This window comes from Pinus tabuliformis, chromosome 5_1 (assembly GCF_031772625.1).
Source record: "Pinus tabuliformis cultivar Carrire ecotype Pingquan chromosome 5_1, CPIR1, whole genome shotgun sequence".
In the NCBI taxonomy this organism is placed as follows: domain Eukaryota; kingdom Viridiplantae; phylum Streptophyta; class Pinopsida; order Pinales; family Pinaceae; genus Pinus; species Pinus tabuliformis.
Genome location: NC_142305.1, coordinates 829,876,283 through 830,020,461, shown reverse-complemented (window position 1 = coordinate 830,020,461; position 144,179 = coordinate 829,876,283). Strand labels below are relative to the sequence as shown.

Genomic DNA, 144,179 nt, shown 5'->3' with positions numbered 1-144,179 from the left:
CTCGCACAATCGTGTTTCGATATCTAATTCGGACATGATGCCTCTTCAAATCTTGTCACTTGACATACCAGCAATCGTTTCCTCACCATACACGACTATCCAAACTTTGGACTCGGAAGGAAACATGGGAAATATTTCAAATACATTTCTCATAGATATTTCTGTCATGACAGGCATCGTAGAAAACATTCTGGTCAGAGCCGATTGCAATCCTAATTAAATTGCGAGCTTCACCTACCCTTTTAAGGATTTTCATGACATTTTCCCTTGGTCTTATGAGGAAATGCATGGTATAGACCCTTCTATTGTCAAGCATGAAATCAAGAAGTTTTTAGAATTCTTTAATGGTATTTTTCTTGCTCGTTAATCCAAAAAAGCCTTGAGTCTCCTTCTTCGAGATCGTTATACTTCCACGAAGAAGAGTGAGCGTTCCTTTTATGGTATTTTTCTTGCTCATTAATCCCAAAAACCTTGAGTCTCCTTCTTTGGGATTGTTAAACTACTACAAAGAACATATGAGCACTTGTTTTTATGGGATCTTTTCTCACTCTAAAAACCAAAAAATCCCTGAGTTTTTCATCATTGGACTCGTTAAACACATACGACGACGGTCCAAGCAACTCTTTTTCGCTCTTTTTCTAGCTCATTAAACTGAAAAAGATCATTAGAGCATTCTTTTTAAGCGCTTTTTTCTCGCTCATAAAACTGAAAAAAAATCCCGAGTTTTTTATTTAAGCTCATTAAAAGCTTATGAAGATGACCCGAGCATCCTTTTAGGTACTTTTCTCACTTGTTAAACTAAAAAATCCCGATTTTTTTGTCACCGGGCTCATTAAAAATCTACGGCAACAACAAGAGCACTTGCTTTTTTGGGACCATTTCTTGCTCTTAAATCGAAAAATACCTGAGTTTTTCCCTTCTTTGGGCTCGTTAAATCTACGAAGAAGGAATGAACAGTTATTTTACCTCTTTTTCCTTACTCACTAAATTGAAAAAGATACCTTGATTTTTCTTCATTTGACTCATTAAAATTCGATGAAGGTATTGAGTTTGTCGTCGCCTAACTCATTAAAAATTCACGATGAATATTGAGTTTAGGCCATCTCCTTTTACTCATAACAAAATGAGGTCAACATCTATTGAGCATAGGTTTCTCTTTATCCAGACTCAATAGATTAACTCACGGAAAAGTAACCGATCTGAGTATACTATTAAACTTTTGTCGCACCCGGCTAAAAAACTATGACAAAGGGACCACCCTAGAATCGTTCTTTACGATCTTTTTAGACTCTCTAAATATGAAAATACCACCAAGTTGTCTCATCTGGACTCATTAAATTACATAGACGAGGTAAAAATTCGCTCTTTTTACGATCATTTTCATACTATTAAAACATGAAAAGATCGACGAGTTTTCCTTTCTGGACTCATTAAACTAATCAGATAGGGCATAGAGTCGCTCTTTTTGTGGTCCTTTTCAGACTCTTAAAATATTAAAATATCGATGAGTTTACCTGTCTAGACTCACTAAACTAATCATATGGGGAAAGTGGACAATACAACTTTGTTCAGTATTAGAAAGCGTGGTTTGGCAGCAATCATTCCCTTGAACATGGCACTCCCTCAAATAAACCTTCCTTATGACGGCTTCTCAATATGAATCTTACCATCCTATGAGTTTATCCTAAATACCCCAATGTTCTTGCATCTTTGTATCCTAAAACTCTTTAGTGTTCATGAGCTTAGTGCTGCATGGTTAAAACTGTTGTCGTGCCTTCTATTGTTCAAGGGTTAACCTTTTGTTTCCTCCATCAACCCATCAAGCATATCCTTTCATCATGCCCTCTGTTGTTTTGAACCAATGCTAAAATATTCCTAAAAAAAAAAAATCATCCTTGTCCCATTTCATGTCAATTGATGTAGGACATATTATTGCCTACCTTTGGATAGGTATCTTCCTATCAACTTCAACACTCTATCTAGGAAGACAACCCAGAAACACATTCAATGCCTTGGTACTTGCAGATATTAGTGGCAGGTCACCTTGTGTTTGATCAGGGGTTCTCATTATTGGCTCCTGGTTAAGTGATTCTACACGTGTTCGATGACAAAAACATTTTTCACACTCGCTAGATTGCACTGTGCATCTTGGAGACCATCACCATTATTGGTGGCCTTCCTCACGTCTGTTAACAATCTCCATTATTGATTGGTAATCAGACGATTTCATGCATGTTCGACATGTTGGGTTGTGTTATATTCTTTCCACGTAGTTAATAAGGGGTTTGAGGGGCACCCGTAACCCCACTTTATGGGGTCCGGGGCAGCGCCCCAGAAAATTTTGATTTTGGACCCTATGTTAGGTTGGGCGGACCCACCTATGGTTTTGTGCATGATTTTCACACATGTTTTTTGGACGCGATGGTTTTCAGTCCATGGTATTGGATGCTTCAGCATGTATAAATATGTATTATAACATTGAAAGGAACATAATGAAAAATCAAGCTGGTAGTCCCAGTTTTGGGATCCAGGGGAAAATCTCTGTGTATATGTGTTTAATGTGTTCTGCTCTCGCATTATTTATTTCCTATGTTTTAGAATTCGTATGCAGCTAATTTCTGTACGGGGTAAAACCTACATTTGGAATCAGAGCAGATTTGGTTTCAAGGGGACGCCTTTGTTGCTGAGGGGTTTCACTCGGGCCTGTAGTAGACCCTGTTCAGTGGGAGATCTGTGAGATCGATTCTGGTGGTGAAAGAAGATGGCAAGCAGTGGAAAGATAGAGATCAAGAAATTTAATGGTCAGAGTTTTGAGTTGTGGAAACTCAAGATGGAGGATCTATTGGTGGATAAATATCAGTGGATCGCGGTAGATCCGAGTACTAAACCAACGGGAGTGTCCGATGAAGAATGGAAGAAGTTGGATAGGAAGGCAAAGAGCACAATACGATTGTGTATCTCAGATTTAGTATTGCTAAATGTATCGGGGGAAGCTACAGCAAAGGCTTTGTGGGACAAGTTAGGGACTTTGTACCAATCTAAGTCTCTGGTGAATAAACTGTTCCTGCGGAAAAAGCTATATAACCTGAGGATGAAATATGGAGACTCAGTGACAGAGAATCTGAATGCATTTAATACTATGGTAAGTCAGTTAGCATATGTTGATATTTAAATTTCATATGAAGATAAGTGCATCAGTTTGTTGTGTTCTCTACCAGATTCATGGGATAGTCTGGTTATTGCAATAGGTAGAAATGCAATTGCCTTACAATTTGATGACATAGTCTCACCCTTGTTAACGAAGTAGATGAGACGGAAAAATATGGAGAGCCAGAATGGTGATGCCTTGTCTGTACGAGGACGGTCCTAGAACAGAAACAAAAATAAGTCATCGAGCGGGAGATCTAAATCTCCAGGAAAACCTGTAAAGGTGGTGTGCTGGAAATGCAGAAAGGAAGGGCACTACAAAAGGGATTGTAAATCTAAAGCTCCTGATAAAGGAAAGGGATCTGATGATGCTCCTTCTACAGAGGTGAAAACCACCTCAAATGAAGGTGGGGATGTGTACTTGGCTTCTTCAAGTACACATGTAGATCATGAGGCATGGTTGATTGACTCAGGTGCATCCTTTCACTTCACTCCCCATAGAGAGTGGTTCTGTGAGTATGAGAAATATGATGGTGGTGATGTCTTCTTGGGGGATGATAGGAAGGCTAGAATCGTTGGTCGTGGAAAAGTAAAGTTGAAGTTGCAAGGTGGAAGGGTTAGAACACTTCCGGGTGTTCTACATATTCCTGCATTGGCTAGAAATCTGATTTCTGTAAGCAAGCTGGATGATGCAAGTGTAAAGATAGTGTTCGATAAAGATACCTGCATGATGGTTCGGGGAGCACTGGTATTAATGCGAGGAGTTCGGATTGGAACTTTGTACAAGTTGAAAGGTAGCACTGTTATTGATGGGTGCAACAGTTCCGTGGTTCCTGAAAGTGGAGCAGAAAATCTAGTGGTCTCTGGAAAAAAGACCATGCTATGGCATCAAAGGCTTGGACATATTGGAGAGAAGGGCCTTCGAATACTTCATGGTAAAGGTATGGTATAAGGTATGAGTAATAGCTCTTTGGATTTTTATTTCTATGAAAATTGTGTATACGGGAAGCAGAATCGGGCGAGTTTCCCCTCTGGTAGTAAGAGGGCGAAACAGATATTAGAACTTGTGCACAGTGATGTGTTTGGACCTGTGAAGGTTCCATCCCTAGGTAAGTCTGTGTACTATGTATCATTTATAGATGACTTCTCAAGGAATACATGGATATATTTCCTTAAGAAGGAATTTGAAGTCTTTTACAGGTTTAAAGAATTTAAGGCTCTGGTGGAAAACCAAACAGAGAAGAAGATAAAGGTGTTGAGGACAGATAATGGTGGAGAGTTTTGCAATAAGGAATTTGAAGAATTCTGTAAGAAGTGTGATATGGCACAGTAGAAGACTACTCCATATACACCTCAGCAAAATGGAGTTGCGGAAAGAATGAATAAGACGTTGATGGAAAGGGCAAGAAGCATGCTCAGTGGTGTCAGGTTAGGACAAGAATTTTGGGCAGAGGTGGTGGATACTGCATGTTACCTGGTCAACAAGTCACCTCCATCAGCGTTGGAGGATAAGACTCCAAAACAGGTATGGACTGGTAAGAAACCCTCTCTTTCACTTCTGAGGGTATTTGGATGTGATGCATATGTACATGTTCCAAAGGAGAAACGAACCAAGTTGGATAGTAAATCTGAAAAGTGCATCTTTATTGGGTATAAGGATGGTTTAAAGGGTTATAAGCTTTGGAACCCAGTCACACGGAAGGTTGTGTACAGCCGAGATGTGGTGTTCAGAGAGGTGAAAGATGTTATTAAACATGAATTCCAACGAAAGGAACCTGAGAAGATAGAGTTTGAGCTAAAGGAGGAAGAATCAAACTCTACAGCAGAGGAAGAATCAGAAGATAAAGAGCCACAAACTCCGGCAGTGAGAAGATCAGTTCGAGAAAGAAGGCAGCCAGAAAGGTATAGTCCATCTGCGTTCTGTTCAAATTTTGCTTTGTCTGTTACTAATGATGATCCTAGAACTATGAAGGAAGCAGTGGATTCAGAGGATGGAAAACTCTGGAAAGAGGCCATGGTTGATGAAATGGCATCTTTGCACAAAAATGAGGCTTGGGATCTGGTGGAGTTGCCTGCTAGAAGGAAACCTATTGGCAGCAAATGGGTGTTCAAAAAGAAGACAAATGTAGAAGGAAAAGTGGAGAAATACAAAGCTCGGTTGGTAGCAAAAGGTTATTCCCAGGTGCCGGGAATTGATTTTGGTGATATTTTTTCTCCTGTTGCCAAGGTAACTTCTATTAGATTACTTTTATCTGTTGTTGCTACTTTTGATTTTGAGGTAGAACAGATGGATGTGAAGACAGCATTTCTTCACGGGGATTTGGAAGAGGAGATCTACATGAAGCAACCTGAAGGCTTTGCGGTGAAGGGTAAGAAAGAATTGGTATGTAAGTTAAATAAGTCTCTATATGGGTTAAAACAGTCACCAAGGATGTGGTATCAGAAATTTGATACATTTATACGGGGACTTGGCTTCACCAGAAGCAAAGCAGATCATTGTGTGTATTTTAAATTAATTGGTGACCGTGTTATTTATCTGATCTTTTATGTGGATGATATGTTGTTGGTTGGAAATGACAAAGAAGTTATCCAGGATTTGAAGACCCAAATGTCCTCCAAATTCGACATGAAAGATCTTGGTGCTGCAAACTATATTTTGGGCATGGAAATTAAAAGAGATCGGGCAAAGAGGAACATCTGGTTAAACCAGAGGAAGTATGTTGACACAATATTGTAGAGGTTTAATATGCAGGATAGTAAACTGGTGAAGGTTCCCATTCATGTAGGTGTGAGGTTATCTGTTGAATAGTGTCCCAAGACACAAGAAGAGGAAGAGGACATGTCCCGTGTTCCATATGCAAGTGCAGTTGATAGCCTGATGTATGCAATGGTCTGCACTAGACCAGATATTGCACATGCAGTGGAAGTATTGAGCAGGTTTATGTCAAAACCAAGGAAGGAGCACTGGACAGCAGTGAAGCGGGTTTTCAGGTATTTGCGTGGCACTAGTGATTATGGTTTGTGCTACCAAGGAAGACCAGGATTAGACAGAGTGTTGGATATTCATGGCTTTGTTGATGCAGACTAGGCTGGAGATCTGGATTAGAAAAGATCTACAAGTAGGTATGTGTTTAACCTATTTGGAGGTGCAGTCAATTAGATGAGTAAGAAACAATCTGTAGTGGCACTGTCAACTACAAAGGCAGAATACATGGCAGCCACTCATGCAAGCAAGGAAGTAGTTTGGTTGTAGAGATTGTGTTCAAGTATGGGGTTAGTATAGGAAGCTATAAGGATAGACTGTGACAGCCAAGTGCAATGTTCTTGGCAAAGAACCCCGCATATCATTCAAAGACAAAGCACATTGATGTTCAGTATCACTTTGTGAGGGATATGATAGAAGACAAAAAGGTGTTGCTAGTAAAGGTGGACACTTTGAAGAATATTGCAGATGCATTGACAAAATCTATGAGCTCTGAGAAGTTCTCTTGGTGTAGAGAGACAATGGGCATTTCAGGGCTGGAAAAATGACTAAGCTCTCTTGTGGCCCTCTGTGGAAAGAAAACAACAAGTGGGAGAATGTTGGGTTGTGTTATATTCTTTCAACGTAGTTAATAGGGGGTTTGAGGGGCACCCGTAACCCCACTTTATGGGGTCCCTCGGAAAATTTTGGTTTTGAACCCTATGTTAGGTTGGGCGGACTCACCTATGGTTTTGTGCATGATTTTCGCACATGTTTTTTGGACGCGATGGTTTTCGGTCCATGGTATGGGACGCGATGGTTTTCAATCCATGGTATTGGATGCTTCGGCATGTATAAATATGTATTATAACATTGAAAGGAACATAATGAAAAATCAAGCCGGTAGTCCCTGTTTTGGGATCCAGGGGAAAATCTCTGTGTATATGTGTTTTATGTGTTCTGCTCTCGCATTATTTATTTCCTGTGTTTTAGCATTAGTATGCAGGTAATTTCTGTACGGGGTTAAAACCTACATGACATAAATGCATATATTCACATGCATCGATCTATGTTGTTCGGTGAAGCGGAAATCAAGACCTTGGGTAGAGGCTTGCATCGCTCAGCCTTGTTTCCTCTCCCAAGTTGTGCATATATTTTTTTGGAGACAGCTCATCAGAATGATCCTATTATGACACCGGATTCGCATTATGCTTATCGGCAGCCAGCATCATCATATCTCTTTTATAATAAAATCACTCTGACATAGCTATTGAGCATGGGAATGCATGACTCAAGACATGATTTTAGTTGTTTTATATATATGTGTTGTATCAGGTTTCCCGTACCACCCAAAGCTCTGATCCTCTCCCTATTTTTGTCAAAGAAGAAAAATAGTAGTTAAGTAAAGTATTTCGGTCATCATCACAGCCTCGGGCATTTGTTATACAGCAAAATGACCTCCTCATCAGCTCAGAGGAGAAAGACATGATGGTTGAAGCAATAACCAAATTCACAGCCCTTGTTTCCACACTAACGTTGCTTATACACTGACAACATGCTTTTGAAAGCTTCTTTGTAAGCATAAGGGTGTGTAGTGACCCCACTAACTCTACTTGTTAGTTCGGGGACAGCGTTAGTAAACCCTAATGAGGATCTAAAGGTCAAAGGCGTAAATTGACTCAGAAATGTCTCTATATTCTCTCCTAAATCTACTCAGAAAAGCAAGGAAACATCAAAGTTCGACCTATTTGAGGGATTTCTAATCCTAATGAAGGAGGAAAATGGGAAAGAGCTCAAAAGCATGGCAACATCATTGCTTTTACCTAAGGAACTCATGGAGAAACTTGGGAACCCTAATCTCAAATGCTACATAAGTAGAGCTAGGGCTATTGTGAAAGGGGTGAAATCATTTGAAAGGATAGCTTACTTGATTGTCGAGCATAGTCTCAAATCTAAGCATAAGAAGTTGGTAAGAAGCGAGAGAGAGAGAGGATCTGGAGGGGTAAGGGAAGGCTGATGCAACCAATGGTTGTAATCACTCTTTCGACATTAATATAGAACTGCAGTTGTACTGTCTACTCCGTGGTGTTGGTAACATCATTCATTCAATTGTTTTTCCAATACCTTTTAGCATGAGTAGCTTAGTTATGTGTAACTAGATGTCTTTTCTATATTCATGTATTAATTGTCAAGGTTTTATGTTGTGATTACGCTTGTCTATTATATGTGCAGGACTTGATCTGGGGCCAGCTCAAGGGACTTCCACCTAGATGCATTGTGATCTCCAGCAAATCTACATGGAGACTCGAGGTAATGAATCTTTTTTTCTTTGATAGTTAGTTATTGAGTATGGACATGCATGTAGCTTTGTGACAACTGCAGATAATCTTACAGTCTGCCAAGGGTCTCAGGAAGACCCTTGAGGGTCTATTCATTCTCCATACATCGTGCATTTAATCCTATAGCAATAGGAAACTCTGTCAGCACTACAGGAAACGCAGAAAAAGCTACATGAAGGACAACAGGGACAGAGGGAAGGCAAGGAAGCAGCAACACAAGTGCAAGAGGGGGCATATTCTCCAAAGACATTTGAGGGAGAGTTCTAAGAGCTACAGGATCCTAACCCGTATCCCAATTTCATCTATTATTACAAATTCATTGAGGGAGGCAGCGCAATACCACAGAAATTTTCCATCCCTCTTCTTTGAGCTTGAGAAAGAGAGAGGAAGGACACATCACTAGATGCAAATTTCCAAATCAAAGAAGGTAGAGGATGTGGGCCATATGGAAGAGAAACTACTAGAGATGGGCAGAGAGTTGAGTAAGATAAGAGACAAGGAAAAAATTATGAGATCTCAACTAGAGGTAGAAAACACATGGCTAAGGAGGCAGTTACAGGAAAAAGAGAGCCAATTGGCCACCATGGAAAGCCTCTCCATGGAGGCACTCCAGTGCAAGATGCCACCAAAATCATATGTTGTGTATCTCAAATATCAATAGATACAATTTCAAATCAAGACACCAGCACAATAGGGGACTATACCTTCTAAGACTATAGGGACTTCACTGAACTATGTGACAAGAACACCCTAGAGGATAAGGCCAAGATATCTGAATTCTACTTGCACAACTTGGCCTTAACATACTTGAATGTGTGGGACCCAAATGCAAAGTTGGGAGACTTCCAAATAATGGCCCTTGCATCATGGATGAGTCATGAGGAGGCCATGGCTAAGGAGGTAAAGAGGGTGTTGGAAAGAGAAGAAAGGGAACCCCTTTACATCATATCAGAATAGATAAATTCAATGGTTGTCATTAACACCCACAACAACCTCGCTAATGATCCCCACCTTGCACCAAGATACCTAGATACACAAGAACAAGAAATCAAACATTTTGAGAAGACCTTGAGATTACTAGGGAATGAAAGCCAGCAAGCATGCCAGAGGAGATGGAGCACCCTACCATACATCCTAAGCATAAGAGAGTATCATTTCCTTGAGAGGATGAGAGATGCACTAGAAAGGACCCCATTGTACAAGAATGGAATGAAAAGACTCAAAATAAATTGTATTGGTTTGAAACTTAGTCCGCCCTTTCTATTGGGTATGCTAGAAGGTAGAAAGGAGGAAGAGGAAAGAAATCAGTGGGAGGAAATAGAGAAATATGCAAGGTTTTATCCATAAGAGAAGGCTTGGGATGTCAGAGAGGCCACAAGGGCTATGAAATATATGGACATAGACTAAGTTGCTCAGAGGATGAGCAACACTTTCAGTAGGCGGGTGATGATGAGGCTCATCAATAGGTAAATTATATGGGCCTTAATGCCACTCTACAGCTTATTAAAATCAGCTTTTCGTACATTTATTTACATATTTTATTATATTTTTCTTAGTGAGAAGGGTAAAGGTGAGATGTTATGTCATGTGGCCTAATGTGCATTAATTGTGGGATTTGGAGCAGTTTTGGGCTAATTTAAGTGCAAGAACTCGAACTAGACAAGAAAGAGGGATTTTAGGAGATTTGGTCTCCCTCCTTAACTCCACAATCACTTGAAGATTCTTCCATCAAATATCATTAGCTCAGATTTACAAGCAGTCAAGCCAACTGAGTTCATTTGCAGCCAAGCCAGTGATAGTTAAAAACAATTCAATCTCGATTTTGGGAGCCAAGCCTCCCTAATTTTTAAGAAGTTGTTGGTAGCTTCAGTTGTATAAATAAGAAGGCCTAGGGCCTCATTTTTTTTACTTTTTATTGTAGCCAAGAGGTAACTTCGAGCTAAGATATTGTGGTTGTTATTCTCATGTTATTTTTGACATTTTTATGATAATGGAAAGGGTTTCTTTGATCCATCACTGATTTGACTCAGAGGGATGAATCTCTTGGGTTAGAGCCCAACCATAGTAGTATAAGTTCCTCCTTTTGTACATGTATTCTTAGATTATAATCAAATATTAGTTGTTGAATTTATCTCTGCTTTGTTTAATTTAAAAGTATTTGAATGATTGGTTATTTTTTCTTCCATTACTTGCAGAAGTAGATCAGTGTTACAGTAGTGAAAGAAAATACTTTAGAAAATATTGTGACAGTGGCCTCTTCCTCATCTCCCTCATGGGATCATGGTTTGAGGGCCCCACTCTTACAGCCCCAAAAACAGATTTAACTTTTTGTTATTACATAGATTAGGATTTCTTGTTGAGTATATCATTGTTTATTATTTCTTAGAAACACCTACAATTCTGATTTTGGTTTCTCAAGTTTGTTGTGGATTAGAAAGCATTCCATTCCATAGATTTAAGCCATTAGCCGTCAATAAATCAGTTTCTCAAATTCAACTCATCTTTTCCACATTAACATAAAGTTGTGCATGAATGAATAAAAGAATATGTGTTGTTGCTGGAGTTTTTGATATGCAGGGAGAAACTCATTCCACCAACCTCATCTAAGTCTTTTCCACCTCTCGCCCAATCCTACCAACCACTACTTCAGATTTTTGTTTTGTAGCCACCGTGGAAAACCATCTTGAGCAAATCCAACCATCCTAAAGAGTTGGGTTGATCATTGGGTAGTGTGCACCTTCCCCATACCTTATTACACCATTATACATATTCCCAACACTTTATTTCACCTTCCCTACCTTCCTACAACTTTCAGCTAAGTTTTATGTAGTAAATCAGGACATTCTGTAGTAACTACAAGAAATCCTATAGCAACTACAGGAAACCCTATAGCAACCTGTTTTAGACTGTTTTGGGAAGAAATGATGATCCGAGCCTAGGTTAGTCCTTCAAATTTACCTCCACACCCCTCAATGCCATTTTGGACCAGTTTCCCATACCTTCCTCCCCTGCAAAAGATCAACTTGTTTAGCTTAGAATTTACATTTCTAAATTGAAAACCAAAAGACTTTTTTATGCAATATTTAGCTAGTGCAGGCATACATCAATCATAGCAATGTTAGGATAATTTCTATGCCTACTTAGTCTAGATAGCTAGATGATAGAATGCAAGGTTAAATTAGGTCTCTTCTGCAAGTGGTGTGTGTTAATTCTTAGCTAAGTAATTTCATGTCATTTCATAGCACTTTCTATTAAGCACTTTCATTTCCTTAAAATAGGAAAGCATTTATTTTCTACATTAAAGATAGCTTTATATTCACTGTCAGTAATCAACCTCCTTCTAGTCAATAGAAGATAGGTTTGAAAAACCCTAGTGGTCTATCACCCCAATTGAGAAGTGACAAGAGTAGATCATTGCATCTGTTGTGCATATAGCATTGTCATCTCCAACTTTGTACGAACTTCGAGTTGATAAAGTAAAGTTGGTCATCCTAGGAGTTGCAGCATCCTTGTTTCAATACTAGGGCTCATCAATGTCCATTATGTATTAAACATGTCTTAGTCAATATCTTGCTTCAATATTGATTGTTTAGACTTGTTATCATCTTAGACATGTTTCTGGAAATTTCTGGGCACTTCTAGGATTGTGGCTTGAAGTTCATCCCTTAAGAAGTGGCACATATTCATATACATATCAAGTAAGTTCAAGGTTTAAACAACCTCCTTTGTACCATTTTCATGGTTTCCATTTCATTTTCCATTATTTCCCATAGACCCAACCTGCCTTCTAAGTGGTTTATCAGCCCCAAGGCACAACACTTAGTGGAATATATGTCCAATACTTTGACCAAGGATTGCCTATCATAATACATCATTTCAAAGATATCGAAGAGGAGGCCGAAAAAAAACTGGTAAACTAGTTTGGCACTTTTCCAATCTCTCTGTTTTCCCTAAAAACGTCTTTCAGTCCTTCAAAACGGTTCCAGAAGTTTAGGACCTTAAAAACTTCCAAAAATAGTAAGGTGTAGCTTTAACCAAGCCAATTGTGAAGAGATTCTCCTAAATAACATTGTTTTTTTGATATGCCTTGCTGATAGTTCCATCTCACATGTTGTTGTTACTGAGGATTAAATAATCTTAAGGGCCAACCAACCTATGCCCTTGAATTGGAATGCCTAATACAATTGTAAAACTGATGAGGCTCATCAATAGGTAAATTATATGGACCTTAATTCCACTCTCCAGCTTATTAAAATCAACTCTTCTCACATTTTTTTACATATTTTATTATATTTTTCTTAGTGAGAAGGGTAAAGATGAGATGTTATGTCATGTGGCCTAATTTGCATTTTTTGTAGGATTTGGAGCAATTTTGGCTAATTTAAGTGCAGAAAATAGAAGTAGACAAGCAAGATGGATTTTAGGAGATTCGATCTCCCTCATTAACTCCTCAATCACTCGAAGATTCATCCACCATATCTCATCATCTCGTAGTTACAAGCAGCCAAGCCCACCGAGGTCATTGGCATCCAAGCCAGTGATAGTTGAAGACAAGTTAATATAGAGTTTGGGAGCCAAGCCTCCCTAATTTTAAGGAATTTGTTGGTAGCTTCAGTTGTATAAATAAGAAGGCCTAGGGCCTCATTAGGATTCAGCTTTTTTGTTGTAGCCAAGAGGCATTTTCAAGTTAAGACATTGTGACTGATTACTCTTATGTATTTTTGACATTTTGATGAGAATGAGAAGAATTCCCCTTATCCAGCACTAAGTTGACTCGGAGGGTTAAATATCTTGGGTTAGGGACCAACCCTAACAGCAGAGGTTCCTCTTTTTGTATATGTTTGCTTAGATTGCATTCATAGTTAGCTGTTGAAGTGACTTCTGTTTTGTTTAATCTGCAAGTATTTGGATGATTACTTAGTTTTCTTCCATTTCTGGACAGATAGATCAATGGTACAATAGTGAAAGTAAATACTTCAGAAAATCTTATGGTAGTGGCCTTTGCCTCATCTCCCTTATGGGATCATGGTTTGAGGATTCCATTCTCACTACCCAAAAACATATTTATTATTTGATCACTGCATGACTTAGGATTTCTTATTGCATATATCATTGTTTCTCAATTCCTTAGAAGTAACTACAATTTTCATTTTGGTTTCTTGATTTTTCTATGGTTTAGAAGCACTTCCATTTATATACTTAGCCATTAGCTATTAATAACTATGTTTTTTCCTAAATTCTACTCATATTTTCCATATATAAATGAAGTTGTGCATAAATGAAGAAAAGAATGTATGTTGTTGTAGGATTTTCTTATCTGCAGGGGGACCTCATCTCACCAGCCTCATCCAAGTCTTCTCCACCTATGCTGCCAAAGTCCACCAAACCCTAATCCAAATTTATGTTTTGTGGCAAAGTGGACACTTTCCTTGAGCATCTCCAACCACCTTAAAGACTTGGGATGAGACTTGGGTAGTGTGAACCTCATTTGTGCCTTATTGCCCCATCAGACACCTTTCCCACACTTCATTCTACCTTTCCTACCTCCCTATAAGCTTTCGATCTGTTTCCTGTAGTAAAACAGGGCATCCTGTAGTAGAACTAGGACATCCTGTAGTACTACAGGAAACCCTGTAGCAGCCTGTTTTAAGCCTGAATTGAGCATAAATGGTCATCTAAGCTTAGGTTAGGCCTCCACTTGGCTTCCATACCCTCAACACCATTCTAGGCATGTTTCCCCATACTTGTCTCCCCTGCCAAGGATCAAATTGGTTAAATTAGCATTTACATTCATAAAATTGAAAATCAAAAAGGCTTTTCTGCAATTTCTAGTTAGTACATGCATGCAGCAATCACAGTAGTTTTACGATAATTTCCATGCTTATTTAGTCCATATAACTAGATGTTAGATTCAAGTTTAAGTTAGGTCTCCTTTGTAAGAAATATTTGTAGATACTTAGATAGATGATTTCATGTCACTTTCTAGCATTTTTCAATTCAACACTTTCATTTCCTAGAGTAGGCAGCATTTCCTTTCTGCATTGAGAATAGTTTTCCCTTTGCTATTTGGTAGTCAAAATCCTTCTAGTCAATAGAATATTGGTTTGAAAAACCCTATTGGTTTATCTCCATAGTTGAAAATTGACAAGAGTAGACCATTGCATCTACTATGTATACAGCATTGTCACATCCAACTTTGTATGAACCCCGGGTTGATGAAGTAAAGTTGGTATCCCTAGGAGTTGCAGCATCCTTGCTGCAATACTAGAGCTCATCACTTTTTTTAAAAACATAAGCCCCTCTTACCTTCCTCACTTCCATGCCTTAATCTCATAGGACTCGGATACCTTTTTGTTTGAGTTTTTTGTCATATGCAGAACTTTCGATTATACCTCTGACGACCAGAAGTTGAAATTGTTCCCATTTTCCCTCAAAGATGCGGCCTTGCATTGGTTCATGGGTTTACCTAGGGACAACATCACCACCTGGGTTCAAATGCAACAAGCCTTTAACAATAAGTACATGGATTATTGCAAGTCCAAATATACAAAAGAGAAAAGTTTTAGAATGACCTTAGGACATGATGAGTCTTTGGAAGATTATGAGGAAAGGTTCCAACTCAGCTACAAAAGGGCCAGATGCACCCTCGATCCTAAATCACTTAAGCTAGTCCTTCTTAGTAGGGATCAGGGAAGATCTACTAGAAAACCTAAACATGTTGTCACAAGGGGATCTATCAGTTACCCTATGATGATATCAAGACAGTTTTCAAGAATCATTCTAGGGCAGCCGAAAAGAAGGGTAGGGCTAGTCAAGCTTTGTCCAGTTCATACTCCTCCAACACATCCATCAAAAGTGAAATCAGGAACATGTTGGAAGACTTCAAGAGTGAAATTTTGCATATCGTTTCTCTGCAAATGGACACCATGCAGATCAAGAGGAAGCTGGAGGAAGAAGAAAGAGCCTTAGTTGTCTTTTTCCCTAGATGCACAAGAAGGCACCCTAGAAATGAATGTCCATTGAATCTTATAGAGATCTGCTCGGTATGTGGGGAGAACCACTCCACAGAAAAGTGTCCCTCTCTGCCTGGATTGAAAGATAAGTATCAAGGAACTGAAGGGGTGACTGAATAACTCTGTTATATCAACCAAATAAGGCCTCAAGGACCTCGACCATACTAGGAAGGCATGCAAGGGGGATCCTATTCATATTACAACCCTAACCAGAATTCATCCATTCCACCTTGGTGCCCTCCTGGTCATCCTTCATGGTCCACACCTTCTCCCTGGTCTTCTACACCTCAGTACCATTCCCAACCTGTCAATCAAATATTTCATCCATATGCTCCTCCAAAACCTGAGTGTAATACACCGACCCAAGGGTGGAGGCCCCCATACATCCAATATCCTTCCTTACTACCTCCACCTCCATATCAACCACAACTCCTTCACCTTGCTCCACCTAAGAAACCTCATATGAATTTTCAACCAAATTTGAACCCGAACAACAGACAAGCACAATAGATCTACAATGGGGAAACATCTTACATTGCATATGTTGTGGAAATTCAAGAAATAAACCTCAGGTTTGGAAGTGTTCTTCCAAATAATCAACCTCCATCTCCACCTGAGGAGCTTGAAGTGGAAAAGGAGGATATTGTTCCTCAAGCCAATCCACCTTCTTTTCCTGAGATATTAATCCATCCTATCCAGCACACTCCAGAAGAGACTGAACTTCTGGGAAAATGTGTGTGTTAAAATCACGCTCCTCAAAGTTATCAAGGATGTCCCCATCTACAACAAGTTATTCAAGGAGAATTTCTTCAAACATCTTAGGAGGAAAAAGAAATACACCCCTACCATTAATGTCATTGGACAGTCGTCTGACTTAATGTTGGAGCGAGTGATTTGCCTGAAATATCTAGATCCTGGAAGTCTTGTGGTAGATGTGCACATTGATGGTATCATTTTCCCCCATACCTTGATCGAACTTGGGTATTCTGTTAATGTTATGACTAATGATACTATGCTTAAACTGAATCTCCAAGGATCATTAAGGAAGACCACAACAATCTTGCATCTTGCAAACAGATCCACAGTAGCTTCTAAGGGAGTTGTTGAGGATGTGATGGTCTCCATTGATTCCTGGGAATACCCTGCTAGATTCTTAGTTCTCCAACCTAATACCAAGTTCAATGGTTAACCTCTCATCCTTGGAAGGCCATGGTTAGCCACTGTTGATGCTTACATAAGCTGCAGGGCTGGGAATATGACCATTAAAAATGGGCATTTTTCCAAACAATTGGTCTTGTACCCTCCTTCTCAACCATCTCTAGAGCATGACTTACCTTTATGGTTAGAAGAAGAGGAGGAAGATGAATTCTACTCTTCCCCAATTTGTATGCTAAATGCTACTATAGGAGGGGGGCAACTTGATGAAAATGACCTGATTGAGAAAATCCTCCAGAATCAGCCCCGCAACACCATGTTTCTTGAGGAGTTAGTAAAGAAAGATGAAGATAACCCTTAGACTGATTTGTGCCTAGCTGACTCAAGTCCTACTCATGTCAAGATGATAGAATTTGGTCCAGAAAGAACATTGAAGATCAACCCCTCTCTCTCTGCACATCAGGAAGAGGAGTCATGTGACATACTAAGAAATCATCTAGATGCCTTTTCCTGGAGATATAATGAAATGAAGGGAGTGCATCCTTCTGTGTACTCACCACATTTACATCAAGGAAGCTTGCAAGCCAGTGTGTAAACCTTAGAGGAGAATGAACCTAGCACTCAAGAATATAGTCAAAGAATAATTGCAGAAGTTGTTGGATGCAAGGTTCATTTACCCCATCTCAGATAGTGAGTGGGTGTCTCCTCTAGTTCTGGTTCCAAATAAAAATGGGAAGTGGAGGACATGTGTGGACTATAGAGATCTAAAAAAGCCACAAAAAGGGACCATTTCCCTCTACCTTTCATTGACCAAGTATTAGATGGTTTGGCAGGAAAGAAGTTCTTCTCTTTCATAGATGGATTCAGTGGTTACAATCATATCTAGATCAGCCTAGAGGACCAAGATAAAACCAAATTCGCCTTTCCTTGGGGTACCTTTGCTTATAGGGCCCATCCTTTTGGATTATGCAATGCCCCTGCCACTTTTAAGAGGGCAGTCCTGAGCATCTTTGCAGAGTTGGTCCATGACTCTGTGGAAATTTATATGGATGATTTCACCCCCTATGGGTGTGATTTCCTAGATGTTCTCTCTAACTTGGGAAAAGTATTAAACAAATGCATTGAAATGAACTTATCCCTTAGTCTTGAGAAGTGTGAGTTCTTGATGACTGTACGGATTGTTCTAGGTCACTCAATATCCCAGGAAGGACTGCATGTGGACCCAAATAAAATTTCTATCATAAAGAGGGACCCTACTCCTCAGAAGTAGAGAGACGTCAGAAGTTTCTTTGGCTTATCTAGATACTATAGGAGATTCATAAAGGACTTGAGCAAAGTAGTCTCACCTCTGTTTGGACTATTGGCCAAGGTCTCTGAATTTTTATGGTCAGAAAGTTGTCAAGAGGCCCTAGAATCCCTAAAGGACAAGTTGACTACTGCACCTATACTCTGAGGCCCAAATTGGGATCTTCCTTTCCACTTCCATGCTGATGCCTATGACAAATCTATAGGAGCATCTCTAGGCTAGATAGATGACAAGTTATCTTATGCCATTTACTTCATCAAAAAAAATCTATCCAAGTTTGAATTGAGCTATATTGTGACTGAAAAATAGCTCCTAGTTGTTGTCCATTCCTTGAATAAATGTAGACATTACATCACTGCTTACCATACCTTTGTACATACTAACCATGCTTCTATTAAATATTTGATGAAAAAACCTGATGTCAATGCCTGAATTATTAGATGGTTGGTTTTTTTACAACAACTTGATCTAACTATCATTGATAATCCTGGTAGAGAAAATGTAGTTGCATATTTTTTGTCTAGACTGGATTTTCCTGCGGGTGAGGAAGGAATGGTTGATGATCAGCTGCCATATGATCATCTATTCTCTATTTCAGTTCTCTCTTTGTGGTTTGCTGGCATAGTCAACTACTTAGTGGCTACACAGTTCCCTCCAAATCTGTCCTCCAAGGAAAAGAGCATAATTATAAGAAAAATCATACCATTCACTTGGATTGGGGGCAATCTCTTCAAGATAGGCCCAGATCAAATTCTGAGAAGATGTGTCAGGGAGGAGGAAGTTTTTGACATACTTTTGGCCTGTCGTGATGGGCCTTATGTAGGTCACTTTGCAGCTAAGAGGACAGCCTTCAAGGTACTATAATTTGGTTACTACTGGCCCACTCTCCAACGAGATGCAAGAAGATATATGAATCGATGTGACTGGTGCCAAAGAATGGGGAAACCTACTCCTAGGGATGAGATTCCTTTGCGACCTCAAGTGACTCTTGAGTCATTTGACAAGTGGGGCATGGATTTCATTGGGCCCATTGATCCACCATCACGGCAGAAAAAGTACATAATTGTGTGCACTGATTACTTGACAAAGTGGGCTGAAACCAAGGCTATCAAGGTAGCAACAGAAGAGAAAGTGGTTGAGTTCTTAAGGGAGAATGTGTTTTACAAGTTTAGGTACCCTAGAGAGCTATTCATTGATCAGGGTGCTCAATTCACCTCACACCTAATTGAGAATTTGTTGTTCTATCATAAGATCAAGCACAGGAAGTCAACTTCTTACCATCGTCAAGCCAATGAACAAGTAGAGGTTACCAACACAGCATTGGAAAGAATTATCACAAAGGTGGTGAGCAGCAGTAGGAAATATTGGGCTGACAGACTAGTGGAGGACATTTGGGTCTATAATACAACTTGGAAGACAACCATTGTCTTCACCCCTTATGATTTGGTCTATTGGAAGAAGGATCTGCTCTCCCTTAAGTTTGAGTACAACACTTTGAGAATGGAAGCATAATTGGATTTGGATGTTACAAGGGCATGGAAAGAGAGGTAGCTCCAACTCAATGGTTTAGATGAATTCAAGATGCAGGCCCTCCTACACATAGAGGTGACTCAAGTACAAAGAAAATTGGGCTCTACTATATGACTCCAAGTTCAAGGATTTCAAAAGAAAATTGATGACCAGATGGTTGGGCCCATATGTGATAGAAAAGTTCCATGAAAATGGGGTTGTTTAGATAATAACCATAGATGAAGAAGGTATTCCCTTGCTTTTCAATGGGTACAGATTGAAAGCCCACAAAATACCTATGTCAAAGGAAGAGTTTGTCAGTACTATCATTAAGGAAGTGAATCTGGTTGGAAGTGTCTCGACTTCCAACTCACCAAATTCTTAAAGACTATTTTATTTAAATAAAAAAAATGAAAAAATAAGAGAAAAAACAATAAATGCCCTAGGTGAAAACCTCCATGAGGCACCTGAGGCCAAATTTTGGGTTGAAAACCTCCTTGAGGTCACCCAAGAGTGAAAAAAAAAGGAAAATAAAAGATCCATGGGTGAAAACCTCCCTTGAGGTGCCTAGGGCACGCAAATAGGTTGAAAACCTCCTTTGAGGTGACCTGTGTGTCTTTCAACAAAACAAAAAAACAAAAATGTTATGGTAGGGACCTCAAACCTGGCCAATAATAAAATTTTATGATTTTTGTAGGTTTTCAAGGCAACAAATGACACAAAGTTCATAGGGAAACAAGCCAAGAAACACCCCATTCTTCCTTCATTCACTTCATACCTTCCATGACCACCATGTCTCCAGCATCCATTCTCATCTCCAAGCATCAAAAACCAGTTTGCAGGAAATTTTCTGACTTTTACAGGGTTTCTGTTAAGAAACCAGCTCACAAAAAGATAGAAAATATAGATCAAGGACTTCAGAATCAACCTCTTCAAGGGGGAAACCTCCTTTAAATTACACAAATGAACATTATCAAATGATACAAATGACAAAACCTCTTTTCTATATATAGGAGTCTAAAGGGGTCACAATATAATCAAAGTCGACATAAAAATAATAATATAAGGGCACAACAATAACAATAGTGGGCTTCTATGGGGCACAATAATAACAATATGGGTACAATAGGGGCACAACAATAACAATAAGGGCTACAATGACAATAGTAATCGGGGAATCACTAGTATTATAGGGACCTAATGCCCCTCTCCTTCAAAAAAGTGTTGTCCTCAATGCTTGAGAAGTTTTGGATGCTTCTATATAAAATTCTCATCCTCCCATAATCTTCAGCAGGTAAGTTCTTCCACTTGACGAGATACTCTGAAATTGATCGATTTCGTAGATGTCGAGTTCTTGTTTCTGTGGCTGCTTCAGGTTCCAATATGATTTTTACTTACTCATCAAGTTCTGGAAATATTGTTTGAACTGGGAGCTTGTCACCAATAACCTTCTTTAAGCATGAAACATGGAAAACTAGGTGCACTCTAGAAGTTGCAGGAAGCTCCAATTTGTATGCCATATTACCAATCTTTTGCAACACCTTTGTATGGACCATAATACTTTGGTGATAATTTATTGTCCTTCTTATCTTGCTTGAGGGGTGTTACACAGTAATTTGTCACTGTCTTCCTCCCAGTCTTCCTATTGTATCATGAGTCCAAAATCATTCATGCTCATGCTCTCTGATGTTGCCAAATGACCCACTTTGCCAAAGTTTCTACCTCATCGCGTCCGTTGGCCAAATAAACGCGTTGAAGGGCGCTCCAAAACAGTCCACAAGCGTTGCCATCGCGGAAGTACATGTGATTCCCGCAATGGTCGAATTTCATGTGCCAGCGCAACTGTTGCTTGTATTTTCCCGTGATGACATGACTAGCTCCGTTATGCAATAGCGATGTCAGCGCGGCAAACCAGTTATGTACCCGTGATGATCCAGTTTGGGCGAGTTTGTTCTAACAGTCGGCCTTCCAGATGACTCCAGACCTGGTTGTTGACCTTGTTTATGTCGCCCTCCTCTCTCTGGCGTGGTTGTTCCGTCATTTGTGCTACCCTCCTTGGAGATAAGCTCATCCTCCCACCATTCATGGAGACTCCTTCTCCTATTTAAGCTCTCACCATTGCTATGAGCTGCTAGTTTTTGAATTCTTAGTCTTTGGAGTGTTGCTAATAGTGTTGTGAGCTTGTTAGATAGCTGGTGTGACAAGTGTGGGATTGTTTGAGAGCTTGAGGAAGGTTGTGAAGTGCTTTTATCTTGTGTGAAACTTGTGAGTGAGAGAGACTTGTATTGGGAGATCCATCTTCAAGGGTGAATGCTTGAGGAACATGCTGGCTGGACCCTCCTAAGAAGGCGCGTGACGTCAAGACCTGGGTTGTAAGCTTACTCTATTTTATATTTAATGCAATCAATGATGGTTTCCTATGTCTTGTATGCAATGTACTAGATGGCTCATGATTTCTTGACTTTATGAGTAAATAGTTCTTTGTTGTATCCGGTTACATGCTTTGTTGTATTTCCTTTGCCTTGTTCAGGTTGATTACTCATTAGGAAGCGGAAGCTGGAGCAGCGCAATGGAACTCCATCGACCACCGATTGAGGTAGGCCTCTAACTTGAACTATTTAAGGAAAACTGTTATTGATTTGTCCTTGTTTGTGACTAGACCCACTCTAGGGCTAGAGGGGTTGCCTCTATCCGCAGAGGGAACACTTTCCTACATCACAAGGGACATTTTTTTATATGGTTGTAGCTGTAGAAATACCCAGTCACCTACATCAAAACTTATTTCGTTGTGATGTTGATCTTCCTGTTCTTTCATTATATTATGTGCCAAAGTTAGGTTATCCTTTAAGAGTTGGAGAACTTTTTGTTGATGCTTGATGTGATCTTCCACTGCTTGAACTGTAGAATTTTCTCTTAAATATGATGTGATGGACAGTGGGTGATATCCATAAAGTGCCATAAATGGGGTCATTTTTGTTGTAGTGTGGAAGCAAGTGTTATACCACCATTCAACCAGAGGCAGCCATTTGACCCATTGTGTATGTTTATGAGATACAAAGCAACTACTATGCAACCAGCTCACAAAATAGAAGAAAATATAGATCAATGCCTTCAAAATTAGCCTCTTCAAGAGGGAAACCTCCTTTACATTACACAAATGAACAATTCGTGGATGATACAAATGACAAGACCTCCTTTCTATACATAGGAGTCTAAGGGATCATAATATAATTAGAGTCGACATAACAATAATAATGTAAGGGAACAACAATAACAATAGTGGGCTTCTATGGGGAACAATAATAATAATACAGGGACTACATGGGCACAACAATATAATAAGGGGGTTGCACTAATAACAATAAGGGGTTACACTAGTATTATAGGGACCTAACATGCCCCCTTCCTTCAAAAAGTGTTTTCCTCAACTCTTGAGTAGTTCTGGATGCTTCTCTATAAAATTCTCGTCCTCCCATGTGGAATATTAAGCAGGTAAGTTCTTCCACTTGATGAGATACCCTGAAATTGATCGATTTCGTAGCTATTGGGTTCTTGTTTCCATGACTTCTTCAGGTTCCAATATGATTTTTCCTTTCTCGTCAAGTTCCGACAATATTGTTTGACTGGGAACTTGTCACCTTTAACTTTCTTTAAGCATGAAACATGGAAAATTGGGGGCACTCAGGAAGATGCAGGAAGCTCCAATTTGTATGCCATAGTACAAATATTTTGCATCACCTTGTAAGGACCATAGTACTTTGGTGATAATTTATTATCCTTCTTAGCTTGCTTGAAGGACATTTTTTTGTATGGTTGTATTCGTAAAAATACCAAGTCGCCTATATCAAAACTTCTTTCATTGTGATGTTGATCTACCTGTTGTTCCATTCGATTCTGCACGAAAGTGAGGTTATCCTTTTTCTCCTTGATATGTCCTTCTATCTTGAGAGTTTTAGGAGTGGTAATTCCTGCCAATGCATTACAAGATATGGTCGGATTCATTTCTTCTTTCTCTGGGGTTGGTTCCTGGTGTATATCCTCTTCTTTTGACGTTTCTTGATCCTTTTCTTCCTCCTCTTCGCAATCAATGTAAAATAATTTCTTCTCATCAAAATTATGACCTTTAGTGTATTTGCTATCACAACTGTAAAAAAAGTTCTTTTTCTCCTTTTTCTCCCAATTGTTGTGGTGTAAACCTTGTAGGTTGTGGAAGGCTAGGAGAAACAACACTTCCATCTTTATAATTGTGAGTGGTAGGACTTCTTGTTTCCATGATTTTGCTTTCAATTTTTCTTGCCAACATGAATGCCTTCTCCAATGAATCAAGTTCCCAAAGGAAAACCTCATGTTGAATGTTATCCTTTAAATTCCTTATGAAGACATCAATCCTCTGCTTCTCTAGAATATCATTTACCCTTATATTCAATTTTTGGAAGTCTTCAATGTGCTCTGCCATTGAACCCTTTTGTTTGAGATTTATCAATTGGCTAAAGAAGGTGTTTCTCTTTGTATGCTCATAATCTGTTAACATTTCCTCTGTGAAACTTGACCAGGGGACAAGTGGTTTACAATAACAAAGCCTTTTATACCATAAAAATTGATTCAGTTCTAAATATAAAGATGCAATATGTACATTTTGTAACAGGTGCACATCATGTAGATCAAAATATTTCTCCATCTGTAGTATCCATGTTATGGGATCATTTCCATCAAATTTCCTCATCTCGATCTTTGGAATATAGTGGGTCTTCAATCCAATGTTAGATTCTATGAAATCATGATTAACATTTATTTTTTCTCATCATGAGTTTCCTCTACTACCTTTTCGTCATTAGGAGGCCTTTCCTGTAGCATCTTTGTCCCATCTTCCTTCAAACCTTCCATGTCTTTCTTCAAATATTCCATGTCTTTCTTCAAATCTACTTCCATGGCACATATAAAACTATTTATTTTAGCTTCGATCGCATTCTTCAAATCATCCATCCAATTTTTCTTACTAGGTGTTTCTATTTTCTTGATTCGAGTCATTATTTTTCTTGCTTTTGAGATCTCGAAATTGAATCTGTTGTATCTCTGAAATTTTGGATCTCCATGGTCTGAAATTGCGGCCTGAGGTAGCCCTTTGTATCCTCTTTCCAATGCCACCAGTCTAATCAATATTGGATTCTTCAATAAAGAGTTATGCCAAATATCCTACGATGACTTGATTATAGACTGGTTTAGGAGAGCAAACTTGTACGACCTTCCATGTGTCACTATTTTGTCCTTTGGACCTAAGTGAAATACACAGAAAATTACAGTCTGTCCTCTTTCTATAACGACTTATGAAATTTCAATCTGACTCTCAGCGAGAAAGTTATGACAATTTTCACAAGGTCACATGTTTGGAATGCAATTCGAAAGTCTACAAAAACCCTAAATGTCTTGGACCACATCTCAAAACATATAGCAAAACAAGATCTGAAAGTCAGGCCCGAGCTTCAACAAGATTTCGGGTCAAGTGGGTTTTAATTTTAGACTCTGAACCTTCATAGAAAAAAAATTATAGTGAACATTCCACAATGACCTATTTGAGATGGAATTTTGGAAAGTGCAAAAACCTTAAATTCATCAAATCATATCTCCAAAAATATAGTGAGACAAGATCTAAAATTCGGACCCAAGGATCATCGAGATTTCATCTAAAATGTATTTTTTTTTAGCTTTTGAAAAGTCACAGAAAAAATATTATAGCGAAAATGCCACGATGACCTGTTTTGGAGCAGCAAAACCCTAGAATCCAAAGCTTTGATACCAAATGTTATGTAACCAGCTCACAAAATAGAAGAAAAGATAGATCAACGCCTTCAAAATCAGCCTCTTCCAGGGGGAAACCTCCTTTACCTTACATAAATGAACAATTCTTGGATGATACAAATGACAAGACCTATTTTCTATCTATAGGAGTCTAAGGGGTCATAATATAATCAAAGCTGACATAAAAGTAATAATATAAGTGCACAACAATAATAATAGTGAGCTTCTATGGGGAACAATAATAACAATATGGGGACTACATAGGCACAACAATATAACAAGGGGGTTGCACTAATAACAATAAGAGGTTACACTAGTAGTATAGGGACCTAACAGTAACTAAGATATCCTTCCAAACATTTGTTTACTATCTCAGTTTTCCCATCAGATTGAGGATGATAAGATGAGCTATGAGCTAACTGAGTACCAAGACAAGAAAAAAAAAATTTCCAAAAATTTCCAGTGAAAATGGGATCTTTGTTGCTTACAATAATCTTTGTGTTTCCACGTAGCTTTTGAATTGTTTCCATAAATGCAGTAGAAATTATACTGGCTTTAAATGGATGAGATAATCCACAAAAGTTTGCATACTTGGTAAGTCTGTCAACTACCACCATGATGACACTATTTCCTTCGGACTTGTGTAAACCTATGATAAAATCCATTGAAACATCCTCCCAACGTTGACTTGGAATGGATAAAGTTTGTAATAGACTCGGGGTCTTAATTGTTTCAACTTTATTTTGTTGGCAAACAAAACATTCCGCCACAAACTTTTGAATATCAGATTTAAGGCCATCCCAAAAAAAATCCTTCTCAACCTTGTGGTAAGTTTTCAAAAATCTCGAGTGTCGTCCTAAGAGAGAGGCATGCAATTCCATAAGAATATTTTGTTTGAGTTGGGAATTCTGACATAGGTATAAGCGATCTTTGTACCATAATGAAACATTTTTCCAGCTAAATGTATTAGATGTACTGGGATATTGTTGTAACTTTTGAATGAGTGCCCAAACTTCTTCGTTATTCTTCCATTCATCCCTTGCTTCATTTAGCCAATCTGGTTGGATAATAGAAATGGCACAAAGTAATGCTTCCACATCCTCATCCTTTCTTGAGAGTGCATATGCCACAACATTTTGCTTCCTTTTTTTGCAGTTGATTTCAAAGTCATAACCCAACATCTTTGTGACCCATTTTTGTTTCTCTTCTGAAGATAATCTTTGTTCTAAAAAATATTTAAGACTATCATGATCCATTTTTACCTTGAAGTGTCTTCCCATTAGGTAGGGTCGTTATTCCTTAAGTGCATGTAGTATTGCCAACATTTCCTTCTCATAAATAGATTTTTGTAAATTCTTTCCTTTGATTGGATGACTTTCGAAAGCAATGGGTCTTTCTTCTTGCATTAAAAACAACACCAATTCCATTTCCTGAGGCATCACATTCCACAATAAAGGTTTTGTGAAGTCTGACATAGCTAAGACCGGTGCTTGGCACATTGCCTCTTTAAGATGTTCAAAGGCCTTTGTTCCTTCTGGAGTCAATAAAAATGCATCTTTCTTCAATAATGTTGTTAGAGGTACTGCTATTCTCCCATAATTCTTAACAAACTTGCGATAATACCCTGTCAACTCGAGAAATCCTTGCAGATGCTTTATGGATGTGGGGATTTTCCATTCCTTAATGGCTTTAATTTTTCTAGGGTCTACCTTAACACCTTCATGAGATACAACATGACCCAGATATTCCACCTCTTGTACTCCAAAGAAACATTTCGAGATTTATGCATATAATTATTTCTCCTCCAATAGCTTGAGCACCCTCTCAACATGTTGAACATGATCCTTCCAAGACTTGTTATAGATTAGTATATCATCAAAAAATACTAACACAAATTTTCTAAGGAAGGGTTTGAAAATGGAATTCATCAAACCTTGAAATGTAGACAGTGCATTGGTAAGGCCAAAATGCATGACCAAAAATTCATAATGACCCTCATGAGTTATAAATGCTATTTTTAGAATGTCTTCAGTCTTCATTTTGATTTGATGATATCCTGAACAAAAATCCAACTTGGTGAAGTAAATTGATCCATGAAATTCATCCAATAGTTCATCAATGACAGGAATGGGAAATTTATCTTTAATAGTGAGCTTGATGAGCTCCCTATAATCTGGACACATGCGCCACGATCCATCCTTCTTGCGCACCAATACTACTGGAGCAAAGAAAGAACTTTGACTAGGTTGAATTATACCAGCCTCTAGCATTTTTGCAACCATACATTCAATTTCACTCTTTTGGGCATAGGGAGATCTGTAAGGCCTGATGTTTGGAGAAACACTTCTTGGAATCAAATGAATAGCTTGATCATGATCACGAATAGGTGGGAGACCTTTTGGGAGTCTCAAATACCTTGGAATGATTGTCTAATACTTTTTGGAGATCTAGAGAAATAGATGATTTCGATGTGTGAACCTCTAGCAAACATAATTGTGCAATTACGCCTCGATGTTATTTCTTTAGAATCTTTGTCATTCCATTAGAGCTGGTTATCTTTCCTAGTTTCCCTACGATACCTCTTAATTCAAATTCCTTTCCTTCCGAAGAAAATTTCATGAAAATTTCTCTCAAAATTAAAATCTATTGTACCCAAGGATTGTAGCCATTGGACTCCTGGTACAACATCAGCACCACCCATTGGAATGGAAAGCATTGGGCTATTCAATACACATACTCCCATGGATATCTTGATATTATGGCACTTTCCAGAGCAATTTATGGTTCCTCCACTTGTAACCATCACTTGACACTCTAGTGTTGGATATAGGAAGAAATTCAATTCCTTGGCTATCTTACAATGAATAAAATTATGCGCACTGCCCGAATCAATCAACACTATTACTTTTTTCTTCTTGATATTTCCTTCTATCTTGATAGTTTGAGGAGTGGTCATTCCGGTCAATGCATTAAAATATATGGTCGGATTCATTTCTTATTTCTCTAGGGTTTGTTCCTGGTGTGTATCCTCTTCTTTTGAAATTTCTTGTTCCTTGTCTTCCTCCTCTTCACAATCTATGTAAAATACTTTCTTCTCAGCACACTTATGACCTTTAGTTTATTTACTATCACAATTGTAACAAAGCCCTTTTGATATTTTTTCTTCCAATTTTTGGGGTGTCAACCTTGTAGGTTGTGGAAGGCTAGGGTAAACAACACTTCCATCCTTATAGTTGTGAGTGGTAGGCTTCATTGTTGCCATAATTTTGCTTTCCATTTTTCTTGCCAACTTGAATGCCTTCTCCAATGAGTCAGGTTCCCAAAAGCGAACCTCATGTTGGATGTTATCCTTTAAAGTTCCTATGAACACATCAATCCTATGCTCCTTTGGAATATCTTTTACTCTTATATTCAATTTTTGCAAGTCCTCAATGTGCTCCATCATTGAACCCTTTTGTTTGAGGTTTATCAATTGGCTAAAAAAAGTGTTGCTTTTTGTATCCTCATAATGTGCTATCATTTCTTCTGTAAAAGTTTCCAAGTGACAATTTGTTTATGAGAGCAGAGCAATCGATACCATACAAATTTATTTGGTTCCAAATATGAAGTTGCAATGTGTACCTTTTCTGTGTTTTGCACATTATGGAGATCGAAATATTGCTCCATCTGTAGTATCCATGTTACAGGATCATTGCCATCAAACGTCCTCATATTGATCTTTGAAACATGGTGGGTCTTCAATCCAACGTTAGATTCTATGAAATCATGATTTACATTTCTTTTGTTTTCATCATGAGTTTATTTTACTACCATTTCACCATTAGTAAGCATTTCTTGTAGCAACTTAGTCAAATTTGTCTTCAAATATTCCATATCGCCTTTCAGTGTTTCTTCTATACCATCTATCTTAGTATCCATGCCATTCATCTTCGCTTCCACGTCATCCATCTTACCTTCCACGCCGTTTATCTTAGCTTCCACACCTTTCTTCAAACCATCAATCTTAGCTTTTGTTACCTTTTGTGAGAGTGAATTTTGTTGCACTTGGTCTGGTAATTTTGATATATCATGTTGCATTTTTTCCTCTTCTTCATGATTCATGCTAGATATTTCAGGTTGCTTACTAGGTGTTTCTATTTTATTTCTTCGAGGCATCAATTAATGATAAATATGCTTCACTATGCCCTTTGAACTTCAAACTATTTTTTCAACCCAAACATATGTAAAATTTTAAAAAGACTACACACATTTTTTCGCTTTGTAGAAGCTCGATATTTAATCTGTTGTATCTCTGTAATTGTGGATCTCCAAGGTCTGAACTTTCTTCCTGTGGTATCCCTCTAATTCCTCTTTTCAATGCCACCATTCTAATAAAAATTGGATTCTCCAAGAAAAAGTTATGCCCAATCGCCCAAGATGTCCTAATTATATAATTTTTCAGTAGAGTGAACTTGTATGACTTGCGATGTGTCACTATTTCAACCTTTGAATCTGAAAAGGATACATAAAAAACTATAGTCCATCTTCTTTCTGTAACTTCTTATGCAATTTCAATATGATGCTCAGAGAGAAAGTTATGACGATTTTCCCAAGGTCACCTGTTTGGAATGTAATTTCTGGAGTCTGCAAAATCCTAACGTCATCATATCATATCTCATAAAATATAACGAGACAAGATCTAAAATTCGGACCCGAGGTTCAAAACGATTTCATCTCAAATGGGTTTCTTTTTTAGCTTCTGAAACTTTGTAGAGAAAAAGTTATAGCGCAAATTCCACGATGACCTATTTGGAGCAATGAAACCCTAGAATCCAAATCTCTAATACCAAATGTTAAAAAACCAGCTCACAAAAAGATAGAAAAGATAGATCAACGACTTCAGAATCAGCCTCTTCAAGGGGGAAACCTCCTTTACATTACACAAATGAACAATTCTTGGATGATACAAATGACAAAACCTCCTTTCTATATATAGGAGTCTAAGGGGTCAAAATATAATCAAAGGCGACATAACAATAATAATATAAGGGCACAACAATAACAATAGTGGGCTTCTGTGGGGCACAATAATAACAATATGGGGACAATAGGGTCACAAAAATAAAAATAAGGGCTGCAATTACAATAGTAATGGGGGAATCACTAGTATTATAGGGACCTGATAGTTTCATGTAGTTACTACAAGAGTTTCCTATAGTACTACAGGATGTCCTGAAACTCTACAGAAATGGAATTCTAGTTGAGAAATGATAATGCATGATTGTTCTAGGTTGAAATAGGAGACCATTGACCTTACCACATCTCACCCAACACCAACTCATGACCATGCCACCCTCTGTGTCCATGAAAAAAAAAAAAAAACCACTCAAAAAAAAGATATATATATATATATATATATATATATATATAAGGAAAACACAAAAAAGTCCATGGGCCATACCATTAGTGGCCTACCTCACCTACCACTCCATCTCCTCCATTACCACCCCTTCCACTCCTACCTCACCACCTATTCATCCTCCAAGAAAAAAAATAAAAAATAAAAATAAAAATAAATAAATAAATAAAATTAAGAAATATGCAGCTACAGGATTTCCTGTAGTATTATAGGAAACCTTGTAGTAGCATGTGTTATGACAGCGATAGTCTCCATGCTCCTCCTTCAGCATCCATGCAAAGAAAGAGTATCAGCACCCTTACAGGCACTATGGAACCTATCCAGAGCTTAGCAATAGCAGAAGAGGCCAGCACCTGCACACCACAACAAAGAAGACAAACATATCAGTTGGGTGAAATCAACAAAACAAGAGCAAAGGAAAACATGTACCTGAACAAGAAGAAGCACAACAGAGCCACCCTCTAGCATGCATCGACCAAGTGAAGGAAGCCATAGGTATGGCACCTCATCCACACTCTTTCCTAAGTACGAATATTATAAAAGTGTAGGAATATGAAAAAGTTGATTTTGTAAGCTAAAGGTGGCTAGTTAACTTGGCCACCCTTAGCCCAAAAACAAAAAGTGAAGTCCTAGTCAATAGGCTATGTGGAAAGGTCACATCAAAGAAAATAAGTTGAAAAGGTGGTCAAGTTAAGTTCTACAGGAGTGGATGATGATTACGAGAAAAAGCTGCATGATAACTAACGGTGGGCCAACAGTCCAAAATGGGAAATCACGTACACAACCAGTTAGCACAGCGCCCCAAGGAATCAACCATAAAAAACAAAAATTGCTAACTTTCATGCACACATCATTCATTTCGATATTCAGAGAATTGGGACCACCTGGAAGATCCATCGAAGAAGAAAACCAATTTCAGCCATCCTACATTGAACACCTACAGGAAACACAAAGAAACTACACGAAACAGTGGGAATTGTCAAAAAACTTTGCAAGGGGGTGCCTAGGGCCCGGCTATTCAGAAATTCTCCTCACCTAGGGCATCACAGTGAAAGGTAGGTGGCTCATATCTTATGTGTTTTGACTTGATAGCTAGGAAAGAGGAAAAGGAAAATAAATCTTCATTTTTTCTAGTAATTATAGTGTGCACGGGGATAGATGGAATTGTGTGGAGAAATTGTGTGGGGATAAAGAGATAATTGCAGTCATCACCCTCCTAAACTCTAAACCCACAGTCACCTTGGAAATCTCTAGATCTAAGCCACCAAAATACCTACAGTTAGCTTGACAGAGAGGAGAAAATGACAAGAGGTTTCAACAGAAGGGAGCCCTGAGGGGCATCCAAAATACACCTCCATCCCCTAGGGTAGAGATATTTAGAAGGCGTTAATGGTTGGTATTATTCGAGTTTCTTAGAGGATATGATGATGATGTAGCTCGGGAATTTTCCATGTCACTCACACCTCAGGCTAGAGTCGGTGCTACTTCTGTGGTGTGAGGATTGTCGGTAACAATTACCCTTGAAATCATTAGTAGAATCACTACACTTCCTCTATTCATGAAATGGAGAAAGTAGGATAAAGCTAGTAGCACTTATGCCAAGAAGAGTTTTTTCTTAAGATATGCAGATCCAATTGAGGACAAAAATTGGATTAGAAGGGAGATCCTTCCCTATCGTTGGGATGAAGTAAGCTATCACATTCTCAAGTATATTTCTTTTGAGGGAGGCTCAGTATAGTCTATGGTAACCAATTTAGACTACTCCATGAGCTGATATTTGGAGAAGAGTTACCCCTTAATAGAAGACATAGTGTGCCCTACTTATTGTTGCAATTAATAATAGACATGAGCATAAACGTAAAGGAAGGAAAACATCAGGAGATGGTACATCATGGACTAATCAAGCTCATACTATAATATGCCTTAAGCCAATCAACATTCCCTATTCTATGGTCCACATTTAGGGACATGGAAAGGGAGCTTGTAATTGAAGAAATTGAATATGAAATGGGCCCAACCTCTAGTGCTGAGGAGGAAGAAGAAGAACCTGAGGAGGAAGAAGAAGATGAAGAATAGGAGGCAGAGACAAATAAAATAGAGGAAGAAGAGGAAAGAGATGAGAACAATGGAGAAGAAGCACAGAAGGATGAGGCAAGCCCTGAAAAACATACCAAGGAATGGGAGGAATCTCCAAGAGTATCTCCTGAACCCACAAAGAAGGAGGCAATTTTATGCCTTGGCTTCCCTAAGCACACCCATAAAATCAACAAGAAAAAGGCAGAGGCAGACTCCCCTATATTCAAAAACAAGGAGGAGCACTAGGATCAAACAGGGGAGACCACAAACACCTACCAAGATTCCTATCATCATTGAAGACTCAAAAAAAGGACAAGGAAAACTAGTCTCCCCAGGAATGAAAGTTAAAGAGGGCACATCAAAACAGGCTTCCCCAAAGGCACCAATCACCTATGTTAGGAGGCTTGTCACCAAGTCAACCTCAGCAAAGCAAACTAAAGAACCTTTGACCCCATTTCAGAAAGGGAAAAGCCTCCTACTAGAAACACATACAGTCCTACAGGAAACTATGTCGGCACTACATGAAAAACAGAAAAAGTAGCAGGAAGGACAGCAAGGACAAAGGAAAGGAAAGGAAGCAGCAACACAAGTACAGGAGGAGGAAGATTCTCCAAATACATTAAAGGGAGAATCCCAAGAGTTGCAGGATCCTATCCCACAGACCAATCTCATATCCTATTATAGATTCATTGACGGAGGCAGAGTAATACCACATAAATTGTCCATCCCTCTCTTCTTTAAGATTGAGAAGGAGAGAGCAACGACACATTGTTGGATGAAAATTACTAAATCAAAGAATGTAGAGGATTTGAGCCATATGGAAGAGAAGCTACTAGAGATGGGAAGAGATTTGAGTAGGATAAGTGACAGGGAAAGAGTTATGAAATCTCAACTAGAGGTTGAGAACACATCGCTGAGGAGACAGGTACAGGAAAAAGAGAGCCAATTGGCCACTATGTCAAGCCTCTCTATGGAGGTACTCCAGTGCAGGATGCCACCAAATTCATATTCCTTGTACCTAAAATATTAATGGCTGCAATTTCAGATAAAGACCCTAGCACAATGAGGGACTATGCCTTTCCAAGACTATAGGCAGTTCATTGAGCTATGTGACCAAAGAACCCTAGAGGATAAGGCCAAGATATCTTAATTCTACTTACACAACTTGGCCTTAACAAACTTGAATGTGTGGGACCCCAATCAAAAGTTGGGGGACTTATAACTAATGGCCTTTGCATCATGGAGGAGTCATGAGGAGGCCAGGCCTAAGGAAGTAAAGAGGTTTTTGGAAAGAGAATAAAAAGAGCCCCTTTACATAAGAGCAGAATAGATCAATTCCATAGTTGTCATTAGCACCCACAACATCATCGCCAATGATCCCCAGCTTGCACAAAGATAGCTAGCTACACAAGAGAAAGCAGACACTCATTTTGAATACACCTTTAGATTCCTTGGGGACGAAATCCAACGAGCATGCCAAAGTAGATGGGGCACCCTACCATATATCCTATGGATCAGGGAGTATCATTCCCCTAAAAGAATGAGAGATGCACTAGAAAGGACCCCACTGTATAAGAAGGCACTAAAGAGACTCAAAATCAATTGGATTGGTTTGAAACTTAATCCACCATTGCTCTTGGGTATGTTAGAAGGAAGAAAGGAGGAAGAGGAAAGAAAGCAGTGGGAGGAAATAGAGAAGCTGCAGGATTTTATCCATAAGAGGAGAATACATTAACAGAAGCCTGGAATGTTAGAGAGACCACAAGAGCAATGAAAGACATGGACATCAATTAAGTTGCTTAGAGGATAAGCAACACTTTCAGTAGGGGGCGTTGATGAGGCTCATTAATAGGTAAATTATATGGACCTTAATGCCACTCTCCAACTTATTAAAATCAAATCTTCTCACATTTCTTTACATATTTTATTATATTTTTCTTAGTGAGAATGGTAAAGATGAGATGTTATGTCATGTGGCCTAATAAGCATTAATTGAATGATTTTGAGAAATTTTGCCTAATTTAAGTGTAGGAAATTGAAGTAGACAAGAAAGAGGTATTTTAGGAGATTGGATCTCCCTCCTTAACTCCTCAATCACTCGAAGATTCCTCCACTAGATCTCATCATCTCGGAGTTACAAGCAGCCAAGCCCACCGAGGTCATTGGTAGCCAAGCCAGTGATAGTTGAAGATAAATTAATTTTGAGTTTGGAATCCAAGCCTCCCTAATTTTAAGGAAGTTGTTGGTAGCTTCAATTGTATAAATAAGAAGGCCTAGGGCCTCATTAGGATTCAACTTTTTTGTTGTAGCCAAGAGGCATTTTCGAGCTAAGACATTGTGACTGATTACTCTTATGTATTTTTGAAATTTTGATGAGAATGAGAAGCATTCCCTTGATCTAGCACTGAGTTGACTCAGAGGGATAAAACTCTTGGGTTAGGGCCCAACCCTAGTAGCAGAGGTTCCTCTTTTTGTATATGTATGCTTAGATTACATTCATAGTTAGTTGTTGAAGTGACTTATGTTTTGTTTAATCTACAAGTATTTGGATGATTACTTAGTTTGCTTCCATTTGTGGATAGATAGATCAGTGGTACAATAGTGAAAGTAAATACTTTAGAAAATCTTGTGGTAGTGGCCTCTACCTCATCTCCCTTATGGGATCATGGTTTGAGGGTTCCATTCTCACTGCCTAAAAACAGATTTATTGTTTGATCACTGCATAACTTAGGATTTCTTGTTGCATAGATCATTGTTTCTCAATTCCTTAGAAGTACCTGCAATTTTCATTTTGGTTTCTTGAGTTTGCTATGGTTTAGAAGCACTTCCATTCATAGACTTAGCCATTAGCTATTAATAACTCTGTTTTTTCCTAAATTCAACTCATTTTTTCCATATATAAATGAAGTTGTGCATAAATGAATAAAGGAATGTATGTTGTTGCAGAAGTTTCTGATCTGCAGTGGGACCTCATCTCACTAGCCTCATCCAAGTCTTCTCCACCTACGTGCTAAAGTCCACCAGACCCTAATTTGAATTTTTGTTTTGTAACAAAGTGGACACTTTCCTTGAGCGAGTCCAACCTTCTTGAAGACTTGGGCTAAGCCTTGGGTAGTGTGCACCTCATTTTTGCTTTATTCCCCCATCAGACACCTTTACCACACTTCATTCTACCTTTCCTACCTCCATATAAGCTTTCGGCCTGTTTCCTGTAGTAAAACAGGGCATCCTGTAATAGAACTAGGACATCCTGTAGTACTACAGGAAACCCTGTAGCAACCTGTTTTAAGCCCAAATTGAGCAGAAATGGTCATATGAGCTTAGGTTAGGCCTCCACTTGGCTTCCATACCCTCAACACCATTCTAATCATGTTTCCCCATATTGTCTCCCCTACCAAGGATCAAATTGGTTAAATTAGCATTTACATTCATAATATTGAAAATCAAAAAGGTTTTTCTGCAATTTCTAGTTAGTACATGCATAAAGCAATCAATAGTTTTAGGATAATTTCCATGCTTATTTAGTCCATATAACTAGATTTTAGATTCAAGGTTAAGTTAGGTCTCCTTTGCAAGCAATATGTGTAGATACTTAGCTAGATGATTTCATGTCACTTTCTAGCATTTTCCAGTTCAGCACTTTCATTTCCTAGAGCAGGCAGCTATTTGGTAGTCAGACTCCTTCTAGTCAATAGAAGACTGGTTTGAAAAACCCTAGTGGTCTATCTCCCCAGTTGAAAAGTGATAAGAGTATACCATTGCATCTACTATGTATACAGCACTGTCACCTCCAAGTTTGCACAAACCTCGGGTTGATGAAGTAAAGTTGGTAGCCCTAGGAGTTGCAACATCCTTGCTGCAATACTAGAGCTCATCAAAAACCATAAAGCTTCAATTATCAACCTCGACTAATATTTCCAGCGCTTTATCAAGGGAGGGACATTTAATGCCTTGCAATGTAGCTTCATAATTTTCTTATAATTTGATTCATTGTTGATAGTTCCGAGCAGATTATTTAATGGAACACCTCAATGTAATAACTCATTGGAACCGAAACGAGAAGATCTACGGGATGGGTGCCATTTGGGGGCATGTGGCGGTCATTTGTTTTGTTATTACACTACACATAAGATCTTGTGTGTTGGTTACTTTTGGCCCACCATATTTCGTGATTACATTCTCGTTGTCCAAAAGTGTCATGCAAGCCATATTTATGACTGTGAGACTCGTGCTTCACCCTCTCATTTTCATCTAGTTATTGTCATAGGTCCACTATTGAATCAAAGTAAGCAATGTGATAGTCCAATATCTTTATAATTTTTTATCAAATGGTGTCAATGTGGCTCGCCAAATATTATTCTCAAGCTTTTGATCGGGTCAAGGCAGAAATTGGAGACATCAAGCTTATCTTGATAGAGTCTATCATGGCAGAAGCTACAGGATTGCCCAAAAACGAAGAAAGTTGGTTCAAAAACAGGAAAATCAAGGAGAATGACTGGATAAACTTCGTGAGAGAACCAAGTATGGATATATCCATCTTTAAAAAGGGAATTCCAATTACAACACTAAAATGGAAGTAGCCATTTCTCTCGAGTCTTGAAAACAACATTGGATCAAACAATATTGTAACTCCTTCAATAATTCTACACCATCAACAACATCAACACATTAGTGAAGTTTAATCACTTGAAAAATCTCCAATTTGTAGTAACATTTCTCTTATAACCCAAAATTCTTTGTCCATGTAAATATATGTTTCGCGTCCTTTAATTTCTGAAGAGGTGTGTAATAATACCCTTTTTTTGCATACGCTAAGCTCTAATCAAATTTCTCAGAGGCAATGGACCAAACCAAGGTATACATAGACCATTCTATCAACTAAGTCTAAATTTGTAAGAATGAAAAGATATTGCATAAAAGGAAGTTCTTTTCTACTCACAAGAATGGAAATGTTAATATTTTTCAGTTTAAAGAGCAAGAAAAAAGAGAAAAATAATCACTCAAATCTTCTTCGTAGGAGTTTTACGAACCTGAAGAAGGTAACTCAGGGTTTTTCCGTTTAAAGAGCAATAAAAAGTCCTAAAAAAGAATGTGTTCATTCCGAGTCAATGACCCAAAGTGTCTCCATTTCACTTTGACTTGCTTTGTGGCTCGATTCCGGAGCATGAGATTCCTCTGGTCTAGAATGCACAATGGCTCTAGGCCCAGGAACTCTCCCTCTGGTTCCACGTATAGCACAGACCTATCAATCACATGATTAGAATCCTATGCATATCTTTTAAGCAAAGAAACGTGGAAAAATTCATGATCCTCCCAAGGATCATGATCCATTGGTCTGATCCTCTCAAGGATCTCAAAAGGCCTTGGGAAATCCAATCACCCCCTTCCATGCAGTTACACACCTTCCAAGTTCCACGGGCATCCCCTTCTTTGCTACACAGTCCCTCGAGTGACCCCTCCCTTGGCAAGGTTTCTTCGCATCCGAAGGTTCAAAAACCAAGGCATTTACCTGCCTCAAAACCATCATACCAATCATAGCATGCTCATGGCAATCAATGGACACTATCGGGTACCAGTTTCCCACAATGGCCCTATTCTTGAAGTGATTTACCAACATATTGTTGCAGGGTAACCCCACAGGTGGAACCTCTACCCGTATGGTCACTAATCTTCCCTTGCTCCCCTATATGGCTAGTTTGAGCCTCCCTAATTTCAGCCATCTCATTGCAACTTCTAGAGAATTTCGTCTAGCTTTTGTGCTTATTCACTGGAATGGTAAATCAAGCCACTCGAACAGAAACAAGAAGCAATTTTATACTGTGAAATTGAAATTCAAGATGAAATCAAATGAGAAATCCAAGACCCAAACAACAAAACCAAGACATCCAACAAGACCTAAGTCAACCCTCCTTCCAAGCTCTTCCAACAAGTAAAATTAACTCAAATCAACTCTAGTGAAAACCTTCCAAATTAGCGCCAACTTCATACTTCCGGCCCCCATCAACAAAATTTCAGACCTGCAGTATAGTGAAAATATTCAAAGGGGTCAACTTGGATGTTGACCAACCAAGATACCAATCTCGGAAGTGAACTAATCCTGGAGGAAACACAGGTCGAATCTTCAATCCATCTAAACCAACAATTATTGGAGTGTGATAAAGTTTGGAGGCTATACTTTGATGGTGTTTATTCTAGGGAAGGAAATGGGGCAAGTGTCTTGTTGGTTTCGCCAGAAGGCAGTTTCGGCAAGGGTTGGAGGACAGGCCGAGAGCAATAGGGCTTACGGCTAACCTTAAAAAGGCCGAAAAGCTTGACGCAAAAGGCCAGAAAGGTGGCACTGGGGGTTTGGAGGAGAAAATTGGGGCTAAGAGCCCAATTAGGCTTCGCATGGGAGTTTTCCTCAAATTCATTACAGTTTGGGAGATTTTCTTGGTTCTTTCAACCCCTATTTTTCATATTGCGTGGGAAAACAATTTGCTAATATGTCATTCAACACCTAGTCACCAAAAAATTGGCACAAGTTGTTTTGTGGTAGATTCATCGCAGGGAGGTGGAGTTTATCACTAAGGCATTCAAATGAATTTGTTCATGTTCTCCCTAGAAGGTGATGCCTGACGTTGGTACAAGGCACTTCCTCCTAGTAGCATTTCTTCTTAAGAGAAATATTGAATGTTGGAATAGAAACCTTAATTAATCATAAACAAATGTGATTAGATTATATTGAATAAGATTTCATTAGCAACAATTAAACATTGTGATAAAATACTATTTTCAAGTGGAGAAATGTCTGGCAAGTCACGAATTGCTCCCATATTGCTTGATTTGTAAATTTGAGAAAAACTAAGGTGTCCCAATCTTTTGTTCCAAATCCAAATTTCATATGGAAATGCTAATGACCAAAACAAATCCATCCCCCAGCCTACCCTTCTCTTCTACACAATCCCTCGGGAAAAGACAAAGAAAAATATGCAATATTGTGTGGAAACGCAATGATTAGAAGAAAACCCAGTGATGGAAAAAGCACAACAATATAAAAACGCAGCAATGTCTTCATCCTTTAAATTCCTTATTCTATATTGATGTCAAAAGTAGATGCATTAGGTGAATTTTGAGGTCTAAAATGGGCCTCCTAAGAAAAATGTACAACCAAAATACACTTTATAATAACCAATAGGATTAAAAATGATGATGTCAACCATGGGGGATAATTCACCATTTTTGGAATAAAAAAGTAAAAAGATTAAAAAATAATAAAACTATTTTTTCAACTTATCTCCCTAAGGTTTTACTCAAATTTCGAGCGAGAGTATTCGTTGGATGAAAAATTTAATTCATCATCCAAGGAGTACCCAGGTTGCATATTTTTGATGGACCTTGCTACACGAAAAATGAGAAATACATGAAAAACCGTGATTGCAATAATGTTTTTTCATGTAGCGGGGTCTATCGAAAGTATGCAACATGGGTACTCCTTCGATGAGGAATCGAATTATGCATCCAAAGAATGTTTCCACTCGAAATTTGAGTAAACCCATAGGGATATAAATTGAAAATATGATTTGAAAAAATATTTTCTTCTTTTTTCCCTCTAAAATTTGATGATGTAATCTAATCTTATTTTATTGTTTTCACTATTATTTTAAAAAATCCCTTAGGAGGCCCATTTTAGACCTCAAAATTCCCCTAATCTGAGGAGGAGCAGGGTCAGTATGCAAAGTAGGAGGAGGTGACACCATCTAGGATGGGCAGCAATAGAGGACAGAGGCCACCTCTTTTTTTTTCTTCTAAAGGACGATAAAGTCCATTTGCAACCCCAAGGGCACGGCCTTCTTCCTCTAGAGGAAAAGGAAAATCCAATCCCTATTCATGTAAAAGGGACAGAGGATCTCAGTGACTAATTAATTTATGACATGTAGATGATTCTTATTTTTCCAACTGAGAGTGTTTATTCTCTTCGTATGCTCGATCGGTCTCTTTTTCTTTGAGAATCCTCTTTTCCATTTGCATGTTGAATTCCACAATACAACCCTAAAACAAAGCCTCTACATGCTATTACAAGTTAAAATCCCAGCAACCACAAAGAGAAACAAACAAAACAACACTCAAAGAAGCGAAACGACAAAAAGCGACAGAAAAAACGACAAAAGACGAGAAAAGCAAAACTCACCCGGAAAAGCGACGAAACTCCACTGAAGGTTCCTTGATCTCCTTGGGAATGCTAGAGCTCCAAGATCGGATTTATAAATAGAGGATCCATGTGGTTGATTAGAGCATATTTGTAATACTCTATCCAAAATGAACTAGAAAATCTGGGGAAATCCTCTCCAAAAATTTTCCTCCCAAATCTCTGCTGAAACCCTTGTTGCTAGTGTTTAGATTTATTTTTAATGGTCGGTAGGTGCAGAAATGATATATCATTGTAATAAGATGTATTTTGTTCCACACTAATACTATCTTCCTTTTGTATTTAAGAGTTTGGAAAGTGACTCGTTTTAACCTTTCAATAATAAGCATATAGGTTCCTAATAAATGTGGGTAGGAGCGTAAGTATTGCAATGCTAACATTATAATGAAGGAGGATAACATCACATAACTCACATACCTACGTGCTAAAGCAAAACTTGAATCCTGTAAAAGCTAATCTTTGCATGCCAAGAGGTGGTGGGTCCACCTTTTTATTATTTTATTTTTTATTTATTTATTTTTATTATTACTAATTTGTTTTCTCTTTTTTTCATTGCATGAGTGTTTTGAGTTAACTAAGAGCCACCGAGAGATAATACTTGAGCAGGCCCCCATGAATCTGTATGCACAAGCTCTAACTTTTCACTCTTATTTTCTTTCCAAACTCTGATAAATCTGAGTCTCTTTTGCTTTCCATAAACACAATTTTCACAAAAATCCAAATCAACGTGCTTCAAACATGGCAACAAATTTCTCGAGTGAAGAATCTACATCCCCTTCTCACTCATGTGCATGAGCCTATGGGGGGGGGAGCGGTGGCTAAATTGTGTAGGGGGGGCAGGGAGGGAGCAGTGGCTAAATTGTGTATGAGTGTCATCTCTTTTGATCTTTGGAATTTTCACGAAATTTGAGTTTGAGTTCTTAGGGATGGACAACAACATTGGACGGTTGAGGCTGTGAGTGCTTGCAGCGAAGGGACATACAACAGTTTTGTATGGATGAGGCTACGGGTGCTTGCGGCTGCATGTGGTTTTATCTTGCTCATTCGACGGTTGATAGCTTAGGCAAAGGCAGCAGTTGAACGCAGCCCAGGTACGCTGCTGCTTCTTTTTTTTAAATAAATTATATTTATATGATTTTTTAAACTTTTCTTTCATTCTTTTGTTCTTCATCTTGTTTGGACAATCCCTCTTAAAGTGTACATACTCATTGTATCCAAAGCATTGAATCTTGGACATATCTGGATTTTCTTTGGACTTTCCAAACTTCCCTTTCTTCTTCTTCTTGTATCTTGCAACAAAGGCTTGAGACTTTTTATTTGATTCAGTGTCATATTTTGCCTTTATTCTAGATTCTTCCAAGGTACATTGAGCCAATAACTCATCAAAAGGAGTAGTATCCTTATTTGAGTATATACTAGTTTCAAAACTACTTCAATTAGTTGGCGAGGCATTTAATACATAGTCATTTTAGAATAAGAAACAATTTCCCCAAGCCCTTGCAACTAATCTCTTATTTGTCAGATCTTCATGAGATAAGTGGCGATGTCTTCATCCTTTAAATTCCTTATTTCGCATAGAAGCTCCGTCGCCATCTCCGTTGGGTTTGGAATTTCTTCCAACTTTGGTTGTACGCCAAAGCTCATCTAACCTCCGCTAACTCTGTGATAGTTTGACTTGGGGTTACCAACTTTGATTGGCTCTAACTCACGATCTAGGAAGCCATTTTCAAACTTCCATATACCACTGGAAAGCTCTTTCAGATTTATGTCCATCTAAGTGGTTTCCATCTGCGCCTGAGATGATTTGTTTCTCCAGAATCATCTTGAACCTAAAGATTGGTTGAGTTGGTTTCTCAGCGCAGTTTCGCAACCAAGAATCGCCTTTGAGAAACGATACAACATTTGGCGTCATTGTCAGGGAGCGAAGTAACGAAGATATTTTTCCCTGGAGAACGATCAAGACTAGATCTATTCCTTGCTGATGAAAAATGAGTAGACATATGATATTGGTTGCATTTCTTTCACCTAGTGGTTGCCCCTGTTGAGTAAGAATTGCACCAATAGTGTAGTCAGAGGCATTTGTCTCAATCTCAAATGGTTGTTGTGGCTCTGGTAATGTGAGCATTGGTGCAGAATAGAGAAAATGCTTCAACTCGACAAATGCCTTACAATGAGGGCCCTATTTAAATATATGTAAGGGGTTTCCTTGATATATTTTTATGAAAGTTTATGGTTTCTTTTCTATTTATTTCATTGTTGAAAATATATTTTTCTCTATTTTATTGTACAATTTCGTTGTATATAATTGTAATTTTCCTTAGAGCCCCACGGGGATAGGCAAGTTGGTAATCACAATGCGGTGAAGTTTGTTAGAAAGGCGGGCTTTGTATTGAAGGTCACGAGTTAAAATCCCCCGGACTAGCCCAGAGCTATGGAAAGGGGCGGGCGCAATTCCCAGGGGTTATAGTGGTAGCAATCAGAGTCGACCTTGTGTTACACGAGTTGCGAGGCTGCTCCAGTGGCCGATTCCTCTGTAATAAAAAAATTTGTAATTTCTCCTAGATGTTTGAATCTATGGATATGTCTAGATCACCTAAATTGTGTCCATCCCAGTGTTATAGTTGCTACAACAACCCCAAAGTTTGGAAATATTCTCAAATTTGGATTCTGAAATTCATACCTGTAATAAAGGGGGTCGAAAATTGGTCTACAATTGCCTTAGAAATCTCGACCTCTTTCACAGAATTCATTCTCCACATGTGTGAGTGTGCAAAAGTCAAAATTAAGTCAATGATGCTATATTTTCCTTGTATTGACTTGCCTCTTCTTTCTCTTTTGACTAGGTATATTTCTCCTTTGGACAACACTGAAAGTAGCACCGGGGAGGCAGTGGAGAGTTCGAAGATACTCAACTATTCATAGAAAAATAGTCAAATATCACATGGCACAAAGTAAATGAATCTTTCTTAGCAAGAAGCTTCAAAGCGGATCTTGAGGCCCAATTGTAGCAATAACAACCACCTAATTATCCTAGCATTAACATCAGGGTTGTTCATCAAATATTTAATGGTTGCATGATCAATATGAACAGAGGTTTGGTACCCAATGATATAGTGGATCTATAGGGTGCTCACCTCCTTCAATAAACCTTCTCAGATCTCGTAACTCAACCTCGCTCTAATACCAATGTCATAGAAGGACAAAAGAGGAAATCAGAATTAACACACAAAAACATGAGTCGTTGTTTAATTTCTCTATTAAACATAAACATTGATTCTCCCATATACATCCACCGAGTTGCGGGCCGGATCTACCACAGAAAAGTCGAGTGAGTTCAAAGCTTAAGCATGGAAATATTTGTTGAGATGTTATGTTTTGGAGGTTAGGAGTCTCTCTTTATAGTGTGTCATAAGGCTAATTAGGGGCTTCATTTGGTGGGCCTTTTAGGATATTTAGGAATCCACACTTGATCAGGTAGCTCTCTAGCTTGGAATACCAAGCTCTAGGGCCTTGCTTGAGACCATACAAAGCCTTCTTAAGTTTGCAAACATAATATGGGTTGTCTGTCAACTGAAAGCCTTCTGGCTGCTCTATGTAAACTTCCTCTTGTAGCTCTCCATTTAGAAAGGCAAATTTGACATCCATTTGATAGGGCCTTGCTTGAGACCATACAAAGCCTTCTCAAGTCTACAAACATAATATGGGTTGTCTATCAGCTGAAAGCCTTCTGGATGCTCTATGTAAACTTCCTCTTGTAGCTCTCCATTTAAAAAGGCAGATTTGACATCCATTTGATAGATTTTGAATTTCTTGAAACAAACATATGCCAAACATATGTACATGATGCTAATCATGTGATTGATTGGTCGATGTTACAAGTAGAACTAGAGGGATAGTTCCAGCGTCTCATCAAGGAGGATAGAAACATCTAAATATTCAAATATACATGTAGGAAGTATAAGTAATAATCAAAACAATAATAAGATCTATAAGTTTACACAAAAGTAAAAGACATAAAGGAGCATCATAAGTTAAGAAATACTTATCTTCAATGAGAGGTGATCCTCTCCCTCTTGAACCAACCTTCAAGATCATGAATTGTGATTTTAGTCTAAAGGTTGATAAAATGAATGAGACCTTGTATTCTTATTATCACCTCTGTTGAAAGTGTAATGACCATTTTTCAGAGGGATTTTTCCCATACTTGGTTTTTGAAGCCATCCATGTCTCTAAAACTTAAATGCCCATTGCTCACAGAGAGTTATGCTCAAGCAATCAACTCCATCAGGGTTCTGTCCAAGCTCGTTGGCAATGGAGCAATGTTTGTGCCCTTGAAGTGACTCCATTGGGGTACTGTCGAGGTCTACTGGTAGCAGAGAAAAACCAAATTAATTTGATTCAGTGATTTAGTTGATATTAGTATTTTGTGATTCAATTATTCAACATTTTGTGATTTAAGATCTGTATGCAGGTTTCTTCTCGAAAGTTGCGTACATACGCGGATATGCTTCACAAAAGTCACTTATATATTTTGATATAATTTGCCTTTAGATTGTTGCTTGACCTGGGTTTGGATGCTAATTGATTTGATGAAGTATGATCATTTAAAAGAAAATATGCCAATGGCATGCCCTAATAGTTGGGTTGTTGATCAAGTCAGAGAGAAACACGGTGCATTCAACTCCTCTTTTGATTGACAACACTTCTGCGATAAAGTTGGCCAAGGACCCAAAGTTCCATGATCAACCAAGCACTTCTAATTCTCCTGTGCATTCCAGGACTTGCATTTATAGGCAACAGATCTAACATTTTTTGCGCAATTTTCTCTGGCAAGAGGCACTGACTGCCTATGGGAACTGCACACTACGCAGTTCTAGGAGCCAGCCAGTCATCTTGGCCATTGAGACTGCGTAATGTGCAGTCTCTCCCAGACCTATGCCCATGCTGAAATGCGCATTGGACAGTTTCAACCATTAATTCAACAATTCCAATATAGTTTCAAATTCAACAGTTCCAGTGTAATTCCAAATTCAATAGTTCTAGTGTAATTATGAATTCAACAGAGCTTGATTAATAAGCAATTGTACCCTAACCAAAGATCTGAATTGTTCTAATCCCTTGCAAGTTCTAACTATATAGAAAAGCTTAATAACCTCCATGTGTATTTGTGAAAGAGGGCAATCGAAGTCTTTTTCAAGACCTACCTCTGACTTCTCTCAGAAGACTCCTCCAAATCATATTTCAGGACTATTGGATCGTCTCAGGGAGGTCTCAGGGAGTTCTAGCTCTACTATAGGCTTAAAACAATCCTCCACATTACCTCAAGTGGCCCCTCCGAGCTCTATTACAGGAGCATGAATTTACTCAGAAAACTTGGATCTATTGCAAAGCATATACAACCCCCTGAGTGGCCTCAGGAAGGGCTCAAATGGCCCCTCCGAGTTGTATTACAGGAGCACGAATTTCCTCAGAAAACTCAGATTTGTTGCAAAGCACGTACAGTGCCCTAAGTGGCCTCAGGAAGGGCTCAAATTCAGCCAGAAACCTCTATTTGATGCTTAGAAAGTTGTCGATTAGTTCAGGAAGGTGGCCTCAAGGGAATTTGCATATGCTCAACGTCAAGGTCTCGTTCTTCCTCAGAGAATTTTGTTAATATTTTGCCTTAATATTTTGCCTCAACACATATCTGTATAGTCGCAAGATAATTCGATTGACTTGTTTCAGACCTTCCACCAAGAAGACTTCGCTATTTTTCAGATTAATAACTTCTTTGTTTGCCATAACATAATAGAAAATAAATATAGGTGACTAGGTAAGGTGGGATCACCTCCACCGCATCTAGTCAAACCTTCAGAACCTCAGAATGCATGAAAAACACAGACAAGTTGATCCAATCCAATGGTAAGGAAATGGTTATAACTATCTTGTATTTATATATTTCCTTGTGGGGGTTTCTCCTCAATAAATTGAGTGGGTTTCATAGCAAACCCCAACTTTGGGACTTTTTGCCCAGCGACCCAAAACTCGCCTTCTATTGCCCAAACATTAGGTATTTTGGGGTTTCCCCCTTTATCAAAGACTATAGCGTATGGGGATTGATAGGCGATTTCATCCCTTGGGCCAATTAACCCCTTTGGGACATTACATGTACTTCCTCTCATCTCAAGGGAGTTATAGACTAATAAAAATTCAAATTTCATTATAATTTCAAATTAAATAGTCATTAGCATCACAAGTTACAAAATGTGTTTAGTCTAAAAAGGGTTAATACTTCAAAACAATTGCAGTCTTTGACATTAAGTATTCAACCCAAAGGATACAGATACTACTACACAACCTAATAATAAAAAAGCTACTACACAACCTAATAATAAGAATGCATAGTTCATGCATCTTCATACTACTACACAACCTAATAATTGAACTTGGTGAAAACCCAAAGGATACAGATACTACTACACAACCTAATAATAAGAATGCTACTACACAACCTAATAATAAGAATGCATAGTTCATGCATCTTCATACTACTACTAAACCTTTTCACCAGAATGTACAGAACATGCAAAATACCAACTTGGATTCATTTTAATCCAAAACTCTCAAACACTAAGAGAGATCTAATTTCTTAATTGTAAATGTTTTTATCATTTAATTCCATGTCATGTATTAATTCCTTCGTACTAAAAAATTTACACATTAACAAATTTGATTCCTCTCAATGATTTGATAGATCCAAATTGATGCCGCTTTTTACACATTAACAAATTTGATTCCTCTCAATGATTTGATAGATCCAAATTGATGAAGCCAAGCGGTTATAATTTTTTCAGATCTTACATGCATATTTTGCCCACTTGTATTTTTTTTATTTTCTAAATGTTCATTTGTGACAACTTCTCCCCATACTAAATTGTAAAACACATAACTACTCTCAATGCAATAATTTAAGCAAATGAACATCCATATAATTTAAGCAAATGAAAATCCATATGACATCCAACCACTTAATATCATAACATCAATTTTGAAGTAAAGCGAGTCTAAGAGTCAATTCCTAAATGTGAAACCATGTAATAGATCACCAAGGCCATACACTTGGCATAAAATCTTTGAATGATTTGTCCTTTTAATGAGATTTTATGAACTGACCAAAAATAAACAACACCCTTTTTGGCTAGTTGTATGGCGAGATGGAGGCAACTTGCAGATTCAAGGTAGCGGTTAGAGGTCTTTGGTTGCATGTCGATGGTGAACAAATCCAAGAAATGAGCAACACAGGCATTCAAATGGTTCTAGAGGAGAGGCTTGCGATACTCTTCACTAATACCGCTTTAGCTTGACATAATACCCCTTTTTGATGGATGGGAAAAAGAAACAACGCGAGTTCAAATCTGATGTTTCATCCTAAATTAACTCAAAATAATCTTCTCTTTGAATGGGTTGAGCCACTAGGCGGCATTCAAATGGTTCTAGAGGAGAGGCTTGCGATACTCTTCACTGATACCGCTTTAGCTTGACATAATACCCCTTTTTGATGGATGGGAAAAAGAAACAACGCGAGTTCAAATCTGATGTTTCATCCTAAATTAACTCAAAATAATCTTCTCTTTGAATGGGTTGAGCCACTAGGCGACGTACCAGAATCGAGCAATCATAAAAACGATAAGCCAGATAATGAAAGGATGATACACATTTCTGATCATCTTCATAAAACTGAGAACAGTAAGTATAAATTTGAAAATAAATATCACTTTCAGGGAATACACAGTTACACCGTTACAGAGCAGTAAAATGGCTCTTACAAATACCAAAACAAACAGATCTCTGAACATAACACCCAAGTCTAAGAGTTGCTCAAAGTGTGACTGACAAACACCACTAAAAGCTTGTGGTCTAAAGTTTCCACCGAGGTAAATGTGCACACCTTACATTCAAAACCATGGGAAAATTCAAAATACTGAAACTCATTCTCATGATTTTAAAGTGTTATTATAATATGCATTTTAAAAAATAGTATCCATTGATGCAAATTTGCCTTGTTTCCAATAGCATGAGCTAATAAAGTTCATAAACGAGCTAATCTTGAAACCAATGGACTGTTTATTGCAAGAATTCTCCTTTACAAAAAGCCATCTGATAGAGTTGTGAGTATATACACTGTACAGATGGTCAAGATGATGGTTTTAAAGTCCACAGTAAAAGCCTAGACTGCAAGTTATTCATCGGGACAGTAAATATACACAACACTGGCAAGCGTTTTATAAAATCAAAGCCTTAAAATTGGATTCAGCATTGTAGAGAACCCACGCGAGGATGCACAAGTAAAAAATCCATATGAACAAACTGGAACAACTAGACTTGAAGCAAAACTTTGCAGAAGTGAATTCCACCTCCAGTTCCCTCATCCATCCATATATGGAGGTAAAACTCTTACAGCCGTCTGTTTTGCATCCTATAAATCTACCTAGAATTAATTGTAGAGAATTAAGAATTAAACATGAAAGATCTTGGCACCAGATCCAAAGCATACACCAGTTCCATAGAAACTTCAGCGGAGCCATTAGATTGAAATCACACCACTCCTGAAGGAAGCCGCAGCACAAGTTGCCCTCCTACAACACTGCCAACCATATAATTTTTTAAAAGAATGTAAGGATTATCATTTACAACTCAATCATAACATTTCAACATGATCTAGAAGCCGAAAAGGACAAAATGTCAAACTGAAAATCTTACCTTTGAACATAGTAGTAGCAAAAGTCTGCCAAAATAAAAGTCTGAACAATCTCTGACAAAAGTACCATGGACGGCCACAAGCCATGGCCCAATGCAATCAACAAGTAGCCACGGCTATCCAAAACCTGCACTTTCCGGTAGGCATTTTAAGGTCGAATGATATCTTGAGAAATAGAAAATAAGCATACAAAATCTAGCCACAAAATGAGATAAATTAAAATTGCCACAATATGCTGAATGACAAAGTTAGAGAGCTCTATAAAGTCCAACAGACTCCAGCTTAACTGAATAACAGGAGAGCTCATGTTTAAGAGTTATCATTTCAAATAAACGTTGAAGAATAACTCTTGAACTATAAAATCAAAGAGAATAAAACTCAGATCTTATTTTGAGAACAATGCATTGTATAACATTCTAAGATGAATTTCATGGAAAATGGATTATATATCCCATAGCATGATGGGCAGATAATCCACCTTTTCTAACATAGATATAATAACAAACAACGTGTGCTACATAGTATTTTCTGTCCTGTTCCCCTTAAGCTTCAGGAAGATTTTAGCACCATCAGTTGTCTTCCATGTTGTCTTGACCCCGCCTACTTAAGGTAATCATGAAATGCCTTCAAAGTATGTTTGTATCCCAAACAGAGAGAAACTGATAACAGCCAAAAACAGGGAGGGCCGGGGTAGAAATGTATATGAAGTTGGTACAAAGAGAAACATGACAGGAAAAGATACAGGAAACCTCATTCTAAGCAGGACACAGGAAATGTCCATGGGGTCTTCGATAGATGGTGATCAGGTACGCTGTTAAGGAATTCCTAGATGTTATGTCACCAGTTCAATTCCCCACAATATTCGGGTGTTATTTTTGGACATGACCATGATGAATATTGATGGGTGTAGCATAAGCACCTGGACTTGGGATCAGTTTTATCCGTTGATCATGTTACAAGGTACATCACCTCTTTTATCCTACTGATTCATATATCTGCTTGAGTGTACCAAATGAGTCCATGCAGCAGCTCACATAATTCCATAGGTAATATGCAATAGTTTGAGTCCTTGCTCTTTAGTGTTCCACGGGGACACGTCCCCCAGGGTGGGGTGTACGCACCTCACATTTCCCATGCACTTGGGACAGGGGGGCACCTGGGGAAACATTTCCCCGCATCCCCCTTTTGGAGATACACAGGGAGATGTAGAGGGAAATGTGTCCCCAGTGTGGGGAGAGCATTTCCCCAAACAAGGTGCTTGTGGGTGTTCCCCTTCAGAAAGGGCTAGGATTCCCCCTTAATGTTGCTTGAAAACAATAATTTATAAGTGGTGAAACTTAATATTCAACCCTAGGACACTACTAATGCTATGTAATCAATGGTAATGTTAAATTCTTTTTAAGTAAAAAATTGAAAAATGAAAGATAAAAGAGAATGTCACTCTTTAACATTACCATTAATTGACTCAAGATGTTTGAGTGTGGTTTTCACCTCATTGGATTTCATATGGAGAAAGTAGAATTTTAGATCCCACTCAAAATCCATCAGACTTAACAGTTTTCGGGATTTTAGGATTGGGGGGGATTGCAATGTTTCCATTGGATTGTATCATGTATGAGGGGTTCGGAACGAGCATTTAATCAAGAGCACCAAGCCCAGAAGCACCCCTATTGAAGGGGGAAACACTCCCCTCAAATTTGCCTAATAACCCTTGAAATTTAAACAAAACAAAATAAATAAATAAATAAAACTTAAAATAAAAATACATAAAAAAATATATCAAAACCTAAACTAATTTGCAATCCCTAACTCACTCATTTGACTTACCAAGCTTACCTCTACTCGGCTTACCCTGCAATGCTATCTGACTTACTAGTTAATCGTTGCCTCTCCTCCCCGACGACACTCCATAAATGCTCATTATCCTTTTTTAATTTTCAGTTTTAACTTTTGAGTCTTGATTTTAGATTTGATGACCTTAGACGAATTCTTTGACTCCTCACTCTTTAATATTTTTGTCTTCAGACTTCAGTATCTACTATAGTCTATTTTGCTTAGTACTAATTAGATTCTAGAATGATGAATGATGAATTTAAACTTTAAATCAATTTAGAATCTAGAATGACAAATGATAAATTTAATTTTTAAATCAATGTAAATTCCAGAATGATGAATATGGATCAATGCATTTCATTATTGAATCTCGTGGTGTTCAGTGTATTTCATTACTTAATTCAATTATGTGTGGATCAATGTATTTATGCTTTCATTAATGAATATAAATTTGAATTTTATATATGTATATATATATATATATATATGATAAGACCTTGACATCCCCCTAAATTTCCTTAAAATTTGAGGGTACTCCCACACATTCCCCCTATGCGTCTCCCCGCACCTGCATCCCCCAGTCGCAGAGACTTGGTGGAACATTGTTGCTCTTTAATTGACTTAGGCATTGAAAACCTGAAATAGATTGATCTAGATGCCAAAGCCTTCTGAATGCACTATTTCACTCATTTTGTTCTTTGAGTAGCCCTTTTTATGTCCTAAGATACTACTGGACTGTGGGATTAGAGGTCAAAGTTCAAACCATGTCTATTCCACTCATTTTGTTCTTTGAGTAGCCCTTTTTATATCTTAAGATACTCCTGGACTGTGCGATTAGAGGTCAAAGTTCAAACCATGTCTATTTCACTCATTTTGTTCTTTGAGTAGCCCTTTTTATGTCTTACGATACTCCTGGACTGTGGTAATTGTGGAGAGCATTTCTCCACAATTACCAATGTACTTCTTGATTTGGTACAAAAGACCTTGCCTAGAAAACTACAGCCAGAGGCCCAATCTCTGTAATGCTTCTAACAGAAAAAAACTGCTATAATCTGCCAGAGGCTCTCCACAAGTAAACTAAAGAAGACAATTTCGATTTCATCCACTTCATGAGTGCAATATCCTATGCAACATTGATGATCTCGCTCATACAAGCTCCTTTAATTTGAAGGGATTTGAAAATTTTAGAGAACATATCTTAATGCACTTTCTATTTCCCTTGTCATAAGCTTATAGCTCTCCTTGGAATGACATAAGAATTGAAGGTTCATTTGTTCCACCAATTTCATTACTTCCAAGCATGGCTACAGTTGCATTAATTCTCAGGTGATAATGCCCTCATTGTCTATACCCAACTTCAATGTCCAAGCAAGCCCTTAAAGATGTCGTCAATTAGCTGGAAGTCAGTAGGAAGCCCGTATAGTCTCATAGGCTACTCCAACTTCATTTGATTCAATGTTTCTGTGAACTGATATGTTATCACTTTTTCTTCTGATTGCTTTGCTTTGTCTGCAAGAATTTATTTCTTTTGTTTCAGATTTTTTAAGCAGTGGGCAGAAGTGAAATCTGCAATTGTGACTATTTTTCCTTCCTGTGCATGGTTATAAAATAATGCCATTAAGAAGTGCCTGTAGCTAAATCAGAAAAGAAAATTCGTATCCCATGCAATGATGGTTACGACAAGAAACATATAGAATTACATGATATACTAGTGATAAACTTTTGACAATGTCGTGGAAGGGACAAATGGCACCAAAAAGATTGAATGGAGACTAAAAACCACACTTTTGTTTTTGGAACATACATGAAGACTGAATTATGGGACTAGGAAATGAAGAGATAATAGATACTCACCAATAATCCTTTACAGATGCAATCATGTTTAGAAGAATATAAACAGAAAAAATGAAATAAATGCAATGAGTGTTTTGTCAATTTTAGGGTGGGGAGATCTTCCTCCATAAGTCTTGGAACCACTACCTAGTGCAATGAGTGTTTTGTCAATTTTAGGGTGGGGAGATATTCCTCTCCATAAGTCTTGGAACCACTACCTAGCCACCAACTCCTCTTAGCTAGGAATCCCTCTCCCAATCAAATCTGGTCACTCCATCCATGACCCACAACATGCTTGTCATGCTCAAAAGTTGATGTGTAACAGACCTATGGTTAGTGGAAAACGCTCCATCCCAAATCAATTTCCAACTTGAAATTTTTTATTAGGGTTTCCTTTATTCATTAGATAATTTTTCATTTGCTCCATCAATTTTGTTGCTAAAAATAGAGATGAAAGATCTATGTCTTTTGTTGTATGGGATTTGGAATGTGGTACATGCATTAAATTGCCATATATCTTTTATTATGAGATTGATTGTTAGTGCTCGAGAGGATTCTCACATTGAAGATTGTTGTGTGTGTATATATATAATGAGATCAATTTGTGTATGTCTACTAAAAAGATTTGCTTGTGTCTATGATGTTGCATAATTAATGTTTTTTTAAACAAAAATGAGTGCCTTCTGTATTAAATCCATGCCTGGTCGCAGCAAATACCCAAGAGAATTACATGGCTATTTGCTCAGCAACATCTGGTATAACAAAATATGTCGAATTCCCCTTTCCCAGATTACATCAAAAAACCCAAACCCAAACAATACTCTTATTTGCCAGTAACAGTAGAGACAGAAAAATTGAAACAGCAGATACATACATGTAAAACTGGGCATTAAAACATCAGTTAATCTGCAGAGTCAGCAGGCCTATTAATGTCAATATCATGGAGAGGCCGTATGGATTGATTGTCTGAGTGAGTGCCCTAGAACTTGAGGTCCATAATTAAGTTGCGCAGTGCATCCACTTCATCCTCCAGGCTGGAAATTCTTTGTTTGAGAGCCACTATCCACTTGGAAGAATTGCACGCAGAGACTTGTTGTTGACACACCTTAACTTACAAATTGTAAATTTCAGAATTGATAATATCATGTGCTTTTCCGCAGTGGTCACACACAATGTGTTGAGAAATCTAGGGCATCATTAGTTAGGAGATTTCTCTTCTTGATAATTGCTTGTGATATACTTTTACTTCTTGGATTATGATCTTCTCTTCCTTATGTTATGATTGTGTTCTTTTCATCAAGACAATTACCAAAGAAACAATAGAAGACAAGGGACAATATGTAGGCTTGTTAGCCAGGGCCAAAACCTCTCACTCTTTGAGAGGAAAACCCAATCAGAAATCTTTCTTATAGATCTTCAATTGAAGAATACCAAGACTATGACAAAGACCCTTGACTCTAGCGTCCTCCCAAGACCAAGTCACTAACCTCTTCTTCAACGATGCTTTTCCTCTTCTTGTTCTCGGCTTCCTTTCTCTTCTCGGTCTTGGCTCCTTCCCTTCTTGATCTCGGCTTCCTTTGATTCTTGGTCTCTTCTTGTAGGCTTGCCACCCTACCATAGAAACCCTAGATTATCTTTGCTTCCTTTATAGTCTCTACAAGAGAGAGACTTCTTGAACCTTGACTCAGCTTCTCCTAGCGAGGCGCTATACCCAAACAAAATCACCTTAAAATGACAGCTGCTCCTTCTTCTTCTAGATTCCTTTGGTTCTGTTATCTTCGCACGTGGGAGAACAAACTAACCCAAAAACAATGCTTGACTATCTTAGCTATCCTTCCTCTTTGTTGCGCTAATATGGAGGCTTCTTCCGGTGTATACTTCGCACTTCTTTCTCAACTTGCTTCACTGAATTCGTTGTCTCCAAATGAGACCGAGTCTGGGTATATATACAAGTTTGTTCATGACCTCTAGGCTGACATGATCTCTTGGAGGGAAGCCGACTTTATCTTCCAAATACATCTCTTTGTTGTAGGCCGACATGATGAGGGCCAATGACAAGGTCTTGGCGGATGACATTACATAGACAAGTATGACTCTTTACAATGTGTAACATGACTTCATTACATGACAGTGACTCTTTTATTCTTTTATGACTAGATGACAAAATTCCTAAAGGCTCTCAATGGGAGCCTTAACTCAAAAATAAAATCTCTTGCTCATGAAACCCATGATGTAAGTATTACAATAATTTTATTTTTCTTCTTTACATCTCTTACATAAAATCACAATTACATGTCATTATGAAGACCGAACCTAGTTACACTTTTCAACACAATGGAGGCCAAGGAGTCTGATCCCGATGTGCTTGAGTCCATTGGGAATTCAGCGTTCTGAGAGTACAAAAGGAGGAGGGAAGAGACAATGGAATTTGGGCGAAAGGGGGCAGAGATCCAAAGAAAACCTGGTGAGTGCTCAGAATTAAGAAGGCTCCAACACCGAATCCAAATGGCACGAAATATAGTGAGAGGGCAATGCAAAGGGTCAACACCAAACGGGAGGGAACAAGTGTACACATGAGAGACATGTATATTAAAGGAACCAGAACATGGAACAGAGTAAATGCCAGTGAAAATCTGAGCTCTTACAATGCAGGGAATATCATCAATTACATCACCCACCTCAGATCCCAACGGAGCAATGTGCCAAATCCCCCAACTGCAGTGATGTTGCACCCACAAGTGGTCCTCTCGATAGAAGGAAGCCCACAGTGTTATCTGACGCTCATCACAAAGCTTCCTACTACACCAACCCCTGGACGCCACAATTGGAAAAAAGATAGCCCATTTCAAAATCCCCTGTAAATTCATATTGCTAATCCTACACTACTCACCAGGGATGAATGTCGCGGTGCACTCACATCCAGGTTTATCCCTTTCACACCATGAAAGCCACACGCAAGCTTTTATATTGACATTAACTTCTTCAGTACCTTGAAGCAGAAAAATCATCATTGATCAAACAGGGGGGGGTGGAACAAGCGCAAGCCATGAGATCAAGATTGATCCACACAAGGGCAAATAAATCGGGCATGCTTGCACGAGGCAAGTTGTCGTCCAATGCCACATCTCGCTGACAACAAATGCACCCGTCAATCATGAGAGGGATAATGAGGAGATTAGAGTGATCCATCAAAAATACAATGTCGACGTTTATAATGAAGGGGAGATTCGAGGTGAGGAGAGGGCACAAGGGCACTAGGAGGGGGGAGAAAGGGTGAGGAGGGGGGAGAAAGGGTGGGGGGGGAGCACTAGGAAGGGAAACATTGAATCTTTACGGGATTGGCACATACCTTTGAATTCCATTGATATCTGACTGACCTTCATTGAGAAGGCAAGCCTTGTTGGCTTGTTGGTCAGCTTCTGAGTTTAGGTTTTTGAGGATGTGATAAAAGGTAGAGCTTGAGAAGGATTGGAGAAAGCTTTGAAGAATTTCAACCCCCACTCCAGTTACCAGTTTTCCTTATCACTCCATGCATTTAGTTTTAAATCCAAGTATGATAAAAAATTCTAAAATCTAGAAATGACAATATTTTATGAAAACACAAATTTAGAGATTTCACAACTGCTGAAATTGCAAAAATAAAACACAGCGAAATTATGACAGCCACACAGAAAATAACACAGTGATTTTTTGTCAATGTGACCCTAGAAAAACCCCATACAACTCTTAGGGAAAACCAGTTTGAGAGCTCTTCTTTATTTCTGAAAATGCTTTTACAGAGAAACTGAAATCCCTGTAAAAATTCCAGCAACCACAAATTACAACTTATCTCGATTTTTGTGCTTGAACTCCACCTCGAAAATCGTGCCAATCAGCAAATAGCTAAAACAGAAATTTTTACAACAATAAAACAACATTAAATGTTGTACGGCCTGCCTCGAAAAATGTGCCCAAAACTTGTTGTACGGACTATACAGATTTCAGCAATACGGCTGCCTCGAAATTCGTGCCCAAATCTGCCTCAAAATTCGTGCCCTTGCTGTTGTCCCTCTTCCTTGATTTTTGTGCCTTTCTCTTGTTGTACGGTTTTGCCTTGGGATGCGTGCCAATAAATGCTGCTGTCCAGATTTTTTGAAATGTATTCTTGCTACTCTCCTTCACTTCCTCACTGCTCAGAAATTTTCTCCTTGCTCTCTCTTCTCTTTCTCTCAAATGCTCATGAAAGAATGAATGATCTTTTCCTCTTCTCTTCTCCTTTTATTCTCTAAATGACCTTTTGGGTTACCCTAAGATCTATTGGCTGAGATTCATTTAGATCTAGGGATGAAAATAAATGTGCATTTAATTCTCACTTTCTATTTTTTAACTCACCCACTTAGCCTTTATTTCCATAGTCACTTTTTCACTTTCTAATTCTTCATTGACTTTAATAAAGTCACCTTTAAATTTGAATGTAATTTTCCCACTTATAAAGTCACTTTTAAATTAGAATGTAACTTTACCACTTATAAAGTCACTTTTAAATTAAATTGACTTTACCACTTATAAAGTCACTTTAAGAGAAAAGTAAAAAATAAATTTGGACACTTTTCCCTAGGCCAAAGATCAAAGCCTTAGGGAACCACTTGTCCTCTGGTATCCAAATTTTAACATGCTTTTAATACAATTATACAAAAGGCTTAATACATTATCTTTTGGTGGAGTACCAGTTCTCAGATATCGAATTACAAGAAAAGAGTCACCAAGGATGACAATGTCTTTAATGGCACACCTTTGAGCCAGAGTTACTCCTAGGAAGAGCCCATACATTTTGCCCTGGTCGTTGGATTTTTGCCCAAGGCCCCACGAAAATTTGTCCTCTGATTCCTTCGAGATCTAGTAATATCCCTCCCCCTCCTGCCACCCCTATAATTAATGTATTAGTTAAGTGTCATGTAATCTCTAGATTGTTGAAATTGTGATTTCCTTAGTTGTATCCAATTCCTCTTATGTGGAAGCTAGGCTTAAGGCTCCTTTCCTTTGAACCATAGTTCTTACCCTGATTGAATCCTGGAACTTATGAGAAAGATGGGTCTTCACAAAGCATCAGAAGACAAGATATTATAATCTACATTAATGAATGGTTGTTCCTGAAACGTTAAACTTTGCAGGTCAGCCTTGGGACCCTTAGCTAATATTATTGTTAGGCAAAACTTACCTTAGATGAACCACACTTGCTGGTTCGAAACGCGTCGCCAAAAAAATTTCTTATGTGATTTCTACCGAAATACTTTGCTTAATTCATTATGGATCACATAAGCTTGAATACAAAAAAAACTTACCTTCCTGGTTGTAAATGCAAAGTTGTTGCATACTAGTATAATTAAAGTCAATTGGTCTCAAATTATTGCTATAGTTTGAAGGTCTTGCAAATCCATCTCTTGAAAAGGTATTTGGACCAAGACTTGGACTTTAAGGTTTGATTTGTAATGGGAGTTCAAGAAGCCTTAATTTATCCTATTTGAGCTAGAGTAACAAATCTCACTTATAATGTGTTAACTATGGATAAAATTGTCCTTATACCTTTACTAAATTCACTCGCTACAATTCCTATATGGTAATTTGAAGGTATACAATGTCACCTAATTCCTCTTCTGTTTCCACAGTTATAGGGGGTAAGATTTGGTCTGGTATAATTTGAACCATTGACCTTGTATGAGTAGGCCTCCGTTCAAATAAATCTCAATAATGCCCATATAAGTGTAAGCACATAGCTAGAGTAAAGATATAATAATACATGACCCAAATATCTACTTGTATTGTTGAAACGTGTAACTAGGTTCGGTCTTCACAATGACATGTATTTATGATTTTATGTAATGAGATGTAAAGAAGAAAATTTATTGTATTGCTTGCTTCATGGGTTTCATGAGCAAGAGATTTTGTTTTTGAGTCAAAGACTCCCATTAAGATTCTTTAGGAATTATTTGTCATCTAGCCATAAAATGAGAGTCATTGTCATGTAATGAAGTCATGTTACACTTTGTAAAAGGTCAAACTTGTCTATGTAAAGTATCCTCCAAGACCTTGTCACTTATCCTCTTCAAGTCGGCCTACAACGATGAAAGAACTTGCAAGAAGAAGTCGGCCTTCCTACTAGTGATCATGGCAACCTAAGGGATATGAGATGAGGTGTATAAGTAGCCACACTTGGCCTCACTTAGAGGCAAGCAACTTGACAAGCAATTTGATGAAGAGAAGTGCGAAGAAGAGGTCTACAAAGCAGAAGTGCGAAGAAGGGAAAGGAAGCATTCTTCTGGGTATAGCGAAGGAGGGATTCTTTTGGGTATAGCAAAGGAAGGTTTCTTCTGGGGTCAACGAAGGAAGGATTCTTTTGGGGTACTTGTTTTGGGTGCAAAATAAGAAGGACCGAAGGCATTAAGAGAAGATCAAAGGAGAACTTATTGCTGCATTAAGGTAACGTTTGATTGGTTATAGAATCTTGCAGAAGGAGGCCGAAGAGAAGCAGTATGAGTCTTAAAGAGACTAGGGTTTTTGTTCTAGGGTAAACCTAAGAGATCGAGATTCTTTGAGTGACCGAGATAGAGACCGAGATTCTCTAGAAGAGACCAGTAAAATCCTAGAGCCCGAGTTTCTCTAGAGGAAGCCGAGAAGAAGCAGTGTGAAGGATAGAGACTGAGTTTCTCTAGAAGCCAAGGAGAGCAGTTCGAAGGAAGTCGGGGCAGAACATCAAGGTTAGTTACAAGGTTCTTGGGAGGATACTAGAGTCAAGGGTCTTTGTCATGGTCTTGGTATTCGAAAATTGAAGATTATAAGAATAATTTTGATCGGGTTTTCCTCTCAAGAGTTGAGAGGTTTTGGCCCTGGCTAACAAGCCTACATACTATGTCACTTGTCTTCTATCGTGCTTATTGGTAATTGTCTTGATGAAAAGAACACAATAACAATATAATGAAGAGAAGACTATAATTTAAGAAGTAAAAGTATATCACAAGCAATTATCGATCAAAGAAATCTTTTAACTCCTTATGACCTAGATTTCTCAACATGGTATCGAAGCTTAGGTGCTGAAGTCAAGAAGGGGCATTCAATCAAGAAGACATCAAGCCTCGAAGAAGGATCGTAGCAGATTCAAGGGCTACCAAGGTCAAGATATTCAAAACCCTATATCAAAACCATCTTCAAGAAAGAAGGAAGACTAAAACATTCAAGAAGGATCGTGAATCAAGCTCTCTTTCATCAATCCCTGAAGAAGCAAATCCTCTATCAACATCAAGATTAAGGAGGAAGCAAGCGGAAATCACTCAAGTAAGTCTATGACTATATCTGATAATATCAAAATGTCGTTTTGCAAGGAAAGCAATAAATTGGTTGGGGTTGCACATTACCTTGCATGGAAGAAAAGGACAGACCTAAATCTTATTGAGAATGAGGTCATGGATCACATCAAGGGGTCAATAACCCAGCCTCCAAAGAAAGATACTCAAGCACATGCTAAATTCATGAAGGGAGAAGTAAGAGCCCAAAGGATTCTTATAGAATCTATAAAAGACTCTCTAATCCCATATGTATCAAAGTTGGAGACTGTAAAAGCTATATATGACAAATTGGTAGAGTTGTTTTCTGTAAGTATTGCAGGAGAAGTAATCTCATTAAGGCAAGAACTCTACAAACTAAAGATGTTCAAGGAAGATGGAATAGCCTCATACTTGAGGATATCAAAAATTCGATATCAACTACAAGAGCTGGGAAGTCATGTATGATAAAGAGATGACCCCAGTGGTATTGAATGCACTATCGAAAGAATGGGGTAACTTCACTTCAAGTTTATATGGGAAGAAAGATACTACTTCATTTCAAGATCTATGGTCACTCCGTAAGATCGAAGAAACCAGACTGAAGGCAAAAGTTGATGTAGGACCAAAGGAGCAAAAATCAAGCGTAAGCTGCTATGACAAGAAGAAAAGGGAAATTTGGAAAGTTTGTTCCTCAAAAGAAAAAGAAGAACATGGCTAAGGTAAGATGCTATGGTTGTCAGGAACTTGGGCACTATAGAAGAGATTGTCCTAAACATAATAAGGACAAGATGGATAGGGAAGAATCCCATATCACTGAGGAAGTGAAAGAACTTGAGACAAAGAAGCTTAAGAAGGAAGAAGTAAAAGATCTTTACTATGACTGAGATGATCTGCTTCACTAAAAGGTACTTTTCACTTGTAATTGATGGATAGGAAGCAGTGTAAATAAGATAGGATGGATCAGATTAGAAAATAGCATCGTGATAGAAGCATTAGAAGTAAGAGCTCTTGACATGGAAAGTAGAAAGACTGTCTAGAATAAATTCTATTGATTACAAAGAATAAGAGCTTTTGGAAACCTCATTGAAATCTCAAGTGATACTTATAGAGCGAAGTAGAAGTCATCATCGTACAATAGTCAATAAGGAAACATTTGTTGGGTGAGGATATGAAAGATCCTCAAGTTTCTTTGATGGAATTCTTATCAGAGGATTCATCGATCTAGAAAGGAAGCAAATGTTTCATCAAGAATTCCAACTCATGGGATTCAAGGGATGATGGTATGATGACATAACAATGAAACAGGTCTAAACAATAAAGCTCTTTCGTTCAAATGAAGCTACTACATGAAGTCTGAATGACCCAAAAGAAAGATGAGGTATGTACGCTTACATAGGTTATTATGAAAGTCATGTCATATGGTTGCAAATAATATGGATCACTATTTCCATCTTGGGAAACACAATCAAAGAAAAATGGGGATCTCCTCCTCTGAAAGTTGCAGAAAGGCAAAGGTCACACTAGATGAAATCAACATAATATGTTCTCGTATGAAGCATAAAGGCGCTGACTATAGTTAAGGAACTCTGATTGGAAGCTCCTGGGAACGAAGAGTGTAAGGAAAAAGGGGGAAAAGATCATGAGATATGCAATAATAGTAGAAGGAATTCAACATCCGAGACCAAGAATATTTGACTAGGATATCTCCAGAAAAGACATAAAGACTAATGAAAGTCAGAAAAAGATAGAGACCCTTGACAATGGATATCTTCGGGAGATGTGTCAACAGGAAGTTTGAATTACCCAAAAGAAAGATGAGGCATGTACACTTACATAGGTTATTATGAAAGTCATGTCATATGGTTGCAAATAATATGGATCACTATTTCCATCTTGGGAAACATGATCAAAGAAAAATGGGGATCTCCTCCTCTGAAAGTTGCAGAGAGGCATAGGTCACACTAGATGAAATCAACATAATGTGTTCTCATATGAAGCATAAGGGCGCTAACTACAATTAAGGAACTCTGATTGGAAGCTCCTGGGAATGAAGTGTAAGGAAAAAGGGGGCAGAGATCATGAGATATGCAATAATGGTAGAAGGATTTCAACATCCGAGACCAAGAATATTTGACTAGGATATCTCCCGAAAAGACATAAAGACTAATGAAAGTCAGAAAAAGAAAGAGACCCTTGACAATGGATATCTTTGGGAGATGTGTCAACATGTATGCAGGATGTTGATACCTACAAGAAGATGTCATGATGAAAGACCATCACAAAGGTAATTTTTGGTTTAAGTGTTCATTTCTTATTTTTGAACTAATATCTAGATGGGTTTATGTAGGACTGCCAAAGGGAAGATCTGTGGATGACTTCCAGGAAGACCATATAGAAGGATGTAAGATCCTTCCGAAAAAATATGGCATGAAGAAAGCAACATGACATGAAGCAAAGCCAGATGGAAACCTGATGGATCACTTTCTGATAAAAGGAATGAGGACATGATTGACTCATGAATGAAAGTGATGGATGGTCTGTGCCCTATGAAGAAGTCCCAAAAGATGAAGACTCCATGACAAAAGAAATTCATGACATTGAAGAAGAGGAGTTCTTCAAGCAGCTGGTTGTCCCATCATCTCCACCTGAGAAGCTGTTGTAGGTCCCTAGTTAAGAGGGAGCCTGGAAAGTTTCTTACTTGGAAGACACTTGGAAATTCCTAAGCCAAGAGGGAGCTTATGAGGGGGAGAGTGAAAGTTTGTAGTGTTTAATTTTCTGATAATGAAAATTTGTTTATATGATTTTGGCATATATACATATTCATGCAAAGATCTAAAGTTATATTTGAGTTTAATACATCACAGCAAGAATGTATATTAATCCAAGTTTACAAGAGCTTTTGGGGCGTAATTTGACATTTAAAGTGTAAAAATTAATTACATAATCTTCTTGCCTATTCATGTACAAATACTCGCATAAGTTTTGGTGAGCAATAACTGCTAGTAAATCTGCATATCTACACTTTTACTCCTGCCTAAATTTGTGCAAAGAATTCCATAAATTATAGTGGACAGTAACTTTTGGTAAATATATTTATTTACACGAGTATAAAGAATGTTTGAAATTGCTTTATTCCCCATATTTGAATTCGAAACTTCAACTATATAAGTTCATATGTATATTAAGCAAGGTTACATAATTTTAGGGTTAGTACATATTGGTAAGAAATTTTGTTACATAATTGAATCTGATAAATTCTGGTAATAATCCATTCTAGTGAAATTTTCCTTGATGCATTATGTATATGAGAATATTTATATACACATAATTACTTACATTCACAGATTTTCCATACATGGAGAAGAAGGGAAAATTGGGCAAGAATTTCAACCAAACTATGATCATTTGGAGATTGATGCAGAAAATTTTCTTCATAAATTTGATTTATTCCCTCAATAGAGAAAAACCTCTCAAATGTTTAATGCAAATTCTCTTACGTTTGATGCAGCACCTGTAATTTGATAGAATGTCCAAAATTTTCAAAAGTAATCTTCTTGATTTTGCCAACCATCAATGAGTGATAAGATTTGTGGAATTCACCAATGGTATCCACAATCAATGAATGGCTTAAGGGTTTCAACAATAAAGGTATCAAATTTTACCAATGGATGACAAGACCATCAGCACCTTGGAATTTCGCACACGATTTTGCGCTAGCACATGGGAAGTGCTATGGAATTCACCGACCGCAAACTTCTGGAATTCGACCATCGATAATTGATGATTCGGTAACTTGATTAAATTGATCAATGATCGTTGGGAACCGTCAATGATTGGTTGAAGGGACAAGAGCTTCAAATGTCAATCATTTTTTATTTTTGCCAACCATTGGCACTTTTGAATTGTGTATGCTAATTATTTGTGTACATGGGCAATTTTAATTTAACATTGGTGTGTTGATTAAATGTATTAAGATTAATTTGAAATTAAACAAAAGGTAATTACCCTTGGGACAACACATGACATCGCACCACCCCCAAGGTGACATGTGGACCCTAGAGTGCCATGTCATCTACCACATTGCAGTTGCATAGTAACGTTGACATGGCACCAAGGTGAAAATCTCCAAATGAGCATATCTTGGTGATTTGGACTCGGACTTTAATTAAGTTTATACCATCAAAAAGCTCTCCACAACTAGAAGGCGATGGCATTATCAAAAAAGAGTTTTCAATTCAATAAGAAAAGTGAAAATCTAATACCTCATATCTATTGATGCTTATAGCTTGGGCATGCACTTTTGCACAAGCCTATATGTCTAGGTGTGTAGAAATCGCCCACAGTCTTCTTAAGTACTTTCTCTTGTGTGAACAAGTTGCTAATGTAACTTTGCCCGAGTCTAACATAGGAGAAAACACATATTGTTATGTTGGCTAATTGAGCTAAAGAAACTTAGGAAAAGTAAAGTAAATTTCTTTAGTGAATATGTTTTAATCTCAACCCTTGATCTTAAGTGAGGCAAATATCTAATCTCGGCCATCAATCACTTTAAAGATGAGAGCTAGGGATTTAGCTTGATGTAAAGTTATAAAAGCAAGGTTAGGGGGATGATAAAGACACACTACAACAGCACAAGCTTGAGAGAGGCTTCTTAGTGAGTGTTAGGCTCGAGAAAGGATAGGAAGGAGATTTGGATCAGCGAAGGAGGGTTGATCAACTGGATCTAATCCGGTTATTTTTTCCTTGCGGTAACTAAGTTAAGAACCTAGTTGTATAATTTATTCTCTATATCTGCTATCTGCTAGGTTAATGATTTACCGAGTGTTAGGTTTAACAAAATCTAGCAATATCCTTAATCAGGAGTTAAGGGATTCGGTATTTGTTACAAAGAACTCCATGGAACATCAAGAAGACAATAGCCAAGCCTTCCAAGCAAGGCATCACACCAAGCTCAATACTCATCAAGGTAGGCTCTTCATTATCTCGCTCTAGACTCCCTGCATCCCACAATAACAAAGCTACAAAATCATGGAAGGTGTTATCTCCAACCTTCATGTCTTCTACTAGAGTAGAAACCCTAGCACTACAACAAGAATCACAAGACTAACCATAATCACCTCCATCTTCAACTTCTTCTCTAGGGTTTACTTGCATAGCACAAACCTTATCATCACAAGAGCAAACCCTAACATCCAACAAGAGCGATCTCTCCAAGAACAACTATGATGTCTCTCTATCTTGTCTTCTTCTAGGGTTTATTCATGAACCCTGGTGCCTTGCTCCCTACAAGATTTCTCTCCAAGACAAGTACAAAGTTAGAGTACAATTATCATATATTCTAACAATAGGTGGAGACTAGCATATAATAAGGACCTATGTCCATACAAGTAACCAACGACACAACTCCACATGGAGTGATCTATAATACAAGACTATACAAGTGTCACAAGGGTTTATCCACCCTCAAGATTAAACACAATCCATGCATGATGCTCCTTGGGCTCAATGCCCCTACTCCAAGACGATGTGTTATCCAACTAGTTATTAGTCAATGCTCCCTCTCCCATGGTGGTTCGCTTTCGATGTGTCCTCATGCAAAGTGATCTCCTTTGACAGTGTGCCATGGGTCCTCCTATGCCCAACATTCCTCGACATGTGTTCCATTGTGGTCACTAAGATCCAATTCTCCTCTGCAACATTTGTGTCTAGGTCCATCACCAACTTCCATGGAGTAAGCTACTCAACCCAAGAGTATTGAGGTTAGTGATCTCCAAGGTATATTTCACATTGTTATCACACAAAAAGTGATCACCTACCCAGAATTACTAGGTGTGTCGAAATATGCCATGTTAGTATGGCTTTTACACGTTAAAACCCACTTTAACCTAAGGAAATAGCCTAAAAAACAACTTCTCCCAAGTTAGCCTCATTAACTTACCCATTTATATGAGAATAACCCATAAATTCATTAATTTTATGTTATTCTCATAATTTTACCCATTTATGTGAAAATAATTTAATTATTTTCACTCATTTTATTTATTCCCATAGAAATAATTTAATAAATTGTTTATTTATTAAATATTTCTAAATATTCTAAACATTCTCATGGAAATGACTTATTTAACCATTATTTTAGAATTATTTCCAACCTATTTTACCCTCTCAACTAGAAATAATTGAATAAATCATTTAGTTATTTATTATTTCTAACAACTTTACACAGTCAAATGGAAATAATCTAATAAATTATTTATTTATGGATTCTTTTCATTAATTAACTCGATAAATCATTATTGTTAGGTCAATTACCCAAATAAAAGTCAGTAACCATTATTTTCCTCTCACAAAAAATAATAAAAGACCAAATTAGTTAGACCTTGATTTGGTCCAACAAATATTTTTTAACATTTGACCTCATCAAATCTAGCTATCATTTTATTATAAATAGAAGTTTTCCTCCTCATTTCACAATGACCATTATCATTTTCAAACTTATGATTTTGTGAGAATTGAGCTCTCTCCACTAGTGAGCTCAAGCCTTTTTCTTTTTTCTTTTGCTTTTTGTCTCATCTACCCATTTTGGAGAGAGGAACCATTGTCTTGCAAGCACAGGATTCGAGAAAAACCCTCCCAAAGAGGAGACCCAAGCATTATTACATGGTCTCTCCACAAGTGTCAATAAATTAATAAGAAGTCTTCCTCTTGGTATTGTTGCATGTTATATGTGTTCTTTTGTTTCTCTTTATTCGGATCGGTAATAATTTATATGAATGTGTAGCCATCTTTAGGGTTTGGAATCTCTAACTCTAATAATTTAGTGCAGTTCTTTTTGCTAAACTTTGCTGCAAAGAGACACCAACACACATGGTCCCAAGCTCCAAGAGCTAAGTGCTCAATACTCCTACTACATAGGCACCTCTCGTAATCTAGCAACCAACTCCTTAGTTGTACACCTAATGGGTTAGTCATCATGCCAATTAGGATAACACCCTCCTGGGTATAGGTGAAATGACAGCACTCTAACCAAGGTCAAGCATCCACTCAAAATGAGCCATCCATATGTCCATGAAGCATCGCCAAGGAGCTAGGAGACCTATAACTCTCCTAAAAAGGTGAAAAAACACTTTTGGAGTAACCCAAAAGCTAACAAAGTCCAAGCCTTAAGGATTACAAGTGTATTCCATATTCTTACTTCTCTAATACTTGTGTGATTTCATGATAATGATGTGAATTTCTAGAAACGTGTGAAGTATATGGCTAACCTAATAACAAGCATTTTGTAAGGAGGTTGGTGCATGCGACCATAAAACAAACAATTTTATTTTTTAGGAGATTTGAAACTATTATCTATTCAAGGTTCAATATCAAAATCATTTTAGAATTTTTCCCTCGTGTTTCAATAAATAATTGTTTTCCATGTCCACTAAACTACACGAAATCCAAAGGACTCAACGATATCTTATATATTTTGTGTATACCACCTCTGTAATGCTCAGTTGGCATTCTTCTACACTTCTTTGTCCATGTTATGCTACAGTACATTAAATTTACATGTTGGGAACAACTTGGTGACTAGGATGTCGTAGTCTACCACTGGTGGTGACTTCCAAACAATCATTGCAAGCAAAAGGACAACCCAAGTGTAGTGGAATTCCTTACCATGGTCCTACACATCCAAAAAATCTTGGATGAACTCGATCATAAGGTATTAGGACCAATTCGTCTTAATCCCTTGGATGCATCGGTCAATAGCTAAAAGAATTCCAAAGGGGCATTCATCCTTTTTGCATTTCCGGATTAGTTTGTAAGCAAGCAACTACATGGAAAAGCAAACCGCTAGGCCTTGGATTACTGAGATGATTGCACCCCTCCTACCCCTAGATGTGTCGTATCTACTATATACATCTTCAACTGTTGCATCACACTTTAATGGGTGTCAACAAGGTCTCCACTTTTGTGTGGAAGACCCCATATGCATGGTAACCTCATCCATCAAGGTAAGTGTCCTAGAGCCATAGGAATCCACCATGCAATCTACTTAGTAAGAATGGGGTGCAGCTATTGATATTTGAGCTTCGACCAAATTATGCTACATCCAGCAGGATCATTATACCTAATTTATAGATTTTCTTGACCCAACCATGGGGAAGAAACTTTTGGTTCCCATCCACTTTGACCACCATCTCAGCATAGGGTGAAAACTAGAGCTCCAAAAGTTGTCATTCATCTTGTATGTTGAAGTCCATTAACTTCATGACGAGAATCTTCCCTGACACTTATTGTTAAATTTCCACTACCGCTAGGAGTTCCACCATGAACATATTGGCTTCCTTAACTGTCTTTTTGTTTTTCATTCACCTTTTTCATTGGTGCCACCATTTGCAACTTGGTGAAGTCATTGTCCCTGGTACCCTATTGCTAGTGAGCTACTTGCACCACCTGTGCTTTGCACTAAAAACACAATTGGTCACCTGCACTCTACAATCAACCTAGTTGGCCCCATGCCTTGGTTGAACACCTGCAACTATTGAATATTTGCGCACAATTGAATACATGCACCCCTTTGCTTCACTCGACTTGTTCTAGTTGAGATTGCTTATGTTCTATACTCAACTTACTAAATTAATAAATTATTGTAGCCTGGGAAGAAACTTATACGCTTTGAGGTATTTTCTCTCCAATAACTGCACTATCTTAGCTATCAACACCAAGTGGCACCATACTTTAATCGAACTGTTGGATTGGACACTTGTATTAACCTGGCTCATGCCTTAGGTAGTTGTCGCTTAACAAGATATAACTCCTGACCATTTTGTCATCATTTCTGCGTGTGTCTTATCAATCCCTCCTCTATCATTTTGCCTTGTCATAAAACTCCAATATCTATGAGATATACTAAAGTGTTTCCTACCTTTAACTCTCCTAAATGTTGTACATATCTACTCCACTGAATGCAATAAAACATTAACCCTACCCTACTCTTAACTATTTCAATGTCGGTTGACGTGTCCAGGTCAAGGTGTCTACAACCCTAAGGCCCGTAGTACAAAATGTGGTTCCACTAATAATTCCCTTCAAAATTTGACCACTAAGTGTTGCTAGCTTTATTGCACTTGCCCCTGTAATGTAGATGATATGAAAGGGTCCCAACCATCTCATCTGAAGTTTACGTAGGTGTTTAAAAAACTTCTTGTCATAAAGTAATACCAAGGGTGCAAGTTCTAGGATCTTGCACCGAATATTACAATTTAGTAGGCCTTCTATCTTTGTTTCTCCAGCACATGGTTGTAACCTACTATTAGGCTATCTTCCTCTAATTCTATTAGTTCATCTAACCACTGCTACACAAATTGGTCATTGTACATCATTATAGCCAGGGAAATTCTAAGGATCGATACTACAAACTCTAACGATATGACTGCATCCTTTCCATATGCCAACCTGAAGGGTGTGTGTTTTGTTTATCTTTTACAGGCAAGTCCTATATGCCCATAACACTGCAGGAACGCATTGATCCCAATCGTCACATTGGAAATTGCAAACCTTAGTCAGACCATGTTTGAGGATCTTATTAAATGGTTCCACTATACCATTTGCTTGCAGGTGATAAGGTGTGCTCTTCTAGTGATAGAAGGTGAACCCTCAAATAGCCAATCCTAGTGATAATGTTCTCAAACATGAACCAGACAACCATTTCTATGGTACAAACCTTCATCGATGCTACCTCTGCCCATTTGGTCAAATTATTCCATCGCAATAATAATATACCACACAATAGTTCTCCAAGAAAGAGGATCTATCGGGCCCACGAGCTCAATCATCCATATTTCAAAAGGTTCCAACGTAATGATACGAAATAGTAACTCATCCTGACCTTTGGTTTTCCTAGTGCATTGGCAAACGTTGTAATGTTTACAATATTTCTTAGCCACTTGGAACAATAACCACCACCAGAACCCAACGAGCAGCACTTACCACACAGTAGCCTTCCCTACATTGTGCCCTTTGACAATTCCTTCACACACCTTGTACAACATTGCATCACACTTATGATTCAACACAGACCTGCACAAAATCCCATGGTCTCCAAGTTTGTATAACTTCCCTACAAGCAATTGGTAGTTCGCACTCACCAGTTGCCTTTGATGCACCGCTTTATACTCTTTCAATGCCCTCCTTGTACTTAGATATGTTGCAATTTCAGGGAACTGGTCTAAAGACAACCTCGAATCCTGAACAATTGCGCATCAAGCAACTCATCATCTAAGCTTCCGCCAATCTCTCCACACTCTAGTCTTGATAAATGATTTGGTCCCACATTGTGCTTTCCTGCTTTTATTACCACTTCAAACTCAAATTCCTGACATAGCAATAAGCATCATCAAAACGTTCCCCCAACAATGGCTTGTTCACCAAGTACTTGAGCATTGAATGGTCTAGGAAAAAATTGAAGGGAGAGCCCAAGAGATAGTACCTAAACTTTTACAACACAAACCATCACCAAAGCCTTGCACTTGATGGAAGTGTAGTTCCTTTCGACATTAGATAGTCATCTATTGGAAAAGGATATTGGATGATCAATGCGACCATCCCTTTGCTACTCGAGGACTATGCCAAGAGCCACAGATGACGCATCCACATGTACATAACTTGGAAAGATCAAGATCAACACAGTGACTAATTTCTCCTTGGGCTAATCCAACGCCTCTTGGCACATCATGGTCTAGATGTACTTAATGTCTTTCCATAACAACTACTTAAAAGGAACAACAATCTTCGCGTGGTTCCTCAGAAACTTCTTGTAATAGCTTGTATGTCCCAGAGTTAGGCACAACTGCTTTATGGTTGTTGGGACTATTATATCAACAATCATCACGACCTTCGCAGGATCCACTAATAAGCCTTTCTTACACATGGTGTGCCACAATAAATTGTCAAAGGGTGTGTAGAAGATGCATTTATTCATGTTCAGTGGTATTTGCATATGCCTGCATCCGTCAAGAACAGTGTTATCAAAATCAGACCGAAACCAGCAAAACCAACACAAAATCGATTTGGTTCGGGCTTCGGAACCGAAATAGATTGGTTTGGTATCGAACTTGGCTAGTTCTATAACAGAACCAGCCAATTCAGTACCAAACTACCCTATTTCACCAAACCGTTCAGTTCAGGACCAGTTCCATGCAGCCTGTACTTGTGCAGGAGAGCTTAAAAATTTTGTCGTTTTTTTGTTTTTTCATTTTTTCATTTGGTTGGCCCACTTCTAATTCTCCCATAGGCTAGCCTACTATTCAAGCCTACTCCTTGATCAGATCCACCGCTCAAGTCATTATTTCTTAATCCCAATAATAGCCATATTTGGCGCCTCTTCTATACCAATGTTGTACTTCTTCGTCCTTAGTCATTGGGTGTAAGTTGATGTAGTGCTACTTGAGGCCTTCTTTGTGAAAATTCCCTTGAAACACAACAACTGGAATTAATACTCCTAACTGACCAACTATATTAATTTTTAGATTAATACTGAATTAATACACTGCAATTTCTTCACCAAAAATAAAATTAATGCAGAAGCAAAATAGGAACTGCGAAATGCTAGCACACATAAAAATGGCACTGTTTTTTGGACAAAAGTCCTCAGAAAAACCCATGCAGCAGCTGAGGGTTTATTTTATTATGCAGCAACGAAAATCTAAGTAATATTTGGAAGCCCAGCTAGCTATCCAATCAGCAAGAATCTGACAAAATATTCATAAAGAAAATTCTCTCACTCCACAAACAAACCTTGGCCTCTGTCTCCCTCTGAAAACTAGTCGTCCAACCCCTGCGCAGGTCATTTTTGCTTTTAACGATCTGTGCGATTGTGTTGGGAAAACTCACGCAATACTCGCGGTTGTACTAGGAAAAGCTGTGTGACCGTAACTATGACCTGTCAGAAAATTTCGCGTGACCCTTGCAGATGTTTTGGGCTAGCTTCGTTGTGGAATACTTCAATCACTTGTTGTTTCCTCTCCAGAACTGGAAATCTTCCTCCAAATCACTATCTCTACCCCTCTGACACTTTGCTACTCAATCTCTGACTTGATCATTCTTGTTGAATCATCTTCACTGGAGAATAAATCTGTCTAGATCACTGAGTATCTGCAACTAGTCGCACACTCTCAAGTGTTTCTCACCTTCAAGTGTTCTCCAAAAGTGTATTCTCCATCTAATCATCAACCTCTCTTATAATCTCCAGATGAGACTTCAACAACCATGATTAAAACTTTAATCAATGGATGAGATTATCTCTAAGTCAATTTGTGTGAGTTTCTAGATAATTCACACCTTTCTCAATTAGTTACTATTAATTAACCCCTTTTCCTAAGTTAGTTAGACTTAGGAATTTTTTAATTATAGTCAGTTAATTTGATTGAGCCATCTCTAGGTGGAATTTCCATAAAAGATTTATGAGTTTGGGAGAACTCATGTGTTTAATATGCTCCTAAGGGTCCCCCATACCCTTATATGTGTTTAATAATTCATTGTCCTTAGAGCTAGAACCTTACTTTTAAACAATCAACTACCTATGCACACTCATTCAACACATCTCGATGTGTTTCCCACCAAAGCACAAGAGTTCACTTGATGACCACATCCAAGGTGTGAACCTTTTGATTGCCAAGTATGGTATCTTCCATCTGTTGGATAAATGCATCCACTGAGTCTGACCCATCAAAGCTTAGGAGGTCACACACTTTAGATCCAAACCAACAAAATGATTTAGTAATTCTTCCACACCTTCTAGTGGACACTTCGTACAACCTATTCAAACATATGATTAATGCTTCCTATGAGTTAGTATCACACAAGCAAATTCTTCTCCAACTCAACCCACCATATGTTGTAGGATTTACATATTCCTCCTTCCTCCTTGCACTATGGTAAATGTTTTTAATGATTGAACTCTATGCATTGTCATTTACATAGTCCTCCTTCCTCCTTGCACTATGGTAAATGTTTTCAATGATTGAACTCTATGCATTGTCATTCACAAACTCAATATAAATTTCTCCTTTCATTAGATCCAGGGGGGGGAATTATGCACACTACCTCTGTCTCAAAAGACATTTGTCCATATTTCAAATTCAATATGGCACTGTTTTCAAATGCACCATCAATGCCCAACAAAGTTGTGGATATTGATCTAACTCATCCAAGATCTCAATTACTTCAAAATTTGTTTGTCTTTACCCGATTGACATTTACTCCAACATTTTCTAATCTTCCAATTAGATAAATCTTATATGAGTTTGCTAATCATAGTTGAATTGGAGACCGCACCAACTTGGGTTTTCCCATAGCTTCCCAGGACTTCTTGGGGAGGATGTTGACGTCAGATCCCAGATCCAACATAACATCTTCCATCTCATATTTCCCCAACTCTTATGTCATTTTGAATTATTTTCCCATTCTCCTTCTCTTATTGGCATGTCTCACCCCTTTCTCTGATTATGGCGCAACAATGGGAACTTTTGGTTCACTAGCTCCATCAATTCGGTTAACAGATGTGTTAACTTTCTTACGACTAGGGGATTATTAAACACTTTAATACAATGACGCAAAAACTCATTTACGTGGTTCCCCGGGTCGTTCAAATACTCCTTGCACAATGATCCTTTATGTAGTGATTTCTCACACAGTTGTGCACACAAACGTGCCTCTTCAATCATTTTGTGTACCTCACGCAGGAACTACTTTTGTTACAAGTGTCAAATTTAAGAGCCGCGTACGCTACTTTTCTAATCTTCCCAACCAACTGTCATTCTCTGCATTCACCCCTGATCATGTCTTCACCTGTCCAAATACCTCGAGTTATCCCACATAATTGCACAGCTCACTTTAGCTTTTAATCTTCACCCGACTCCATGACCACCATATTCAAGCATCCCTTTCTTTCCTTCCCATTGGCCAATAGCTCCAAACGATGCTCTATCACATACTTTGTACTATGAAAATACCTACAAAATGTGTGGGGTCGGGTATAGAACCGCACTAGGTGACCCACCTCCCCACAGTTATAATAAGTGGTTTGTCTTCCATTATATCCTTCTCAACCTCTACCTATAGATCCTCCTCTTGGGCCCCACTAGAAACTTCCACACTTGCCAACCTTATTCACCTCCTATACCATTAAAGCATCTATTGTGCATTCCTTCATCAGTTCCCATGATTTGCAATTGTTCACATCATGTCCTATTAGCTAGCAAAATTCACAAAAGTGAGTATAATGTGTCTTTTGATACTTTTGCAATGTCAGAAAACAAGGATGTATATGGCCCCATTGCCTACAAATTTCACACCACTCAATCTATGGTTGTGCCAAAAATAGGTTTTGTTGCGTCGAAAACAGGTTTGGCATGTCGATGGCAATATAATTCCCCACTATCAAACATTCATTCCTATCATGTCTGTCGACATGGCATAATATACACCACACACTCTCATGCACCATCTTTCTCCTTATTATCCCCTGTAATTATAGTGTGGGAGCAACAAGTTGAGATTGCACCTACACGATCCCCTACTGAACTTTCACTCCATCTTGGTGTGGATTCCAAATGCATTACAATCTCCAACACTTTAGACTCTTCCATTGTGTAAACTTTAAAGGGGACTCAGATATGAGGGAGTCGTCCTGCAATAAACCATTCCCTATGCTTGATTTCCCAGATCTTAAAAATTATTTTATCCAACAAAACCTTAAATCAATGAGAACACAAATTCTCCTCCCTTCTGCTTGATCTCCTTAATCTCAATGAAACACTAAGATTCAAACTTTGACTTCTAGAATTCTAAAAGAAAATCCCTCTTTGTCTCAATGAGAGATCTTGTTTGTCTTGATAGTGTAGTTGCCTTGTACTTCATATGCCATGTTAAAGCCTTATCTTTAAAGATAACCCCTAATTGCACAATATTCACTGCTTCATTTGTAATCTGCTTTACTAACCACATTGCCTCATAGGTAAACCAATGTTATTCCATGTGATCTCTTCTAATTCCATGGAAGATTGGAGTCAGAGAATTGAATCTTCTTTTGCCATACTAGAACTTAGGGTTGATATTATTGTCTACTATTTACTCAACATCGTTGATGCTTCTACTCTTTATTGTGAAATCACCTTGACTTTGGGATTTCTTGAACCTTTTCCTACTAAATTCCTAACTTTTGGTTGCCTTGAGCATTCTCCTTCTTCTATTATGTGCAAGGGGATGGTTCAAAGAGAGGGTTATCCAGTTTCTTTCTTTGACGAATCCAAAGGACCTTCCAAATTTAAACATGCAAATCTCCCTATTACCATCAAGATCCCTTCATCCCTCGCAAGATATTCCCCTCCGCTACTTCTTGTATCATTATCATTGTTATCTTCTTCTTCATACTCCTCTGAATTTGACATATCTCTTAATTGCCATTGGGATTCAAGATCTTTTCTCGCACTTCTACATTGACTACTACCAATATACCTTCTTGGTACCTTTTCCTCCATTATGTATCTTTGCGATGGCCTTTGCCTGTCTTACTCCCTTGGTTTCCCACTTTCTTTTCCTTTATTTCCATTCTTTTCCTTCTTTTCTTACTTCACAATCTTCCTAATCCTGGCTCTTCTTATCACTTATCCCTTCTTCTCTGCTCTCATGGATCCATCCTATACCTTTCTTTCGTGACTTACCTTATCTCTTCCCCGCTTCTTCTCATCCCACCCTCCACATGGGGATTTACGCTGTCATCCTATCAAGTTTCATGCACATCAATCGATTCTCCACGCTTGATCCAAAGAAAGATTTCTACTAGTAATCTTCCTATAGGACCGACTTCAAACTTTCTTTTTGTGCTACTATAAGATTCGCTACATTCAATAGCATATTCGACAAGATATCCTGCTTTAACTCTCTCAAACCAAAAGTTAATTGCTCTAGTCCACTTATTGTCAAGGACCTTTAGCCTTGTGATTGTTTCTAGGCTAAAAACCATCAGAAACCCTCCACATAGGATTAACTTTTGCCTATCATTTCATGCACTCTTGAAGCAAGCAAGAAAATTCAACGAAGTTTCATGCAAATCTGAATAGATGTCCCTTTGCTTCCATCTTTCTGTGTTTATATGTATATTTCTAGTCTCCCATTGCACAAACTCGTCTTATTTCCATGAGATCCAATCCTGTATCTCCTTTCTTGAGGGTCTCCACATCATAGCCCCATTCTTTGAACAGGAACCCAACCATTCATGTCCCAACAACAAACCCAATTATTGGCGCAAGGATTCAAACCCAAGATCAAAAACGTTAGCCAACAAATATCCTATAAGAATCAGCATTCTCAATCTTCAGGCACTTAAAAAAGTCTCACCCCAGATACTTACAGGAATTGCATGGACAAAGTAATCAGGTTCTTCATGCCTTCAAGATAGCATTCTCACTTCTACTAATTCACATTAAAGCATACACAAAAAAGCATTCACATAAAAGAATTTAACATAAAGGCACAAGATATAGGAAGAACGGGACATCTAACACTTCATTATCTCATTTATACGACATATTTGTACGATGCATGCATCAGGCCAAAGGTCTTTCTTGGATAGGACTCTTAGGACTCCAACAGGATTTTCCCACCAAAAGCTCCCAAAAACAACCATCATCACCCCCTACAATCTTTGCATCCTTTCATATTACATTACACTCATGATCCTAACCCTAACCACCAATTGGTCAGTCACAAAATAGTTAGAACTGCATGATTCCCCAAAGGATTCCTGACAGTTGGCACGTCAATATAATCCTTTGTGCAATATTACATGGTCACCACATGCAGTGGTGTGTGGTTCCTGTATGCAGTGTAACCTTTGCTTCAAGCAGCACGCCTTGCACGCAGCCCAGTTCTTCCACGCACAGCACCCCTTGCGTATAGCCCAATTCTTCCACGCACAGCACTTACACAGTTCTTCAAAATTTGGCCCTACCCTGGTGCCAACAAATATAACAAGAGCAATGATGCTATATGGGAATAGTAGAATATAAATAAGACAATGTTAGGATTGAGGACAAGGAGGCTACAAAGGATGAGCAAGGAAGAAACGTCTGTACAATGAATGGTTAGCTAGATCCATCATGGGCATGTAGAATTTTTTGTATGACGAGGCATGGCTAGGACAGAGAAATCAAGTAATGCATTCCTCCAAAAAAATTACACAAGTGACAAATAAACACCATACAAACAACATGTGCACTATAAAAGTTTTATATCATCCATACCATTACATATCCATGCATCTCTTATGGGGCATCAAAGTACACGTGTGTGTTAACCACCTGCTACAACCATGGGTTTGCAATTATCGCCACAACTACAGACAGATTTATTTATTTAAGAGCTAAAATGATTAAACATCCAACTTTCCAGAACAGCAACAAATTTGTTATTAGGTTGTAAACCATAACCCCTTTCTTAAGCTACACTTGGAAAAGCATATTTTAATTGCAAGCTGCAACAAGGTGTTTCCAAGTATACGCACAACTACAAACAAATTTATTCATTTTTAGTGCTAAAACGATTTGACATCCAACTTTCCAAAACAGTAACAAACTTTTTATTAGGATGTAAACCATAACCCCTTTTCTTAAGCTACATTTGGAAAAGCATGTTTACACAAAATGAGAGAAACAGGTTACAACACGCACAGAAATATATAGAATCGCATAATTGGCATACCTGGAGTACCCAATGTGCACAGCTGAAAAACCTTGCAATACCCAATGCAAACACATAATGGGCTGTGAATGGTTCAACTATCTGTCAAAACAATTAAGAATTTCAGTTAACGTCTGCTAGACAATTTTCCATGACATAAGTTCTTTCAATGCATCATCCTGTTGAAATAAGGAATGCAATGTTCAAACCTTTGTATTTTGCATCACGCGAAGCTGGGGTAAAACTGCAACAGCTTCAAGGTAAACACAAAAGGCCCAAAGTATCCTGTTTACAATATTATGGGATGTTGATGGATGGATAAAAAGGGCAAGTACTGCACATGGAATCACCTGCAATAAACAAGAATATTTTATGGATGTTGGTGCTCTTTCTTATTGCTGCTTTTCCACGTCACATAAAAAATTAAAATAAACTTTTCTTACTGTTGCATGCAATATTATAAGAATCAGTGCAAGACTTGAGTAGAAACCTGCCAAATTAAAAGATATGATATCCATGAAATATGCCTATATTCATTTGCAGGCGACTATGGGAACTTTTTATGAAAGATCAAAAATAGACCTAACCATATGCAGCTACAGAATCCTGAAGACTGGATGGTTTTTTTAAATTAAATTATCCTTGACTATTAATAAAAAACAGTATGTACAGAGATTTTATACCAAAAAAGAGCGGGCCACACATGCAGCAGCCTGCAGGAGCACTAACAGTCTAATCAAAACACAAAAACTTAGTAACAGCTGACGGCCTCCAAGGGTGTCGCGTTTTGTTAAATTTGACAACTAGGGCCAAACTCCACCTTGGACAGCTCATATGACGGAGCTGATATTTTTATTGGATACCTCTTTCCGAGAGGTGTAGGATTGATCTAAATATCATCTCATTTTGACATGTACAAATGGAATTATGAATTTATTTCTATTATGGACAAATTGTCAAGGTCAGCCAGCAATCTAATGTAGGCTCAGAAGCCCAAAAGACACGTCTATTCATCCTCAATGTTGCATATAAATAGAAGGAGCATCTACCTCATTTGGACACTCATCACTCACACATCTCTCTCTCTCATCTGATTGGGTGTACGGATTTCTGGGCAGGCTCTCTCCACACATGCAAAGGACAGTCTGCAATTTTCTGTTTTGGGCATTGACTGAACTGCAGGAGGGTTTGACCAGCGTTGACCGGGCAGCAGTTGACCGAGTTTGACTGCATTTTTGGGGAATATTCTGTTTGGGCAGGCCGCATTTCTGGGCACAGAAATCGAGGCATTCTGAGCTGTTTGACCTACATTGACCACAGGTTTGAACTCTGCGTTGACCAAATTTGACTGATATTTTTGGGACTGTTTTGGGCAAGATTTGGATTTCTGTTGGAAGCTGAGTTGACTGGGTTTGACCGAGCTAATTTGGAGACATTCTGCCACGTTGACTAGTGTTGACTTTCTGGTTAAGGCTTCCTGTGACTGCAGTTTGACTGGACAGATTTGACTTTGATTGGGCAAGTGAATTTTGTATATTGTACTCTCTCTCTGCCTAACTTTTGAAGAATAATAAGAAGACTTGATCAAAGGATTTCCCCACATTGGGGTTTGTCCCTGGCATGCCCACATTTTGTGTCCTCTTGTCTTGGCTTGTCTTCTACTATTTTTACTTATGTTCTATCTGCATTTACTGTCATGTTAATGTGATTGCTAATCTGGAAATTAACATGGAATCAGAGCTGAGGTGAAGACAAAGCCCGAGCAAGAGTGAAAAGAGCAATCACTGAGAAGAGCAATAATTGAGATTTGTTGGACAAGGACAAGAGTCAATGGCCTCCGCATCTTACTACAAACCTGATGACAAGCTCAATGATAAGTCTGATTATCATGCATGGAAGATGTCTCTTGATTTTATATTGGAAGAGCGGGATGTTATGGATTATTGCAGGGAAAGATCACTGAAACTCCTTCAAATGCACCGTCTGCCGCTAAAACAAAGTACAAGAAAGGTGAAGTCAAAGCTAAGAAGAACATCAGGGATTCTATTAACAAGCATTTGGTTGCATACATCTTTGATTTGAACACATCCAAGGAAATGTATGACAGGTTGGTTGGCATGTCCAACGTTGTTAGCAATGCAAACCAAGTCCTCTTTCTCAAAAACAAGTTGAAGGACATAAAGAAGGGAAGAAGTGAAGATATCCAATCCTACTTCATGAGGATTACCGAGATCAATAATGATCTTATTTCAATTGGAGAAGTTATTGCTGATAGGTAGCTCACTCTCATTGCCCTTGGAGGTCTCCCTCGTGAATGGCATGTGTTGAACACTACTATCCTCAACAACCACAGGATTCCAGGTTTTGAAGAATTGTTGACTAGATGTTCTCAAGAAGAGACAAGGATGATGGAAATGGACATGCCTTCAAATAGGAATGAACCCACTGCATTCTCCGCTCATGCTAAAAAGAAGACCAATGCAGGTTCAAAGAAGCAATGTCAAAGAAGACCGGGATTCAAAAATGGAAGGAAGGGAAGATGCTTCATTTGTAACAAGTTTGGCCACTATTCTAGGGAGTGTCCTAATAGAAGGGATACATCTCATGATGATGACAACCACAACCACAACAATTCAAGGGCAACAACAATCAAAGGAATGGCAGATTCAACAACAAAGGAAAAAGGAATGCTCCCGTTACTCAACATGGAAATGGTCGACCTCCCAAAATATCAAGAAACTCCAAGTATGATGAATCTAATGTTGTTGATAACAAGCAAAAAGAATTTTATCTTATATCTGCCCTCTCTACTGCCTCTCCTCCGAATACCTTGTGAAATTGGTTGATTGATAGTGGTACAAGGAGGCGCTTTCAAATCTTATAGAAAAGGATACTGATTTGGAAATCATTCTTGGGGACAATGCCACCTATCTCGTGAAGGGAGTGGGGAATGTCACTCTTCAATTGAATCAAGGCAAGACCATTCATCTACAAGAAGTACCATATGTACCTAATCTAAAGAATACCCTGGTATCTGATGGAAGACAAAGGATTTAAGGTGGCATTCATCGATGGAAAGGTACGTGTTTGGAATAGAAATTTCAAAGAAGCATTTATTCTTGATTCAGGGATGATAGCGTATATCAAGTTGGAGGAAGCCAATCGGGAGTTGTCTTGCGACACATCTCTTCAATCCGAATTATGGCACCGAAGGTTTGCTCAACTACATTATAAGGAAGATGGTGATAGGTATGCCTGAATTCAAAGTAGAACATGAAGGTGTTTGTCAGGGATGTGGCGAAGGAAAACATACAAGGGGACCATTCCCCTCAAGTGTAGCAAGACTACCGACATATTGCAATTGGTTCATTTTGATCTATCTGGTATGATGCATGTGACATCTTTGGGAGGATATTTATATTATGTTATCTTTGTGGATGATTTCTCTCGCAAAACATGGATATATTTCTTTAAGAAGAAGGACGAGGTATTCTCATGGTTTCGTTCTTTCAATGCTTTGGTCAAAAATCAAACAGGGAAAACGATCAAAATATTGAGGACCGATAATGGAACCGAATATGAATCAAATGAGTTCAATGACTATTGTAGAGAAGTTAGCATTAAGAGGGAGACTACTACCGCATATACTCCTGAGCAAAATGGTGTTGCTGAAAAGAAGAAGCGTTCTATTATAGAAGCCACCTGTGCCATGCTTCATGATGAAAGCCTTCCGAAATTCTTATAGGCAGAAGCTGCCAACACTGTTGTGTACATTCAAAATAGATGCCCTCATCAAGCATTGGACTCCAAAACTCTCAAAGAAGTTTTCACCAGTAAGAAACCTGATGTTTCTTACATTAGAATTTTTGGTAGCCCCGTATATTTTTATGTGCCGAAAGAAAAGAGAAGCAAATTGGATGCATCTGGAAAGAAAGGAACATTTGTGGGCTATAGTGAAACTTCTAAGGCATATAGAATCTATGTGCATGGTCAAAGAGAAGTAGAGATAAGTCATGATGTCACCTTTGACGAAGATGTTGCTCTTGGGAAGATTAGTAACCTTCCTATTCCAAGGAAGGACAAAGAAGCAGATACAGGAAAGCAGGGAGAACCGCGAGATGAACCAATGCCCAATGTTGAAGGACCAATGGATCCCATTGATCCACCTCCTCATGAGCCCTCCTCCTCGAAAAGGAGACCCTCATGGCTTAAGGAAACTCTTGAAAATGCCAAGAGACATGTTGCACCAAGGGGAACTTTTCGTGAAAGTATAAAGCCGAATAGGTGCCAAGGGTACTTAACTGCCATGAGCACCATTGTTCACTTTGAGCCTTGCACATTCGAAGAAGCCGTGAAGCACCAAGTTTGGAAGGATGCTATGAAAGAAGAGTATGAGTCGATTATGAAGAATGATGTCTGGGATGTGGTCCCTAGACCCATGGAGAAATCCGTTGTCACCTCGAAACTCTACAAGATCAAGCATGGAGCTGATGGAAGTGCTGAAAAGTTCAAGGCCAAATTTGTTGCTCGAGATTTCTCTCACAAGGAAGGTGTGGACTACGATGAGATATTTGTACTAGTTGCCCGATATACCACCATCCGTTCGATTATAGCCCTTGCTGCCTCGCAAAGATGGAACCTACACCAAATGGATGTCAAAACCGCCTTCTTGCATGGTTCAATTAAGGAGGAAGTCTATGTAGAACAACCCAAGGGGTTCAAAGTTCAAGATCGTCAGACACATGTATGCAGGTTGAAGAAAGCCCTCTATGGGTTGAAGAAAGCTCCCCGAGCTTGGTATGAGAGGATCGACAGCTATCTGATGAAGCTGGGCTTTACAAGAAGTGACGTTGATCCGAACCTTTACTTTAACGCTGAGAATGACAGACCTCTCATCTTGGTACTTTATGTGGATGATCTCGTTCTAGCAGGTGAAGACCCTCTTATTCATCAATGTAAGAGAGAGTTGGCTTCCGAATGTGAAATGAAGGACCTAGGATTGATGCATTATTTCCTAGGGTTGGAGGTTTGGCAAAAGCGAGGTGAGATTTTCCTCTCTCAAGGAAAATACATTGTGAAGATACTTGAAAGATTTGGGATGGTGGACTGCAAGTCTATGACTACTCCGATGGAACTTAACTTCAAGAAGTTATGCGGAAGTGTTGTTGGGCCCGATTTGGAAAATCCTTCTGAGTATCGTCAACTCGTGGGGGCCCTGATGTTCTTAGTGAACCCCCGTCCGGACATATGTTTTGTAGTGAATACATTGAGTCAGTTTATGGTCGAGCCTCATCACATACACTGGATTGCTGCCAAGAATCCCTTGAGATATCTCCGGGGCACAATCACGTAGGGATTGAGATACACTGTCGGGAATGTGAGGCTCCATGATTATTCTGATGCTAGTTGGGCTGATAGTGTGGTGGATCGTAAAAGCACATCGGAATGTTGCTTCTCTCTAGGTTTTGCTTCGATATCCTCGATGAGCAGGAAGCAGAAATCGGTTGCTTTGAGCACCGTTGAGGTTGAATATATTACTGCTAGTATGGCCTCTTGTGAAGTTGTTTGGTTGAGAAAGCACTTTAGTGAGTTATTTAGACATGTGTTGGATACCACCGTGATCTATTGCAACAACCAAAGTGGGATTCGTCTTTCTGAGAATCTCGTGTTTCATGACCGCTCCAAGCATATTGATATCAGGTACCACTTTATCCAGGATATGGTACAACAAGGAGCAATAAGGCTCCATCATATTGGGACTGATGATCAAGTCGCAAATATTCTTACGAAGCCCCTAGGGAAGGTCAAATTCTTACCCTTCCGTGAACAACTTGGAGTCGTGGAGAGACCCTCTTATGAGTGTCCCGTTTGATTTGGATATTGAGCTTTGGAAGCTTCAGGGGGCTTGGGGTACTTCTTGGAGCGATGAGCGATCATAGGGTGAGTGGTTCACCTTCCCCTAGTGGTGCACGATGTACAGGGTGAGTGGTTCACCTTCCCCTGTGATAATACCCCATGATGGTTGAGATATGCATAGGATGAGTGGTTCACCTTCTCCTATGGCATATGAAGAGGATGAGTGGTTCACCTTCTCCTATTGATACATTCTACCCATGCAATTTGGGACTCTCATGGGAAGTACCTCTCATTTGGCCAATGAGTAGGGAAATGAGGATAGGGACCATAGTACTACCGCTGGACGCATCGTGTACTACCGTACTCCCTATGTTAGGATGTTTGATATTGATCTAGGATCAAAGGAGACTGACTTCGGCTTAGTGGAGAGTAGTATGATACCCTCTTGATTATTGGAGACTAACTTCGGGTCAATGGAGAGTAGTATGATACACACTCAATTATTGGAGATTGACTTTGGGTCAGTGTAGAATGGTATGATACATTCTCGATCATTTCTTCTTCATTATTTCTTCATGGTTCAGTAGAGCAAAGCAAGGATGATAGGGATGGTATAGGCTGTCAGATGGTTTGGCAGGTGGAGTTCTCCCTAGTTGAGAGGGAGTGTTAAATCTGGCAACTAGGGCCAAACTCCACCTTGGACAGCTCATATGATGGAGTTGATATTTTTATTGGATTCCTCTTTCCGAGAGGTGTAGGATTGATCTATAGATCATCTCATTCTGACATGTACAAATGGAATTATGAATTTATTTCTATTATGGACAAATTGTCAAGGTCGACCAGCAATCTAATGTAGGCTCAGAAGCCCAAAAGAAATGTCTATTCATCCTCAACGTTGCATATAAATAGAAGGAGCATCTACCTCATTTGGACACTCATCACTCACACAGCTCTCTCTCTTATCTGATTGGGTGTATGGATTTCTGGGCAGCCTCTCTCTCCACACATGCGAAGGACAGTCTGCAATTTTCTGTTTTGGGCGTTGACCGAATTGTAAGAGGGTTTGACCAGCATTGACCGGGCAGCAGTTGACCAAGTTTGATTGCGTTTTTCTTGGGGAATATTTTGTTTGGGCAGGGCGCATTTTTGAGCACATAAATCAAGGCATTCTGAGTTGATTGACCTGCATTGACCGCAAGTTTGACCTCTGTGTTGACGAAGTTTGACTAATATTTCTGGCACTGTTTTAGGCTGATTTGGATTGTTGTTGGAGGTCGAGTTGAGTGGGTTTGACCGAGCTGATTTGGAGGAGACATTCTGCCACGTTAACCAGCGTTGACTTTCTGGTTAGGACTTCTTGTTACTGCAGTTGGATTGGACAGATTTGACTTTGATTGGGCAAAGTGAATTTTGTATATTTTACTCTCTCTCTCTGCCAAACTTTTGAAGAATAATAAGAAGAATTGATCAAAGGGTTTCCCCACATTGGGATTTGTCCCTGGCATGCGCCACATTTTGTGTCCTCTTGCCTTGGCCTGTCTTCTACTGTTTTTATTTATGTTCTATCTGCATTTACTGTCATTTTAATGTGATTGCTAATCTGGAAATTGATATTGGGCTAATAAGAAAAATTGAAGTAAATTGCTCTTAAGCACAGAACATACCATTGTTATCTAAAATTAACACGTTTGTATCCCATGTGTTGGACACAAACATGCTAGGACGTGTTTGGCACATGTCTGACATGTGCCCTACTGCATCCTACCAGTTGAATATAAAAACAATTTTCACTGTGACTTTCTCACTTTCAGTTGTATGGAAAGAGCTCTTACGGTCTCTCATTGTGCAGGTAAAGGGTAAAATTGAGATTTGAAATGACTCCAAATGTTTTGCAAATGTTCTATTTTCTAGAAAATTAGGATATTTATGTCTATATTTCATGTTTTGTATTTGTAATTTGTATTTTTTTTATATATCAAATTTTTTTAATATATGTGTGTGTGTGTTCAGCTTTTATGTGTTTATTAACTAAATTTAAACATAAGTTCTGAAATATCATGGTTACAAACTTACAAATATGAATCGTCATTATTTTGATTTATATGGTAAAATAGATCTATGACTTACAACTATTATTTATAATTTATATATATTTCCATCATAATAGCTCCACACACACACACACACATGTATATATATATAAAGCTTAGAATTATGATGGACCCTATCCAAACCTCATAGAGAAATTCAAACTCAAATTGAATTTTATCGTTGCCAAACCTAAATTCAAACCCAAACCATGTGACATATGTCCTATGTCATCATCATCATCATCATCATCATCAAATCTCTTAAGAAACAAGCCAACATCCATCAAGTAGGTGCAATGCCAACCTGGGGGCATCTTGTTAGCTTCGGAGTACATCAGCTCTCTATGCAACAACCTAGCTCTAGAGGACAACGTTCAAGGTCTTAGAGTCATAGAAGAGTGTCATCAATTGTGCTAAGGTATCCCAAGGTCAAAGCTCTTCAACAAGTAGTCAATGTCCTAGGTCAAAGTTCCCAATGGAGTCATCAAGTGGGGTTGGACATCCTCTCTAAAGTGTTGGAGAAGCATCATACAATCCCTCAAGGGATGGCAACTGTACCTAGGAGCAAAGGTCTAGAATCACACTTGCACGCTCAAGTGAGATCAACATCACCAGTGTACAAACCATAAGAGTACCAAAGTGGGCAATATCTAATGGGAAAGGCATCAAAGTACTTTACACAAGCATCATCTTCAAATGTCTTTCTACCTTATGATTTGTAAACAAGTTACCTTGCTTAGGTATGTGAGGGTTATTACAAAGGCCCTATTAAGACCCTAAGGGGAAGTAACAGTTCCTAGGCACACCCATCAATCAATAGTAAATACGTGTAAATGATCAATGACATGATATGAGGTTTACTTCATGGAGGATGTCATTATCCAGCTATGACATTCAAAAGAACCTCAAGTGTTATAGTGTAATGAGGGAGCAATCATGGGACCTAAGTTACCCCTCTATTTTTACCACTTCGCTTATGCATCTTTTTCATCATTAATTTTACATACATGGCTTGGATTAGAAGCTTTCATTGATTCATCATTGACTCCTTGAAGATGAAGTGTTTCGTTTCTCATTGGGGTTGGGATATTCAAAGTTCCTTTAATTTGTATATATTATGCTTTTGCCAAGCACTGGGTGAGGGCTAATGAAGGGGGTAGAGCTCATGCTAAGCTTTTGTCCACACACTTTCTTTTATCCCTACCAATCTTATGTGTTTAGCATATGGTTCATGTTTTTTCCTTTCTTTCTACATCATCAACCTCTTAGGGCAAAGTTTCCTAGGCCCTACTCAAAGACGAGGAAAACGAGGAATCAATACTGGTGACAGATAACAATCAACCCGAAGATGGGATGTTGATACAATGGGTGGGTCACGTAGATGAAAGCTGTTAAGTATGGATTACCATGGATACACAACTCCAATCAGAGCCTCCTATTTATGCCCTTCCTAGGCAGTGAAAGGAAGGCCTCAAGGAAGTTCACACTAGACTAGCAGCAAGTGATAACCACAAGGTGAAACATGGGAACATGTGTACAACCAAAAGTGAAAGAAAGGCCTCAAGGAAGTTCACACTAGACTAGCAGCAAGTGATAACCACAAGGTGAAACATGGGAACATGTGTACAACCAAAAGTGGTCTATCATAGAATTCAACCTGTGATCCAAGTTAGAATTCCCTTAAACATTAAACGAAAGCATTTAAATACAAAAATGGTTAATGTACCTTGCAATAGACAACCCACCCTCATCAAATGAGCAAGCTAGATGAAGGAAAGCATCTTAGGCTATCCATGGATCATGATAGAGCTGCTAGCTGGCAAGCTGAAACAACAGGAGAAAAAAATTCTCCTCCAGGTCATCCACATTGGTGGGTAACAATGACCACTAGTGTCATGAACGCACTCTCTTTGTCAATTAATTAGACATTCAATTCTTCTTGATATATAAAGGTGTAAAACGAAATTCTCCCCTACAATCTATAATAGTTGGAGACAAGCAGTCCAGGGTAGTTGGAGCCAAGCAAACAAGTTGATTGAGGATACATCAGGGGAAGATAGAGAAATTCCAACTAATAAATTTATCAATTTTATCTTCATTAATATTTAAGCTCGAGGGAAAATACACTACTTAAGGTAAAAAGTATGTGTAAAATAATTCTCAGTGTCAAGATTTACAAAGTGTTGAATAGGGAACTATAATATATAGGTTTCTAAAAGCTAAAACAATGTCTCCAAACATGAAACTAACACAATCAAACTAGAATGACATGATGATAATCAAATTAAGAAAGCCAGGAAAAATTAAATCCAAATCAATGGAATTTGGAGCATCTTCGTTCGAAAGTTTGTGTCATAAGATACATTTTGGAATGTGAAACATAAAATTGCTAACTACAACCAACCATTTCTATCCACAAATACAACTTACACAGAAACATTTAGAATGGAAAAGGCCACACTAGAATAAAGACACAGAAAAAGGAGAGAACAATCAGAAGTTGTTATTGAGTTCTCTGCTATAAAATAAAATGGTGACCATGACTGTCACTCAAGAAAAGTAAGCACCTAATGACTGCTTGAAAAGAACTTTCAAACCACAAAACCAGATAATGAAGTGAGCTCAAGGGGTAGATCAATACGACAAACAAGTTTGCAGGGTCCAGACATGTAACAACCATAATAAATACACAATTGGAACTTGTCCTGCTGAGAAAGAAATCAAAGAAAAACAAGTTGATGTCTGCCAAAAGACTTACCACATAATATATCGGAAAATTATCCAAATCTTCATCATGTGTTGCCTTCAACTTGAAACGTATCATGTAAATCACCCACAAAGTGGTGACTAATGTTGCACAATCAAGCACTGTGTGTATATCATATTCCATAACAAAACTGCAGTACACCCTCACTGCTAAGAATATAGCAGTAAGCTCCTGAGATTTTAGTGATAAGCCTGCAAATAGATCAGAAGATGCAAAGGAACAGAAAGGATATAAGTATTATACATATGCAACAGTAAGCTGTTAACCAACATAAGGAAACCAAAAGCGACATATTACAAATGTTCTAGAAAGACAAGAAACATACATACTAGGATTTAAATTTGTCTTTAAGCAAACAATCTCAAGGAAACACAACTTGAAATACAATATACAATGGTGGCATTCCCTACCCTGCACTCAAAGCTGACAGCCAGGTACCTACTTCACCAAGCTCTAAATAGTTCCTTCAAGTACAAATATGAATGTTGAATGGGCACATATTTGGGTTTCTAGCAGCACCCATCAGATCTCTAACACAAAAATAAATGTGGAATTACAACTGCATAACCAAACAATTCATTTAAAAACAACATAATTATTGCTTCATCCCTACACTTGCATTTAAACAAGATTTTGAGAATTATAGCTCGGACATGAAATTCTGAAAAGGTTCAGTGTCAATGTGCAAGTAGTGTCTAAAATTGTATCTCATGCATGACCTAGACTAGGAGGAATTCTAAAAATAGATTCTCCAGTAAAAGTAAAAAAGACAGGACAGGGTAGAGGTTTTCAACACACATGAGCAGCTGAGCAGATTGAGCACAGAAAGAGGGAGAAAGCACAGGCAGCCAGGAAAGAGGCATTTCCAGGCAGCACATAGTTCTGTAGAGTGCATGGAACAGTTCTATGCAGTCATGCATAAGTCCATACAGACCGTGCATGTGTCCATACAGATCACGCAGAGAGGCCACACTGCCCAGCGGTCATTCCAGTCAAGTTCAGAGTATTTTTTTGGTATCCATGCAGTGATTTTTTTGGGGGCAGCTTCTCAAGGTTTCCTTTTAAGTTTTCCGAAGGAATGAAAAGCTGATTTAAAAGAGTAATTACCTGTGTATGTATGAAATTAAATTTGATGCTTCCACTATATATCTATTATGTGATTGATGCTATGTTCTGAAATTTAATTTCAACATTAAGTAAATTCAATAATGTATGAAATTAAATTTTATGCTTCCACTATATAAGTTTTATCTATTATGTGATTGATGCTATGTTCTGAAATTTAATTTCAACATTAATTAAATTCAAAAATCTACTTGTTCGATTGAGATCATAAGGATATTAGTCACCAAGAACTTGAAATTTTCACATAAGTTGCCAAACAGAAAGCAAATTCTACAGCAGTCACATGTGAAATTACCTCATTTAAGCATGGATTTCATAACAGCTCATGCCTCCATTCATTTTCAAGCAGATTCATAAACCGTTTCATGTACAAAATTCAAGGAATTAAAAACACAATACAAAACAGAGCAGATTACTTATCTTTAATCAGAATTTTGTCCAAGAAACTGGCTGCTTAGGAGCAATTCACCTCCAAGCCATAGGAACCCACTGTGGAAGCAACCCTCCAGCTGGGCTATGATGCCACTAGGACAAAGAACCACCTACAAGCTCTACTTCCCATTCAGTCCATTCCACCATAGCCATGACTCAACCAAATTTAACATCTGCCATGAATTTTATCCACTCAAATTCCCAGTGTTCCACGGGGACTCGCCCCCCCCCCCCAGGGGTCTAGTTTCCTCACTCCCCCCCGCTCCGGGGACTTGGGGACGAGTAGGGGTCATTTCCCCACGCTCCCAAAAATGAGGAAACTCAGGGGGACGTGCCAGGGGGTCATTTCCCTTTCCTGAGGGGGCATTTTCGAAAAGGGGGACGAGGGGGGTCGTGAGGTGACAAGGGGGGACGAGAACACGTTTTAATTTTTAAAACAAAACTAAAATTTAATTAACCTTAAAACTAACGCTCTTAACACTTAAGTGTAGGGCTTCATTGTTTCAAACTTCAGTTTTATTATGTTGTAAAGCCGCAAGCTAAGACCTCACACCCACACACGCACAGCTGAAGCCTGAGACCTCACACCCTCACACGCACAGCTGACTCTTGAAAATTTTGACTCTTGATGTATCAGACTTGACTTTAATCTTTTATAATTCTATAAAATTTGGACTCTTGATGTATGATGTATCAAACTTGACTTTTATAATTTTATGTCAATATTGAATATTCACTGTTCAGTATTCAATGTTCATAGTAGGAAGTGGAACATCAATATGGTTTAAACTTTAAACTTTAATCATAGTGTATGATGTATGATTATAAATTAGAATTTTAAATTTATATGATATTAGATAATGATATTCATATCAATGATCATGCTTTGCAGCTTTTCAATTCAAACCCAATTGTCATAGTGGACTCAATTAATAAATTATATTTTATATTTATAAGTTTTTAAGACCCTAACGCTCCCCCACGTTTCCTAAAAAATGGTGGGGAGCTTTTGCATAGGCCGCTCCCGCGCCCCCTTGCTCCCTCGCCCCCTCGTCCCGAAACCTTGGTGGAACATTGCAAATTCCTCCAGTTACCACCACCAGCACTCAATCACCCCATGGATCTCTTCCTCTCTGCCATTGACAACACAAGCTCACACATTTCCCTTATGTGCATTTACTCCCTCAGGGAATCTGTCACAGAAAGTGCAATATTTCAAGCAGGAAGAGTCCAAGCCACTGAATTGCCCTCTCGGTGACTGGAATGGTATTCCATCTAAGTTACCAGGATTCAGATTTGGATACGGATGTGGATTTGGATCCGGATCTGCTAGATTTTTGAAAATCTAGGATCCGGATACAGCAAGGATACGTCAAGTACAAAAAATATAATAATATGTTCTAAATTAAACCAAAATGAACAAAAAAAAAACACTTTTAGAGTTCAAAAATCAAATCCATTTATAAATCACAACATTTAGAACTGGAATCATTAGATATATTATAAATATGAAGACTGAAACACTGAAATGATGCATCCTCCCTCATACAAAAAGAAAATATCATAAATGATAATAGTAAGTACAAAAATGAGTGGGGTCGTGTTGCTTTAGCGTTCTGCCTGGCAAATCGTTGTTTGTTGCTGTCTAAAACATCTCTGTTGCTGTCTGAAATTGAGCAGGGTGTGGCCAACAAACTCATGGAATAATGCAAGCAGGGACCACTTCATTGTATTAACCACCAAACGAAACCTAAAATCTAAAAATCGCAGTAACTGAATATGCTAAATAGTCTGACTATGTAAACAGTCTGAATATGTAAAATCACTTAACTTCCTGACTTTACTGTCTGACACTGAATATGCTAAACAGTCCATTTCAACCTTGATTCCTACAAAACCTGCTCTCTATTTAACAGGTACTTCTCTGTGCATCTAAGTAGCCAAGTCTTAGACTCCTGAGGGAGCATTCCAACATCTACAGACAAGATTACATAACAAACCCTGCTGAACTGAAATCAGACCTCAATCTACCAAATCCTCTATTACAAAATTAAAACCAAAAAGGTTTCAATGATCAATAACCAATTGGTCATAAATTCCTTTAGACAGAATATGGATGTTGCAGAGTATTATTTTTAAATACCCAATTCGAGAATTCATGAGAGCATTTTAAATTTCAATCAAGTTGACAGGAAAGACGCCCAAAAACCTCTGAAAATACATGAAACTCAATAATTTATGAGCTCGAAACGTTAGGAAACATAGAAGAAAACCAAAAAATATATAAGAAAAGTGATGGAGTTGAACCCAATAGCGGAGAATCAGAGGTGTAGGATCCAAGATCTGAAGCTTACCTGGTCTGGATAGCTTGTTTGAACCAAAGCTTTGTTATACACAAGTGGCAATCATAAATCCTGCAAGGCTGAAGTATGTATAAGTTGCACAGTAGCTAAATTTCCCTTGCAGGATCCCTTTCCCCAACACAGGATCCGTTTCCACCATGCAGGATCCGTTTCTAGCAAATCGAGATCCGCCACATGGCCGTTTCCTGCACGGATCCAGGCGGATCCAGATCAGATCCGCAGATCCTGGACCCCCCTGTGCCGGATCCGGTAACTTAGTATTCCATGACTCAAATGTGGTCATTATTCAGCATTTCAAATGGGTTTGCAGGTTTCTATCTTTCCCCGGCCTCTCCACTCTCTACAGCCATAGATTTTTTATCACTCCAGTCATCAAGGCCTACTACAGGTAAATATTGTCATGGAAGGACATTCAAATTGCTGGTAGAAATGGAAGAAGAAACTCTTAATTTCAAAATACACCTTTTATACCCTTCCTTCCCATGCCCTCAACAACAACACCCAATGGATTATCATTTGGACACCTAAGGTCAAAGCGGTGATATGTTATCTTAATGACACAAGATCAAAAGGGTGGGAGTTCTTGAGTTGACATACAGCAAGGAAATCTTGTCCCTATTTACTCCCCTTTTCTGTTAGAATTTTCCAAACCCAACACGCGGTATTTGGTTCCCAGCAATTATTAACTGAACGAATACATGGCTAAGTTGCTAACCAAAATATTTGGCAGAAGCAAAATTACTCGATCTGAATCACAATGAGACACACAAACTTCTGTCCAACAAACCAGTTCATCGTTAATAAAACTCAGAACCTACTTGGGCTCCCGTTATGGGATAATGGCCGAATTGAGAAAATACATATTACAAAACTAATAACAACCTCACTGCACTCTCTCGGACCCAGCACACACTCACTAAGAAGCCTCTCTCAATCTTGTGTTGTTGTTTTGTCGTAGCTCCTCACTTTAGGCCCAATTTATAACTTCCCTAAGCTAAGATTGATGGTCAAAATTAACTCGTTAAGTTAACTAAAGATAAGTGACTTTAATTTAGTTAACTCTCCTATCTTTAGCTTTTTCTACTTTAACTCAAGCACAAATCATAAATTTAGTTTGCTTTACATGCACATCTCATGCATGTCACATGCAACACATTCACATGTGCAACTCACTTGCACACTTTGCATGTCACATGCAAGCTCCTAAAGAGGCAAATTAATGTCCTTCTAGTCAAGACACAAGACTAGAAGTACCTTCTGAGCTACAAAACTCAACACTCCCTCCTAGCGAGGGAGGTACTTCTAGAAGAACCTTCTCCACCTAGATCTGTCTCCAACACCACCACGTTATTTGTTGTTGTAGTTGCTCCCTCCGAACTAGAAGACTTCCCTGCTACCTGCTTCAGAATATCATGCTCCTAGGATCCAACTCCTGAGCATCTAACAATGTCATATCATACCAGTTGAGGCTCCTGGCAGTACCTGAAGAATCACTCATCCTTGCCACCTACTCCTTCTCAGCAACTAACACTAATCCTATACCCAAGATCCCCTCAGATATACCCACAGGCCATAGGTTGTCCCAGCAACCTATATGATTGCCCCTGGTTGATGACAAGCACTACAGTTGCATCCAAGGTCGCTCCCTTTGAATAGAGAAGCACTTGTCCATCTCGAAACAAAACTCTATATTCATCATCCTCTAAGGTTGATACTGAGAGCACGTGTACCAACAACACTGGAACAAACAACATCCCTATCACCTCCAGAAATCCTCATGAGTCTAGCTGGAATCTGGCACATCAAACCCCCTTCACTGCATGCATGGTACTAGTCCCACTAAACACACCGCAGTTTGAGTCTGTCTTTGAAATACTGTGGAACACTAACCTCATCCCTGTCATGTGACTAGATGCTCTACTGTCCACTAGCCATAACCCATTGTCCTCATACACAATAGTACTACTATCAGAAACACAAGCAACTAGAGAAAATTCCTTCTCAAATTTCTCTGTAAAGTCATCAATCTTAGTTGATGTTGATGCAGCCACCTGATCCTCCTCCTTCTTGTATGGACATTGGCTCGCATAGTGACTAGTCTTGTGACACGCAAAGCACTTCACTTTGCTCATGTCCTTCACGAAAGCAGATCCCCCACTTCCCTTTACTTTACTTTTGCCCTTTACAGCAAGAGAAAAATTCTCCTCATCATCCTTACCATCATCATGTCTCCTTGTCTCTTCCTGTACGAAATCATCCCACAATCTATCCCAACTGGGAAAATTCTCCTGTGCAACAATCCCATCAACAAAGACATCCCATTTCGGAGGAAAGCCACTCAAGGTTGATTTGACCAACTCTTCACTATCAATAGTTTCCCCCACTACTGCCAAGTCATCTCTAATCTGAGTGATCCTGGTTAGGTATGATGCAACTGTGTCAGTTTCAGACATCTTGGCATTTCTCAGTTTCTCCTTTAACACCATCTTTTTGTTTTGGTTTGCACTCTAATATAACTTAGTTAAAAATGCCCACATCTTAAAGGCATCCTTCTTCCTCGTCAAAAGAGGTATAATGGTCTTTATTGGAGTTCATGATTATTCTCTTGGCTTTCATGTTTTTCTTATTAAACTCAACCAAGTGGATTCTATGGGAATTGGGACAGCATTCTCCACGATGTCTCACAATTCTTGCTCCTCAAATAAAAGAACAATCTACTCCTTCCATGGGCTGAAATTTCCTGCCCCATCCAACCGATCCTCGTAATTTAACCCAGTAGTCATCTCAAACCCCACTAACCGACAATAATTCTCACCCCTTATTTTAATATGGGTTGTTTCTTTTTTTGCTCGTAAAAAAATGTTGCCCAATACCATGTTGGAATTTTTCGAACCCAACACTCGGTATTTAGTTCCCAACAAGTACTAATTAAACGAATACACAGCTAAGTTCATAGCCAAAATACTTAGCAGAAGCAAAACTACTCGATCTAAATCACAACGAGACACATATTTCTGCCCAATAAATCAGTTCATCATTAATAAAACTTAGAACCTACTTGGGCTCTCGTCGCGGGATAATGGCCCAACTAAGAAATTACAGATTACAAAACTAATCACTAGCCTCATTGCACTCTCCCGGACCCACAACACGCTCACTAAGACGCCTCTCTCAATCTTGTGTTGTTGCGTCTTAACTCTCACTTTAGGCTCAATTTATAACTTTCCTAAGCTAAGATTGACATCCAAAATTAGCTCATCGAGTTAACTGAAGATAAGTGACTTTACTTTAGTTTACTATCCTATCTTTACCTTTCTCTATTAGTTTTTGTAGCATCTAATGTGTTCTAGCCACAAAATTTGGTGGAGAGGCTAGAATACATGAGATCTCCAAAACCCATAAATCATTTTTGGAAATTCCGCCTAGAAGTGTCTCAATTGGATTTCTAATCGTTTTTTAAATCTTTCCTAAGTCTAAACTTAGGGAATATGGTTAATTAATCAATATTCATTGAGATAAGGCGAGGATAGTCTAGAAACTCACAAGAATTGATCAAGAGATTATCCTAGCCATCAATTATGTTTTAATCTTGTTCGTTGGTACTCCAATAGTGGATTATAAGAGGAGGTCGATGTGGTGATGGAGAAGACACCAGAAGTTTGATGTCTTTGGCAGATCGATTTCCAAAGAGCAACAGTAGTTGCCAGAGAGCCAGAGATCGAAGCAGAGACAGTGAGGGGCAAGGACAGTGATCCGAAGGAAGTTTTCCAGATCCGAAGAGGCAGCAGCAAAAGACAAAAGTGATCCACATAGAAGCAACGCAAGGACTAAGCAGTAGCTAAAGCAGGGCAGTTCGATTTAGCTGAGGAGGAGGTCGATTCAGTTTCCAGAGGCTAGGAAAGTCTTCCATAGGGCCGGAGAGGCACTTTCAATAGCAGAGCAGGCTAGACGGCTTGCTCAAAGGCAGTTTCGAGCCACCCGTGTGAGAGGCAACACAGAGACTGCACAGAGGGCCTACGTTGGGGTTTGGGCAACAATTTTTTCTATAGAAGCCAATGTCAGGATTGTTTGTGGGGTGAGAGAATTTTCTCTTTAATTATTTCTGTCAGATACTTGTTGATTGGATTGCCAGTTGGGCATCCATAGATTGTACTCAGAATTTCACTACTACATAATAATAAAAACCCTCACTATTGCACCAATTTTCCCAAGTTGGGTTTTTTCGGGGACAATTGTCCAAAATTAACGGTTTCATTTTTATGTGTGTGTGTGTGCTAGAATTTTCTCAATTTACAGTGCTATTATTTCCATAGTATTTTATTTGTGAAGGTTGCAGTGTGATTTATTTGATATTTGCCATAGTAGATAAATTGTTAAAATAATTAACAATTAGAAAAATAAATTCCAGTTGCTACAATAGGATTTCAGCTTTGGAAATTTTCGCATTCTCTGCTTTAACTCAAGTACAAGTGATAAATTTAGCTTGTTTTACATGCACATCTCATGCATGTCACATGCAACACATTTGCATGTGTGCAACTCACTTACACACTCTGCATGTCACATGCAAGCTCCTTAAGAGGCAAATCAAGGTCCTTCTAGTCAAAACACAAGACTAGAAGTACCTTTCAAGCTACAAAATTCAACACTTTCTTCATTCCTTCTCGTGAATTCAATATACCCCCTATGCTCCTAGTAGACATCTTGAACATTTTAGGTCATATTTCACATTCACCTTTTACATAAGAGACTTTATACCACGATGACATCGCCACATGGCACCTAGGAAGTACAAACAACATAAGTGTGATAAATAAACCAAGACTATGTCCAAAGATGCCCACCATTCTCTAGTCATGCCTTGGCCTTGGTGCATTTAACACATCTTCAAGATCAATTTATAATATGGTGCATTTAATACTAGGCCCATAAGGCCTAACAACTGTTAAATTTCTTGAATACCATATATGATTTTTATCCCAAGCAATTTTTATACCTAGAAAAAATCATTTAACCTAGTAAATTATTTTCTAAATTGCTAAATAAAAGTACATCAATATTCAACAATAAAATTTGCAACAAAAGCACTAGTAGAAAATCAATCACACTAAAGAAAAATATAAACCCTCCAATTTATCCTTCACTTTATTTCTTGAAGTAAATAAGGGCTCCCCCTTATAGGAAAAATGGCCCACAAAGAACTGCAAAATTTTATACAGCAATAGAACCTAGAAAAACTCAATCCTCTGGAAAATCTTGGCCCACTGAAAAAATCCCAATCTACAAACCTAGCTTTCCTCTCTCCTAGCCGCCCCTTGTACACCCCATGTGCTAGACAACTCCTTGTTGCAAGACTTCTTTCTCCTTAGCCCTAACTCTCTCACTCTTCACATGAGAAAATCACTCTCCCAATGATTATGATGTGTCTTCCTCCTCTTCTTAGGCTTCCTTTTATAATTTCTCATTGAGCTAAATCCCTAATGCTAATCTCCAACGTGAAGGATGGTTGGGAATGAATCCTAACACACTTGAGATCAACAATAGAGATTTGATCTAATTCACTTTTCTTTAGAAAACCTTATAGCCCAATAGTGAATTTTAATTAATTAATTAATTAGTCAATGTGTTTTCCCTAGGTTAAACTTAGGAAAGAATCAAAAAAGTCACTTAATAAATTAAGAAAGTATCTAGAGAGATACATGCTTGATACTTAGCCTATGCATAAGTACTTGTCCTCTGACATAATCATCAACACTCCCTCTTAGTGAGGAGCATATTTTACACCACTCCCAACTTATCTCCAAGCTTCCCCTTCACCAAGGACTTGGTGACAATATTTGCAACATGCTTATATGTGAAGATGTATTGAAGCTTCACAACTCCCCTCTGGACCCTGTCTCTGATGAAGTGATACTTGATCTCTATATGCTTGGACCTATCACAAAACACTGAAGTTTTTAAGAGTTTGATACAACTCTAATTATCACAGTGTATCATAATGGGATACAACTCAAGACCAAATAACCCGGTGAGCATCTTCCAAAGGAAAATAGCTTACTCGCCAAACTCGCTACCATGTATTTTGCCTCTGCTTAACTGAGTGCCATGGAAACCTGCTTTCTGTTGAACTAGAAAATTACTACTAATCCGAGCTAAAGCAGCACCATAAGACAATGTTATCAGGACCGGACAGAACAAGTCTAAACCAGTCAATTTGACCGGTTTGAGGCTAAAACTGGCTTGGACCAGTGACCTGAACTGCTTTTGGATGGTTCAATACCAAACTGGTCAGTTCTTGTACGAAACCAGCTGGTTTGGTATCGAACCAACCTTTTTTCATTAAACCGACCAGTTTGGTACCGAACCAGCTCGTTTTATACATTGCTACCAAATACCATTGAATGCAAAACAAAAAAACAATGATTTATGATAGGGGAAACCTAGAATTTGACCATATTACCCTACTAATGCTATGCAATTCATGGTAATGTTAAATTCTTAAAGTAAAAGTGACATTCTCTTTTATCTTTCATTTTTATCCTTTTACTTAAATTATTTTTTAACATGAAATGTCTCAAGATGTTTGAGAGTGGTTTGACCTCATTGGATTTCATATGGAGAAAGTAGAATTTTAGATCTTACTCAAAATCCAACGAACTTCACAGTGTTCCAGGATCCCGGGATTGGGGGAATTGCAACGCTCAATTGGATTTTGTCATGTACGAGGGTACGAAACTAATATTTAATCAAGATTGTCAAGCCCTCCATGTACCTTGATGTTAGTGGCATTGGTTGTCGAACTCTATCATGAGCCTACTAAAAAAAGTGACATTCTCTTCTTTCATTTTCATCCTTTTACTTAAATTATTTTTTAACATGAAATGACTCAAGATGTTTGAGAGTGGTTTTGAGCTCATTGGATTTCATATGGAGAAAGTAAAATTTTAGATCTTACTCAAAAGCTAGCAGACTTCACAGTTTTCCAGGATCCTGAGATTGGGGGAATTGCAAAGCTCAATTGGATTTTGTCATGTACGAGGGTACAAAACTAGTATTTAATCAAGAGTGTAAAGCCCTCGATGTACCTTGATGTTAGCGTCATTGGTTGTCGAACTCTATCATGAGCCTACTAAAAAAAAGTACCCGTAACTCAAACAAAATCTTGACTTGACATGCTATGCTTTTTATATCTTATTTTAATGCTAAGAGGGTGATATTGATGACAAAAATCCCAATATAGGCAATGATTTTGATGATATGTACGTATTTGTTATAACATGATTTTTTTTGGATGTTAGAGGCCATGTGGAGCTTGTTTGTTGATGTATTTTCGGTTTAGAGATGGATTGCACTCAATGCTATTTTGGTTATGTGTACCCTTACATGCTATAAAAATGAGAACTTTTGCTTATTTGTGTATAAATGGTTTGGATTCATATAGATGCACATGAATATATATGTTTTCTTTAAATTTAAATATTGTGTTCTTGGTTGATCGGTGTTTTGGTCCAGTTCTGACCGATTCTCAGTCCGAGGGGTCTACCGATTCAATGATCAGTCCGATTTTGATAACATTGCCCTAAGGTACTCTTCCTATCCACTACACTCTCTACCCAGTCTGAGTTTATATAGTCTCGCAGTTACACACCACCACTCCTGACATATCTCAACCCATACTCCATTGTACCTCGTAAGCACCTGAAACACATGCTTCGTTGCAACCCATTGCACCCTCCTCGGCTCCACCATAAATTGGCTCAAGGTATTCACAACAAAGCATATATCTAGCCTAGTGTTGGCCGGATAAATCAAAGAATCAATCAACTACCTATACAAAGTGGGATCCACTAACTTCTTCAGATTGGTGATCATGGTTGTGAACATAGACCTATAGTCCACCATCCCAAATCTCCTCAAGATATCAACTACATATTTTCCCTATTTCGAGGAAAACCTCGCCTATCTACAACCACACCTCCAATCCCAAAAAGTAGTGCATCATGTCAATGCCCTTAATCTTGAACTCCAAAGCTAGATCTCGCTTGCACATCTTGATGAGCTTCTCTGAACCTATGAGAAATAGCTCGTCAACATAAAAGTACCAAGATGAGTGGATCATCGCCACCTACTATGTAGTACAGTGTTAAAATTGGCAACTAGGGCCAAACTCCACCTTGGACAACTCATATGATGGAGATGATATTTTCATTGGATTCTTCTTTCCGAGAGGTGCAAGATTGATCTAAAGATCATCTTGTTTGGATGAGCAAAAGTGAGATTTTGAATTTAATTCTCACACGTGCAAATTGTCAAGGTCGGCCAGAAGTCTAATGTAGGCTCATGTAGCCCCAATAGATGTGTCTCCACCCCTCATCAAATTGTATAAATAAGAGAGACATTCTCCTCATTTGGACATCATCACTCAACACATCTTTCTCTCTCCTCTCCTCATTGATTCATACAGCAAAGGAACAACTCTTCTTCTTCTCACGTTGACTTGGGTTGACCGAAAATTTCAGGCAGAAATCGCAGGACTGTTTTGGGCTATTTGCAGGGGTGTTGACCAGCGTTGACCGAGGGTCAACTCACCTATTTTGACTGTGGTTTTCAGGCAGTTATTCCGATCTCTTGAGGCCACATCTCCTGGCACAAAAACTGAGGCAATTGGAGCAGGTTGACTGCAGTGTTGACTCTGCGTTGACTGAATTTGACCGAGATTTTCAGACTGTTTTGGGTTGACTTTGACTATCTTTGGAGGCTGAGTTGACTGGGTTTGACCGAGCTCATTTGGAGGAGATTTTCTGCTGGTTTGACCAGCGTTGACTTTCTGGTTAGGGCATCCTGTTGACTGCTGTTTGGCTAGACTGTTTTGACAGTGATTGGGCAAGTAAATTTTGTATGATGTATTCTCTCTCTCTGCTAAGCTTTTAAAGAATAATAAGAAGATTTGATCAAAGGGTTTTTCCCCAGCATCTGCCAAATATTGTGTCCTCTTGTCTTGGCTTGTATTCTGCTTATTGTTTATGTTCTATCTGCATTTACTATCTTGTATTCTGCTTATTGTTTATGTTCTATCTGCATTTACTATGAATGTTAATGTGATTGCTAATATGGAAATTGATATTGGGTTGATAAAAAAATTGAAGTAAATTGCTCTAAAGCATAGAACATACCATTGTCATCTAAAATTAACAGGTTGGAATCCACCTCACTCTTGGTGAAGCCCATGTCTAGCAGATACCCATCAATCCTCAAGTACCATGCCTTTAGTGCTTGCTTGAGTTCGTATAATGCCTTCTTCAATCTACACACATGAGAACCTCTCCCATGCAACTCAAAGCCCTGAGGCTACTCAATCTACACCTCCTCCTCGACCACTCCATTGAGGAAGGTTGTCATCACATCCATCTGAGAAAAAAACTTCAAGAGCCACCGAACAAAACCTGATGAACTTCCAAGATAGTTTCAAATGCATATCACTCACGGTGGGAAGATCACCCAAAGCTATTTTTATTGAGCTTTTATCATGTTGGGATACAAATTTCCATGTATACGTAGCAGGTCTGTCTTTATTCTGTCTTCAGTCTAAATGCACAGAGTTGTATTCAGCAGGAGGAAGGAAGCAAAGATGCTACAGATCTTCATGGCAAATAAAAACTTTCACACAGAGGTGGATGTTAAAGTCAGTATAAGCTTCAAGTAGCTGAAATACTATGCCCTAAATTTTGTCAATAATTAGACTAGGGTCTCCATAACACAAATCTCTTTTTTTTTAGTGTAAAAAGGATTCAAGCAATTAAAGCTAGAATAGTTTATGGAATTCGCAGACTAGCATTAAAAGTCAGGACAGGGAGAGGCCATAAAATATTGAAAAAAAGATAAAACAACATGCACGGCCCAACTATTTAAATCGAATAATATCTGTGTTTGCTGGGCAGTTGCTTCTATTGGATCGATCAATTAAAATAATCTACAATGCCAATTCCTGTAGGTAGAGTTTGTCTCGATATCCATTTGAAATCTGCCAAGCATCCTCCTCTTGTGTAGGATTATTTAGACCAAAGGGGACAAAATTATTGTGTGAAAGAAATAATCTTGCTTTAATAGCATTATGAATGCTTCCAACATTACCATGTTTTTAGCTTAATTTTAGCTTCTACTACACATTAAAGTTGAAATATCAAGCATCGTATATACTGCAGCTAGCATTTGGCCACTGTATATTGGAACCTTCAGCAGTGAAAATTATCACCGTCCATAAATCACATCAGTGAACGGCAATTGTCAAATTTTTCAGATATCTGAACCAGTAGATAAGGTACAGTAATAAACCCAAAATTTAGGCTTCAGTCCATGTGGAGAATAGCAATCGCTTCACCCCGATCACAAAATGTCCAAGAGGGTATAATGGCCTGCAAACTCCTTATAATATGAAGGACCTAATGGACATATATGCAAGCGAGTTTGACTACCACAATAATATCAACGGGGCCAGTTACCGATATATCTATAAAGGCACAGGAACAACCCAATGTAGTCAACTGTGGCATTGAGCATCATTTACACAACATACCAAACCAAAACAGACTGACTGTATACTATTGTGTTTGATTTCACAGGCACAACTACACCGAAACAAGCATAACTTACATGCTATGCGCAGGTAGGAAACCCTAAACTGCATTTTTTTACTAGTGTTCAGGGTAGCTGTGCTAACGTAACTCATAAATAAGAAGAAAATGGAATGGTAAGTCGGTATCATGCCCATTTATTTGAATTGTTTCGTGCAATTCCACCAATCCCATAAAGACGCTAGAATAGTGACACTGGAGGTCTGCATATGCCCCTTTTCTGCAAGAGAAACTGAAAGAAAGCACAAATGAATCTAAGTCATTCACATAATCAAGTTTAGCTTATGACTTTTCACAATCAAAGAGCATATCAACAAGACCCTGTTTCGCTGGTTAAACGGGGGTGGCGATATTCCCCACCAAGGTTGAAATCCCCCCATAGACATGTTTCACCCATGTCTTAGTTGGATGGTTAAACAAGGGTTTCAAGAGGTTGAGGTCAAGTACAAAACCATGGCGACTGTAGCAGAATAGACAACGCACACGTGGCTTTTTAGCCTAAGAGTCCTTCCTTGAGTGGTGTAAGCTGGGTACACTTCATTGTAATACTACTAAATTGGAGAAGGCCATGTTTGCCACATCGTGGTAAGGGGAAGTGTCTTCCCAAAAAAATCAAACTGCTCTTTCATAAAATCAAAATTCCAAAGAATTGTTGAAGGAGTTTAGCTCAAGCCGTAGAGGCACATATTGTGATATTGTGAATTGTTGAAGGAATTTAGCTCAAGCCGTAGAGGCACATATTGTGATATTGTGCGTTTGTTATTTGATCAAATTAAAATTCCAAAAAAATGTTGGAGTTTTGCTCAAGCAGTAGAGGCGTAGAGACAGACACATATTGTGTCTGTTATTTGATAAAATTAAAATTCCAAAAAAAATAAAATTCCAAAAAAATGTTGAAGGAGTTTAGCTCAAGCGATAGATGCACATATTATGTTTCTGGGCATTGCGGGCATTGCGGGTTCAAATCTCCAGAGACTTGGTGAAAATTTGTGTAAAAGCAGGTAGTCCCATAACCATCCAATAACCATTTGGTTGAAAAAAAATCCAAAAAATTGCCAACTTAACATTGGTTCACTTGGAAAATTGACAGAATCAGAATATTAAGCCATCCACCAGGGGGGCATATGCCCCCAACCAAACGATATGAGTTTCAAAGAGATGAAGCCAGTCAATTTTGCCAGAATATTTATGCCCCAGACCTTGCACCTGAGCCGGAGGAAATCCAATCCATGGGATGCAACCACTTAGGGCTGAAGGGGGCAAAATAAATCGCAGTAATAGACTGACATGTGTGTAAGTGGTGTAGTGGGACGAAAGGTTACCTGCACAGTTCCGTTCCTTGAAGAGCTTGTAGATCAAGACAGAGATGCCCACAGCATGTGTTGCTTCGGCAGCAACGAAGAGATTATCATGGTTGTGAACCACGAATCTGAGAGCGACAAGAGCTGTGATGCCACTTACTACCGCTAGAAACGCCTTCACCTTTGGGGGTTGCCTTGCTACCCAGGATGATACCACATGCACTGGATTCCTCCTGGATTTCCTCATTGTCGCCATTGTTTCTGATTACAGGCGAACGGAAGGACAGTGCCCAATTCAGAATTTCAGTCCAATGTAACACAGAGTATTGTTTTGATAAAAGTCTCCACCAAGCAACTCGTACCAGACCAGCGCAACGTCCTCAATACAACATGTTGTGGAATATGGATTACCAGTAGCGTTAAATAGAAATACGTGTCCCATGCCGGGCCCACTCTCCAAGAAACCATACTTTTATGCTTTGATGCTTATGCGTGGCATTTACAAAAAGGTTTGGTTTTCACTAGATCTCACCGTTTTAAAGGGTTTTGGTCTTCCACCTTTATGAAATAAAATGATAATAATTTTTTTCCCCTCTAGGTTAAGTTTAGATTTCTTTCAATTATGTTGAGTTTAAGCTGGGTTTTTTTAGTTGGATTAATTCTAATAATGTTGAAAAATATTTAAAATAAATAATTTATAAAAGAAAGATCATTTAGTTAAAGAGTATTTTTTATTTTTTGGTTAATTTTTTTTTTATCTAATTATTTTAGATTAAGATTAAGTTTAAGTTTGAGCATCTATTAATTATATTAAGTTGAAGTTATAATTTATGGAGATGAATATTGTGAATAAGAATGTCTTTCGGATTAATTACATCGTAGTTTATAATCAAAATGAAAAGACGAAACAAACAAAAAGGCATGAAAAATAAATTTCTTGCATCATGAATAAAAAAAAAAAAAATGTTTTTATATGAAAATCGTAAATTGGTGAAGTGAATATATTATATTTTTCCATTGATCACTTTTTGATTACATTTCCTTCACTTTTTGTTCACTTGGAGTACATTTTTCAATGAGGTAGAACTTGAACCTTCACTTTTTGTTCACTTAGAGTACATTTTTCACCCACGGAGGACTTGAACCTCGGACCAATGTCCTCGCTAAGCCAATATGTTTATAAAATTTGTATTTAGTTTTTTGTCAAAGAAAAAATTCAAAATTCAATATTTGACTTTCATCCTAAATTCAACTTTATAAATGTCAAAATGTTGAATAATTACCTTTAAATAGAAAGATAAATAATTCAAACCTCAATATCTAAATTTAGTTTCAATATTTGACTTTCATCTTAAATTCAACTTTATAAATGTCAAAATGTTGAATAATTACCTTTAAATAGAAAGATAAATAATTCAAAGTTAAATAACTAAATTTACTTTTGGACTTTATAAAAATATAAATGTTGAACATTTAACTTAAAAAAAAAGGGATAAAAAATAATCTAAATGTTGAACATAATTAAAAAACAAAATTGATTTTCTTACTTTAAATTTAAACTATTGTTTTCCATTGATCACTTTTTGATTACATTTCCTTCACTTTTTGTTCACTTGGAGTATATTTTTCAATGAGGTAGAACTTGAACCTTTACTTTTTGTTCACTTAGAGTACATTTTTCACCCACAGAGGACTTGAACCTCGAGACCAATGTCCTCGCTAAGCCAATATGTTTATAAAATTTGTATTTAGTTTTTTGTCAAAAAATAAATTCAAAATTCAATATTTGACTTTCATCTTAAATTCAACTTTATAAATGTCAAAATGTTGAATAATTACCTTTAAATAGAAAGATAAATAATTCAAACCTCAATATCTAAATTTAGTTTCAATATTTGACTTTCATCTTAAATTCAACTTTATAAATGTCAAAATGTTGAATAATTACCTTAAATAGAAAAGATAAATAATTCAAAGTTAAATATCTAAATTTACTTTTGGACTTTATAAAAATATAAATGTTGAACATTTAACTTTAAAAAAAAAGGATAAAAAATAATCTAAATGTTGAATATTTAATTAAAAAACAAAATTGATTTTCTTACTTTAAATTTAAACTATTTTTTTTCCATTGATCACTTTTTGATTACATTTCCTTCCCTTTTTGTTCACTTGGAGTACATTTTTCAATGAGGTAGAACTTGAACCTTCACTTTTTGTTCACTTAGAGTACATTTTTCACCCACGGAGGACTTGAACCTCGGGACCAATGTCCTCGCTAAGCCAATATGTTTATAAAATTTGTATTTAGTTTTTTGTCAAAGAAAAAATTCAAAATTCAATATTTGACTTTCATCTTAAATTCAACTTTATAAATGTCAAAATGTTGAATAATTACCTTTAAATAGAAAGATAAATAATTCAAACCTCAATATCTAAATTTAGTTTCAATATTTGACTTTCATCTTAAATTCAACTTTATAAATGTCAAAATGTTGAATAATTACCTTTAAATAGAAAGATAAATAATTCAAAGTTAGATATCTAAATTTACTTTTGGATTTTATAAAAATATAAATGTTGAACATTTAACTTTAAAAAAAAGGATAAAAAATAATCTAAATGTTGAACATAAAAAACAAAATTGATTTTCTTACTTTAAATTTAAACTATTTTTAATGATTAAAAACTGATATATTTATTTATTTTAATGTCAACTAGGGTTTTTGTAGTTTGGTAGCCTGGTGCACACTGCTCAACCCAGTGTCCTTTGTTGTGTTCCTGTCTTTGTCGAAGATGGATCAAGGTTCGGGGGAGCCCTCGTCTCCCCCACACCTACACCCCTTTCCCCCACCCCAAGCACCCCCTCCAAACATAGTGGCATTCAATGCCCTTATTATTAGAGGGTCCTGTTCCTAGAAGGCCAAATCCTCCAAATTTGTGAAGAAGATCGATGACATTCCAAAGGTAGAGGTTCATGCCTCCCAATCTAGATAGATGGTCCTAAAGCTTGCAGATCAAGGGCTTATTGGACAGTGTATGGACTTATGGCCCTCTCTGAGATCCCTTCGAGCATGGATTGATAAGAACTAGATTCCCAAGATTAAAAATAATGTTTTAGCGCCATTTTGCAAACAAAGGTTTTACACCTTCGTGTTCAAAGGCAAAGTAAATAAGGATCTCATCTCCGGGAATGGCCCTTGCTTCATTAGGGGCCCAAAGGTTATATCTGAAACGCTAGAGTCCAAATTTTAATCCTGAAAGTGATGTTCTAGCAGTAGTCCTCGTATGTGTCAAGCTTCCCTTCTTTTCGCTACATTGTTGGAACGAGGAAACTTTCAAGAGTATAGGAAATGCCCTTGGCAAATACATTGACGGAGCTTAGCCATAAGAAGGATTACAAGCATGTGCCACAATCTGTGTGGAAGTGGACCTAGACAAGGGTTTACCAACAGCAATAAATCTAAACCTAGATAATTGGTCTCATATTCAGGAAGTTGATTATGATCAACTTCCATTTAAATGCAAGTTTTCCCATGAATAAGGTCATTTCGCACACAATTATAAGAAGAAGGAAGAAGAGCAACTAAAACATCTTGATGATGGAAAATAATGGAAACAATAGAAAAGGATAAGGGGCCCCATAAACAGGAACAACCAAGTTCCTCCTCAAGCTACCACAGGGCATAAAGGGAAAGGGTCGATGTCTCTAAAAAGGTAAGGGCGAGTGACTAGAGAGGGAACCTCTACTAGTAATAACAAGAGATCCCTAGATCTAAATAATAGATTCAATATCTTGAATTAGTTGTTGGAAGAAGGGAAAATTCCAGCTATTGTAGTAATAATGGAGAAGGCCCCTAGCCCCGCTAAGCCCTCTTCTCCTTTAGTGCTAGAAGGGATGCCTCCATTAGAGGAGGCCCTTCTAGGGACTCAAGAGGAGGGCTTGAATTCAAAAGAAGAAGAATTCCACTCCCCCAAGGCCCTCAAAGCCCAGGGCAGAGAGTTACCAACAAGCTTTGTAGATGAAAAATCAATTGCGGATAGGGAAAAGGAAATAGACATTCATAAAGAAAAGCAAGGAGGAAGACAAATCGACAACTTTGTTGGCCTCCCAACAAATCCCCTTCTATTTTCTTCAAATGAAATGGGCCCCATGTAAATAGAAGATCCCTAGTGTTAGTTGATTGTATTAGTAATTGCGAACATCAATTCATATTGGCAAACTTTTGAAAAAACTTTTACTCTCAAAAACTCATCGTCAATTTGATAATTCATTTTGACAAATGTCTTCAATTTCATAAAACATATTTGCGACAAGTTTTCCTATTGTCTTCCAGTCCCATCATTCATTCCTTGGCATTATTATGCCTATTTTCTCTAATGAATGTAGGGATTTGGTTGTGACTCGTTGTAGCCTTGAATTATATACAAGGTGACGTTTATTTTTTGTGATCTTAAATTTTTAGCCTTATGCTTTTCTAAAAGTTAGAATGTGCTTTTTGTTTATGTACATTTTTGCTTTTAAAAATGCAAACACCATTCCCATATCACCAAGACCTACATTTGGGATTCAATTCTCCTAATTAGTCAATGTTGTGGCAATTCAAATGTGGGAGAAGTGTTATGCATGGGCTCTAACTCTAAATGATATGGTATATCGTGTTTTTAAATTAAACTCCATGTTTTCCAAACTTAAGTCAGGAATTATGTCAACATTGTGTTGTAAGCTCAGGAAATTGTAACCAAAAGCTTTGATAATTCGGAAGCAAATGTCTTGACGATTGTCATTACTCATCTCTAAAGTCATGGAAACATTATCCTATATGGTATATTGTTTGTCTTACACTTGGGTCATAGTAATTAGTGTGATTTTCTTGCAACCGACTATACTCATTATGCATTGAACCCTTACATTACTGAAAACCTAACCTGGAGTACGATGTCATTTTATGCTAGTTATAGGTTTGTTTTGGCTATTATCATGAATGCCTTTGATATTTTCAGGGGTATAAGGGTTTTGCTCTGCTACACCACCCAGTCATTGTATTTTCCTTTCTGAGCAAAGGTACTTGTATATTGAATTACTTAACCTGCTCATGGCTCTCATGGTGCGAATTGAACCTCCAAGCACCAAAACTATGGAAGCCCGTGATGAATACATGTCTTTGTTCAAGAAGGTTGGATGGTGGGATTTCATCACAACATTTCGTGGCCACAACATGGAAGTTGCTAATGCGTCCACTTAGTCTTGTAATGGCAAGGTAGCTAGGGATGGGGACATTGAAATCCCGGTGAATGAGGCATTCATATCTTAGTCCACTCGCTTGCTAGTGGAGGGAGAAAAATGGTCAAAAAATTGCCCTGTAAAGAACATACCCTGGAGCAAGTTTTCTGTGTGAAAGGAATTGTTATATAACCCAAAAGGTATGCCTGTGACTCGACTCAAGGAAAAAATGACGTGATTTGGTTTTAATTATTAGGCAGTTTATAACCTGTGAAGGTTGTTATGGTCTAGCCTTTTATTACCATATCTGCTTGCTTATGGTATTCCTCAATTAACAACTCAACCTCCCTTATTATCTTTACAAGAGTCTTACTAAAATGGAAAAGTTTTATCAACGAGGGTTTAAAAATCCTGATAGAAGCCTGTTCCATTATGGCTTAATCTGAATCCTTGTCGAATTTAGGCTATCACAACTAGGAGACTCTTCGCAGGGTTTTCTCCACAGGAATAAATTTGACAAAATTTCAGCCTTGAATGGGGAGGGAATTCCTCCAAATATTGATGATACTCACAAGGATATTTATGTAAATGTTTTTGAAACCCAAGTTTCACCAATTCATCAGAGCTCAACACCAAAAACCCTTGGAAAACCATCTGACCTAAACCCAATAAATACCAAAAATGATGAGCTCATAGACCTAGCCTTGACTTGCATCACTCGTAACATAGCTAATAGGTTTAAAATTGGTCTTTGGGGAGAAAATTCTGACCCTACACTATCTGAAAATGGTAAGTCTAAGCCAAACTTGTCTACCCATCATGTTAAACAAAATCCTCTACATAACCCTACAGTCAAAACAATCAATCATGAGGAAATTTTGACCAAACAAAATTAATTTAAAAGCAAGAAATTAGCACATAAACTACTCAATCTAACATGAATAAATCTATAAGGGTTTTGGGTTCTCCTGTTTGTATCAAAATCAATATTGAAGAAGAGCCAAACCTTAGACAGAAAAACCCTAAGTCCACGTCTGCTGAGAATTTTGGGTTTGACTCTAATTTCCACCAATTTGATTATGTAGGGATTATGTCCAAGGCTGACTATCAACATGAACATGATTCACATAGGTGTTTGAAGAGTTGGTTTTAGATGGAGAAATATAGTGTTGTAGTACCAATTCTCAAGCATAAGATAAATGAATTACAACTAGAAAACCAATGGTTGAAGCTGTGAAACCAATCTATGGTTGAGCAACATAACAAGTAGGTCACTAAATTTAACAAAAAACTTTGAAAGATTGAAAAGCAAGTGCTAATTGAATCCTCTAAAGGTCGGTGGAGGTGGCTGGTTGGTAAAGTCGGACTCGTAAAGACGGTGAGGTCCTGTGCTCAAACCTGAGCGAGGGCGTTGACTAGTCGCGGGGATACTTGCCTGGGCAAGCCTGCTCACCTTTTAAGGTCGGCGAAGGTGACTGGTTGGTAAAGTCAGACTTGTAAAGACAATGAGGTTCTTTGCTCAAACCTGAATGAGGGCGTTGACTAGTCGCGGGGATACTTGCCTGGGCCAATCCCGCTCACCTTAAAAGGTCGGCGGAGGCGGCTGGTTGGTAAAGTCGGACTCATAAAGACGGTGAGGTCCTGTGCTCAAACCTAAGCAAGGGCGTTGACTAGTCGCGGGGATGCTTACCTAGGCCAAGCCCGCTCACCTTTTGAGGTTGCTGAAATTGAAGGCGGGGAGGTCAAGCTAGACTAAACAACGAACGAATAGCTAGGGTTTCAGGTTTCTGAGCTCCATGGAGGCGCGCAAAGGGGGGAGCTCCACTCCCTCCTACAAGCAGGCTGTGGCCAGTCGCGGCAAGAAACCTTTGGAGTCTGTCAGAGGGACTGCTGAAGAAAGGAAAAAGAATCTGGAAGAGGATCAGGAGTTTACGAAACCAAGAGAGGTCAGTAGCATGAAAGACAATGAGGAAGAAGACAAAAGACAGGGAGCAGAAAACAAGGCACAGAAGGGGCCATGTAAACCCAAGACTGTCGTCACTCCTAGAGTAGTTCTAAATGATCCTGCTCTGCAGGCACATAGGGACCACATGCGGACCTATGCTATCATTTGTAAATTCATGGGATTATGGCCCACTGAGAAGGCATTACAAACATGGATCAAATACCATTGGAAACCGAAAGGAAGTATAGACCTACACCTTGGGTCAAAGGGATTCTTCACGGTGGTCTTTACAAATATTGAAGACAAAGACAGAGTGTTTGAAGGAGGACCCTATTTCTATGTGGAAGCAGGCCTCTACATGTGGCCATGGATGATGAATTTTTTCCCAGAGTAAGAAACTTTTACTTCAGTCCCGGTCTGGGTAAGACTCTACTCCTTACCTCTTGATTACTGGCAAACAGAATCGTTAGCGGCCATAGGTAATAAACTAGGGCATTTTGTTAAAGCCTCTGAGGCCACCAGAAGGGGAAAATATACTTCCTTTGCAAGAATATGTGTAGAGATGGATCTATCGGGAGCCCTACCAGATGAGGTTATCTTGGAAGTTTTTGATGAAGAATGGGTGCAAACAGTAGATTATGAATAGATACCTTTCAAATTTCGCAGATGCCATGAGCGTGGACACCTATTTAGAGACTACCCTCTCAGCAAGACAAAGAATAGAGGAAAAACAACAACAATGAAAGACACTGAGATCTTTCACAAAGTGGGTCATAGAGGAAAAGGGAGCAAAAGGGGGCTAAAGCAACAACAAACAGAATGGCAACAAGCTAGTCTGAATAGGTTCCAAGTTCTTGAAGAAGAGGAAGAAATACTAAAAGAAGATTAGGTAATGGAAGGAAGCTCAGGGGAGAAGGAGAAAGAAGAAGACAGGGAAATAGCACAAGGTGTTTCTAAATAGAAGGAAACAAGGATAAGCGATGGGGAACTTGAGATGGATCAAGAAATGACTCGGATTGAGATGGAGACGGAGGATAATGAACTGCTGGAGATTCTGGAAAGAGAAAACCTAGATCTAGAAGGATTCTTGAAACAAGGCACCATTGGAGGGGTAGACTCAGTACCTCAAGAAGAGTTCAACCGAGTACAACAACTGTATCTATGGAAAACTCAGGCAAGAGAATAGGAAAGGCAAAACAACAATGAAAGGTAGGGCAGCGAAGGAGTGAAAACTATGAAAACCACACCAGGATTAGCTCCCAGAAACCCAGGAAAGAAACGAGGCAGGAAAAAGCAGAATGAGCTACTAATGGAATGTGGAAAGCTAATGATAGATTCAGGTAATATGAAAGATCTATCCAATTACTCTTTCACAAATCTTTAATAATGAAGTTCACAACTTGGAATATTAGAGGCTTAGGTAGTAAAAGAAAACAGAGAATACTTAGCAATAGAATGAAACAAGAAGCTCCAGATATGATCTTTATCTAGGAAACTAAATGTTCCATTCAAAAAATCAAAGAAATTCATAGTAAATGGCTCAATAGATTTGAGTTTCTAGAAGTTAAAGCAGATAACACAGCAAGAGGCATACTCACTCTTTGGAATCCCCAAAAGATTGGTATAATAGATGTTGAGGCAACTAGGAATTATTTATTAGCGATTATTCAGCCTGTAGAAGACAGTGAGACTTATCTGGTCACGAATGTTTATGGCCCACAAAGAATGGATGACAAACTCAAATTTCTAGATTCTCTTGTAGAACTAAGAGACAGGCATGCATGAGTTCCATGGATCATGGGTGGGGACTTCAACATGATCAAATAACTGACGGAAAAAAAGGGGGAACAAGAACTTTAAGCAAAGACTCTACAGCTTTCAAACTTTCATAGATAATATGAAGCTAGTTGACACTAAAATGAATAATGGCCTCTTTACTTGGAACAACAAGAGAGGAGGGGAGTCCCAGGTAGCTTCAAATTAGACAAATTCATCATTTCAGAGGACCTTATGCTCACAGACAAGGAAATGAGAGTGAGAATTCTCCCCTTTGGAGGCTCGGACCATTGGCTTGCGCAAATGGAGGTACAGGGTATTGGAACCCCAAAGAATAGACCTTTCAGATTTGAGAATATATGGCTTACACACCCAGATTTTATCAGCAACATAGCAAGATGGTGGAAAGAAGATCTGAATATTCAGGGAACAAGAATGTTTCTGCTCCACAAAAGACTAAAATACATCAAGCTCAAACTCAAAGACTGGAACAAGAATGAATTTGGTAACATTTTTGCAGCGAAAAAAGAGGTTGAAGGTAAAATGCAGACACTCAATCAAACTCTTATCATAGAGGGTTTTGATAGCGGCAGAAATGAACAAGTTACCAAACTGCATCAAGACTGGGAGAACTTATGTAAACAAGAGGAAATATATTGGAGACAAAAATCTAGAGTGCAATGGCTAAAAGAAGGGGAACGAAACACCAGTTTTTTCCATAGATCCACCATGGCAAACAAATCCCACAATAGGATCTCTTCAATCAAGGACGAGGAAGGTCATTTTCACAATTCCCATGAAGAGATTGAAACTGTGTTAGTACATCACTTTCAAGGTATAGCGAAGGAAACCAATGCAGACAGAGATCATTTTATCCGAGACTTAACTAGGCATATACCTAGACTAGTTTCCAGAGAGGATAATTTCAATCTCAACAAGCTAGTGACTGAAGAGGAGGTAAGTGAGGCAGTTAAGGAGATGCAGAATGGCAAAGCGCCAGGCCCCGATGGTTTTAATGTGGATTTCTTTAAAGCCCGTTGGAGCATTGTTAAACAAGATATTGTGAAAGTAGTGGAGGATTCCAGATTGGATAAAACCATTATGAAGGCGCTCAATACTTCTTTCATCTCCTTGATCCCAAAACAGGATAATGCCCTGACTCCAGACAGATTCATCATAGCTTTGTGCAATGTGGTGTATAAAATAATATCCAAAATGGTTGCCAATAGACTAAAACCCCTTCTTCCTACTCTCGTTTCTGTGGAGCAGTTAGGATATGTGGAGGGTAGACAAATTCTCAACAGCATCATTAAAGCGCATGAAGTGGTTCATTCATTGTTAAGCAATAAGAAGGTGGGAATGATCATGCAATTGGACCTTGCCAAAGCGTATGATAAACTGAATTGGACCTATATTAGGAAGGTCCTTCTTTTTGGCTTCGATCATAACTGGGTGAGATGGGTCATGGCTTTGGTAACTTCCTCTAGCTTTTCAATTTTGGTCAATGGCTCTCCTTCCAAGACCTTTACTCCTTCAAGAGGTCTTAGACAGGGAGATCCGCTCTCTCCCTTTCTCTTTATCCTCATGATGGAAGGACTTGGGCGATCCATTAAGCATGCTAAAGAAGGGGGTAATATCAAGGGTATCCAACTTTCTGAAACTGGTAAAGCTTTGTCCCATCAACAATTTGTTGATGACACTATTCTGCAGGGAATCCCCATGGTAAAAGAAGCTCTTGCTTATAAACAAATCCTGCGAGACTTTGCCTTGGCCATAGGTATGGAGGTAAATCTATCCAAATCTAAGATTTTTTTCTTTAATACTAATATCGCTATTCAGAGAAATATCTCTAGAATTTTAGGTTTTCAAAGGGAGGTCCTTCCATCCAAGTACCTGGGAGTCCCTCTAACTGATAAACCCTTGCACAAAAGCATCTGGGAGCCGGTCATTAATAAGATGCAGGACAAAATCAGAAAAATGGACTATCAGGTCTTTAAATTTGGCGGGTCGGTTGGTGCTTACAAAAGCAGTTTTGCAATCAATCCCCATCTTTATGCTTTCAACTCTTCCAGCTCCAAAGGGAGTGTTACAACAATTCAGAACCATTCAAAGAGACTTTCTTTGGGGGAAGGGGGAGGAGAGAAAGAAATGGGCCTTAGTAGCATGGGATAATATCTGCAAACCAAAAACCCACGGAGGTCTTGGACTGGATGATCCAGATGTTCTCAGCAAGGCTCTAGGAGCAAAATTATGGTGGCGCTGGGTGAAAGAACCAAAGGCTTAGTGGGTTAGTGTTTGGAAGGAAAAATATGCCAGCACTTGGCAAGATAATGATCACATAAGAATGACGAGTAACATAAAAGGATCCCACATCTGGAATAAGGCATGGAAGAACAGATACCTAGTGTAGAAAAAACAGTTTCTGGGAGATCAGAGAAGGAGACCTGGCTTTGTTTTGGGAAGACAAATGGCAACAAGAACCTACACTGTTTTTTTTTACAGGAACGGTTATGGGATTTGATTAAGTGTTTGGCAAAAAGCCATAATGTCGGTTACAAAGGATGGAACTAATTTCTTGGCCTCTCTCCAACCATCGAGTCATGGCGCACAGGCTTATAAAATGCCTGTTTTTACAATTTTTCACTTGCTTTCTTGCTGCTGATTTCCCAAGCTTATGGATGCATACAAACTGGTTTACCAGAAAATAGAAAAACATAGAGAATTAGGGGATTGGATCCCAGGAGATTTGGTTGTCTCTAAGTAGAGTTCCGGCACCTAGCTAAGCTGCCTTGTTTGCCTCTATGTCTACTTCTTTGTTGTTGCTTCTCAAGATATGAAAGAATTTTAGATTTAGGAGCTTTATCATATCTTTAATTCTAGCAATTGCCCTTGCAAGTTGTAGATCTGCTGGTTTTGTATTGTTCGCCATTGCATTGATGATGACCTGGGAATCTCCAAAAACAACAGCTTCTTTGTGTCCCAACCCACTTAGTATTTTAATCCCTTGGAGCAGCGCCATGACTTCAGCTTGAATGCTTGTGGAGTGGCCCAATCCCCATGCAAATCTATGAGTAGTAGTCCCTACTGGGTTTATAATGAGACCTCCCACCTCAGCCCTTCCTGGATTCCCCTTGGCTGCCCCGTCAAAGAAGAGGGTGGGGATTGATTACTTGGACAACCAAGATTTAAATTCCTCTTCAGTTTTCCTTATTTTCCAATCTTTTAGATTTGTATATGTGGCTGGCGAGTTTTGGAAAGTGAGATTGAGGGTTGTTCCAAACTCTATGTCTGGCTGATTTAAGTTTGAGTCATCACACTTGTCTCTTAGCCATTCATTTAGTTGACCTTTCACTGTATTAGCTACAAGTTTATAGTGTTGTTCCTTGCCTCTAAAAATTCTTTTGTTCCTCTCCAGCCAGATCTGCCAACTGATAAATTTTGGCAGTGCGTTCCATGCTACTTTGACTATTTTACTTTTTGGGGTTGGGCTTGGGTATCTGGCCAGCCACCCAGCGAACAAGTCCTGGACAGATTAGGGGAGGATAGGCATTTTCGCTGCTCCCAGAAGCTCGAACCAGATGAGACCTACATAGTTGCACTCTAATGAAAGGTGTAATGCAGTTTCCGAGATTTTCTTACACAGTGTGCATCTTGATGGACCTCGAAATCCCCTCTTCTGAAGTCTATCATCTGTTAGGATTTTTTGATGACATAGCAGCCAACAAAAATAATCGATTTTTGGGATGGTTGGGGAGTTCCAGATACCTATCCAGGGCGCCGGATTTGGAGGCACGTGAGGCCTCTCCATGAATTTGGAGTACCCTTGAGACACTGTGTAGCCAATGTGTTTTGGTCCCCAGCCTCTCAAGTCTTTCTGTTTTGCATGCAAAGGAGCCGCCCCATGCAACATTTCCATCAACGCATCCCATTTCGACTGCAGCGTAGGGGGTACATTAATCTTCTTCCAGCCAGACCAGCGATCTCCGCTCCTGGTTGAGATGTCCCAAAGCGTGGTAATGTTAGCTGCATCCATCCAGTGTTTCAACTCGTTCCCAAGATTTGCGCTTGCCAACGGAGGTCTACCCATGATGCTATCGTGCCATAGATTGATTTGTTTGTCGTTCCTTGGCACCCAGTGTGCGTTTTCTCTGATGCGTGGCCCCACTTTCGTGATTAAGGCGCTGAGAGGGGTCCTGTTGAGCTCTTTTGGATGTTCCAGGCATCTCAGTCTTTTCCCTCTGAAGTACTTCCTCCACAATGCCCGTTGCACCCAGCCTGGCTTTGGAGCAATGATCTTCCATATCAGCTTGGCTCCCATTGCTAAGTTTTGCATGCTTAAATCCTCCCTCCTGCAATGGCCTGGAGACGATTTCCCAGTTTACCAGGGGAATTCTCTTTTCGTTTTGTTTGCCTCCTTTCCAGAGAAAGTTTCTAATTTGCTCCTCCATCCTCTTAATGATTCCTACTGGCACCAAGAGAACTGAGAATTGGAAAAGTGGAAGACTGCTTAGTACTGATTTAATAAGGACTGACTTTCCGGCAATGTTGAGCCAGGAGGATCCCCAGGCCAGCATTTTTGCCTTAAATTTTTCAATCTGGGGGAGCCAATCTTTGCTCATAGCTCTCTTATGGAATATGGGCAGCCCAAGGTACTTAAAAGAGGACCAGGTTGTTGAGGCTGCAAAGCCTAGACACCTGGCTATGGAATTTGCCGCAGCAGCTGATATGTTCCAGCAGAAAACGTGGCATTTACCCTTGTTTAATTCACTTCCTGAAGCTTGGCAGTAGTCCTCCAATATTTCTTTGAATTTATTTGCAGACATTTGATTTGCAGCTCCTAACAACATGGTATCATCTACGAAGAGGGCATGGTTAATGCTCTTGATCCCTCTTGCAATGCATAGTCCCTTTAAGTCTTGATCTTGTTGTTTCTTGTTTAGGTAGAAACTGAGGACAGAGGCCTGCAGCACAAAGAGAAGGGGCGAGAGGGGGCACCCCTACCTCAGCCCTCTAGAAGCTTTGAAGAAATTTGCTGCTCTGCCATTTACTAAGGGTGCAATCCAGGGTTCCGAGATACATGCTTTGATCCACTTGATGAAAGTTTGACCGAAGCCTAGCTTGTGCAGTACAACAAACAAAAAACTATGTTTTACACGATCAAAAGCATTTGCTAAGTCAAGTTTAATGACCATACCTTTTTCTTTTCGACGGAGACTGGAATGGATCGCCTCTTGGACCAAGATAAAATTATCTACTAGCTGCCTGCCATGTATAAATCCTCCTTGATTTTCCGGGATGATTTTGGGGAGGATTTTTTTCAACCTGTTAGCTATAACCTTGGTAATCACTTTATATCCAATGTTGCATAGGGATATAGGTCGAAATCTATTAAATATGTTTGCTCCTTTCTCTTTAGGTATGAGGGCAAGGAACGCTGAGTTTGTGCAGCCCCCTATTTTTTGGCACTCTTGTGACTTCTGGATCATTTTGAAGAGGTCTTTCTCAACTATCTGCCAACACATCTGAAGAAACCTAGGCGTGAAACCATCCAGGCCCGGGGCTTTATCTGGCTCCATTGCAAAGAGTGCTTCCTTGACTTCATCTTTGGTGATTTTACCTTCCAGAACCTGGTTTATTTTCACTGAGATGAGTTTAGGAACAACATCTAGCAGATTTTCATTTTGGCCAGATTCAACACCCTCACTGTACATATTCTCAAAATGAGCTGAAGCTGCTTTTTTAATGCTGTCAAAATATTTTAAAGTGCAATTTTCTTTTTTGATTTCTGATATAGAATTTCGGCATTTCCTGGCTTGAGCTTGTTTGTGGAAGAAAGAAGAGTTTCGGTCCCCAGCTTTGAGCCATAGACTTCTTGATTTTAGTCTCCAAAACTCTTCTTCTGCCAAACACGCCTTATGGAACTTTTTTTGTAGCTGTGATTCTTTATCTAGCTCTTCTTTGGTAATTTCAACAGTTTCTAGGAGGAGGTGTTGTTTTTCCAGCTCACTTTGAATTAATTTCCTATCCACAGCGGGGTTTGGTAGTGTCTTAACCCATCCTTTTAGCATTCTTTTAACTCTACGCAGTTTTTCTTCCCAAATAAAGAAGGGAGAGCCTCTGACTGGCTCTTTCCAGCATTCTTTGACTCTTTGCATGAAATCTGCCTCTTTGGTCCATAGTGAGCTGAATCTGAAAGGGATGGGCCCCAGATCCTTGGGAGCCACCAACTCTAGGTTAATGGGTTTATGGTTCGAAACGCTGCTATGGAGAATTCGCATTTTTGCCTCTAACCCAAGCAGCAGGAAAGAGCTTTGAACAAAGAGCCTATCAAGCGTTGCTGCAATGTGACCTGACCCAACTCTTTTATTTGACCATGTGAACGTGCCTGTAACCGGCTTTATATCCAGTAGATCCCAATCTTGCATGAGATCTTCCACCCATTCTCTAGCCGGATCTCTGACTATACTCCCACCTTTTTTTTTCCGATGAAAGGAGGGTGAGATTTAGATCTCCAGCTATGATTATGTTTTCCATATTTTCTAGATCTGCCAAACTTTTAATAGAGTCCCAGCAGCTTCTTTTCTCACTTGCATTGTTAGGAGCATAAACATTGAAGAGGCAAATAATCTCCTTTGATTCTAGGTGCTGCATTTTTAAAAAAATCCAATGGATATTCAAAAACTCAGAGATTAGCGAGAACTTATTTGTGTTCCAGAGCGATCCAAGTCCTCCCGATGCTCCATAGGCAGAGACTGCATGCACTCCACTTTTATTCTAGAACTTTTTGCTTGCCTGGAGGAAAGCTGTATCCTCCAATTTGGTCTCCTGGATGAGGAGGATGTCTGGGGCTTCTAATCTTATTAGACTCTTCATTGCTTCTTCTTTCGCTGTGGTGCCCATTCCCCTACAATTCCAGGAGACTATCTTCATCATTTATTTTTGCCTTATTGAGCTCTCTTGGAGCTCTGGATTGGATCCTCGTCGTCTTCGGGGTTTTTGTTAGAAGTTTCTCTAGAGTTGGCTGGCTGCCCTGAAGCTTGCCCTAATACGTTTCATGCTCTCTTTTTTCCTTTGCAGACTTACGTCCTCTTGTAGATCTTCTGGGGGATGACTGGGTTTCTCCTATTTCCCCTTCCTCCTCCGACTCCTCAGACTCCTGAGTTTCTTCCTCTTCTTCTGGCATTCTCCCTTTGGATTTCTCTGGAATGGGGGAGACTTCAGGGGGGGAAACTTCCTTGGAGATTTCTGTCTCCTGAGTGTTCATGACTTCAGATCCAAGAATCTCGAACTTATTCCCTTGGCTTTCCATGGAATGTTTTTGAGTAGGGCCCGCTTGAGGGGTTTTGGGGTTTCCATTTGCATTCTTCCTGTGAAAAGGTTTGGAGCACTTTGCCTAATTCCATCCTTCTTCCTTTCCTTTTTCTTCCACCCCTTTGGACGGACAGTCTCTTGCAAAATGCCCGTAGACATGGCACTTCCGGCATTTGAATGGCAGTTGTTCGTAATCCAGTTTCTGTATATGAACCTAGGGACCTACAACTATCTTGATGGCTTCCGGTAATCCGACCTCCAGGTCTACCTCCACACAGATTCTGGCACAGTTGTACTGGTCCTTACTGTTCGCCTTGTCTATAAATTTTCCAAGGGTATTTCCGATGTGCTTCAGAGAGTCCCAGTTCCAGCAATGAACCGGGAGGTTGGGGAGTCTCACCCACACCGGGACCGCTGTCGGCACATCCACCGCCAGATCAAAGTCTGGCATCCATTTGTTTAAGTACAGTCCTTGGGGGCCCATGAAGTAGGGGCCGTTCCTGAATATGAGATCTTTGTCTTCTTTTGCAGAGAATTCAAACAAAAAGTATCCTCTCCTGAGGAAGTAAGAGGTTACCTTGTTTTGGATCAGAGGTGCCCAATTCCTGACTACCTAGTTCTCGGTCGTCTTTGAGGAAGGCCAAAGTCCTGTAAACTGTCCAACCAAGGCCCGATCTGCCAGAGAGAGAGCTACTTGGATTGGTCCTTCTGGCGGTAGGGCGATCTCCGGGATATCTTCCAACCTCTTCACAAACTTCGCTGCTTCCCTGCATTTCTTCTTAGGTAGGGAGGCCAACAGGGATTTGAAGGCCTCTGCTGCGGATGATGGGGAAGAAGGTGACTCCACCATGGAGAGCCGAAGCTCCAGCCAGGGGGCCGCAACTGAAACAAACCCCCTCGGCGGATCCCCGTAGGCACAGGTCGGGACCCTCCACTGGCACCCTCGCAGGCACCAGACAGATCCTACTGCAGACTTCCCCGCAGGCTAAGTGGGCGCGAAGTGCGGGTGCGCCCGCAGGCTCGGCTCGCGAAAAAAGCGGATCTCAGGCTCTGTACTCTCGGCTCAAAAGTTGCAGAGCGCTTTTCCAACAAGAACCTACACTGTTAAGAGAGGACTTTCTGGACCTTAAGAGAGAAACTGACACCAAAGGGCTTTTAAGGGTTAGAGATTTTTGGGAACAAACCAGTACAAAAGACAAATGGAGAACCTGGAAGACTTTAGAATTAGGGAATTATAACCCCTTGAAAGCAAAAGCAGAAGCACTACTGACTATTTTGGAACAAAGGAAGATTCTGGTATCAGAAGGGCATGACCAACTCAGATGGGGCAACAACAAAGAAGGCACCTTCAATATTAAGGAGGCCAAAAAGTTATTGCTTGAGCGAGACTCCAATACACCGGACAAAGTGTGGCAGAACCTGTGGAGGCAGCAAGGTTGGATGAAAATCAAACTCTTCATGTGGTTGGTGCATCATAAAAAAATTCTGACTTGGGACAATATTAGAAAGAGAGGTGTGTTGGGACCTTCTAGATGCCAGCTCTGTGAAGCTCAAGAGGAGACAATGGAGCACCTTCTCAATGATTGCATCTTTACCTCTAGCTTGTGGGACACCTTTGCCACAATTTTTCAACAGACGGACAGGGACAGAGCAAGCATCAGAAATACCCTAAATAACTGGAGATGAAACTTCTCTGAGTATGAGTTTCTTAGCCTAGCTTGGGTTTTAACTCCAGGCTTCATAATTTGGAATGTTTGGAAAGAAAGGAACAATAGAATTTTCAAAAATGTTCACAACACCACCCATCTCATTTTTGAGAGGATCTTAAGATAGCTCAAAGAGACGGTGGGCAATTTTGTGAAAAACTCCCCAAAAAACCCTCCTTCTGTAACAGAGATGCAGATTCTGTGTCGGCTGGGGATGCAGGGGCTTATTCCGCAGGGGATGGTCAAGAAGGTTATGAATCCTGCTAATAAGCCAGATTATTGGCATCCTCCCCCTCAGGGTTTTCTGAAATTCAACATTGATGGGGCCTCAAAGGGCAACCCAGGTCTTGCTAGTTGTGGAGGGGTGCTACGTGATGAGAATGGATGTATTCTTTTTATCTTCCATTGCCATCTGGGAAAAGCTACAAATAATATGGCTGAATTAATGGCTCTTGAACAGAGTTTAGATTTCCTGAAGCAGGATAATCTCCAGAACACTATTATTGAAGTCGATTCTGAGTTGATCATTAACTCGGTTAAAAGAATTTGTTGTGGGACAGAGCCGGAAAAAGTCTCAAGTCATTGGAGGCTAATACAAGTCTTTCAAATGATACAAATTCACCTCCAAGATCTTCGCATAGTGAGTTTCAATCATGTCCGAAGGACGGCCAATAAACTGGCAGACATCATGGCCAATCAAGGAGTAGTTTGTACTAAAAACAGGGTCAAGTTGATAATGCGAGAGATGTCTCAAAACAGATTAAAGGAGCAGTGTTGTGGTCAGGCGGAAGAGGAAAATAAGATTTTCTGTAACAGGACCATGGAAACGGGACCTGATTGACTTTTTAGCACTTGATTTTGGTACCCGCGTAGTCCATTCGGATCCGGCTTCCCGCGATTTTTATCATGTGAACAACTTCTACGCAGGTGCACGGGACTCTGCCATCGACCGCCCAGGTAAGTTCAGAAATTTTAATCAGGTTTATAGTCTTAGTGATGTGTTAATAGGTGAAGCTGAGAATAATAATAAGGTTGATTTCAATCTTATGAATAATATTAGTTACATTAGTAATATTAAAAATTATGATAGTAATAATATTTACAATAATGCTAATGGCGATAATTATATTAAAAATTATAATATTAATAAGATTTGTAATAACAATAGTAATAAAAATGATGACGTTATTAATAGTACTAATAACAATAATAGTAATTATATTAATAATATTAAAAATTATAACAGTAATAGTATCTACAATAATAATAATAATAATACTATTAATAATGGTGATAATAATATTAATAATTATAATATTAATGATATTTGCAATAACAATAGTAATAATAATGATGACAGTGTTAATAGTATTAATAATAATAGTAAGATTAATTTCTTTGTTGATAACGAAGATAATAACACTATTAATAATACTAATATTGATAATAATAATATTAATATTGTAAATAATAATGAGAGTAAATAAATATCGTTCTAGGAATAGGAGGATAATGAACAATGATAATAGGTTAACAAGGCTTAACTTACATAGAGACATTAACTCTAAATCGAGGAAGAGTCATTTAAATGATGTTAATCCTCCCCCTTCCTCTCATATTAATAATAAAGTTATTAATTTATCTAGTTTTTTTTCCCCCTTCTGTTTTTAACGTTTTAAGCAAAGGTCTAAACTTTGCCTTGGCCCCTAAGAAGATCCCTGTGGATGACATTATTTGTGACATAGAATTTGGGATTCGGGGTTTACCTGATAGTATTAAGAACACTATTAGGCAGGATTGTGTTGTTATCCTAAGGAAGGCTAAGCCTCCCAGGAGCAACCTTAGCAGGGATGAATTTGAAGCCCTAAAATCCTTAAATCAGAACAAAGATATTGTTGTTCTGAAAGCTGACAAGGGTGGGGCTGCTGTCATTCTTAACAAGGAAGACTACCGCAATAAAATGTTAGATCATCTTCATAATAGCGGTAGTTATAAGAAGCTTCCCAAAAACCCGTTAAAGAGGATCTCCAGGTTTGTGGCCCTTGCCATTAAATCATGTGACTTAGTGAGTCCCCTGCACCAAAAAACTCATTGAGAGCAATCCTATTACCCCTAGAATCCATGGGCTCCCAAAAATCCATAAGGAAGGAGCTCCCCTTAGACCTATCGTCAACACCATTGGAGGTCCTACCTATCTTCTTGCAAAGTTTCTTGCCTTGAAGCTTAAACCCTTAGTTGGTCGCACAACGTCCTTCGTTAAGGACTCAGCTTCCTTTATTGAGGAGCTCAAGGACATCAAGCTGGACCCTGGAGACATTCTGGTCAGTTTTGATGTTGTTTCCCTCTACACTTGCATCCCTATAAATGAGGCCATGGATGTGATCAACCGTCTAACTGATCCTGATACCGCTCGGTTAGTTGAGATCTGCCTCACCTCAACCTTTTTCAGTTTTGAAGGTGAGTTCTTTGAGCAAACTTGTGGGGTTGCCATGGGCTCACCCCTATCCCCTGTGGTTGCTAATCTTTTTATGGAAGATTTTGAATCTAAGGCTCTGAACTTAGCTTGTCTCCTGCCCAAGCTTTGGAAAAGGTATGTAGATGACACTAATGTCATTTGGTCTCACGGCCAAGAAGAGTTAGATCTCTTCTTCGATCATCTCAATAGTCAATCCTCGGCTATTAAGTTCACTAAGGAACAAGAAGTCGATGGTTGCCTCCCTTTCCTTGATATTCTTATCTCTAAGAATGAGGATGGTTCCCTCTCCCATTGAGTGTTTCGCAAGAAAACTCATACGAAGCAGTGTCTTCATGCTAGTTCCCACCATTTCCCGGCCCAGAAGTTGGGGGTTCTCAACACCCTTGCAACTCATGCCTTAAGGATCTCTGATGAAAAGAGCTTCGAGGAGGAGAAATCCCATCTCCTTAATGTCTTTGTTGAGAACGGTTATAGCAGACACTTGGGACAAAAGGCTTTCCTCAAAGCAGCTAAGAATTCGTTAACCAGAAGAGGGCCTAAAGAGCGGATTCCTGGTGTCCATCTTCCGTTTGTTCAGGGGACCACGGATAAGATTGCGAGGATTCTTAAGAAGCATAATGTCCCCGCAACTTTTAGACCTCTTAACACCATTCGTAAATCCCTCAGATCTGTGAAGGATCCCATCGACCCCAAGGACATGAAAGGGGTTTATATTATTCCTTGTTCATGTGGGACCCCCTATATTGGTGAGACTGGTCGCTCCATTAATCAAAGGATTAGTGAGCACGCAGCTGACCTCAAGCATATGAGAACTAAGTCTTCCGCTTTAGCAAAGCATGTGGAAAAAACAATCATCATGTCTGTATCGAGGAGGCTAGTGTGATTGTTAGAGTGTCGCATTTTCATCACCAGAAATTTAGGGAAGCCCTGGAGATTGAGAAAAGGCCGAACAATCTCAATAGAGAGGATGGCTGGAAGATCAGTAGTTGCTGGGTCCCAGCCCTCTTCTCCTAGTCGTTTTCTTTCTTCCCCTCCTTTAAATTATCGATTAATTAATTTTTAATACGATAATTTATTTATTTATTTTATTTTTTTTAAATAAATATTTATATATGTGAAAACTCTTTGACTATTAATTTAAACTTAATTTATCTACAAAAATTAATTTAAAATTAATCTATTAATTTAAACTATTAATTAATTTTTAATATGGTAAAATTTATTTATTTTCTATTTATTTTATTTTAAATATTTATTTAAGTGTAAACTCTTTGTCTATTAATTTAAACTTAATTTACAAAAATTAATTTAAAATTAATCTATTTTATAATTAATTAATTTAAAACTAATATACCATAGACCATGAATTAATTTTTAATATTGTAATATTTTTCTAACACTTGAATTCTCTAATTTTTATCTCGAAAAAACTCTTTGACTTAGATTTTAATAAATATAATTAACTATTACTCTCTTTTTTTAACTAACTAATATTTTTATCTAACAATTTAAAATTAATTTATTTTATATTTATTCTAACAATTTTAAATTAATTTATATTCATTAATATATTGGAAATTAATTTATTTACTTATTCTATTATATATTTGTAACATGGTCCACTTACATTTTAAATATTAATAACCAAATTTTCTTATAAAAAATAAATAAATAAATATAATACCCCTTATCATAGTCAAGCTAGCCGTTATCCGGTCAAATCGAGTTGTTGTCTTTTTAGCCGTTACCTTATCGTGATATTTGAGTCGTTGGATATTCTGCCCTATCTATTTAATGTGCAAAGTGAGATCTGCTCATTCAACTTGTCCTGACGATGAACCACACTAGTTGGTTTGAAACGCGTCGAAAAAAATTTCTCTATGTGATTTTCGCTGAAGAATCTTCAAAAATTTGATATGGATCACAGAAGTCTCAATTCAATAAAAGAATGCTTTTGGCGTATAGGTTTTGGAATGGCAACAACGTACCAGAAGTGTCAGGGAGACGGCCGGAAAAAGGGAGTTCCATCTTACTTTGGTTGTGCACCAGATTCCAGTCCTTCGCGGCAGCCGCAAAACCACTTTTTATTTCGGCGGTGACTTTACCACCCTTGAGGCGGTTTCTGTTTTATCGCACTGCTTTCAAGATGGAAGCGGTATTTTTCATTTTGGTGCGATTCCACTCAACGCGCAACACGTGGCGGAGAGTGGGGAGGAAAAACCGCCCCTCATCGCGCAGTAAACTTCGGGGGGTTAAGGGTGTGCGATATGAATTGCAACCGTTGGATCATTCGCGATCAACCTACGGCCAGGATTGATCGTGCTAGTTGGTGGGTCCGTTTTGGGGGTTATTGTTCGAGCTGTTTGCACGCACCATCTGGAATCGCACGCACTCGACGGATTTCGGGAGGAAAAGATACACGATGGTTAAGTGAAAATTGGACCCGATGTATTTATCAATTAAGATCTATAGAATCCATCGGGTCTGTTTTACCGGTTAAACGGTGCGCTTGTTAGCCACCCGATTTGTTTCTCAGCCGCTGGATCTTTCGATCCAGATATAACGGCTTGATGTGGGCTTGTGCCTTTTGTATACTATTTCTTTTTTATAATTTTGAATATAAGGATCCGCTCTTGCCTCAGCAAAAAAAAGGTAATTGAATCCTCTGGAGTTAATGTCATTATTACTTCAAATTTACATAATCTTGTTGGTGCTAAATAGATGATGTTCAATTTATTTGCTTTTAATTTTGATATCTTTTCTGAGGTACAAATATTTGTTTAATTTGTTTTATTGATTTTATTAGTAGATATAGAATCAAAGATTTTGTAGCCACTCTTTTGAAAACATATATGTTATTAATTTAATATGTTTTATATTTTACTAGTGCCTGGTGCAAATATGCAGTTGAGTTTTGGTTTCCAAATATGTTGAATCTAGTCCATGTAGTTAATATCTCTTGATGAGACAAGATCTTTTGTTACAATCAATTATTGGAATTTGTTTATTTTTAAGAAAACCTTGATACTATCTATGAGGATAAATAATGCTTCCTAATTTTGGGGGATCCATGTTTTTATTTTAAACATTAGTTAATTTTGTATTATCATAAATCTATCGAATATAAATAGAGTATGAAAAAAATGACTGGAGGTGGAAAAGATGATACTTTCATGAATTAAGGCAATGAAATATTGTGCTTAATCAAACTTTTGTAAGTTTCGTATTGAATGTCTTTAATGCAAAACCATAGTTGTTTATCCTTTAAATAATTCATTGTCACATGTTATTCCTTCTAACACTTCTTTGAGCTTGTTTCAGTCGTTTTTGGGGGTTACATTATTGTTATGTTCCTGAGTTGTGTATCAGGGATTAATAGTTTAATTTCAATTCATCTTTCCTACCTTTGTTAATTATTTTTTCCTGAATTCAAATTGGATTAGTTCCTGTATTTTTTACTCACAAGGAAAAAGTTTAACTCTTTGTAATATGTGTGTTATGGTTTATGGAATGATTTTCATAAGTTAAAGCTACCAAATATACATATTTGATGCAAATAGAATTAACGTTATGATTGCTTTTCTTTCTAGATGATTATGAAATAGTCCTTTATTTTTGTGAATTAGATGTCCCTGGTTCGTAGTTAATGAATGATTATTCTATCAATTAGAAAGTGAAATCAATCATTTGATTTGTTTTATCTCTTGGCCAAGATAGGTAATTATAAGTTTTCATTTGTTCCTTTTATGATTTTTAGTGTGAATTAATTAAAATAATTGGAGATTTGTCGTTTCCAATTGTTTAGAGAATTGACAAGTTCACTGTGATATATCTTGTTGCCTCTTATTTTATGTTCACATTAGAAATTGATTTTGTTTTGTAGTTTTAGAATTATTCTTTCTCCTTATTTAGAATTCAATTTGCTTTCAAAATGCTTTTATAGCTTATATCAAATATCGTTCCTCACCAATTTAGAGTTATTTTTGGTGATTTTATCGTTTATATATTTGTATATAATAACTATAAATATTAGTGTAGGACCCTTAAGAGAGCTTTTAACGCTTTCTTTCTCTTTAGGGGAAGAAAATTCTTTGGCTAACAAAGCCATTAAACCCGTTAGGGACAACCATACGAAGGATTTGGGTTAGATCTAAAGAGCCTCAGAATGGGTTGTTTCTTCTTATTGACATATGGTCGATTACACCCGCCAACAAATGGTGCTAAAAGGAGGGCCTAATTAGACCTAATGGCCAAAGGGAACCACAAAATAGCTCTAACCACTTGCTCCCCGATTATTACTCACAATCATTTGATTCCTCCTATGACTAAAGTTGCTTCCACCCCTTCGCTTGACCTGATTTCGTCACCACCTTCTTACTTCACGCACACTGCCAGTGATCCCTCTACTCCTGCGCCTTGCCTAGTCAAATATGAGATTGAAAATCTAATTTGAAATTTGCAGTAGGTACTGTGAAGAGCTCAAGACAAGATAGTAAGGGCTAGAGCTATTGAGGAGGAATTGTCTCAACGTCTCGACTCTCACATTGATTTACAATTAGATGACCCCATTGTGCTCATTCCCCACCTAGAAGATTCCCAAGCTACCAACACACCTAATAAAAAATTGCATGATATTTTGATTGTCCAAATTTACCCTAATCAACAGGTTGATCCTAATTAATAGGTTGAACCTAACCAACATTAGTTAGAGTTAGATTTTGTTGAACCTTTGTCACCTACACAAGCACAACCTAATCTAGGATTAGGAGGAGTCGATCCACCACTTTCACCACCTAGGTCATCCTCCTCCTCTTCTAGTGAAGATTCTTCTGATGAAGAAAGCTCTGGGCATTCTTCTGAATCAGGAATGTCACAAACGTCCCAAGGTTCATCACACATGGAAAATAACCAACCAAATAACTCGGCTACACCTTGTTTTGACCAAGATGCAGTTGTTGTACCAGGTCCACACCATGTCACCAAAATTCCTTGCCCAAAAGTCCTAAAAAATTTATGCCAAGTTTTGACCATGATACTAAGCAACCTACAGATGGCCATATTAAGAAATTGATGTTAGTTATTAGGCTAAGGAATGAACAACACTAAAATGTTGTTTGCAATTTATTCCCATCTGCCTTCAAGGGTAAAGCCTCCACATGGTACTTTGCCCAATAACCTCAAAGTATAATGTTATGGAGTCAATTTGAGACCACTTTTCTCAAAATTTTGGTGAAGGCAAAACTCCTGAAGTCTTGGTGATGGAACTATCCAATATGAAAAGGGATTGAAAATAAAGGATCAAAGATTTTAATGTGATATTGCTCGCTTTAAAGAATAAGATTCATGCTAATTCCATGCCTGCAGAAAATTTTATCATTGCCTACTATGTCAAAGCCTTACCTATTACCATCGTAGTCAATGAATGATTATTCTATCAATTAGAAAGTGAAATCAATCATTTGATTTGTTTTATCTCTTGGCCAAGATAGGTAATTATAATTTTTCATTTGTTCCTTTTATGATTTTTAGTGTGAATTAATTAAAATAATCGAAGATTTGTTGTTTCATATTGTTTAGAGAATTGACAAGTTAACTGTGATATATCTTGTTGCCTCTTATTTTATGTTCACATTAGAAATTGATTTTGTTTTGTAGTTTTAGAATTATTCTTTCTCCTTATTTAGAATTCAATTTGCTTTCAAAATGCTTTTATAGCTTATATCAAATATCGTTCCTCACCAATTTAGAGTTATTTTTGGTGATTTTATAGTTTATATATTTGTATATAATAGCTATAAATATTAGTGTAGGTGTTGTTGGGAAAAGTATCCAATACGGAATGACCCTATCCCACTCTAAGGGTGATAGTACCTCAGCAACAATCGAAGCAAAGCTATCTAAGATTTCTTCTTTATGAAAGTAAGATAGGGGAGAAAGAGATCCACTAACCGATGTCTTTCGCTAGTGGTTGATCCAATCTTCTCTCCTTGCTGCTTGCTCCCAACTCCTTGCTCTTTCACTGGTCCAGCTACACCAAGGTCCTGCAAAATGGCAAGAGAGGGAAACTACAAGAAGCATACATTCATAATTGATTCAAGGATTAGAATAAATCAAATACACAAGGATAACAATACACCATTGAGACACATGCATATAGAAGAACCTCAAATGCTTTATTAATGGAAGAAGTAAAGTTCAGGAAGTGATACAACCATAAAAGGCCCAATCCAGCATCACCTCCCAACAGAAAGAAATCTCCTCTTCACCTCCTTCAAAGCAAATCACCCAATAGTTCTAAACTCAAACCAACAGCACTTCCTTACATTCACAAGATTCCAGCCTCCCTAGACCTCATGAGAGAGCTCTATATATAGGAGTTTTGGAGAAAGGATGAGTCAGCTTGAGGCTGGCATAAAGCTGACTAGTGTCCTCTCTCACTTGAGTTATTCTTCAGTTCTTGAGTCCACTTGGAGGTTCTTGCTTCCACTTGGAGATCTAGACCCTCTTACTCATCACCAGTCGAATTCCCTGATCCAAGTGTCATTTTGGAAGCTTCCTGGGCATTGACACCTTGAGGAATGACTGTGCCACATGTCCCAACTCGCCCAGCGCGGGTAGCCTTCTTTGCAGTTGACATTCAGCGCAGGTAGACAGTGGAGCAGTTGACATTCAGCGCAGATGCTCAGTGGAGCAGTTGACATGATCCAGAATTAGCTTGTTTTTGAGTGTTTTCAGGTGGAGAACTGATATTCAGTGCTGTGGTTTGCTGACCTTGTTCCTCTAGGGGTAGGAACAACATGTTTAGGGACTTTGGATCCCTTAGATTATGGACATTTCATACTTCATGCTGTAAGGCACAAAAATGTCTATAACAGTAGGACCCTTAAGAGAGCTTCTAATGCTTTCTTTCTCATTAGGGGAAGAAAATTATTTGGCTAACAAAGCCATTAAACCCGTTAGGGACAAGCATACGAAGGACTTGGGTTAGATCTAAAGAACCTCAGAATGGGTTGTTTCTTCTTGTTGACATATGGTCGATTACGCCCGTCAACAAATGGCACTAAAAGGAGGGCCTAATTAGACCTAATGGCCAAAGAGAACCACAAAAGACCTCTAACCACTTGCTCCCCGATTATTACTCACAATCATTTGATTCCTCCTATGACTGAAGTTGCTTTCGCCCCTTCGCTTGACCTGATTTCATCACCACCTTCTCACTTCATGCACACTGTTAATGATCCCTCTACTCCTGCTCCTTCCCTGGTCAAATCTAAGATTGAAAATCTAATTTGAAATTCACAGTAGGTATTGTCAAGAGTTCAAGACAAGATAGTGAGGGCTAGAGTCGTTGAAGAGCAATTGTCTCAACATCTCGACTCACACATTGATTTATGGCTAGATGACCCCATTGTGCTCATTCCCCACCTAGAAGATTCCCAAACTACCAACACACCTAATAAAAAATTGCATGATACTTTGACTGTCCAAATTTACCCTAATCAACAAGTTGATCCTAAGTAATAGGTTGAACCTAACCAACATTAGTTAGAGTTGGATTTTGTTGAACCTTTTTCAGCTACACAAGCACAACCTAATCTAGGATTAGGAGGAGTTGATCCACCACTTTCACCACCTGGATCATCCTCCTCTTCTTCTAGTGAAGATTCTTCTGATGAAGAAAGCTCTGGGAATTCTTCTGAATCAGGAATATCACAAACTTCCCAAGGTTCATCACACATGGAAAATAACCAGCCAAATAATCCGGCTACACCTTGTTTTGACCAGGATGCAGTAGTTGTACCAAGTCACCAACATTCCTTGCCCAAAAATCCTAAAAAAATTATGCCAATTTTTTACCATGATACTAAGCAACCTACAGATGGCCATATTAAGAAATTGATGTTAGTTATTAGGATAAGGAATGAACAACATGAAAATGTTGTTTGCGATGTATTCCCATATACCTTCGAGGGTAAAGCCTCCACATGGTACTTTGCCCAACAACCTCAAAGTATAACGTTATGGAGTCAATTTGAGACCACTTTTCTCAAAAAAAAAATGGTGAAGACAAAACTCCTGAAGTCTTGGTGATGGAACTGTCCAATATGAAAATGGATTGAAAAGAAAGGATCAAAGATTTTAATGTGATATTCCTCGCTTTAAAGAATAAGATTCATGTTGATTCCATGCTTGCAATTTTTTTTTATCATTTCCTACTATGTCAAAGCCTTACCTATTACCATTGCCACATGGGTAAAAAGAGATCAAAAGGCAACTCTTCAAGAAACTTTTGACGAAGACATTTATGTTGAGAAAAATATGATCAGTCTTAAGGACAATCCTGACACTGTAAGTGACTAGGCCTCTTCTTCTCAAAAGAAACCTAAACCACTTGCAACCAAGAAAGACCAAACAACCCTGGATCTTGAAATTCTACAAAAGGTCCTTAACAAATTGCCCAATGAAATAGTCCATCTAAAAAAGAATTCGGGAGAAGGACCTTCTAATAGGGGATATTCTAAACCCCCTTTCAAGAAGTCATTCCAAAATTTCCAAAATAAACCAACTTGTCATAGTGAAGGATTGAATGTTGAAGGGTTGGGAAATACTCTCTAGGATTTGATGTCTGGGACTAACTCATCTTTTGATGGGAAAACTAATGAACCAGATGAAATTGAAGGTAATGAGCAAACAAATTTGGACGATGATAGAAACCAACATCCTCCCACTATGGGTCAATTTTTAGGATGATTGTGAAACTTCTTTTCTAAATCAACATCCTTATAACACTCGCAGCAAAAATTCATTTGATGATCACCGTCCATCTACCTCAACCAAAACTAAGAATTCCAAGAAACAAGTAGAAACACTTAAAAACTTTTCGGTCGCAAATTTTGAATATGATCCCACATAAGATCTTAAAAAGTCGAAAGCCAATATTTCATTTACGAGTTACTGAAATTTCCTCCCATACAACATAATTTGGCTAAAATTTCTGGTAAGAAAAACATTGCTCCTAATGAGGAAATGGCTAATTTTGACAAACATGTAATAGGTCCAACCTCTATCATGAAGCGCTCCTTAGACAACGCTCACACACAAACAAAGCAACCTAATGTTCCTCCCTTTTTGCTGACTTTTGAAATTTACAACAGAAATGCGCATAATTGTATGGTCAACTCTGGAGCTTCCTCCAATGTCATGCCCCTCTCTATTTGTAAGAAAATTAATGCAGATATTAAGCCATATGAAATTAAAAAAATTCAACTTGATCGTACCAATGTCAAAGTTGTGGGAGAATTAATTGGTGTGCTCATTAACATATCTTTTGATTATATGATTAATCACGTAATAGATATTATTGTTACAGATATACCTGAAACTTATGATATGTTTTTAAGTAGGGATTGGTCACAACACTTGAAATGTTACTTTTCCAAAGATTGGTACCATTTATGGCTGCCCTGGAATGGCCGACATAAAAAAATAAGGATCAATAGGGAGCATTATATGAAATATACTATTATTGACCTTAATGATCCTAATGAACCAATCTTAGTCAATGATTCTCTTTTGGGAAATTTCGGTATTAACACATTCTTTGGAAACTTTACTACTGAAATTTCTCCTTTTTCAAACTTACAACAACAATCTGAACTTGCATCTTGTACCCAGTTGGTAGTGCTAGATAATACATTAATTGATGTTAATGTTGTAAGAAATGATGCAACTGATGAACTGTGGTACTTATATTTTGATGGATCTAGATCCAAAGAGGGTGATGTTATTGTTTGTTTGTTGCTTGATCCTAAAGGAAATATGATGTTTATCGCATGTATATTAGAATTTGATTATACAAATAATATGATAGAGTATGAATCCCTTATTAAAGGACTCAAAAAGGCCATTAATCTTGATGTTAAATTGTTGACTATCTTTGGTGACTCTGAAATCATAGTTAAGCAGGTACGGAATTCTATTCATTGTGTTTGTGCTCATTTAAAGAATTATCAAATGGAGGTATGGAATTTGTTGTCTAACTTTCTATCTTTCAATATCAATTCCATTTCTAGATATAGTAATCAAGAAGCAGATTTGTTAGCGAATGTTGCATCTAGATTAATACCTATTGAAGGCTTTGTACTAGGTTCATTTTATGTTGAGTTAATTTTCAGACCAACTATTTTTGACAATGTTACTATTTGGCGCGTGTTTGATGATGACCAACAGATCATTGATTTTCTCCACATGGAAGACAATTTTCATGACGCGGTAAATGATGAGATCACCCATGAAGAAAATCTCCAAAAAAATTCAAAAATTCACGAACAATGGTCAGTGGAAGATACTTTCAATTTGGTAAACTCTATCCCAAAATTTGTTGTCAAGTTAGAAATTTTTTATGATCTTCATGATAAATTTAAAGGTGTTGTGAACTATAAAACAAATAGTTCCTCTATGCGATATGAAACTATCAATCTAGGAATTGAATCCAATCCACAAAACATAAATTTAGGGATTGATTGTGCTGAGAAAAGAAAAAGCAAATTTCATCTGACTGTTCAAGGAATACAAAGATGTGTTTGCTTGGACATTTGATGATTTAAAAACTTTCGACCCTAATATAATGCAACATCTAATTCTAATGAAACCCCAAACAAAATCATTTCAACAAAAACTTAGAAAAATGCATCTTAGCCTTGAACCTCATGTTAAAAGTGAATTGAATAAACTTTTAGCTACCAGGATAATCTTTCTAGTCTAACACACTTAGTGGGTTGCTAATCTATTCCTTATGAGAAAGAAAAATGGGTATATTCTACTTTGTGTTGATTTTCAAAACCTTAACAAAGCCTAAGATAAAGACAATTATCCCATTATACCCATGGAGCAGATTTTACAACATGTCTCTAGTTCCAAGATGTTGTCCTTGTTGGACGACTTTTCAAGTTATAACCAGGTTATGGTCTCTCTTGCAGATCAGCTTAAGACAACCTTTAGAACTCCATAGGGCACTTTTTCCTATAGGAAGATGCCTTTTGGGCTAATAAATGCCAGGGCCACCTTCTAGAGAATGGACATTACTTTATGTGGTTTGATAAACGAGTCAGTTATCATTTATTTAGATGATGTCACTGTGTACTATAAAAAGAGATCAAATCACCTATCTGTAACAACCTCAGGTTAAAAGTTCATGTACTAAAAGTTAATAAAGGCAAAATAAGACCAAGGTCATGGGACACATATTCCAAGATGAATGTTGGGCAAAACATCCTAGTGGGTGTTCATTTGGTTTACTATGGCTAAGGAAATTGGAAAAAGGCAATGGCAAAGGCTTTGAAAAGGCAAAGAGCCATTAATTGGCATTCTATTTATGAAAATAATGGAAAATAGGAGAAAGGGAAGGTGAAAGGTCACGGGTTGCATGTGAGAAGGAAATTGAAGGAAAATTAGAGGAAATTGGAGAAAATAGTGGCCTCAATGATAAAAAGGCTTATGAGGATCAGTTCACAACCTTTTGTGAGTTCAGTTTTGGAGCTCTCTCTCTATTCTATTTATTCTTACATACTCTTGCACACTTAGAGCATTCTTGGAGCACTCTAGCATTGGAGAAAAGAAGGAAAAGGAAGGACAAGGAAGCAAAGGGAAGCAAGGATCAAGCAAGGAAGAGTTGGATCAAGCATTTACAATGGGATTACTTTGCAGGTATTGAGTTGCATGTATGAATTCCTTGCTAGTTTTGGCATGCATGTGTGTATTTGGTTCTCTTGCTGTCATTGGCATGGGTTTTTCCAGGTGTGATAGTGGTCTCAGCCTTGCCTTTCCATTTATGGTTAGCCATGGTGTGATGGGATTATTTCATTTGGTTGAGCTGGATTGCCGGATGTTTTTGGAACCAGGTGAGGTGGTCTTAGGAAAATTCCCAAGGGCCTAGGAATCCCTTGACCTATGATGGTGGGATACACGACAAATATTGATGGTGGAGACAAGAAAATTCCTCAAGGTATTGAGGAAGAAATCTAGAGGCATCCATGCTTGTTTAGGGCCTCGTAATCCCTTGACCAGTTTTGGCGGGATTGCAGTAAAGCCTGGTAGTTTATGTTTATTGTTTGGGCCTAGGAATCCCTTGACCAGTAATGGTGGGATATACCGTAAAGGCTGGTTGTATAGATGAGGGTTTCGGGCCTAGAAATTTCTTGGCCAATAATGACGGGATATGCGGTAAAGCTTGAGGAAGCCCTAGTTGTTTTATTGTGAGTCCCAAATTTTTTATTGGAATATGGCACGAGGATGTTTGGCTGAAATAAAGATTTGGTCCAGTCCAATCTATGGTCGGGTGTTACATGGAAGTCCTTGACTTGGCTGGCTTTTGCATATGTTAATAAGAGCTCTTTCCCCTTGCATTTCATGAGTATTTATACTTGTTATTATGTGCCTTTGATGGTTGTTATATCATTGTTATTATTTTGGTTATAAGCATGGTTTCATGACAAACTTGAGTTATGGTTTTCATTATGTTTTGATTAATAAATGAATTATTAATGAATGCATGACCTAATAGATGATATTGTAGCTATTATGAGAGGGCATCATACATTCTTTAATATTCTCAGATAAGTATGAGGCCCCTATGTTTAGATGGGTAATTATGACCTGTACATTACATGCTCATGATGTGTTTGATGAAATGTCTGTCATGGTTAGGATGGGTAAAGTCCTTGATTAAGTTTTGAATTAAAGGCTTTGCTTTTGAATCATTTATCATTTCTGAGAGTTTCATCAAGTTCTGGGCAGAAGTTTAGATCCTAGCCCTGAAAAAGTGGCTCAGATCTCAAGGTCATTGGCACAAAACTGAGTAATTTAGACTACAGTTGTTGGGAAGCAGGCTTATGAGAGAAAGTGGAGAGTTACAGTCTCTGAATTGCCTTATGATGGGAGCGACTGGGAGTTTAGATTATTGAAAAGTCAAGTTTACTCAGGGGTTAGGCACCTGGAGTGGTTGATTAACTCCTGGGGGCCTTGTAGCTCCTGAGGAAGGTCAATTTGGTTTCAATTCATCAATTCCACTTCCTTAACTGTACTTAGGGAGTTGAGTCATACCATAGTAACTTTTCATCACATATTTACCCCCGTGGACCAGCAAGCTTGGGCAAGTGTGGGAGGAGGGTGTTACATGATGGTATCAAAGCCAGGTTACGCTCTCATTAGGTGATATATGATACCACAGAGTGGTATCAGAGCAGGTTGTGTTCTCTCTGAGTTTTATCTTATACCACAAAGTGGTATCAAAGCAGGTTGCATTCTCTTTGGGTGTTATCTGATACCACAAAGTGGTGTTAGAGTGATGAGCCCCAATTTTGGTACAATTTGGGCTCATTTTGGCCTATTCTACTTGCTCAAACCATTCATTTTTTACTGCTTATGCATGCATTTCTTAGTTTATTCATGTTGTTTGTAGGAAGAAGGGTAGGCACTCTATCTACGTGACTAATGCATTGTGATTCCAGGTTTTGGCATTAAAAGGGAGCAAAAGACAATGAAAAGGAGACAAGGAGACAATGAGGTGGCACTGCTGACTTTTAGGAGAGGATGTCCACGGTCTTGGGGACATTCCTCGTGATTCCCACCAAGAACTCCGAGCTCTAATCCATCTCCCCTCCGAGCTTAGAAGCAGCCAGCTGTTCTATAGGAACAACAGTTATAAACTGCTCTACAGGAACAACAGTTATGACCGTCCTACAGGATCAGCAGTTAAACTCTAGTTGGACAGCCGAGCTCCTAAAATCAAGGATACTTGTTGGATCATCGTTTTTGTATAAGTATAGAGGCCTTAGCCTTGGATAGGTTGTTGAAACTCTCGTCTTGCTATTGTAACTTTCGAGCACAGCTCAGTTTTTGTTCCTTTTTGTAAGCCAATTTGGCATGATATCAGATTATGAATAAAGAAGGCAGTTTGTGATCTAGTTCTGAGTTTCTTAAGGAGACTATAGCTCTCAGGTTAGGGCCCAACCTGAGAGCCATAGATCCCCTCTGCTGTAGTGTTGTTTCCATTTCATTTCAGCACTTTGAGCTTTTCATTTGCACATGCAATTCGAATTACAGGTTGTTAAGTTGGTCTTTTTCATGAGTTAGATAGGATTTGCTTATGGTGAGTTTGTTTACAGTTGTTTAGTGTAGCAGAGGATAGATATAGTCCATTGGAGCTCCAACAAAAAGGGTTGTTAAGGCTCACTGCCGTCTCATTTGGGATTGGGGTGCAGTCCATGACTAACCACCAAAAACACGCATTTCTTTATTTCATGATTGCTGCAAACACAGTCACGTTATGTTAGATGCTTCCTTGTCATTCACACCTGCACCACACTCCTCTACCACAACTTCATGCACATTCTCCTTCGCGTTTTGGATTGCTGTTCATTGAATTTACAAGCACTGGTAGTTTAGGTTAATGCATTTTCGGTTTGGTAACAGTCACAAGCATTTGTTTCACTTGCACTACCCTCTCTCGTCCATTACTTCATTCTCCATCTTGATCACGCATGCAACACATCTCCTCGACCTTTACCCCGCTCTGTTATCTCCCAAAGTCTTCCACTCCTCACGTAACTTCATTTCCTAGCCTTTTGTTGACCTAGCCCTCTATCTTCCAACCTACTCCCTACACTCATTTCTCATCTCATTCCTCCACTTCTACAGCCATCACCAGCCTCATTCCTACCTTACACATCTCCCCCTACCATTTCATCACTCCTCCATCACGCCAAACACTCACGGTAGGTCATCCTGTAGCCGTTTGTAGACATCCTGTAGAAACTAGAGTATCCTGTAGGATCCCCTGCAGACATCCTGTAGGAGGCCACTCACTCGGTTGCTGAGCTTCTGAATGTGAGGAACCTCTGTGGATGGACGCTAAGGATCCCTAGGGACCTCTCCTAGCCTTCCCAACCTGTCCCACGTTCTCCTTCCTTCTCCATTCCATCTGCACAACCAAACCCTAATTAGCACACAATCACAATCATTCCACACACTTAAAGGAAAAATACAAAAACATGTCTTTTATGATGCAAGCAGCTTAGATCCATGCATTTTCACTTATTAGAGGTAACAGCAGCATTGGTAGAAGTTTCCTTCACATTCTTTGCATTATAGAGGTTAGACTAGTTAAATTAGGGTTTCCTAGGTTTACATGCTTTGATTTGCTTTCAGTTCATTTTTGTTAAGTAGATTAGTCTCCTTTGAGCTAGCTTTCGTCCATCATTGATAAAGCTTCTTCTGTGAGCCTATAGAAGTTGGCTTGAGCCCTAGCGGACTTGTGCCAGCTGACCAAGTGACAGCTGCGACAAGAGCTAGTACTTGTGCATACAGCACCGTCGCTTCCAAGTTTGTACGAACTACCGGGTTGATAAAATGAGAGACAGGAAGCCCCAGGAGTTGTAGCATTATTGCTACAATACTGGAGCTCACCATCCTTTTTGGCGCCGTTGCCGGGGAAGCGTCAGAGTATTAGTAATTGTTACTTTTCTTCTACTTTCGTACTCTTACTTCTGCTCAGTAGTTTATTTCATTTCCATTCTGCAAAAGTAGCTTAGTATTTCCTGCTTTCATAGCTTAGTATTTCCTGCTTTCATAGATTAGCATTTCCTGCTTTCATAGACTAGTATTTCTCGCTTTCCTAGATTAGCTTTCTAATTCTGCAATTTCATTTGAGCAATATAGTTAGTTGTAGATCACTTTGTTTCAGTTTTGTAGGTACCAAAGAAAAAGCAAAAGCACTCAAAAAAGAAAAGTCCTTTCCATTTCATGCCTCGTAGGAACCGAGATAGATCAGGCAAATTCCTACCTAACACCCCCACCACATCACTTAGTCACCCTTCACTCTTCGGTGGCGACAGTGATCCAGAGGAAACTATAGGTGAACATCCCGAGACATACCAAAATCCTATAGAAGAAGAAGAGTTAGAGACCACTCCATCCGAAGCTATGGCTGACAATAGAGAAGATGAGAGAATAGAAGGAGCTTTCCCCATCCGAGAGACCAATGGAGAGATGAAAATGAAAAACATTAGCCCCTCTGCTTTGCCTCACTTCCATGGACTGACCACTGAGGATCCTGATACCTTCCTATTTGAGTTTGCTGTCCTCTGTAGAACCTATGACTATACTGAAGATGAACAAAAGCGAAAACTTTTCCCTTCCACTCTCAAGGATGCAGCATTACGCTGGTTCATGGGTTTGCCTGGGAATAGTATCACCACATGGGCTCAGATGCAGCAAGCCTTCAACACCAAGTACCGGGATTATTGTAGGTCCAAGGAAACGAAAGGGGAAATCTTTCGGATGACCATGGGAAACGATGAGTCTTTAGAGGATTATGAGGAAAGGTTCCAACTTAGTTACAAGCGGGCCAGGTGCACACTTGACCCTGAATCCCTTAAGTTGGTTCTGCTCCGAGGAGTACCTGAAGAACTCTTAGATACCCTTCACATGTTAGCTGGGGGGGACATTTACCAACTGCCTTATGAGGACATCAAAACTGTGTTTAGAAATCATTCTAGGGCAGCTAGGAAACGAGGTAGAGGAAATCTCCTCTCCACTGGTGTCCCTTTCTCCAAACATGAGTTTACAAACCAATTAGAAGATCTTAAGAGTGAGGTGAGACAGACCATTGCCATGCAGCTGGACACATTCAGGATCCAGCAGAAGAAAGAAGAAGCTGAGAGAGCCCTGGCTGTCTTCTTCCCTAGGTGCACAAGAAGACATCCTAAGAACGAATGCCCATTGCATTCGGTTGAAGTGTGTTTTGTTTGTGAGGAGGACCATCCTACCAATCAGTGTCCCACCTTACCTGGGTTTAAAGCCATGTACCAAGGGACTGAAGCCCCCACTGAACCTCTCTACTTCATCAACCAAAGGAGACCACAAGGATCTAGACCTTATCAGCAGGGAATGCAAGGGGCACCACAAGCCTATTACAACCCCAACCAATCGACTCCTATGCCTTCCTGGGGTCCCCCTGCTCATCCTTCTTGGTCCATGCCTCCTCCATGGTCTTATCCACCTCAGTATCCTACTCAACCCACTACTCACTCATATCACTCACATGCCCAGTCGCAGCCTCAGTGGAGTGCACCTCAGTCGGGGTGGAGGTCCCAGTACAACACTCCTCCCGCCATTCTGCCTCCACCTCCAGTTCAACCACAACCATTACCTCTTGCTCCTCCAAGGCAACCTCAAATGCCTGCTCAACCGAACCCGAACCCCAACAATAGACAGGCTCAGCAGGTATATACTGGGGAGACCTCATGCCCTACCTATGCTGTGGAGATCCAGGAGATCAATCTTAGATCTGGAAAGACTCTTCCAGATCGCCAACCTCCTCCCCCAGAGGATGAGGAAGACCATCAGGAAAGTGAACCAAAACCTATTCCACCCTTTCCTGAGAGACTTACAGCCACCACACAACCCGACCCGGAAGAAGATGAGCTTTGGGAGAGCTCAAGCAGTTGTGTGTGAAGATACCCCTTCTCCAGGCCATCAAGGATGTGCCAATCTATAACAAGCTGGTTAAGGAGAAGTGTTTCAAACATCCAGACAGACGGAAGAAAGATGCTTCAACTATCAATGTCATAGGACAACTGTCTGACCTTATGCTAGGACAAGTCATCTGCCCAAAGTACTTAGATCCTGGAAGTCCTGTAGTAGATGTCCACATCAATGGCACCATCATACCCCATACCCTAATTGATCTGGGGGCTGCCATTAATGTAATGACCAGGGATACCATGCTCAAGCTCAATCTTCAAGGTTCCTTGAGGAAGACCTCGACAGTACTGCAATTAGCAGATCGCTCCACTGTGACTCCCGAAGGGATTGTGGAGGATGTCTTGGTCTCTATTGACTCTTGGGAGTATCCTGCAGACTTCCTGGTTCTGCAACCAAAGGCAAAGCTTACGGGATATCCCCTCATTTTGGGAAGGCCTTGGTTAGCCACTGCAGATGCCTATATCAGTTGTCGTGCCGGAAATATGACCATCAAAAATGGTCCTATGTCCAAGCAACTTGTCCTATACCCTCCTGCCCAACCCTCTTTGGAGCATGACTTACCACTCTGGTTGGAAGAAGGAGAAGAAGACGAGGTGTATTCAGCACCTCTGTGTACCATAGAAACCAATAGAAGAAATCCCCCAACCGAGGATGATTTGATCGAGAACTTGATCCAAAACCCACCTACTAGTGCACTACCTTTAGAGAAGTTGGTGGAGGATGCCCAAGCTAGCACCTTAGTGGATCTTTGTACAACCAACCCTGTCACTCCCAGAGTTAAGAGTGTGGAGTTCGGCCCTGAGAGAGCATTGAAAATCAGCTCCTCCCTATCTCCTTCTCAGGAAAAGGAGCTGTGCAACCTGTTGGCCAGCCACCTAGATGCTTTTGCTTGGAGCTATAAGGAGATGAAAGGAGTCCATCCCTCGGTCTGTACCCATCATATATACATCAAAGAGGATTGTAAACCAGTTAGGCAACCCCAGAGGAGAATGAATCCAGCCCTTAAGGACATTGTCAAGGAAGAATTGCAGAAACTGTTGGATGCCGGATTCATCTACCCCATCTCAGATAGTGAATGGGTGTCCCCTCTAGTGTTGGTTCCCAAGAAGAATGGGAAGTGGAGGATCTGTGTAGATTACCGTGAGCTGAACAAAGCTACCAAAAAAGACCATTTCCCTCTACCTTTCATAGATCAAGTGTTGGATGGACTGGCAGGAAAGAAGTTCTTCTCTTTCCTGGATGGGTTTAGCGGATACAATCAAATCCAAATCAGCCCGGAAGACCAAGATAAGACCACCTTCACTTGTCCTTGGGG

The 144,179-nt window shown here is 38.7% G+C and overlaps 1 protein-coding gene across 1 annotated transcript; it reads right to left on the bottom strand.

The window, feature by feature from the left end:
* Window positions 1-48,966: 48,966 nt before the first annotated feature.
* LOC149167468 (uncharacterized) lies at window positions 48,967-105,294 on the bottom strand. The gene is made up of 6 exons (XM_089433001.1): window positions 104,904-105,294; window positions 89,022-89,221; window positions 78,524-78,664; window positions 78,336-78,416; window positions 49,626-49,750; window positions 48,967-49,509 (listed from the first exon to the last, which is right to left on the bottom strand). The coding sequence occupies exons 1-6, from the start codon at window positions 105,136-105,138 to the stop codon at window positions 49,461-49,463; spliced, it is 831 nt and encodes a 276-aa protein (XP_089289127.1). The 5' UTR covers window positions 105,139-105,294; the 3' UTR covers window positions 48,967-49,460.
* Between the last annotated feature and the right edge of the window lie 38,885 nt (window positions 105,295-144,179).

What these genes read in the sequence shown, in the direction of transcription:
- LOC149167468 (XM_089433001.1), bottom strand. Translation starts at nt 105,138, where the DNA reads ATGGCGACAATGAGGAAATCCAGGAGGAATCCAGTGCATGTGGTATCA. An exon ending in GCGTGATGCAAAATACAAAG is followed by an intron (nt 78,417 to 78,523) that starts GTTTGAACATTG and finishes TTGTTTTGACAG; the next exon opens with ATAGTTGAACCATTCACAGC. An exon ending in GTGCACATTGGGTACTCCAG is followed by an intron (nt 49,751 to 78,335) that starts GTATGCCAATTA and finishes CGGAAAGTGCAG; the next exon opens with GTTTTGGATAGCCGTGGCTA.